The sequence below is a fragment of the Homarus americanus genome, unplaced genomic scaffold, assembly GCF_018991925.1.
Source record: "Homarus americanus isolate GMGI-L3 unplaced genomic scaffold, GMGI_Hamer_2.0 scaffold18703, whole genome shotgun sequence".
NCBI classification, from domain to species: Eukaryota; Metazoa; Arthropoda; class Malacostraca; order Decapoda; family Nephropidae; genus Homarus; species Homarus americanus.
In genome coordinates this window covers 3962097-4082455 of record NW_024749779.1, presented here as the reverse complement: position 1 = coordinate 4082455, position 120359 = coordinate 3962097, and the positions used below count along the sequence as shown (strand labels likewise).

The 120359-nt window shown below is 39.3% G+C and overlaps 3 protein-coding genes across 4 annotated transcripts; 1 reads left to right on the top strand and 2 right to left on the bottom strand.

Moving 5' to 3' along the window:
* Window positions 1-1987: 1987 nt before the first annotated feature.
* On the bottom strand, window positions 1988-64068 carry LOC121853828 (far upstream element-binding protein 2-like). The gene is made up of 4 exons (XM_042348204.1): window positions 64061-64068; window positions 62978-63095; window positions 56178-56246; window positions 1988-2995 (listed from the first exon to the last, which is right to left on the bottom strand). Exons 1-4 carry the CDS (start codon window positions 64066-64068, stop codon window positions 1988-1990), a joined length of 1203 nt encoding a protein of 400 aa, XP_042204138.1.
* LOC121853778 lies at window positions 35057-90973 on the top strand. Its single transcript, XM_042348134.1, has 3 exons — window positions 35057-35169; window positions 85400-85620; window positions 87284-90973. The coding sequence occupies exons 2-3, from the start codon at window positions 85421-85423 to the stop codon at window positions 87630-87632; spliced, it is 549 nt and encodes a 182-aa protein (XP_042204068.1). The 5' UTR covers window positions 35057-35169; window positions 85400-85420; the 3' UTR covers window positions 87633-90973.
* A 1133-nt stretch (window positions 90974-92106) lies between these two features.
* Window positions 92107-114215, bottom strand: LOC121853807. Of its 2 annotated transcripts, XM_042348181.1 has the most exons (6): window positions 114070-114215; window positions 104196-104687; window positions 103284-103498; window positions 101650-101821; window positions 98724-99601; window positions 92107-93021 (listed from the first exon to the last, which is right to left on the bottom strand). In XM_042348181.1, exons 1-6 carry the CDS (start codon window positions 114076-114078, stop codon window positions 92955-92957), a joined length of 1833 nt encoding a protein of 610 aa, XP_042204115.1. In that variant the 5' UTR covers window positions 114079-114215; the 3' UTR covers window positions 92107-92954. The 2 variants fall into 2 exon arrangements, with proteins under 2 accessions (XP_042204115.1, XP_042204116.1); XM_042348182.1 differs by lacking the exon at window positions 98724-99601 and having other exon boundaries at window positions 114070-114214.
* Between the last annotated feature and the right edge of the window lie 6144 nt (window positions 114216-120359).

Genomic DNA, 120359 nt, shown 5'->3' with positions numbered 1-120359 from the left:
GGCACACTGTGCAGTTAGTTTTCATAAGTTCTACTTTTCTGCTTGCATCAATGTCATCTAGTGTTATGAAGCTGGGTAACTCACCTAACTCATAGAGCTCTGAGATATTGTCCAGAAGTTTTTGGTAACATGCTTCTAGTTTCTTGGGTTGGCCACGTAATTTTATAGATGATGCAGGATCTGCAACTGCTTCATTTGTATCTGACTGACATATAAGACATAAGGTCCAGTCAAGTGTATCCAATCTGGTCATTTTGAATCAACTATCTTTCATTGTAATCAATAATGTAACCTGAAAATACAAAAACAAAAAGTCATACATTCAAATGGTTGTCCTTAATGAATTCAAATTTTAGGATGTACTCGAAGATAAATTTGATTCATCATGCTTTTCTGATATAGCCAATAACAGCTATCTTGGAATGCACTTTTAAATATCCTTTTAAATAACCCCCTATCACAAAAGTAATACCAGAAATGAGTTTATCAACACCAAATTAGTAGAAATTTATATATCACAAGTTTGTAGCTCAAACGGTTCCAAAGTTGTAAAGTATGCCCATATTGTAGGTAGTAGGTAGCTATCAAACAGGGAGGTACTACCGCCTGGGAAGATATTGGAACATTATGCTAATGGTAGACCCTGCTGCCATATGGCATCACAAAAATTGTGACCAAGTCCCACGTTGCTGATCTGACTTTCTGCCTCATTTACGCACAATTGCAGGGTCTCAATTGTTTCTCTTACTATGACAACACAACATACATACTGTGTATATCGTTTCTCACTCTTGATTGATTTTTTCGCTTTTGTATTTATTTTTGGTTATTATTATTATTTTTATTTTTTGTTATAATTTTTATCTATTTTTATTAATTATTATTATTATTATTATTATTATTATTATTATTATTATTATTATTATTATTATTATTATTATTATTATTATTATTATTATTATTATTGTTATTATTATTTATTTATTATTATTATTGTTATTTATTATTATTATTATTATTATTATTTTATTATTATTATTATTATTATTATTATTATTATTATTTATTATTATTATACTTTCTTCCCCCTGGCTCTGATGTGGGTCAGTGACCTGTGCTCGGGTGGGCTAATCCCCCTATAAAAAAAATCAAGATGGCGGCCAGTGGCCATCTTGGATTTGAGGGTCAAAATGGCCGCTAATTGTCAAAATAACCCTCCAAGTGGTTTCCTGACCCTAAAATTAGCCAGGTTCAACTAATCACACATGTTTCTAGGTGAAATGGTTTAAATGTTAGAAAGTGCCTTCTTTCTGGTGCTAATTAGCATAAATTATGCTAATTAGTGGGTTCTATACATAGAGACAAAGAGTCTTTGGAAAACAAATTTCCGCTTGCTCCAAGGAACACTTATGCCAAGTGGGACCTTTGCACTATGAAATGCAGTGTTCACTCCCCTAGCAAGTCTAGTAAGGGACTCTGCATCAGGTGTGTGTGTGTGTGTGTGAGTGTGTGTGTGTGTGTGTGTGTGTGTGTGTGTTTGTTGTTAGGTTAGGTTAGGTTAGGTTAGAGCGGTTCGTCTTGTGATCATACTAACTTTATACATAGTGAAGCTTTTTATATTAACTTTGATATATTGGTGCAGGTGCCTTAATTATCTGGGAGGACTGGTACGTTACCTTGATGACTCTCTCTCTCTCTCTCTCTCTCTCTCTCTCTCGTAATAATAACAACACTAAACCACTGTTAGCCCCAGAGATCAATCCCTGAGTTTCCAGACCCTGCCGCGTGGAGGCCAGTGGTTAGAGGGTCCATTTTTTTTTTTTTTTTTTTTGTCATATGTGGGGGGGTGGGGGGGTCAGAAATAGGGCCTCTCAGAAGTCAGAGTTGTAACAAATGTGGGGGTGGGGTCAAGAGAGTAAGGGCCTCTCAGAAGTCAGAGTTGTAACAAATGTGGGGGTGGGGGGGGGGTCAAGAGAGTAAGGGCCTCTCAGAAGTCAGAGTTGTAACAAATGTGGGTGGAGCTTTTGACCAGGTTAACCAGGTCTCTTACACCTTGGTCCACCTGGTCAGGGAGACCGGTCACAGTGACCTCATCGCTTATAACATTTTTGGGGGGCAGAACGATGGTTATTCTACGGGTTAGTGATAGGTACCGTATATTTTGACCCTGTCTGCCAATTATTAGGCCGTGATGGGCCTTAGGGATGAACACTGTTTGTGACACTGGCGTACTGAGACGCCGCCTTTCCTTTTCATAGGCCATCAAGGACTCTATATGATCCGCGGCATCCTGCACCAGGCCTTTATCTGGCCCTACAACCCGTAGGGGCTGGTCCTTGGACCCCTTGTGAGGAACAAAGACCCTTACTTTGTACTTTTCCTGGATCTCTTTTATGGTAGAGCCACCTGGGCCTACCACAACCCCTAACATGTTGTTAGGAGCAGTGATGGTCACTGTCGTGGTCACAGCCTTTTGAACCAGGGCTTTTATGTGATCCGCGGCATCGTGGACGAGGCCTTTATCTAGCCCTACAACCCGTAGGGGCTGGTCCTTGGACCCCTTCTGAGGAACAAAGACCCGTACTTTGTACTTTTCCTGGATCTCTTTTATGGTAGAGCCACCTGGGCCTACCACAACCCCTAACATGTTGATAGGAGCAGTGATGGTCACTGTCGTGGTCACAGCCTTTTGAACCAGGGCTTTTATGTGATCCGCGGCGTCGTGGACGAGGCCTTTATCTAGCCCTTCAACCCGTAGGGGCTGGTCCTTGGACCCCTTCTGAGGCACAAAGACCCGTACTTTGTACTTTTCCTGGATCTCTTTTATGGTAGAGCCACCTGGGCCTACCACAACCCCTAACATGTTGTTAGGAGCTTTGATGGTCACTGTCGTGGTCACAGCCTTTTGAACCAGGGCTTTTATGTGATCCGCGGCATCTTGCACAAGGCCTTTATCTAGCCCTACAACCCGTAGGGGCTGGTCCTTGGACCCCTTCTGAGGGACAGAGACGCGAACATTATACTTTTCCTAAATCTCTTTTATGGTAGAGCCACCTGGGCCTACCACAACCCCTAACATGTTGTTAGGAGCTTTGATGGTGACCTCCGTCGTCTCCTGCACCCACTGGCCCCTCATACGAGCCAGTTGGGGTGTCACTGTTGGACCCTTGGCCTTCTTCTCGGTCATTTTAGTGACGGGCTGGTGCTGGCGTCGTTCACTTTTAATATTCTGCATTATTTACTTTTATGACCAAACCAGACCACTGGACTCATGTGGTGTAAACATTATGTCAAGTGTAAGATAATGTAGTAAGAGGTTACCACAGTGAACCTCTTGTAGTGAACCTTTGTTATAGTAATGAACATGTTATTATAGTGAACCTCTTGTAGTGAACCTTTGTTATAGTAATGAACATATTATTGTAGTGAACCTCTTGTAGTGAACCTTTGTTATAGTAATGAACATGTTATTATAGTGAACCTCTTGTAGTGAACCTTTGTTATAGTAATGAACATGTTATTATAGTGAACCTCTTGTAGTGAACCTTTGTTATAGTAATGAACATGTTATTATAGTGAACATGTTGTAGTGAACCTTTGCTATAGTAATGAACATGTTGTAGTGAACCTTTGTTATAGTAATGAACATGTTATTATAGTGAACCTCTTGTAGTGAACCTTTGTTAAGTAATGAACATGTTGTAGTGAACCTGTTGTAGTGAACCTTTGTTATAGTAATGAACATGTTGTAGTGAACCTTTGTTATAGTAATGAACATGTTATTATAGTGAACCTCTTGTAGTGAACCTTTGTTATAGTAATGAACATGTTATTATAGTGAACCTCTTGTAGTGAACCTTTGTTATAGTAATGAACCTTTGTTATAGTAATGAACATGTTATTATAGTGAACCTCTTGTAGTGAACCTTTGTTATAGTAATGAACCTTTGTTATTGTAATATAGTGAACCTATAGTGAACTTATGTTAGTGAACCTCTTGTAGTTATAGTAATGAACATGTTATTATAGTGAACCTCTTGTAGTGAACCTTTGTTATAGTAATGAACATGTTATTATAGTGAACCTCTTGTAGTGAACCTTTGTTATAGTAATGAACATGTTATTATAGTGAACCTCTTGTAGTGAACCTTTGTTATATAGTAATGAACATGTTATTATAGTGAACATGGAATAGTGAACCTCTTGTAGTGAACCTTTGTTATAGTAATGAACATGTTATTATAGTGAACCTCTTGTAGTGAACCTTTGTTATAGTAATGAACATGTTATTATAGTGAACCTCTTGTAGTGAACCTTTGTTATAGTAATGAACATGTTATTATAGTGAACATGTTGTAGTGAACCTTTGTTATAGTAATGAACATGTTATTATAGTGAACCTCTTGTAGTGAACCTTTGTTATAGTAATGAACATGTTATTATAGTGAACCTCTTGTAGTGAACCTTTGTTATAGTAATGATCATGTTATTATAGTGAACACGGAATAGTGAACCTCTTGTAGTGAACCTTTGTTATAGTAATGAACATGTTATAGTGAACATGTTGTAGTGAACATGTTGTAGTGAACCTTTGTTATAGTAATGAACATGTTATCCATAATATTAGAAACCTTCCATATGAAGAAAGACTGAAAAGCTTAGGCTTGCATTCATTAGAGAGGCGTAGAGTTAGGAGAGATATGATAGAGGTGTTCAAGTGGGTAAGTGGGATTAACAAGGGTAAAATGGAAGATGTTCTGAAGCTCAGTAATAACGAAATAACTAGAACAAATGGCTTTAAATTAGATAAATTCCGATTCAGAAAGGATATAGGCAAGCACTGGTTTGGTGATAGAGTTGTGGATATGTGGAATAGGCTACCGAGTGCTATAGTAGGATCGGGGACGCTAGGGAGCTTCAAGACGAAGTTGGATAGGCACATGGAAGTGCTGGGATGGGTGTGAAAGGGATCTACCCTGTATGGGCCAGTCGGCCTCCTGCAGTATCCCACTTCTTATGTTCTTATGTTCTAAACGGGACTGCCCAGTATGGGCCAATAGGCCAGCTGCAGTTTCCTCCATTCTTATGTTCTTATGTTCTTATTATCTTGGAGTGAGACAGTTCCTCTCTCTGTTGCTCCCTACCATCCTCCTCACGGCCACCAGTACAACATCTAGTATCAACTTTTGGAATCAAGTCTATATATAAACTTAGTATGTGTGTAAAATACATACTTGCAATCTCGTCAGATTCGGAACAAATTACCTACCTTCTGCTTGCCACCAATATAGGCAATAGTAGCATCGACGTAATGAACAGATAAGAAAAAAGTCATCCTCGATCTAAATACTAATCATAAGAGTAAATAAATTTAATCTGTGTCTAAATATCCGACAGATATGAATATCACGACGCTAAGCTGCTGTGTTAAGGATTTTTCTTTCGTAAGGTGGGAATTAAGAAGGGTCGGAGAGGGGGAGTTGCGAGTCACAACATGAAGAGGTAAAGGAACATAAAGGCAAGATTTCGGTCATTTGTGTTTTGGTCTGTAGAGGTTAAATAGGGAATCAGTTTTTAATATCACCTAAAGCTTTTATTCCTTGGTGATAGGAGAGGAGGCTTGGGAGAAGAGGCGTTTGCGAAAAGTGAAAACTAAGAAGTTAATATATTTATCTTTCATTGTCTTTCTTTGTTCTTCCATCTATTTCTTCGCGAATCATCTGGCGAACTATGCCACCTTCAAGCACACGTACTCGTAAAAAGTCCTATTGAGTTCTCCACTGAAACTTTCTCTGTCTGGTTAAAATAAAAACGAACGCTTTTTGCAAGTATAGTCCACTGTTGTTGTGAATGTATTTAACACATGGATTACACTTTTTGTCATGAAACTATAAAAGCTCGGTGAATTTCTATGTAAGAAATTCTCTCTATCTTACCATTTCAGTGCTGTCGCATGAACATTGCCTGGCCTTCTATAAGGTGATGACATGAGTTAGCTTACCTCAAGGGTCAGTGAAGTGATTGCACCAACGCATCTTCGAGGTCGTACTGTTTCGTCATCTGTATTGCGAATGAGATCACAACCGCTCTCACTTCCTTGTGTTCAGTATGTACGTGTGTGTGGGGGGTGGGGGGGCTAGATTGAAGAATGGATGTTGTGTGTTTGTGTTTTTAGGTGCGTGAGTGAATGTGCGTCTCTGTGAGTTGAACAGTGTGGCATTTTGTTTGTCTGCCGAGGATGGGCGATGAAATGTTTAAGAATGAATATGTTTCAGCCTGGGAAAACTTCTCATTGGGTGTGAACATTAATGAAAAACTGGCCAACGGATCGTGACGCAACTTTGTAAAAGGGCTGAGGAAAATTCTTCAAATTTTGAAAAGGAGAGTTAGACTAGGAGGGAGTGATATCCACAAAGATCCCAGTTCCAATTGCTAGCATTCCTATTCTCATGCATAACATGAAACGAATTGGAGTAGCCGGAATTTTTCATCCCAAGCAGCTAGATCGACGCCTCCAAAGTACATTAAGCAAATCCACTGGGACAAGTCATCATAAGATGATTGCCTCAGACATACTCAAGAGGGCATTGAATGACCTGGAGAGCTCTCGTCTGAGAGCAGTGAGTGCTCGTCATGCTGAGGACTTCCTACTAGCCACCCCCAAACTTCTGCATAGGCATTCGCCTCGATCCACAGACCATCCATGGTGGAATAGCCTTTCGTCTTGTGGCTCCTATCCACACTGTTTACAAGCATTTTCCTCCAACTTCTGGTCAAACGGAAGCTTCCTCCAATTTCCGGCTTATTTTCTGAGAGTGGGAGAACTTCCGTACCCTTTTATTTCCTGCAGTTAAACTGGACTTATGACCGGGGTCATAAGAAACTCTTTACTATCTCTGATTTTAAATAAAATAAATAATAATGTTTGTCTTCACCTTAGTATAATTGGTAACCAATAAGGACTGGTGAATATTAACGTTTAATTGTTATTTCCCGATGATTAATAAACTGTCATTTGATTTTCTACCGCATGGCGCATCGCTTCACCAGAATAGTAGCGGAAGCGTGTCTTCTGGATTAAGAAGCAAAATCTTCTTTTATAAAAAAAATAAGGGAATACCCTACATTTTATTGTAATTTTTAGCACTGGAATGTTCGATCGTTGCCACTAATTCGTAGAACTGGTGTTTGTCGATTTGCTTCCACTGTCTTTAGCTCTCATGATCTAGAACTGCTCCTGCGCTAGTTTGTTATACACGTTGGTCCTGTTGTTCTCTTCTTGGCAGCCAGCGCCGCCTCCATAAACGTCTTTCTTCTTTTGTTCTTCTTCCTGGACCAAAGCGAGAAAAAAAAACTACTGCAGCTTTCCCTCTTGCGTAGCCTGTCGTCCGTAAGACTTCTTCTACATTTGTTGTCATGGTTTGAGGTTGGAGATGGACATTACGTGAGGTGCGTCTCCGATTGTCCGTTTACGGAGACGGAGCAAATCTGACCAAAGGATGGAGGACGGAGGTTGGAGGAAAAATGCTCATGTGTGATAACCCTTTAAACGAGTGGTTAGACCAACACAGCCTTCGTAAGTGGACCTCCCGGGGGTAGACATAATGAAGTTAATACCAAGTCGAGTCAGACCACCATGGACTGCCCAGTGCACAGGGATCGGCAGATACACAGATCCGACAACAAGCTCCCAAATGGCGCCATGCTACTTCCCCGGAAGTATGGTAAAAAGGTGGTGTGAGATTACGTTTGCTTCCACTCTGGTGCTTACCCATCCCTTCCAGAGTGCAGTTGGAATGAGAAGGGAAAACCAATTGGAGTCAAAGTATCGAATCCTGAACCACGAATATGTTACTATGTCCTAAAAGGGTCAGAGACTCTGGGAGCTGAAGGCACCAGTGTCCAGAAATTTCTTATATGAGTTTGGTTCCAAATTTATTAAAACCACTATAGACCCAAGGACATCACGTTAATTGTTCCAGTATCCATAGAAAAAGCAATCCAGAGTGGAATTGTTTGCTGCATACTCTCACTGGAGGAATTCAAGGGATTCTTTAAATTGCGTTTGTAACTCTTGCCAAAACATGATAATTTATAAGTAAAAAATAATTTAAGTTAATTTAACAGGATAACTCAAGGATAAGCATTATAATTTTGTAACATAACCTATTTCACTGCCATTGAAGAAACGAGCTTTGTCTGAATATCAACTTTCTCATTTTGGGTCTTCGGCCTGATCTGCATGAAAACTGGACTGAAGACTCACTGCGTCTAAGGAAGTACCCAGTGGCATGTTTTTGTTGACAGTGAAGTCTTTTTAACTCATGTCCTGCTGTCCTCACGCGTCATGTGGTTATTTTTACCCCCATGGTTGAAGAAGGGTGAACTGTGGGTGTCTTATAACGACACTTCTTGAACATATAACAAATTGGTTTATAAAGCATACTAGACATTTGCTCTTAAAATATACTTATAATGTTTGCGAAAAGAGTGAAAGTAGCATTTTCTTAAAAGATCAAGCGCCCTAGATCGCAGGTTACAGAAGAAATGATCATCGAAGTACTAATAAAACTAGATTTATGTTTTAACCACTGTTAAAATAGTCTGGAGAGACAAAAACTGGACTTAGCGGCATCGTACACCAACAGCATCGTCTTCGCTTCTTATATTTTTACTTTCGAAATTGCCAAGCAGAAGAAGGGAAGAAGTTGTTCTGCCCTGTGAGCAAGAAATGGCTTGTCTTGCACTAGGAGAGGAAGCAGCAAAGAAATTCCGTCATCTATCTCTCTCTCAAATGACAGTTCATCGTTGCATTATTATCGATAAGTCTTGCAAATTAAGAGATCAAGCGATTCAAGCTATCGTGTTTGCATGTATGTGCACTCGCTACAAAAAATATCTGCACAATTTTTTGCTAGACAATATGACACAACGGACGAAGGATTTTGACAACCCTACCGAGACAGCAAGGGTTGCAGTGTTCATTTTGACATCCATCGGACCCCACCTTGCAAATACTTTCTGTAGTGAGTGTACAATAAATTGAGACGTACAGTGTGTCTAGGTCAGTCCAAGTGTACAGTAAACCAAAACCAGGTGAATAGTGTATTAAAATCAGTCCAGGTGTATAGTATACCAAGACACATCAAGGACCAGGAGGGAAGGAGGAAAGGAAGTCGGCGTGCCTGTGCTCGGCGGCAATGAATTATTGGAAACATAAGGTCAGTCGTGGCTGGTGGCGCCTTGGCCCAGATAATCTGTTGAGCCTGACGCATTGTGTTATTCTGTAAATGATTTATACAGACATTTTCCCAATAAATATCCAAGAATTGTTATTTCTCCAACTCATAATAATCAGTATGGTATAAAATAGAAATTTGGATATAACTGTAGTAGTAGTGTTGCCGTCCATCTAAGTCGCACTCATTATAAGGAATTTGAGATGGTTTAGTTATAATACACTTGGCACGGATTACTAGGCACATTGTTTACGTTGTTTGGAAATTACTCGGGTTACATAATTATACGATCCGTGGAGAAGAACCCTGGGGCAGCGCCATTTAGTCCAGATATTCCGTGTTTACATAACCTGTACGATGAACTTAAGAGGTGGGGAACCGTGATCTCTCCCTCATCGAGGTCTTTGCTGATGAAATGAGAATGGTCATTTTACACACACGCACAAAAAAAAAAACGATTCTCTGATATGGGATTAATTAAATGACCTTCCTCATATTTTCTTTTCTTTATTGAACTTAAATAGAATCAGAATTTGGTTTTTAATAATCGTCGAATTGATTTCACAGTATATCGTTCAGCTATTAACGTAGTGTGCCTATAACATACCAAACCATGAGTAGTATTATTGCACCCTATATATACTGTAAGTGGTATCAAAGAATAACCCTAGCTGAACAATCACACGCCATTCAGTGGAAAATGTATATACAGCGCCCTTTACAGTTCTTTTAAAATTACCTCATCTGTTGTGAGTTGTAAGTGTGTTACTGAAGATGTTAACGCATTTTATTAGTTTTTTTTAAGGCTAATAGTAAGTTACTGTGCCATTTTTTTTTCTAACTGCAAAATTATGGTCATGTTATTCGTCAGATTTTTTAGTAAATTATGATTTTTTTTTTAGGTTTTGTTCTCGATTTTCAGCAAATTTTTAGTCGCGACCCTTCACACACACACAAAACAAAGAAACAACTACTGCATCATATCAGTTCATTTATGAATTTTTTTGTGACATCTGCTGATCATTTGGGGAACCTGCGAAGTAGATACAGTTTCGTAATGTCCGCTGAGTCTCACAGATAATTAATTATTTTTTTACTTCTCAAAGTTTTTTCTAAGACTTACTAATGAATACATATATGATATACCCTTTAATTCGGTATCTGTAAGAACGGGGGCGTCAGTAACCGAGTTTATTATTGTGAAGCTGTGCCAGGAGTGTCTCAAGCAAGTCATGGGAGAAAGAAGTATATTCCCTGCAGTACGGAGAGGCGCTCTTGGTTGCTAACTGTAACTAGTTGTTTTATGAGGCTCCGTGTTGAGCGTTGGCGTTAAGAGGTAATATAACTGACAGATGCAGAGGACGCCCCGGGTGACTAACTCGAGGAGAGAGAGAGAGAGAGAGAGAGAGAGATGACGGTGTTTATTTACGTTTACCTGTAATCACCCACGCCAAGGCAAGGAGTTCCTGTGACTGGTTCAAGCTGTATGTATGTTCCTTTGCGCCATTTGCTTCTGTCTACCCAGTAGTGATTAGGTACCTGGATGTAAATCGACCAGCGGAGCGTATTTTGTGAGTAATGGTTAGCTTGTGTAATTCCCGTTCACCTCACACCTGATCAGTAGCCTCCTGGTAGATGTATGGCGAAATTTTACTCTCTTTTTAAATGTAACGCGTCTAATGGTCATCTCTCTTAAAGACACCCCGAGGGCTCTGTCACTACCTGGCAAATCTTCGGAAGCATCAAGAGCACATACCAACAGAGTTACAGAGACCGGATAGACTAACAGATAACTTGGACAGACGGAGACAGTTAGCTGCATTGTAGTGTAGATTCCGCCACCCAGGTGGTTTAGGCCCGACCATCGTCAAACACGAGGGTCAACCAATATATATATATATATATATATATATATATATATATATATATATATATATATATATACAATACCTCACTACTCAGGAATCGAACATGGGACCTCTGCGTGTGAACAGGGATCGCTACCACGGCACAACAAAAACAACAAAAGCAATCCTAGGCTTTGTTATATTTCACACAAAGCCTGTTCATTCGTCTTGTTCTGAAGCCACGCGGATTCCCCGTAGATGGCACGACAGCGATATACAGACATGACGCCGTTGCCTGTATACGATACTGCCAGCACTAGGCGGAATCAACTGCCTGTCTCTCCTACAATAAAGTCACCAGTAGTAACATAATTAATAACACAGAAATTAGTAAGTAACGAACTCACTAAAACTTAAACGTAAGCAATCATAACCAGTACAGATCCCCGTCTGTAATGGGGAATTAAGGTAAATTATACGTAGGCGATACACGTCTGGCGATACAATCATTTTAGATAATTGATCCACGAATGGCTGGGAAGTATAAAAACGCTTCAGACGATTATACAAAGACTGATCCACCAAATCAAAACGTTTATCGACTTTGTTGTATTGTGCTGTAAATGTTGCTAATAACACTTCCTATAATGACTTTGCAGTAATATATGCAATTAAGTCCCTTCTGTCACGTCCCTCCTTCCACTAGCATTTCTCTTCATTTCTCTTTCATACCGTCTTTCCAAATCATCCTATCCCCCCCCCCCGTAAGTCACCCATCCCCCTTCCTCACCCCTCCTTTATCTCAACCCCTGTACAGTTTTCCACTGTCTCACTTCCTTCTTCCTCAAACGCCCTCCATCCCATCCTCTTTACTCTCAACCTTGTCCATTCGACATTTTCTCCTCTCTCCTCTCCCATCCTTCACTTTCTCTTTCCCATTTCTGGGAAGCGGTACAGCACAGTCCAGAAATGCTGTAAACAGGCAACGAGCCATCACCCGGCTGTTACCTCCCCCTCACTAAGCTCATTTCGCCTCAAGTGCCATTTAGTGTCTCCTTCATCAACGCCAGAGAAGGATGTCTTACTGGCCTTCTGCGTCTGGCCCTCTCAATGCTCTAGCCCTTCTGGCTGTAGTTTATGTACTTTTCCCGTGACTTAATACCTGTAACTATTATCTGTTGTTCCTGTAACATGTAAGCCTGACACTGTAGACCTGTAGTTTACACACCCTTCATCCTCTAGTTGTAAAGCCTCAATCTGCAACTATTTACGAGCACTTTATGTACCATTACACCTCACCCTGTAATATGGATTTATGTAATTTTTTTTAAAGGGCATTAGCCCACCCGGGCACAAGTCATTTTATAATGACCCACATCATGTACATATTGTTCTGTAATTACAATAGTACACACACACACACACACACACAGTCGTGTGAACAGTAGAATCCATATCCCCTGGCTGTGTTACAGTGTCCCCTTCCGATATCACAGTCATTCTGTCAGCATCTCTTCCCCTTCCTCTCACTACCAGAATCTCCTCGCCTTTCCCTCACTGTCAGCATCTCCTTCCCCTCCACTCACTGTCAGCATCCACTTACTGTCAACATCTCCCCTTCCTGTCAGATTCTCCTCCTCTCACTTTCAGCATCTCCTCCCCTCACTCAGTCCTTCCCTCACTGTCAGCATTCCCTCCCCTTCCCCTCACTGTCAGCATCTCATCTCCCTCCCATCACTGTTAGCATCTCTTCTCGTTCCCATCATTGTCAGCACCTTCTCCTCCTTCTCTTACTGTCAGCATCTCCTCCCCTCTCATTGTCAACATCTCCTTCCCTCACTGTCAACATCTCACCCCCCCCCAACCCCCACTACACACCGCTGTAAACCAAACTTTAATTTCCTGCCGTCCAAAAATAACACCTTATTTAGACGGAAATAGTTGAGTCAGTGATATATGACCTTAGTTGACTCCCACGCCCACAACTCTCTACGCTGACAACTCTATACGCCCACAACTCTCAGTGCCTATGATTCCCTACGCCCACGACCATGACTCTCGACTCCCCAGCGCACGATTCTCTCCGCCCACGACTCCATCTCCACGCCATTGATTCTTCTCTGTCTTAAGTTTTCACGCCCACAATTCTCCATGTCACATCATATTCATTTCTCATTTACGTCATCTCACACCTACGTCACCTCACACCTACGTCACCTCACACATACGTCACCTCACACCTACGTCACCTCACATCTACGTCACCTCACACTTACATCACCTCACACATACGTCACCTCACACTTACCAGTATTTATCACACTTGTTGGTGTGTCAAGACATGTAAAAGAATATTGCATTTCTGTAGCTATTAGACTTTTACTATACAGTGATTAACTTGAGTGAAACCATTCCCAGATTACAGGTTTCACTCTACGTAATAAAACTGACATGAAATAATTACTTATAGCTCGGAAAAATTACTTGTCTACGACTTTGTATGTTAAATCTTCTCTTTGGGAAGGTAGTGTAGCAATAACGTTGTTCTAACTTTCTGGCAATTTTCTTGACTGTGTGAACTGCCTCTTGGAATTGCTGTTATTTTAATATATATCTCGTGTGTGTGTGTGTGTGTGTGTGTGTGTGTGTGTGTGTGTGTGTGTGTGTGTGTGTTATAATAAGTAATAATTAATAAAATAATTAACGGTTTATTGAAAGAGCATGGCAACCGGAAGGCTGAAAATATACAGTTACATAATTTGGGAATGGTCACTTGATTGACAAATAATATACAAGTAACATATGTGATACAACTATGATATAACTAGGTGGGGAGAAGGTCATACTACGGGGCATTTTAACATAGTGACAGTGCAAAAAGGTTAGATTGACTGGGAGTGAATACACTAGTTGATTACGAGTTGTTGATAATTTTTACAATGGTTGGGACTGGGCTGTTCTTATTGCGATCAGTGCGTGCTCGTATAGGCTGGATGCGGTTGTGCTGTCGAACAGCAATTCGCGAACTGGGGATCTCGGGTGGAAGTAGGAGCCGGTGTCTACGATGGTGCAGAAGTTTCTCACCAAATTTGCAGATGAGGTCGTGGTGATGGTCAGAGAGAGCAGAGAGGGACAGTGTGTTGAGTGCTTCTTGATATGTGGAGTAGGAAAAGGAGAGAATAATCTTGCATGCCCTCTTTTGCACCTTTTCTAGGTGTTTATGTTGTGTGGCATTTGGAGAGAAATACCAGGCAGGGGAGGCATAGGTAAGCTTAAGAAGTATGAATGTTGAGTAAACACCGAGGGACTTGAGTCGACGGAGGAGATGGGGACGAAAACTTGAGGATTTGACAACTTTACTGACGTTTGTTTTCCAATTTAGTTTGCCATCTATAGCGACGCCGAGGAGCTTAGTGGAGTCCACAACCTGGAGTGTGTTGGGGCCCAAAGTAATGGAGGGAGGTGGGACAGCATCGGAGGAGAGGTTGATGCGCATAACCATGGTCTTGGTATGGTTGATGGTGACGTGGTTGTTGGTGGCCCAATTTTGGAGACTGTTCAATAAATCCTGGCGGTCGGTGTAGTCGGGAGCCGAGTTGTTGACACTGATCCCAATGGTAGAGTCGTAGACATATTTTCAGTGGGCAGAGGTTTTTCTTAGGGCATCATTGATAAGCTTAAGGAAGCAATGCTGTCCCATCTTGGTGCCTCGGGGGACGCCACAGGTGAGGGACTGAAAAATAGAGACAGCCCCTCGGAAGCGTACGGCTTGGTGTCGGTCACTAAGGAAGTCTGTAAGTTTAAACCATGGTATAAGACTTCGAAACCCGAGGTCGACAGCTTTGTTGATGATTAAATTGTGGTCGACTAGGTCAAATGCTTTGGTGAAGTCAATGAAGGCGACAGCAACAGACGTCTTTCGTTTTTCGAGATGGCGGTATATGTAGTCGAGAAAGCTGACAAGACAGTGAGTGATGGAGGAAGTTTTCATATTACCAAGTTGCTGAGGATCTATGGCGTCTGCAATATCAGCATTAGCCCATTCAAACACGAAACTTTCACAGATTAAGGGTAATGGCAATGGGTCGTAGCTCATTTAAAGATTGTGGGCTGGTTGACCTGGGCACTGGTGAGAACATAATTATGAGGTCTTCCAGTCATAAGCTGGGCATCTTGCTTGGCTGAGGGAAGCATTGATGATGGAGGAGAGGAGTTTAGCTAGTTCCGGGGAGTACTTCTTGTAGAGTTTCATTAGTAGGTCAATGGGGGTGGTGGAGCGCTTTAACTTCAGTTTGTCCAGACGTTTTGCTACTTCAAATTCTTTTTCAGATGGAAAGGGGGCTGGTCGGTAAACAGGGAGACTGGTTGTCAAGCCGGGGGAGTGTGTGTACAGAGTGCCTCTTGACAGGTGGTTTACAGTATCACCATGGGACTCGTTCAGGGATCCATTGTCTCGTTTTACAGTAGAGAATAGTTTGGCGGATATTCTCATTTGTCACGTGGTGTTTACAGGGACTTTTCACAAGATGTTGCTTTGGGACCTGACATGTAGGGTGATAGTGACCTTCTTGTTCCCACCTAGTGTTTCACACATAGGTCAATGTTTGACAGTATAGTTATCAAAGTTGTATACAAGTGAATAATATGGGGCAGAAGAACTGTTCTCAAACGGTAAAAGGTATGGGACTTTCTCGAGATCTACATTACTATTTTCGAAAGACTGGAGCACTGAAAATATTCTTCTAAAGGGTAATAATTAATCGATATTCATTCAATTTAATCAAGGACAGCTTGTTTACAGTAGAGTCCTTATACCAGCCGCATCTGGTGCTCTTAGAGCCAAGAGGTCACCCATCAAAGTACTAACTACACCTACCGTTGCTTAACTACGCTGATCGGACAAGAGGCGGTGTTTCCAACGTGGTACTATAGAAGCCTTTGTCACACTTGATTTCAAAACAATTACATATTCCAGTTGACACCAGGGTGCTGCTCTTGAGGTTTGTTGTACTTTGGTTTTATCGAATCAGTGACTTCAGCAATGTCAGTTGAGTAAGATATCAACATCTTGAAGACATCTCTCAACAAAAGCAGCTGCTGTACTGTACAACACACCTTGCCAAACCCTCGTAAGATATCCCAGGTTTCCTTCCTCAACTATGGGGACGGGACGCGATGGATGCTATCTGTACAACTCTCTTTCAAGCTCAAGTGATACGTTATAAACTCATATATTGCAAGTGTAAAATGACATGTAGAGGACTTTGTAAATGCTTCAAGGTCAGCATTCAGCGTACAGCTCTGCGACTGTATATGGGACTGTTACCATGCATAACATTCGCCTTTAAGTACTGTAAATCATAGTAGATATGTGTTTCAGTTTTAGATCGTCCTAACTCATCCATGCTGATGTATAATAGAGTTTTTTCATGAATTAGGAAAGACAATTTTCAGTTATGCCCTTGTAAACTAAAATAACTTGAAATATATAAACAGCATATGTGGGGACTATCACTTGAATATATTTAATTATTAAACTCATCATAAGAATTTTTTTGTCACATATACTGAATTGTTCGTGTGATGGAAACTTGGTAGTCAGCTCGTTCAAGGATCGAGTTATTCATTATAATTATTCTTTCTCATCTTACATGTGTTATGTTAGGTTTGTATTATATGTTGTTGTGATATGTATTGTTGTAGGTTATATAGTATATTGTTGTATTGTAATTTATGTATTATTTGTGTCAATGTTTACATTCTTGTAGTGAGTAATAAACAACGTGGCAACTATGTGAGGTTAGTTGGTAGGTCTACCAGTGGCTGTCACTGACTCACTCCCCGGGGCCCTGGCTTCTTGACGTGCTGTTGTTCTGACCGGCGCGGTTCCATGATAAAACCCCAACGGGGTTGTCATTTGTCAACACTAACCTAACCTAACCTAACCTAAGCTTAAAAGTGTTTTATTTTATATTTTATATATGAGACTGGGGTTTTGTCCGTTGGGGTTTTATCCGGTCACCGACCGGCGCTGTGTACGGGTGTCCGGTGTCTCTGACAGCTAAGTTTACTTTGTTTATATGAATTAGGAATATAATTATAGTGTGTATTGTGATACGTAACACTTACTCCATGTGCTAGTTCTCAGTTATAGTTGATGCACTTTCGTTTTCACCTTTCTGTCTATAAAGTGTGAATATGTTTTAATATTTAATATATCATAGCAGTTTATAGAGTATTATGAATATTCTCGTTCCCCGTTTATCTTCCCTCGTGTTTTCATGTTGTGGAACATTATAATAACCCCGAGACAAGTATGTCCCACAACATTCGTTACTTACTTGTGAATTCACAGACAAGTCGTAATAATTTTTTTAGTTCCAATCTCAGTCACCAGGGCCTTTGTTTATTTAGTCCCCTAAACTATAATATTCACTATGTGATTCAATACACGTGTGTGCTAAGTTTCACAGTCTTATTCCATAGTGAAAGATTTTGGCCACTTGGTAAAACTACGTTACTATGATGGGCGTCTACCCCAAAGCTTACTACGACCTTCTTGTAGTTAGCTTTAAGCCTACAGTATATGCTCACTGCCGGAAGGAACACATCACCACTCTGTACTGACACAGTAAACAGTCTTTACATAGGTTTATTTGGTTCAGTTCTATGTTAGTATGAATATATGTGTGTGTGTGTGTGTGTGTGTGTGTGTATGTGTGTGTGTGTGTATGTATGCGTGTGTATGTGTGTGTCTGTGTATGTATGTGTGTGTCTTGGGGTGTAAGGGCATGTGAGAATGAACAACTTACATACATAAGTGTTCACTAATCGTGTATATCATCTAGGTATGAGTACTGTACATGGGTCACCCTTTGTAGGTCTCAAGTTATGTAGCATTATCACCTCTAAATAATCCTAACACCGCTGTAGTATTGTTAGTAATATTAGATCATCATTGTCATAGACCTTCTGCATAAATTTCTAGCACCAGTGTACCATAATATCCTTGGCACTACTTAACTCTCCCACGTCACAAAGCACTCGTATTTCCCCTTTGTAAGTAAATGATTCCAGGACACGCAGGTTCTGCCACTGTCTTGGTTATGGTGCATGGGTATAGCAGTTAGTTACAATGGTTGGTTAAAGTATTTTGGTACAGTGGTTGGTTACATTAGTTAGATACAGTAGTTGCCTATAACGTTGGCCTACATTGGTCTGCTACAGTGGGTGACTATAGTGGCTAGTACGATAGTGGATACAGTCGCTGTCTACTATAGCTACCTGTAAATGATTTGCTACAGTGCTTGGCTATACTATTTGGACACAATGGTTAATTACAGTGGTGGGTACAGTGGAGAGCCACGGTGGTTGGCTACACTACTTGGTTACAGTGTTTGGCAACAGTGGTTACCTACGATCTTTGGCTACATTAGGTGGCTCCAGTGGTTGTTTACATTGACATCTATACAGCAGTTACCTATAATACTTGGTTACAGTGGTTGGCTACTATGGGAGGCTACAGTGGGTGTTTACAGTGTGCTTCAGTGTGTGTGTGGTGATGATAACTTACGGTGTATACAGATTATGGTGCTACAATATCCGCATAAAGTTATTTGTTTACTTCTGGTTCTTATCCTGGTTATATTGTCTGTTTATACTTGTCTTCTACACTGAGTGGTTACATTGGGTACACGTTTGGCTACTGTGGTTAGCTGTGGGACACTGGATATTGGTAGCCACAATGGCCCGGTATATCACGTAGGCTCAAAACTACGCACGATGGTCAGTGTGTAGTTATTCGTGTAGTTGTTGGCAATGATATCTACAAGTCACTGTAGAGTACAGATTCAGTATTGAACAACAGCATATAGTTGCAATTATTTGTATTTAATAATATACCTGATTAAAACAGTTCTCTACTGGGCTATTATTATAACCTTCAGGAGAGTGTCTCCTCGCCACAGTATTGACCTCCACCGAATTTCCCCTAAACGGTGGTTGCGTCTCTCCTCAGCATAACCCGAACACTGATGCACTCACTTGGCTGGCTACAGGTCACACACCAGTGTGGCAGCCCATCATGGCTAATGGGAAGTCTAATGTCACGCCACTGTGGTCGAGGGCCATTACCAAATGGGCAGGCAGCTTCGTGGAATCTTGTCTGAGGGAGTGTGGGATAGTGTAGCCAGTTGGATCTGTGTGCTCATAGGGTGGGACCACCAACTGATACCGCTTCCATCACCAAGAATTGTAATTGATGTCTGAAGTACGTAGAGGGAAGAGTGGGGGTAAGAGTGAGTGGAGGAGGAGGAATTGAAAGACGAGGAGGGATGTGTAGGAGTGGAATGTGTGAGCGGGGGGTATGAAGGAGAATGATGTGTATTGGAGAAGGATGTGTGGGAGAGGGGTTACATAGGAGGGAAGGGGATGTTTGGGAGGTTGAGGGGTCCTTAGGGAGAGGCATGTATGGGAGAGTGGTTCGTGAATTGTCGGTGCACGAGTAAGTTAGGGAGGGCAGAGGGTGCATGAGAAGGCGCGGGTGATGGGGAAGTTAGGGGATGGGGGAGGTGCGTGTGTGGGTAAGGTTATAGGGGATGGGATGTATATGGGAGAAGGAAAAGGAAAGAAAGTTATTAGAGTGAAAGCTTGGAGTGGATGGAGGGATATTGGGAAGGTGGAGGTTTAGAGAGAATTTAACTAGTGGAGATGTTGTGATGTGGAGGTAAAAGAGTTTAACTTTAAAAGAAAACAACTTAGTTCACTCATACATTAGTTCGAATCATCGGTACTTCAGCGATAGTAGCCTCGTTTGTTCTCTCACTTGTCCAAAAATTTACCCCTGATGCATTTAAACTATATATCAACATAAAATACCACACAGACCCTTTAAGTGTTATATAAATATTTGAGTAAATATAATATAGTTAACCAAATAATATCCTCCAAGTTAATTTGCATATGGTTAATGTTGGTTTGGTTATATAGACGTCTGTCACATCAAGTTGAAGTATACTGGTAAGAAAAGTAGAATGTTAAGTTCAATTACATGAGTCTAACGGACAATGGAGGCGTAATTATGTTTGTTGACAGTGAGAGGACGATGTAGTACACAAGATTTATATTTTTTAGTCAGGAAAATTATGGTTACTCAGATCTAAACCATAGACGGTGTTACAATTTAGAAGACTATAATTCGTCATCAGTAGAACAGGAAAATATGTTAAATTGCAGTTAATTGTTTTAGGTTCCGTAAGAGGAATGGACAAACAATTATTAATTTTTTGATATAACATCCGCGTGAAGGTGTGTGTGTGTGTGGAGGTACAGTGCGTGTGTGTATTGAGGTATGGGTGTGTGCATGTGCATGGAGATAAAAAAAAAATATACGAGCAAGTCAATTTCGGAAGACATTTGTCTAGGACAAGCATATGTATCAAATAATCTTCACAACTTATTCTTTTGAATTCCTTAATTATTACTGTAAATGATTATAAGCCCTAACGCAATGAGGTGTTGTGTGTTGTATTTTTACCTGGTAAAATACGTCTTATGTGATGAAAAATCTGTTTGATTCCTTCTTGTGATCACTAGATTCCGTTGATATTCATGTTTTCGTCGGTACTAAAAATCATCAGTATTCAACAACTAACAATAATTAAATCACTTGTCAAGAGGAATAAAATGTGCCACTGTTCCTATATCGGATCCTCAGTCCTGGTTGCAGGTGAAACAATCATGGGAGGAATGTTGTTGCAAGCTACAGTACAAGAATTCTTGCTAGACTAGACTGGTCGGATTGTTTCTGAGAAGGTTCATGCCTATCTCCCTCCTGTTCCACGCTTCTCTCTCCTCCTACACCTCCTTCCTCAACAATTCTCTCACTAACGCTTTCCCTCTCTCCTTTCCTCTTTCATCCCGATCTCCCTTACTCTTTAGCAAACATTTCTCCTTCCCTCGCAATCAAACAAATATTCCTTTCGTCCACACCCTCAAACATTCCTCCCTCCATCCCTCCTTCCCTCCCACCCAAGACCTCCCTCCCACATACACACACCCACACACCTAAGCCAGGACAGGTGTCTCTCTGTACTAGTTTCTTTGCCTTTTTATCATGTCAGGTTATCTTGGTTCACTCGCCTATTTATATCTCATGTGGGCGGAGAGGTCATGACTGTGAGTATGGACTGACGGTCAAACTGGAATGCGTATTTAAAGGTAAATGAGACAAAGAGAAAGGATCAGGTCTGGGTGACAGGCATAGGAATCAGGTATAGGTCTTGATTGTAGGTGACAAGTTAGGTGTTGACGGCAGGTGAAGGTATTTAGTGCAGTTGAAAGTTATTAGTGACAGATATAAAAGTCAGGTGTATATGGTAATTAAAGTTGTCAGGTGTAGGGATACGGTGTAGATGGCAGGTGCAGGTTATTAGTATAGGTTATAGTTGTAGGTGATTGTGGGTGACTGATGGAAGTAGCAAGTGTATTGTAGGTGGCAGGTGTAGGTGGCAGGTGAAGGTGGCAAGGACAGGGTAAAACTGTACAAAGCAGGTGAGAGAGGGCGAGGTTGGTGTGTGTGGTGGGTGGAGGGGGGGGGGTGAGTTATTGGACGTATGTGGGCTAGAGAGTCAGCTGGGTGTCACGATACTGCTCACCTAATTTTGTCTTTATGCCACGAAAAAGTAAACAAAACATCGACACCAACCTGCCTCTCGGTATATTAGAAGGCGAGACCGAGACCAGTCGCAAATTTAACATTTATATGGTTATGTACAGACCAGGTGTGTAGGGTAATTTTATTATAAAGAACTTGGGTTTCAGTTCATACTAATATAGTTTTTCGGATCACCCAAAGATTAGAAACCCTATCTTGTTCACCTGATGGTTAAACACGCTAATACCACCTGGGCGGTAAGGTTAAATTAGGTTATATATATGTATATATATACATATATATATATATATATATATATATATATATATATATATATATATATATATATATATATATATATATATATATATATATATATATATATATGTGTGTGTGTGTGTGTGTGTGCGTGTGTGTGTGTGTGTGTAAAGAACGACTGGTTTATGAATACGCCATGTGAAACGCAAAAAACTTGCAGATCAACACAAGATGAGCGAATTTTTCAATTCCACTAAAACATTTTATGAGCCAATCACTCATGGAACAGCCCCCCTCCGCTCATCCGACGGTAACTCCCTAATTAAAGACGAAGAAGACATCCTTCAGCGCTGGAAAGAGCACCACGATTCGCTGCTCAATTGAAACACCGATGTGGATTTTCTGAATACCCAGCAAGCCCTCAGCTTCCAGTGCTGACCCACCTCAGCTATCCTCCATCCCTGGATGAGGTAGTTGCTGCCATCAAACAGATGGAAAATATCAAAGCCTCAGTGCCTGATGGAATCCCAGCCGAGGTGTATAAAGCAGGACCTCTGATCTCCAGAGGTCTCCACTCTCTCCTGGAGAATATATGCGAAAAGTAGGAAATCCTTCAAGCTCTTAAAGACGCCTCTATCGTCAATATTTATAAGAACAAGGGAGATCGGTAACACTACTGCAACTACCGCGGGATCTCGCTGCTGTCCGTAGCTGGCAAGATTATCGCCCGAGTCCTCCTAAACAAACTTCTTCCTGAGTCGGAAAACTTCCTCCCAGAATCTCAATGTGGCTTTAGACCATCACGTGGCACCACTGATATAAGCTTTGCTGCCAGCCAGATACAGGAAAAGTGCAGAGAACAGCGTCGTGACCTGTACACGGCTTTCATCGACGTAACCAAGGCCTTCGACTCGATTAATAGGAAAGCCCTCTGGCGGAACCTCAGCCGTTTTGGCTGCCCACCAAAATCCATCGCCATTGTGAGGCAACTCCACGATGGTATGAACGGCAGTGTCCTGCACAACGGCACCCATTCAGAGTTCTTCCCCATCGAAACAGGGGTTAAACAATGGTGTGTACTGGCATCGGGTCCCGGGTGAAGGGGGTTTTTTTCAACATAAGACGACTCCAGACAAGAACAAAGGTGTCGGCAGCTTCCATTACTGAACTTCAGTATGCAGACGACCTCACCCTTGTTGCTCACACTGAACACGACCTATAGGAGATTCTGAACACCTAAGAAGATGCGTATGCACACTTCGGCCTTGAGATGAATTTTGTAAGACTCAGATTCTCTTTCAACCTGCCCCTGGTTCAGACACACCTCCACCATCCATCCAGCTTAACGGTACTACCCTCTCTTATGTTGCCCACTTTCGGTATCTCGGCTCCCACTTGTCCATCACCGCAGACATCGATGAAGAGAGTCAGCATCGGATCAGATGTGCATCTCAAGTCTTTGGCAGACTCCGTACCCGTGTCTTCAGCAGTAGGGAGTTGAAATTATCTACAAAATTGCACTTATATCGAACAGTGGTCCTCCCCACCCTGCTATATGGCAGCGAAACATGGGTCACATACAGAAGGCACCTCAAGGCACTTGAAAGCTTTCACCAACGTAGTCTACATTCCATCCTTTTAGTTCGCTGGGAAGACAAGAGAACAAATGCCAGTATTCTTGCTGACACCAACTGTAGGAGCATCAAGGCTGCCCTTATCCATGAACAACTACGCTGGACTGGCCATGTTACCCGCATGGACGACAGTAGACTGCTAAAGCAGCTACTTTATAGTCACCTAAGGAATAGTAAATGCAATGCAAGGCAGGCAACTGAAAAGGTTAAGGATAGTCTTAAGACAAAACTGAAAAAGTGCCAAATCGACCCCCTCACCTGGGAGACGATTACTGCACACCGTAACGCTTGGAGGAGCACCACACGAGAAGATGTCAATATTTTCAAGTTAGCTGGACTGCAAACCGAAGCAGACAAGCGCCAAAGCCGGAAAGACGCTATTGTCGCCCTCGCTCCCCCCCTCCCCCAGCGCTAGATGTAGCCCCCTCACGTGTGCAACATCTGTGGACGACCCTGCCGGTCCCGTATCGGCCTCTCCAGTTACCTCAGAGCTCACCAACGAAGGTGACAGCCCTAATAACTCATACCACTGTCTCATAACTGGATGATCGTCAAACTCGATTCCGAGTGACACCAAAATAATAGTAGTAGTAGTATGTCAGGGTAGAACCGACCCTCCTTTCTTTGGACGACATAAGGATTTTTGATCCCATGACCGCATGTCACCGTAACCTAGCTCTCGATGCTGCACATAGGAGGAACGAGAACGACAAGAGAAGGGCATATGGTGAGAGAATTCAAAACGTTGATCAAGGCAGCTTCACTCCTCTAGTGTTCACAACCTCTGGTGGGATGGGACCAAGTGCAAGATGCTTCTACGCCAGACTCGCAGAGGTGTTATCTGAACAGAAGCAGCAGCCCAGAAGTTATGCTACAGCCTGGTTGAGATGTCGACTGTCCTTCTCTCTCATTAGGTCTGCTTTGCGTTGCCTCAGGGGAACGAGAGCATCGGCCCCAAAGCCGACAACAGTTGCAGATATTGACTGAATGTCACTGAATGCCGCATAGATCTGCGGCTCAACTAACTCAACACAGCCAGGGTAGCTACTTATGTATTAGGATAGTTAATTTTAAGGTAATAAAATGGCGGCGAAGGTGTGGCTATTGGGGGAGGCTGGAGGCCAATAAATAAAAAAATATATATGGGGGAGGAGGAGGAGTGTGTGTGTGTGTGTGTGTGTGTTATCAGGATGCCAGACCACCGGCTTCCAAGACAAATATTATATGACAAGCTCTGATATGGAAACCGCTCGGCGGGAGGACAGAAAAAGAGATAAGGACCACTCTGAAACTCTACTCGAGTGCTGTAATATACAACCAAATTCACTGGAGCAACTAAGCTCAGACAGTCCCTTATGGCGCTCAACATGCCATAGAGGAGCAGAAACACTTGAGACCTCACTGAACCAAAAGAGAGCTACTAAACGAGCCCAACGACATCAGAGGGCTTATGGCATAATTCCTCTCAATGAACAACATCCCGGTCACCTATGCAACATTATCTGCGCCTCCAGGATTGCACTCCATAGTCATCTACTGTGGCATCAGAGGAATAACACATAACTCATCAATCATCTCATCTGGAACAACGTCGTCATCGTTGCCATAAGCAAGTAAGTGTGAACACGCTCTGTATGGTCATTTTGAAAGACAAAAAAATAATTCATTATCATCTTTGTTCTTCGTTTAAGTCATACACAGGCAACGGTCTTGTCACTGACCCAACTCAACACTAACAGTCTAGAATCAAGTTCCAGGACTTTTAACGACATAATCGACTTAGCTAGACTCGTTCTCATCTACCTGGACCACGCGACGCTGTGGAGAATAACATAATGTAATTTCTGTAATGAGCACAGAGACTTGTGGTCCATCCGAGGTGGAGAGTATGGAGGCCGTCCCACACCTTACTGGACTGTGAGTCAGTGTCTAGACGCCCCGGGCACTAACACACAAACTAGCACCGGTCATTGATGAAGACGGTGGCTGGACAAGATACTAAAACCTAAAGTGTCAGACCTTTGTATTTCTATTGTTTCTTATGTTGTCTGAGAAACTATTATATAGAGCAGGAAAAACACTGTTCATAATATAACCCTTTAAGCACTGTGACTAGTTATATATTGATTAACGCCAATAACTAGTACATAATTTTATGTATTTTTATTTTGTGAAAGAAAATAAAAATAAATTTTCTTCCTAAGTGATTTATTTCAGTAAAACTTCTCTCCAACTATGAAATTTGTAAATTGGCCTTTAATGCAGGTCCAAGAACGTAATATCACCTTTCATGAGAAAACGCTGAGCATCCCTGAAAAATACCGACGGCAATGAGTCGTGGATATGGCGGATGCCCTGGCGTCTCCAGAGATTCACTGACACGGAGGTGCAGACACACACACACACACACACACACACACACACACCTCACATGAGTCCGTATGTATTGGGGGTGGTTGAGTGTTGAGCTATGTGGACACAATCATCTGTAAAATTGCATATTCTTTTTTGTATTATTACCCTATCACCACTCCCCCAACAGTAATACTGCTATGTGTACTTAAGTCCTTCTACAGTTAAAACTGCTATAAAGGAATCATTAAACTACTGTACACGGCTGCTTCTTTGCGTGTTGAGGGTCGGCTATACAGTGACTCGCTGTCCCGGTCCAGTATGGGTGGGACAGGTTCTACACTCTCCACCTCGGATGGACCACGAAATTCTGTGAACGACCTCTCCCTCAGCCCTCTGTAAATTCAACATTAGCTGTGTTATATTTGGGTTAGCTGTGTGTCTGTGTATGACGTTTCACCGACATATCTTAAAAACGAGCGTCTCGCTTTGGAAGAAACACAAGATTTGGAGATTGTTCAAGGAAAATCTGATTTAAACTTGAAGTGGACAATAGACCACGGTCAATGTTCTGTGGGTGACGGAGGTTTACCTCCTGCTGAACGTATTTTCAGTCCCACATATAATACTCACATAAAAATTTATACAACCATCCTCACCATCCACATCTCCCCACCACCAACACCAATATCTCCTCACCACCTCCACCCCCATCATCTCCATCATCTCCATCTCCCCACCACCAACACCAATATCTCCCCCACCCCCCATCATCTCCATCATCACCCACCATCACCACCTCCCACCCCCATCATCTCCATCATCTCCATCTCCCACCACCACCACACCAATATCTCCCCACCACCTCCACCCCCCATCATCTCCATCATCTCCATCTCCCCACCACCTCCATCCCTACCACCAACACCAATATCTCCCCACCACCTCCACCCCCATCATCTCCATCATCTCCATCTCCCCACCACCTCCATCCCTACCACCAACACCAATATCTCCCCACCACCTCCACCCCATCATCCCCATCATCTCCATCTCCCCACCACCAACACCAATATCTCCCCACCACCTCCACCCCCCATCATCTCCATCATCTCCATCTCCCCACCACCAACACCAATATCTCCTCCACCTCCACCCCATCATCTCCATCATCTCCCCACCACCAATCTCCCACCACCAACCCAATATCTCCCACCACCTCCACCCCCATCATCTCCATCATCTCCATCTCCCCATCATCTCCATCTCCCCACTACCCCATCCCCCCACCAGCATCTCACCAACATCTCCCCACCACCAACACCAATATCTCCCCCACCTCCATCCACCAACATCCCCCACCACCAACACCAATCTCTACCTCCATCCCCACATCACCACCAACATCTCCCCCACCACCAACACCAATATCTCCCCACCACCTCCATCCCCACCACCAACATCTCCCCCACCACCAACACCAATATCTCCCCACCACCTCCATCCCCACCACCAACACCAATATCTCCCCACCACCTCCACCATCTCCCTTCCACCTCCTTTCCTCCCCATGGTACTCACCCTAAGCTCCTCACGGCTCTCACACACCAGGACAGGAAGCCTCCAACCTACTCACACATTTAAGACAGAAATTCCCACCCAAATTTTGTTCCTTAATTCTCATCATATATTATCTCAAGCGGTGATTCACATATGAGTGACTGTGGGTGGGGTTGACTCAAGGGTCGTTACACAGGTGTTACGCAGGTGACACGGGCCGAGATGAAGGCAATGTACGGAAAACTCACGAAGGAATTAATGCGTTATTGTCAGCAGGGCAATGAAAGGCGTAATTGGGTGAGCGGTTTGTTTACGCTTCGAGAATTTTCACACTTGGAGTAAATGTGTGTGTGTGTGTGTGTGTGTGTGTGTGTGTGTGTGTGTGTGTGTGTGTGTACTTTAAGACGGCACCAATGATCCTTGCGTTATTTGTTCTATAATCCACTTTTTAAGATGCTATAAGTTTATTATGTAAGTGACTGAAGCTGTGATTATGGCAACAGGGAGAGAATCTATGGATATTTTATACCTCAATATCGCTGTTATTTCCTGTGTGTCTGTTATATAATGTCATATTTCTCTTGAATTAATCTAAGTGTCGTTTTGGTCTCGAAAAATTGTCAAATCATTCAGTCAGCCAACACTTTTACTGTTAATTTTTTTTATGAACTGTAAATAACTTTCTCTCCAGCTTTCATACAAAATTAAGGATCAATTAAATTTTACCTACTTTCCTTTTGTTCGCATTATTGGTTTATTATTCACTTAAGGTTAAGATAGTATTGGTAAATTAATCTAACTACATGACATAGGAATAAAGAAAGGAATATATAAGAAATTAAAGGGAGGGGAGGAGCAGCTCAGAAATAGGTATAATGAACTATCTAGGAATGTTAAGAAAAATGTAAGGAAAACAAAGAGAGACTATGAAATCAAAATAGCAAGAGAATCCAAGGCGAATCCCAAGGGATTTTTCCAGGTATATAGGACAAAGGTCAAGGACAAAGTTGGGCCTTTATATATATATATGTATATATATATATATATATATATATATATATATATATATATATATATATATATATATATATATATATATATATATATATATATATATATATATATATATATATATATATATATACTTTTCATCTCTTCCCGGAGACCCCTGTTAGTCCACAGTAAGGTAAGATACTGTATACGTTATATTAGGTGTAGCAGCGGGTGGTTGTTTCATCTTTAGAACGTCAACTAATAAGTGGCCAATATATGTTCTCAGCGGCCAGGTTATGAGGACTTACTTCCTTTTAGTCACTACACAGGTTGTAATAAGACATGTAGCCTCCAACTGTGTCCCGTCCACTCCACAGACTGCTGGTGGAGCACGGTATTGGATACCTAGAGGCGGCAAAACATATTGTAGGGTATATATATGTAATTTCCTGTAGACTTAAGTTGTATTGTTCGTGGAAGATAATGTTCACATTTGAATTGTGTGATTGTGGAGACTAATAACAACACTAATAATAATAATAATAATAATAATAATAATAATAATAATAATAATAATAATAATAATAATAATAATAATAATAATAATAATAATAATAATCCATATAGTCATATATAGAAATACAAAATGTTGAGTAATAAACTGTAAATACCTTGCGTTAAAATAAAGGTGGGCCGAGTGTGAGGTGAACAAGAATGACACTTGAGGGACGCTTAGTGTCAGACGTACGGTACAGTAAGACTTTGGGGATTGCATGATAAGGATAAAGAACGTAGTAAAAAGTTGTTAAGGAAAGTGTAGTAAAAATGAGGATTATAGTGGTGTATTATAGAGAGTTAAGGAAGTCTTATGTATTATATCACGAGAGAGAGAGAGAGAGCGTTATGAAGGTTAGGTTAGGTGTATGTACTTATTATATGACTTCAAAAGGCGAGTATCTGTGACATTAATAAAAGGAATAGTGATCAAGAATTGAAAGTTGGGATAAATGCCGGTATATGTAATGACCTTCTTGAAAGTACTACTGACCAACCTAATATTTAGCTGTTACTGTATATGTAAATGAGCAGTGAGTGATGGCCGACCTCTCTTCTTGTGGGTAACATAAATACATAAATATCAAAGAATGAAAACTAAGATAAGAGAATTAAAAAACCATAGAAAATAACAATAAAAGACCTTAACATCGTGTGAGTCCCTTATCTTCAAAAGAGCAACAAAAGTTGCGAAACGTTAAGAAGTAGTTTATCTCTCTCTCTCTCTCTCTCTCTCTCTATATATATATATATATATATATATATATATATATATATATATATATATATATATATATATATATATATATATATATATATATATATATATTACTTGAAGTGAAGTTCCTGAGAGTAATAAAAGCCAGAAAGTAACAATAGCAGTAACTAATAAGAACACCGTCACCTACACTAGCCAATAAGATAAAGAAAGAGTAGCGATCAAATCAACCTCTCTTGTCCCCTCAACATAACCGTGATATCGTTCGTCTCTCCGTCCAGGTTAACTATGGTGTTCACTCAATAACGTTCCAGAGGTTGAATGGATTGATTTAAAATTTGGCCTGAAAGTATTATATAGACAGGTTGGTGCTTGGGATTGTTGGGTGTGTCGGTAGTCCAAGTAATTTGTGAAGTATAGCTATTTCAGTTAGTAAGTTGGGAGGAGAGGTGAGGATGATACGCCATTCTAAGCTGTCTCTCCACACACACACACACACACACTTACTGTTCATCTCCCTCGCCTTTAGGTGGCAGTGACGTTTTTGTCACCAGCTACACACACCTTCCGGGAGACAGACATCGATGAAATGAACTAACTCTGAGTAGGTGGCTGAGCTCCCAACTTGTCTCCCTTATGTTATTTCACTTTTTTCTTTATTATTTTCTCTTTTTCCCTTCTTTTTTCTTTCTCTCTTTATGTCTTTATCTTTTTCTGTCTTATCTCTCTCTCTGCCTCCTTGAATGGTTATGCTGTACTTCGTTTAACATGGTTGACGCCAGATCAGATGGTGGTCGTCATATTGATTTACAGGTGTGGTTGTCCCGGGGATGGATGGCGGTCGTATCCAGATAGTTATCCCGGGGCTTGGTGGGGGGGATAGTACTCAAGTGGTGGTGGTGGTACCAGGGTGTGAATAATCCTGGTAGGGATTAGTAGATGGTGGTAGTGTGGTCGTTTCAGTGATCCCAGTCCTATAAGGAATGTACGGAGAGTAATATCGTATAGAGAAAATTTAATTACCTACTAACACAGTTAACCTGACACGCCACGTCTTGCCTCACATTTCCTGGCGAGCAATACACATCTTATGACAGTCCCTTTATTTTTTTTCTCTGGAATATTTTTTACTTCGTTTCATTTTCTTTTATAACTTTTCTTGTTTCTGTAAAAGTCTGTAGGAAGATTGTCTTGTGTTTTTATCAACCCTGTAGTGGAATTAAGTTTTATAGTTTTATTCTGATTATATATATATATATATATATACACACTCAGAACGAAAACAAACAGAATTCTACTATCTTGGCCAATCTACTTTACCGTTAATGCAAAGACAATAAATTATTTTGTGGTAAGATTTTTGAAAAGAACTTTAAAGGAACGGAAATATTTCCTCCATATTGTGGGTTATATTCAAGATGATCTGACTCCCGTTGTGTATAGTGAGTGTTTTCTAATTTTGTTATTTATATTATGACTTCTCTTACTGGGTGTATGTTTTCACCTCACTCCCTGTGTTGGTGTAGCGTCTGGTGGCCACACGGGAGGTAATGGCATGGGTGGGGCACAAAGGTAACTCTGACCTTTTTCCGGTTCAATAACATCCTCAAATGTCATAACAACCTTTAAATGTAATCCTTAAGTAGTATATTGATCAGGTAATAATAATAATATATTGATCACACAAATGATTATCTAAATGAGACAGTGTTAAGGTAACTAATTATTTTGATCACAGGCAATATACTGATTAGTTACGTAATGTAGTGATTGAGCGGATTATTTGGTCAATATAGAGGTAATAATAATGTACCAGTTGTTGGAGGAAAAAGATGTGACTAGAACATTAACAAAGATGTGACAATTTTCTACCTTAAGCACAGCGTCAGGGGAGTCAGTAATATGATTCTTATAATTACAATAATAATGATGGTAAAATTAGCAACGCCCTTACTACTACAACTACTACTTATTATTATTATTATTATTATTATTATTATTATTATTATTATTATTATTTACATTATTTACATTATTATTAACCGATCAATCCTAATATCAAGAAAATATTTGGGTTGATAAGTGAACAGCTGAAAAAATAATCATCCTGAGAGCAATATTTATTACCCAGTTAGTTTAAGAGCATGATAACGTTTTATGGTTTGTTACAGTCACAAGAGTATTTTTCATTTACTTAAATGTATGTGTGAGTGTGTCCTCTCTCATGAAAAATAATACATTCCTCTCCTTGCTGTAAAGATATAAAATACTGTATCTCTGTCATACTGTAGCCGACGGATCAGGTGCGTGTCAAGTAGTATAAATATTGTGTATAAACAAACGTATACCTCCGCTGCTTCATATGTCACTTCTTCAGTCACAAACGACTTCTTTTTTACCTTTTTCTCGTCTATTCAACTTTTTTTTTATCTTCGTTTATGTGAGTACAGTAAAACCTCCATATACCGGATTTCTCTCTCTATATAATCCGCTAGTTGGGGGTTTCACATCTAACGGACCCTCGTTGTAGCGGACTTTCATCTCTATATAGTTTGTCAGATGGAAGATTCACATTTAATAGTCCCTCGATATAACGGAATTTACTCTATGTAGTCCGTTAAATAGAGGTTACACTGTAGATTGTTATTTGTGTGAAGGAGTAAAAAATATACGGTAAACGATCAGTCAACAGGATGGGAATAATTATCAAATGGCTGTGACTTGACTCATCCAGAACCTAAGAAAGGAAAGACATGGAAAAAGGTTGATGGATAGAACTAACAAGAAGGAAGATATAATATATATTCAGTTATAATGAAAAACACAAGACGTATGAAAAAAAGAGATAAAAGAGACAGAGATAACTAAAAGAATCTACTGTAATAGAAGAAAAGAATAATAATTTAGAGATGACAGAACTACACAAGATATATAATGAGAAGAGAAAAAACGAGAAACATACAAACATAAAGAATAAACAAGAGATGAATGAACGTGCAAGGATAACAAACAAAAGGAGGAAAAATAAAACATTGCAGAGATGAATATAGATATAACAGACATAGGCGTGAAAAATGACTTTGGTAAAAAAAAATAAGGCAAAAAATATCAATAGCAAGAATGAGTTAGGAAATAAAAGACAACTAGAAACACAAGAAGTACGATGGGAGAGGTGATAGAAGAGAGATGGGAGAGAGATAGAGAGGAAAACGTTTAGTTGCAAGTTGAAGAGCTTAAGAAGACAATAAACCAAGATCTGTAAACAAGAGTAAAGAGGCTTCGTGGAAAGATACAAGCATCACGAAAATCATTGACTAATAAGGAAGGATGGGGAGAGAAACTGTATTAAAGAGAGAAAATGAATAACCAGATGCTGAGAGAGAGAGAGAGAGAGAGAGAGAGAGAGAGAGAGAGAGATGTAAGTAGTGATAAAAGGAGTCATAGAGATACAAATGAAACGAGTTAAATTAATATAGATATGGATAATAAAACACTATCAATGGTAGAGAGATATGATAACGTGGATCAAAAAGAGAAATGATTAATAGAAGCAAGAAGCAGAAGAAGAAGACAAGAGAGATGTATGTATCACGCACAATGGCGACACCACACGTACACGTTCAAAGGTTAGCTGTAGTTATGAGGTCAAAGGTCACTCACTATTGCTCCACTGATAACGCATAAGTCAGTGACATAAATAATATAGATTGGAAATTAATACCCATGTCACTTTGTATATAAACTTGTAAGGTTAAAGAGTGGTGGCAGGAAACTTATATAAAGTTGAAGTTAGAAGTAACTCTGTATAAGACCATAAACATTTGAGAGACTTTGTTAATGTTAAGGTTCAGTAGTTTGGTTACTTAAGCTCAAAGATCAGTGGTAAGTTCACGTGATGGTCAATAGCATAATATGTTCAAAATAGGTCAAAGTTCAATGCCCCGTTGAAAAAAAAAGTTCACTTCCAAGTTCATATGACGACCAAACACTAGTTATTAAATATTATGAACACATAAGGTCCATGCGCAGCAGAACTGAGAATGTTTTTAATTCTATAGCAGAAGAGTTAATAAAACTAAAACTTCAGTACTCGTATCAATCTTGGTGAGGCTAAACGTTCATGGTATATGTATGTAAATTATATATATATATATATATATATATATATATATATATATATATATATATATATATATATATATATATATATATATATTGACGATAACGCCTTAAAATGCAGCTGAGGTTTTTGCCGAGTATGGATAGCATTTGATTTTAATTGCTATAAATCAAGATAAATTAATTTATAAATGGTAAAGCTCTGTTTCATTTAAGGCGTCGTTTACTTTCAAAAGATAACAAAATTATACCTAAATTAGATTAGGTATGATAATTTATGGCCAGTCAGAAGTTTCCCAAAAAGATAATTGCAAAGCAGTTATCGCAAAACGGCAATTAACCTACTTGTATGTATATATATATATATATATATATATATATATATATATATATATATATATATATATATATATATATATATATATATATATATATATATATATATATATATATGCATGCAAACAGCATATACATATATTACCTACAGAACATATATAATGGAACAAATAATTTATGATTCTTTCGTGGACAACGTGTACTGCATAATCAGAATTGTAAAACCCATTAATAAATTTGGTAAGGCGAGCATTCTGGTAAGATAAGAAAAGTAGAAAGAACAAATGATGTAACTAATGACTCAATATCGCAAGTGTATTACGTAATACCAAAACAAGAGTTAGAGACTAATTGAACATGCAAATCAGTCAAGATTCATCAACAGCAGAAGGTCAATGGTAAAGGTTACTAATAATTCTCTCGCGCTCGCGCACAAAAAAATAAGGTGAGCGTAGTTGGGCTACGTGCGACTAGGCGCTCTCAGGTGGGGTATAATATGACGGTTCTAATTCATATTTCTTCACTATGATAAACACACGTCTCACCAAGAAGAACTTTTATGTGTTTCCTAAGGAGAGGCTATGCGTAGAGGTGGTTGCGCGGCGCCAGCCACCTCGCTCGTGTTGGAGCGAGTTGCCACAGGTTGATTATCTATTTTTCTTTCATTATCTCTTGTATAAATTAGACTTCTACATCTACCACTAACTAGAAATAAGATGCAGACATGTTGGGTAATGATTATACATAGACAAAATATCAACAGAATGATGAGAACTGGGTGGACGGAGAAAAGGGCGCTCACTGGCAACTTCCTATGACGAGGGACGTTTAAACGCCCAGCTGCCGATTTAACCTGTTGCTTTCCCCTCGCTGCCTCATACACCACCTCCCGTCGCCCGTCAAGGTAAGTCACCCACAGGTCTGTGCCATGATCTGGGAGATGTGCTATCCAAGTGTTAGAAGGAAATATTAATGGATGTGAAGCAAGGACGAGAATCTGAGGCTGAGTGAGGCTGTTCTCCAGGTTAACGTAATTGTCTATAAGGAACGGTACACGAAAAGCAGTCTGACAGGACACTCACCCTTTGTCATAGATGCACAGTAGTTAATTTTCTTTACTTTCAATGATGGTATAGTGTGATTTAACTATTTTTTTTTAAGTGTTGCAGTATTAGGACGGGAGAAATAACTCGAGGAGTAAGTAGGTTAATGTCAAGAAATGAATGCGTGTCAGGTATCTTACGATGCACATTGACTGAGTAGAACATTTTTCAGTAAATTGCACTGAAATTAACCGAAGTTAACTACTTGCCTCGTAACTGCAGGATAACGTTCCTTCTTATTGTTGAGTCGCACTGAAGTTAATACGTCAATTTAATCACCGTCTTTGTGTCAGAGATTATTAAATGGTTTAATTCATTAATCATCTCACATGTCTGAATAAGGCGGAGTAACAAAGATTAACATCAGGAACTTTTGAGAAAGTTCACAATGACTTTTGTCATTCATTAATTGCTAATTGTTGACGGGCGAATGTAATTAATACGCTTATTACACGCTTAATGACCTTAATTGTTGAAGTGCAGTAATAACGTCGTTAGGTTCTAAGCGGCTGCCTGAACTACCCTGAACTCCCGCCAATGTTAAGAGCTATATACACGCCACATGTTTAGTCAGTGTTATGTACACGCTACATGTTTAGTCAGTGTTATGTACACGCTACATGTTTAGTCAGTGTTATGTACACGCTACATGTTTAGTCAGTTATGTACACGCTACATGCATACTCTGTATACTCAGTGCTTGTATACTCAGTCGTATCTCCATGCCACATGTATACTTCTTACAGTATATTAGTGCCATTTACGCGCCACACATACACTTTGATAGGTACACGTCATATGTATACTTAGTGCTGTGTATACGCTACACAAATTTAGTGTTACTTCCGCGTTACATATACAGTATACTTAGTGCTACGTATACAACAAAAGTGTATTCAGTACTTTTTACACGCTACGTCTATGCTTGGTGCTCTGTAAAGTGTATACCTGTACCACATACTGTACTCTATATTCATAGATTATAGACGGGAAGAAAGACACAAAGATCAAAATACGGACCAAGAGACAGATAGACGGAAAGACAATATAATCCCCATAATTACTTGGGTATTTATTATCAGTTTGCAAATGTTCGAGAAGACAACATACACATTAATATTTTTTTCAGACATCTATCAAACCCATATTATTGTCTGTAAGCAGAGAATTATTTAGTTTCTCATTTTTATCACGTTGGATTATAATGCTGTACTGTCAAGTTGTACTATCACGCTGTACTATCAAGTTGTACTATCACGCTGCACTATCAAGTTGTACTATCACGCTGCACTATCACGCTGCACTATCACGCTGCACTATTAAGTTGTACTATCACGCTGCACTATCACACTGCACTATCACGCTGCACTCATCAAGTTGTACCATCACGCCGCACCATCACGCTGCACCATCACGCCGCACTCCCACCGCTTGTACCATCACGCTGCACTATCACGCTACTGCACTATCAAGTTGTACTATCAAGTTGTACTATCACGCTGCACTATCACTGCTGCACTATCACGCTGCACTATCAAGTTGTACTACACTCAAGCTTGTACATTGCACGTCAAGTTGTAATATCACGCTGCACTATCAAGTTGTACTATCACGCTGCACTATCACGCTGCACTATCATGCTGCACTATCAAGTTGTACTATCAAGTTGTACTATCACGCTGCACTATCACGCTGCACTATCATGCTGCACTATCAAGTTGTACTATCAAGTTGTACTATCACGCTGCACTATCAAGTTGTACTATCACGCTGCACTATCATGCTGCACTATCATGCTGCACTATCAAGTTGTACTATCACGCTGCACTATCAAGTTGCACTATCACGCTGCACAATCCCGGTGAACAATCCAGGAATCATGTCCGTATGCTATATAATATAACGAAATAGGTTCTATACCACCGCCGAGTTGTACTTTTATCTTAAGACATAATTAAAATATATATGAAAAAAAAAACAATAGCAAAAAAGTCTCTAAAAATCGAGAACAAATGCGGTAAGGCTTTTTTTTTTTTTTTTTTTACAAGATTCGTAGATCTTTGCACGATTAGCTTAGCTGTTACTAGTGGAAAGAAATCACACGTTTCAAGTAATCGCTGCGGTAATGGCATGAGAATCTACCCGTGTAAAATTTTAATACAGCAAATAACATGTAGATAAAGACAGGTCCTGAAGTGGATACCCATGAGGATGTGATCGCTGTAGCCAGACTTGTACAGAGAATGATGAAGGCTTTACTAACCACATCCTGCGTTTATGTCTCCGTAGAAAATATTCCCTAGTGAGTAATACAGCAGAAAACAACTTGACTCATCGGCTTTATATTTGGTACGAGAAGTAAACATCATCACGAGAGTAACAGTAGTACAGTAATTAGAAATTCTATTGTTTGTCCTAATAAGCAAGAAGAATTATATCTTGTTTGTAAATTAATTCTAATCATAATCTCGCTTTATTGATAAATTTTTTAACGTATTTATTTGACATTTTATTACGTGAATTTAAAAAAATAGTACCAACTTTGTACTTGGATTGTAATTAATGTTAAATATGTAGGTCAGCATAACGCATATTTCTCTAAACTCAGTATCGTTTAGGTGCAGGTCTCCAGTACACTCCTTTGGTTATCTTACAGTATACTAGAGATAACAGTCTTTACATTTTAGTTATATACCGCGGCTCACACCTCCTCTCTATGTGGATAGACCGCATGATCACGTCACTAAGCTTTGGGTCCTGAGCACTAACCGAGGCTCCAATACACCGCCTCATCATTGGTTCACTTGAGGCTTATAGGTGGTTGAGGAGCCTAAGTGTAGCTGCCTGAACGTGATGTGTCATTGTATACAGAAGGACTATCAGCCAGTGTTGAATGACCTCGAAGGATACTTGAGGAGTTAGAGAGATGCCTATGTATGTACACATCACTTAGTCGTTACTCACTCCTGATCAAGAGCTCCGTGACAGCTGCCTGGCCGTTGTGGTTCTTGTTGTGTGTTTGTAATGCCTGGGGTTAAGCCTAAGGTACTGTAAGTCCAAACGTATTCATGTATTATGGACAATAATGGATCATTACCTGGCTGAGTGAAGTGTTTGGTGAAATGGATATAATTTAATAACGAAAAATAATAACTAACTAAACAAACGTGTTAGCTTCATATTACTGAAAATTTACTGTATGAAAAACTGGAAACAAAAGGCAATTACAGTTGTTAAATACAAGTACATAAATATGGGAAAATAATGGTTATGTAACCAACCGACAATTTAATAAACGAAATTGAAACGAGAAATTCAATAATCCGTGTCACTGATAATATATATATATATATATATATATATATATATATATATATATATATATATATATATATATATATACAGTATATGTATATGTATATGTATAATATATGTATATATATAATATATGTATATATATGATATATGTATATATATATATAATATATGTATATATATAATATATGTATATATATATATAATATATGTATATGTATAATATATGTATATATATATATATATATATATATATATATATATATATATATATATATATATTAGTTGAACTGGTACAAGGGAAACTATTTAAAGTGCAGATAGCTGCTTATTGTTCGGAAAATAATCAGACAATTTATTTTAAGGTTTACACGATGCTTATAGGACATAAATCTGGAAAAATGACCTCTCACTTATGACTTTCAAACAGAGGAACTGACATTATTCTGTTGACAATAAGTGGCTGGTAAAGGCCAGACAACCAAGACTTCCGATAAGATGGCGTTATTTTTAACTTTTGATGACAATAATCTGAAGGCATGAAGGGAAGCAGCAGAGGAAATAGAGATTAACACTGAGGAGGTGGCATACGTCTGCTACCTTACCGCGGATGTGTTATGTATGTGGTGTGCGTGTCAGCAATAAGAGTAGCACAGACCTTAGATACCTCAATCCTGACGTATATTCAAACTTAACATATGCTGTAACAATGACGTATACCATGTGGCTTAAACAATAACCCCAGCCTGCAAGACATAAACAAAGTGGCCACAACTCTTGGTAATTGACAACATGGGTCGCTTTATGAAAGCGAAACAGTCAAGTAAAATTTTCGGACAAGGATTCTTTAAGACTGAAACTTTTAAGACGAAATCACTTTACTGGAAGAACACTGATGTCTTCATATGAACTGTTAGGGGCATTCCAAGAGATTACCAAAAGTCCCCTATACATATATTACCGTCTTCAATATGTTGCCTTGAAGAGGATTGATATCAGTTGGTGGGGTAGAGAGAACATTGTGCCGAGGTTACGTTCTACAGGAATCTCTAAGAGCCAATAGGCCAATTTTTGAGGGTTGACGCTTAAGAAAAAAAAGTGCTGTTCCATGAAGCTAACATTACCGTATCTTTCGGTACTCAAACTCTCAGGTCACTTCTTTGTAGGTTAGGTTAGGTTTGGTTAGGTTAGGTACTACACTACATTATCATTAGAGGGAAAATGATGACACTGACCAGGGAAGAACCTGACGATAGTGCAGATAAGTACGACGGGATGACTGTAATGGTGATAAACTAGCCTCATCAAATTGTCTGTTCATCGTAAATCCACCAGAAATAAAACTTTGCTGTGTTACGATATTTAGGAAGGGGATATTAGGTTTTATATGAAAATAAACCAATGGCCAGAGTCAGTTTTTCTTTCTGTGCTATTGACCTGTTCACACACTGCTAACCACTTAGACTTTTTATAGAATAAGTCCTGTTGCTTATTGAACAGTTTGTGATATTAATTGGTGAAAATAGGGATGAGCTTTAATAAAAAATATCATTGTCTCGTTACTATGATTAATAATTGAACTATAAGATAACTATTAGTAGATTGAGAGATGGCAGTGTACAGGAGAAGAAAAAAAAGAAAAAAGTGTTTGAGATATCGTCCGAGCAGCTAACTAACCAGACAAACAGACGGAGTAACCTATGAGTACAGTAATGAGTACAGTTATGAGTACGGTTAATATCATGTTATGGAAGATTTATATAGTTTTTTAAAGTCCGTTAACAACGAATTATTTATGAAAATCACCAGGAACGAAAATATCATACAAAATATCTTCCTGTTTAAAAGCCAATTACCTTTGGTAGTCATGAATAGCAATGTCAAAATGTAAATGAGAAATAATGAAATGGGAGATGTATCAGACACGCAATGAATGAATGTGATTTATTGCAAGTAATTAACTTATACAGAGCAAATAAATGCGGCACTAAACACACACACACACACACACACACACACACACACACACACACACACACATATATATACACACATGATGACCCTATGGTAGTTAGGTAGTGTCCTCATAACCTGTATTGTCTTTGTTGACCTTTAGTCACTGATGGTGACCTTCAATAGTGACTTATGGTGACCTGTATTGACCTTTAGTAAGTTATGTTGACCCCGTGGTGACCTTTAGTGACCCTGTGGTGGTGATTCAGTGGTTAGGTTAGCTTTTTGACCTTAAAACATGATATATCAAGAGTTTGTATTAGATGGAATCCCTGAAACGTAACCTAATCTGTCTTGTTCATACGTCATGTTATTGTTAGGCGGAGGGAGACACACACACACACACACACACACACACACACACACACACACACACACACACACACACACACACACACACACACACACACACACACACACACGTTGGATATATAAACTAATTTATGGATAGATAAGACACCCAGAGAGATGGACAAGGTAAATATAGAGATAAATAGACAGCAAGATAAGGCAGACATAGATAAAAATAGATATAATGAAAATATACAGATAGACAGAAAGACGAACAGACATAGAGACAGACATAGACTTTAACGTGAACAAAGAGATGGAATGACAGCCATAGACAGATAAACGCAAACACATAAGAGAAATTGAAGACAGAGAGACAGACAGATAGGAACACCAGATAAACTACCAGTGAGAAATATGTGGAAATACAAAGGCCTTATTATGTGTGGGTTGGTGACTAGTACTGTACCAGGGTTGTCTCACATGAAGCAGGTTACTCCTCCCTCCCCACCTCCACTCTTCCCTCCCCGCCTCCACTCCTCCCTCCCCTCCTTCACTCCTTCGTGCTTACTGCTGCACTTCTCATTTCCTGCTGGGAATCGTCTTGCCTCTTATTTACTTGTTTCTTTTCTAAAGGCCCAATCCATCTAAATACACACACACACACACACACACACACACACACACACACACACACACACACACACACACACACACACACACACATACACATATCCAGTAGAACCACACATCCTTCAAAAAACGTATTAGTATATGCGTAAACCAAGACAGCATACTTATACAGTGTGAGAAGATGAGGCTCGTACCAGTACACTGACTCCATCTCCGTTACAAGTCCACCAACCGTCTACCCTGGTCCGACATCTTAACGGAATCATAAGTTAAATTTGTACCTCCTCCCTGGATACGCCAGGTTCACCCGTCAAGATTCTGCATTTATTTATACAATAGTGTCTGTACAATCTATTAATTCTTTTCGTCTTGTTGTGTGTAAAATATAATGTAGTTTACTCTATCAAGTAAAAGGTAAAATGAGCCAAAAAACAATAAGATGTATCCGGGGACATATTCTTTGATTTTCGCCAAGATTGGAACATAATCCTGCGGTGGCTGCGATAAAGTCTAGGGTGTTGTCCCGCCGTGTTTAACATACCGGTGGGTGCTGTGGTCACTCGTGCTACTGCGTCGTTGACTCGTGACGCTGTGAGCATCTGCGATTTTTCTCTTGCCAAAAGTATGTAAAAAACACTCGGTATTATACTGACTTCATGATTTATCGACTTGTCTTATTCAATTTCTTAATATGATGTCCATGCAAATTTGGGTGAGGCTAATTGGTTTTACTATTAAGGGTAGTTCATAAACCCTGACCTAAACAACGAAGCAAATTATTCGTTGTTTAAGTGTAATACTAGAATCTTCTTTATTTTAGAAAGACTATCCTCCTTCAAAATGGTGGCTCTTAAGGCTTATATATAAAATATATATATACACACACAGCATAGCCCTAACCAGTTCACTTTATTCCCCGAGAACATCTGTGAGACCCACCAGCGTAAAGAACACATATCCTCTACAGCTCAAGTCTCTGAAAATTATTTTTCTCTGATTTCATCACACAGAGTAATGCTTAAGAGTAACTCTGACAGTTAATACATACAATGTATACTTATAGAGACAAGTTAGACTCCTGATGTGTTTGGCATTAAGGGTGTATAGTGTGACTGTCAGTCTACTACGTGATACATGGTTTAGTCAATCCTTATTGTTTTCCTCTTACCATAGCAAATGATTCAATATTGAATTATTAAAAAAAACAAGTTTATTGAAAACTGACGCAAAAGTGTTAAAAAAAAAAGCTAGTCTCATGGTCACTTACCTCCCAGGATTATATATTCTACCTTAACATAGACGTTACAGGCTCTCCAAAACCTCGGTAGTTATATAATAGGGGACCAGCCGCTGTCCACGTCCCATGAGAGCTGCTTATAACCCCTTTTTCACCTTCGTCTTGTCTTACCTGTTCGTCTGTGTCGGGATGACTTTTCATGGAAGCAACATCTTGAAAGCTCCATTTCACAAAACAAAAGATAAATGGGGTCAAAAACATGTAATTCGCCCTGGTGCATTCCCAGCGCCATGGTGGTCAGGAGCACCAATCCTCTGAGCTCAGCTGATCTTGTAGCCGCATAACGTGAAGAGCTTCTATGTGAGTAAATCTTTCTTTCTCTCTCTCTCTCTCTCTCTCTCTCTCTGTCTGTCTGTCTGTCTGTCTGTCTGTCTGTCTAGTTATAAAAGTACAGTACCTATTGTGTACCGATTAAATCTCATATTGTCGCCATAGTGTTATAAAATATACGAGTGGTTTTATCTAAGTCACAGGAGATCTTCAGTACTTATTGACATATTTTTTCCAATGTTTTCCTTATATATAAAAGTTCATTGTCTAATATGGCGGATAACTGGAGTATTTTACTTTCTAAGTTTTTGCTTGAGGAATTAAACTTTTTTGTTTGTATTTCTGTGTTTACTAACGCAAGTGACGTCATACACAGCACTGACCATAGAGAATGATCTGTTTGAAGGGGTTCATTACGTCATTACTTTCTGTCGTCACATGGTAAGACTTAGAGCGACCTCATACAGGTTCGTAGTCCTCTCACTGTCTCTAGTTCTCACCCGAAATCTAAGCCCTTCTTTTTCTGCCGTTCACTAGTACCATCTTCCATCCTCGTTAACCAGACACCCCTTCCATTTGCTCTCTCTCTCTCTCTCTCTCTCTCTCTCTCTCTCTCTCTCTCTGCATTTTACTACACATCACATCAAAGGCGGGAAAGAAGAGAAAATTTTTCGTTTCCTTCAAAATTTTTACACATAAAGGTGATTTATTACTCTGGGGAAGCTCTCGAGCACACATATGTCATTTTTGTTATTAACCATTATGGTCCTCTTAACCCATTCGGGAGTATAAGTTAACATTTTCTTATATTTATGAATATATATGACATAAGCCATTGCAATATTCGATCCTTAAGTATACTGTCTGTGCGTGCCTCGGTCTCTCCTGGTCTCACCGCCCGTAAACTGACTGTAAGTGAGATATTGAAATTTTAGTCAGTGTGCTCCGTTTGTAGTATTTGCTTCAATAAGGAATCACAAAGTAAATTAGTGTCTACGATCATAATAAGTGACTATCAACACCCAAATATTTCTTGGTGTGTTGCGAATCAGAACTTTGTCTCTGCGGCAAACCGACAGTGAATATCTGAATCCAAGTTGTTTACACGATGAGGAAACAGTTGGAAGGAGATGTTTATGATACAAGTATAAGTGTAGACATTCTAGTCTTTGAACTTTTCTCGAATTATGACTTGTTTGTTGTTTATACCTGAAGGGAGATATGTTCCTAAACCCTTACAATATGATGTTCTCTTGTGGATGATAACCTCTTCCTGTACAAAGTCCCCCATGATACGTAAGGGTTTTCTGGGTCATCTTAAGGGATCTTTATAGACTCTAAACCGAACAAAAATCACAATTGACTTTTTCTTTAGAGTATTCATATTGTAAGGTACATGTAACCCAATATGTGACCTACAACTTGGATCTAACATTACACTACCTGCCACTTAGTTTCTGACCTGTTTTAAAGGTTGTGCAGCAAGAGTGAGAGTAATGGAAATTTTGAAGTCGAAGTTACGAAAGAGCTTTATAATACCTGCACATGGTACTCGGTATAATTCAAATGTATAATAACTTTCTTTCCTGGGTCGTATAGATCTCCCAGATAGATATTTTTAATGAATTTGAGTGGTTATTCCTCAACACGGGGATATAGTTAATAGTTAACTAATTTTGACGCAATCATGAGTTTCGTTATAAAAAAAATAATAATTACCTTTTAATCCAGACTGTAGGGGTCCGGGGGTGGATGAGGAAGAAGCTCAGCGGTCAGAGATACAAGCGGTCGGATAGAACACTGAATCAGACGGGAACATGCAAAGATTTTTATTCTTGATATGTAGATCACAACATATAAAACTCAGTCGTAGAGAGAGAGAGAGAGAGAGGTGATTCTTTAAATATATCCTTTCATTTTACAGAAATAAAAGGTATATTTCATCGCCTCAGTTTACCGATTGTAACTTGTAAACGTCGCGGCGGAGTTGTTTGTCAGTGCCTCTCTTCAACACTGATCACTGCACACATGGAAGTTGTCTCTTTAATGTGTTTGTCTCTTTATATAAAATATTTAATAAAGTTTTGACATTCAACAAGAAAAAAGGTGACTGCTGGTTTAAATTTCGAAAAAAAAAGTGTTTATTTTTCTGTGTGTGTAAAAGGTATGAATAATTTTATGAAGAGTATCGCGATAAATAGTAAATCCTTGAAAAATAATTCCCTCTTCTCCGATAAATATTTGTCATTTAGTTTTCATCAGATTCAGAATATTTTCTTAAGTTCTTAACGCTGCAAACAATACAGTATGGGACTTTATTGACATACTTATTACTTGTTCTCATTAACCAGACAGAACTTATTACTGGACGAGTTATTCTGTATAAAGTCTTGGATAATTGTCTTGCTTGGCTTCCTCTGTACACGGTATCCGGCCAGATACACAGCATAAGGGATTATCTCACACTAGTTCATCTACGGTCATGAAGAACCATCGCGGGTAGAGGACTATGACCCACAAAGTTTGCAAGAAAGAAACTAACAGTAGACTGTAGTGTACAATTTATCATCCACTGGAGGTACAAGGAGGCAGCGGGGGGGTGAAGAGCTACCACTTACCGTTCTCCAGCAGCGTCACCAGATACCCTCCTCCTCCAGGTGGTTCACCTTCACACGTTCCGCCAGTAGCTGCCGTACTCTACTCTTCTGATCGCATCTCTCACATATATTTCGACAGAATACCATTGTCGTTTGGTTCTAAGAAATACTTATAAGATCGTGACGTAATATCTTGAAAGTCAAATTGTATTCAATAATTCTCGTCGTTTTCATAGTAAGGTATAGAGAGTTATTAAACCATGAAGTCATCTGTGATACAGGTGAGTAAATGTTATGACTTAGCGAGGCAGGAAACACCCACCAGGTGACGACGTCAATCACCTCCCACCTACTGTATCCTCATGTGAACGTTAATTTAGTTGAGGAGAAATTATGTACTGTAAATCTCGACTGCAATTTACACACACACACACACACACACACACACACAGTAATATTAAGTTTGATATTTGGAATTTTATAATATTGTATCAAAATCCGTAATGAATCAAATGTTCTTTAATTTAATCTGTTTCATTGAAGCTTTAGATGAAACACTGAACCATACTTCGACTCAACTCACTCCCGTACCAACACCAACAAGCAGCGGCACTTATCAGAATCTTCAAATAGGTTTATTGGCATCGCTGAAATATCCTCTCTTATATTCGCATCGCAGTTAAAACAATTAATTAAGCTGAATGATGATGAGATTTCCTGTAGCTGGAATTTAAGTGAACCTAATTGTCATTATGCTTGTGATTGAAAACTTCCTCCCCCACATTCCATGGTCAGCTGATATTAGAGGATGAATTCATGTGAGGAGCAAACATATCGACGATTAGCAACCACCGTGATACCTGTGTCATATCTACCGCGATACCTGTGTCACATCTACCGTGATACCTGTGTCACATCTACCGCGATACCTGTGTCACATCTACCGCGATACCTGTGTCATATCTACCGCGATACCTGTGTCATATTTACGGCGATACCTGTGTCATATCTACCGCGATACCTGTGTCATATCTACCGTGATACCTGTGTCATATTTACCGCGATACCTGTGTCATATCTACCGCGATACCTGTGTCACATCTACCGCGATACCTGTGTCACATCTACCGTGATACCTGTGTCACATCTACCGCGATACCTGTGTCATATCTACCGCGATACCTGTGTCATATCTACCACACTTCTTGTCCTTTTCAGAGCTACATCTTTATCTCTGTTTCATAAAGTAATTTGTGTTGAGACAGTTGAAACACACAAACTTATAGCTGGTACAATGTAAACAAAACATATACTTATATACTTCACCCGCTTACACACACACACACACACACACACACACACACACACACACACACACACACACACACACACACACACCTGTAACTTAATGGCACCAATCATATCTGTACTTTTTAACATACATACACACCTATTGTAGGTCGATAAGCTTTACACTATACTGATCTTAGAGATGAATTCCTGTCTACCTATACCTACCTAAAACACTTCAGAAACTACTTTATGTTTGCAATTATTTCTTTTCTGATGAACTACTTCGCATCTAGAGGAGACTAAACTAGCCATTAGTATTATTAGTATATATATATATATATATATATATATATATATATATATATATATATATATATATATATATATATATATATATATATATATATATATGTATATATATATTTTCTCTAGGTGACAGCTGCCTCCTGTCTAGAACCGTCAGTCATTTCACCTCCCTCTGTGAGTATCTATTACTAGGAGAACTCAGACTAGTTTTTCATCAAGATATCCTCCTTACCTTTCTAGTAAGTATATAAATTTAGGACAGGATCTATCATCAACTTGACTTCTCGTTTAAACTAGATTTTACCTGCGGTCTCATATCATCTAATTTAAAAGACAGTGACTCGCTAGCTATCTGTTTATAATCTAGAATAGGTTCCTCATTGATAATCTCACTAATTGGTCACCATCTAGAACAATCCTACAATAGCCAGATAATCCCTTCACTAAGAAACCTCTTGATAGGTTGACTAATAGCCAGAAAAATCCCTTGATCACCCTCGTATCTCGAGCTGCGTAGCTGTCGTCTAGAAGATCCCTTTCGCTGGCTAGTATGTAGAACAGTCGGGAACTTTAACTGGCTGGTGCGATGATCTCCAGAGAGCGGCTCATGGAGACGCCCTTGGCTGGCAGATCGTGTTGAGGCGCCTTGTTCCTAACCCTCTTGTGACATACTAAGTGTCCAAGTGGCTGCACACTCTCCTCTGCTGAGTGGCCGTCTCAAGCCCCCCCCACGAGCAAGAGAGCTAGAGGTGTGGATGAAGGTGTGGGTGGAGTTGTAGATGGAAGTGTAGGGATGTGGGTATCAGGTGTGGAATAAGGTAAGGTGGAGGTTGTGGAAGTGGTGCGTGAGAGTGAAGGTGGTGTTAGAGGGTAGGAGGTGGAGGTGGAGAACGATGGAGGTAATGGGTTGAGATGGTGTAGGGAAGGAGTTCGGGGTAGGGGACGTGGTAGAGGTGAGGGTGGAGGTGGAGGTAGACGGGGTGGAAGGAGCAAGGAGGGAGGGGGCGGAAGGAGCAAGGTGGAAGAGGTTGTGTGATGGCGCTGGTTGGGGGGAGGTGGTAGGAGGAGGAGGTAGTGATGTTGATGGAGGGAACAGGTGATGGGAGAAGAAAAGGTGGTGATGGGGGAATTGGAGACGAATGGAATAGGGAAGGTAGAGGAGGGAGAGAATGGAAGTGATGGGAGATAAGTGAGATAGGGCGAAGGAGTCGGTAGCAGTATGAAGAGATATGGTGATAGGTATGGGGTGGTGGTGGCGGTGGTGGTGGGGAAGGGGAGAGATAGGGGAGGAGTGGGTGATGTTGGTGGGGAAGGGAAGAGTAGGCGGTGAAAGTAATTGACGGAAGAGACATTTAGACAGATAAACATGTAGGAAAACAGACATTCAATTCCTCTCAATCATCGCCTCCTATCAACTAGTCGTCAGGCAGATAATGGTTGTGCTTGGACAGGATTGACACACAAATGCGAAGTTATACACAACAATGGACGATATGAAGCTTTTTTTTTTGGGGGGTAGGGGGGGGGGGCTGCCACTAACGATAGATAAAGCCTTTTAAACTATATGTTGCTTGTATTTATTCACTACACATACTTTAGATGGTCATTTGTGTTGATTATGGCGATGAAAATCCTTTTATGAATAATGTAAACATAAATAAATTAAATGAAAACTTTAAAACATTCAGAGACAACAGAGATATATGTAATAGTTGGGGTACTTGTGGCTTGGCAGGTCATATAGCCTGTGTCTGTCTTCGGCTAAAATTAATCAGACGAAATTTCAGCTATGTTAAAAACTGTGGTCGTTCGCAGGGGGGCATGCCAAATGCTCCCTCTTTGTTATGCCCTAAGGTAGTCGTCTCACTCATTTTTTTAATCGTTAATGCCGGGTCACACAACCGTTCACCTATTATTTTCATAACTGCCTTAATATAAGATAAATCATTATTTTTGTATTTTTTGTTTGATATTTAAATTCTCATACATTCATTTCAACACGATCTTCATAAGACAATCAATTATGATACTGTGAGTTTTACTGTCGTCTTCTAAACCCAAGATCAGAGGTTACACAGTTAGATCCTCTTAATTTAGACGATGGGATCCTCTTAATTTAGACGATGGATCCGATCTACCCATAATTTAGACGTTTGTGCGCATTCTTGGGACTACTTGCATAGTTCGATTCTCTTGAGACTCGTTATATAGTTAGTACCTTAGAAATTATTAATACATTAGCACGATCTGAGAAATTGCCGTCTTTTCCAGGAAGTCTTAGACGACTATACGCTTGTAAAAAATCACACGAAGCAACGTAGTATTTAACTTTTTACGTAAATTGTGCCATTTTTTTTATATATAACAAATACCATAAGACCGCACTTGCTCTAACGTGAAGGTCATAATAATATTCTCACTTCATTAGAGCGCCGTGGGCCAGCAGCATGTGAGGGGCTCATCCACAAGCGCGTTAAAAACAATTAGCTTTTTGAGTCTCCAGGTAATTGCCTTGAGAAAGAGACAACGCAACGCGGTATAGGGAAAAGTCACGCCACATCCGGGTGTTTTTTGTGTGTTCAGATCCATTACACTCGCTTGGTTTTTGTACGTTAATAAAAACAATAGTTGACTGGCTGTCTGTTGTAAAGTAGAACTTGCTGGATTTTGAAGTATATCGTTAGCAGAAGTGTAGAAAAATAGTTAGCTAATTTTTACTACAGTTGAAATAAACGTAATCTGATAAGAATTTATTGACGTAAAAGTATTATTCCTAAATTATATTCAAAACACATCCTCCTAATTTGCTCTGATAAATTGTGTGAAAACAAATTACAAGAAAATTATGAAATTATCTTTTACTCGTTAATGTTAATTACTGTAACTTGGAGGGAGACGTTGAAGCCTTATTTCCCATATGCTTGGCAAAAGTACTTTGCCCTCAACTGATTTCGATAGAATTGTAGTTAAGTTAATATAAAATATTTTTCGTGAAATTTACTCCAGCTAAAATAGAACTTTTCCAAAATAAAGTTGATCGATCCTAATTACTTTACAACTGAGCTGATCCCGTATACGAGTGTCTTTTTTTTTTGCAGCAGTGGAAGAGTTATATAGACTTATTTTTTAGAGCTAGAGAAAGAAATATACAGTTCTACTTTAATGCCCAAAGTCGAATCCATCGTTAGTGGTAATAAATCGTAAGAGTTTTACTCAGGTTTCCTGGAGTGTGATTCATGATCTTCGTGTTTGGTTGTAAAATGTATCTACAGACCCAATTATCGGGTTACATCAACTCTCATCCTAAATACGTGATCTCTATAGTGTCAATTACTAAACAACACATACAGTACGTCACAGATTCTCGTTATAAAAACAACAAGTTCTTTTTGCTAATGCTGACACATATAGAACTAAAAAAATCAATAGACTCACCATCCATGTAATATTATTTGTCCTGTAACTCAGTTATTGATCCTATTTTCATCCCTCGATAAATATAATTCTTGAATATGCACGTCATATTTAGTCTTAGTTTGTACAGTATTTCCAGAGTTTGACAACCATGTGGCTTGATAAGATTGAGACTTTCTTGCTACGTGAAGTATGGTATGGGAGGGGGACTATATCACAATATTTTGAATCATGAGAGTTTGCCGTCAGCCACAAAGAAAGTTGTTGCTTACATCTGGAGATGGCGTGTTTACAGTGAACTGGCTAGAGGCAGTGAAAGACATTGTATTGACACTTGTCTAGATGGGACAGCTGGGCACACATGGCGGCATTATTACCGGTATATGCCAAGGCTAAGGCTTTGAAGGGGGCAACAAAAAATTCCCGTCATAGAACACAACCGTAGTCATTTTTCGTTCGCTGGTGTTCCTCTCTGATGTTCTGTTATCAGCCGAGTTGCTCAACCATCGCTGAACAGATATTCCTTTTTTTCGTATTTCTTAATACAAATGTTAAAAATGCAGTTTAATAACATTCCGATAGTTTCTGATAATATTATATATTCTATAACTAGCAGACTCGTCTAACTAAAAATGGTTAATAAGATTACGACCAAACAATACCTTGGCTCAATTTTGTTTACGAAAGTCATATGGAACGCCAGTGTGTGTGTGTGTGTGTGTGTGTGTGTGTGTGTGTGTGTGTGTGTGTGTGTGTAAAATAAGTTGCTCACATTCATCTCCATTTCTCTACCTTGTTTACAACGCTTTTATTCGATGTATAGCTCCTTATTGGACTACACTGTGTCTCATCGCCTGTGCTATTGTTCCTCACTACAGGTTAATTATTATGTTGAGGGAAGCTGTCGATCTCTTGGTTGGACATTCTCATTAAGTTGGCGTAATTCTAGTCAGGCTGTGATTGTATTGCTGGTCACCTGTTTGTGCATCGCATTTGGAGGAATCATTACCCTGAAATAATTGACACAGTGATTCTCTTACCTGTGTGTGTGTGTGTGTGTGTGAGTGGGTGTGTGTGTGTGTGTGTGTGTGTGTGTGTGTGTGTGTGTGTGTGTGTGTGTGTGTGTGTGTGTGTGTGTGTGTGTGTGTGTGTGTGTGTGTGTGTGTGTGTTCCTCCATTCAGCCTCCACTCTCCCCTCACTATCTTTTTATCTACGACAGGCGATGTTCACTTTAGAATGGGTAGGGTGACTTGTATGAAGTTAATATTCGTATGTTTAAGGTGTCGTGTCTGGTGTCCGTGTATGTATGACTAGGGTGGCCAACCTCTGAAACTGACTGGGGATGCTGACTGCCAGCTGTCAGTAGAGAGACAGAACAACCAAGATGACAGAAGAGGTCTCCCTGGCGAGTTCTTCCGACTATCGTTTTAATATTTAATGTTTGGCGTTTCATGGCGAAAATGTTCTATATAAATTACATTCGAGGTTGATGTACTGTAAATTTCCGCCTCTGTGTTCTCAGTTAGCGTATACTGACATGGTTAGCATATTCAAACATTTTTAAATATTCTTAAATATATTGTATAATCAGGTCTTGTAATAAGGTTTGGTATATACCAGACCCGAAGTTGAGCTAAAAAAAATCAATGAAAATTTTAAAAGTTCAGAGCCTACAGCCCTCAGCCTCCACGGGTGGTGTACATTGGACACACTGTACCTGATTGTGAGGGATCAATACATAATACTAAACAAGACTTTACATATAAGTATTGATAGATGTAGATATCCGTCAAGAAGGCAATTTATATTATACGTTTAACTACCTCACAACCACGAGCAGAGGTTGGTATTGTCATTGTCTGTACGTGTCTGTCCTTCCTACCTCATCGAGAGCGTCCGTACAGTCCTTTTTCACGGATGAATAAAACTTGAATTGTTTGGTTTGTGATCTAAGGTGATCATCTACTAACTCTGAGGTAACAAGAGGGACTAAGAATTATTCAACAACACACTATCTCAGGGCGGGGTGAGTGAGAGGGGGTAACACGCTTACTCACTGGGTCAATAAGTTATTCATTAGACGGAAAAGCCATTCCTTAAGCTACTAAACGATGTAAGTCAAGGTCACAGATAAAAGGGATCGTGTTAAGGCTCATTGGTTTAATCCTGTGACAGTGAGAGACGAGTCGGGTCTTACTTGTGTTGCATGAACAATCGTCTGACTTATAGTGATGAGCAACACTATAGCATACGGGAACTATGTTGAATATTTTGGAGACATGTGGTGTTGGTGTCCGCTCTACCGAAGGAATACAAAAAAGAAATGCGATGAATTTTTACAAAAAGGGTGTAAAACTATTTGTATGCAATTAAAACTGCCCACCCCTGGAGCACAACGCTGTGCTTTTAGCGGCTAAAACTTCTGTGAAATATAGTTTGCTGATTTACTCGTAATTTGTACCACATTTTACACCACACATTCATTACATAATCCAAGCATCCAATTAATTTGTATATGGAAAAAATGGTGTGATTTATTAAAAGACAGTGAAATGATTAGGTTAGGTTAGGTCAGTTTTGGTTAGTTTGAAACTATTCATTTATAAGTACCGGTACTGTATTATGATTATATGATCGTCTATGACTAGACAGAGGAATAAATAAATCTTCAAAAAGGAAGCGTCACGTCACGTGTGAGGATCACCTTATACTATGTACAAAACACAGCCCGACGACACTCACAGGTTGCTAGTGGAGGAGGACCTTGAACAGGTAGTGAGGCGGAGAGGACCTACTCCACCAACTAATACCTCCTTCCCCGTCAGTAATTGGACTGTGGAGTCTACTCTACCCCACGCCAGGGGCACTAACTCAGGCTGCAGCTGCTCTTTCTGCTATAACTACTGAAGGAGGTTCAGTGGCAGTAAGCATTGCCACAGGGCTTGTGGGGGTAGGGGGGGTTATCAGAACTTAAGGAATGATTTATGGGGTGGAGAGTACTCATTGGGGCCATACAAGCTCTCTCATTCTCTCTCGCACACACACACACACACACGTATGTAAACATAAACAAGTATACGCACTCCAACGTACATAGCGTGTAAGTTGGTACCTACATATATCTTACACCCAACAGATTTACTGCAAAATTTTAAATCGCGACACTAAAACTCCTTATTATTCACAACTGTTCATTCCTCTCCCCTCACCTTCCTCTCCCCTCACCTTCCTCTCCCCTCACCTTCCTCTCCCCTCACCTTCCTCTCCCCTCACCTTCCTTTCTCTCACCGTCTCTCAATCTATTTCTCACATTATCTTCTTTACGCACTGGGAGTATATCTGTCGCTAAGTTAGTTTTGTTTATATGAAGACATCATCATCGTCGGTGAGGCAAGAAATTTTTATACATGTGAATAAACTTAATACCACACATGTAGTTTATGCTCAGACATCTGACTTATGCGATCGTCTGTGTTTAAGTATTATGATGAAAACTAACTATTATGAAATTGGGTTTTAAAAATACAAAAAGTCCAATATATAAAATTTAATGAGCTGTATAACACATTTTGGGCGTTGCGTAAATAGTTTTCTATGAATTAAATGAATGAATAGACAACACTGAAAAGTTTTCCCATTAAGGTTTTTTCTTTTGAAAGTTGTGTGTAACAATGCACGATAAAAATTATTTAGATGTTGGCAAAACTACCAGAGGAAGCAACGAATTATCATGATAGGCTTTACTTACATATATTCAATGAAAGTTTTGAATTAAATGATAAACTGGAGATGATAAAGTTTATCCATAAGCTTGGCAGTGACTCATTCAGGTCTGGATACATAAGATCTTCATTTTGTACTAATTATTGATGTGTTTCGCTAGAGTTAGTTATACTTTCTCCCGCTTATCTAATCCAAGTTGATATTCCGTTCACCTTGCTTATGAATTTAGTTAATTTCTTAAGCAGCGTTTAGTTAATCTTAAAAAAAAAAATGTAGTCTCGAAAAAGAATCTAATTTTTAGGGCATTAATTCTTAAATTAAAACAAATTGATTAATATAAAAGAAACCATTATGCCAAGACTAAGTTATTTTATCTAAGTGTTCACGTCATCCATCATGGTTCAACAGCAGTACGTTTTCTGTGGTCGAGACAGGTAAATGCTGGAAGCGAGGTGTGTAGAGCACCTGTGACAGTACTTCTTAGTGTTCCCATTTATAAGTTGATATTTCTGTATTTTTATAGCTGCAACATCGACACTTATGGCTCCTGTTTAAATATGTCTTGTTTTACCCAGGAGTGTTAAGGATATTGTTACATTATATGGTGTTTAAGTCACTACATTTTTCTAAGATTATATAATGATGATGTCATCTGTAATTGTTTTAAATCAGATGACCTCACGTGCACTTTAGCCGTATTTACTGAATTTGAGAAAATAGAAACGATTTGGTGCACATTCAAAAAATAAATAAGAAAGACAAGAGAGACAGAGATAACAAGTTGAACACTTTGCTCAGCTGATTTATCTCATTCCCCCTCACTTAATAACTCACACACTTATTTCACCCGCCACCCTCAGTGTACCACAAGACTCCAGCAGTGTAGTCAAGTCCATCTTTCACTTTAAACTCAGATAACACTAAGATAATATATGCACTTGTTGGGTAAACACTGAAATCATGGCCCAAGGTGGAGGGTATGGAGCCGTGTACAGTAGTTTAATAATTGATTTATAACAGTTTTAACTCTGTAGAAGGACGTAGGTAAACATAACAGTATTACTGATGGGGGATGAGACTGGTGATGGCATAATGAAAAATGATGTAATGATACAGCTGATGGTGTCCACACTGCTCAACACTCAACCACCCCCAAAGACACAGACGCGCGCGTGGTATATATGTGTGTGTGTGTGTGAGCGCGTCTAGAGAGGCCAGGGCATCCTCCTTATCCACGATTCATTGCTGTCGGTATTTTTCAGGGATGTTCAGCGTTTTCTCATGAAAGGTGATACTGCATTCTTGGACCTGCATCAAAGGCCAGTTTACAAGTTTCATAGTTAGAGATTTTTTTTTATCGAAATAGTTCACAATGTTAGAGCAGTTCCTTAATTTTCTTTCACAAAATAAAAATACATGAAATTATGTGCTAGTTATTGGCCTTAATCAATATATAACTAGTCACAGTGCTTAAAGGGTTATATTATGAACAGTGTTTTTCCTGCTCTATATAATAGTTTCTCAGACAACATAAGAAACAATAGAAATACAAAGGTCTGACACTTTAGGTTTTAGTATCTTGTCCAGCCACCGTCTTCATCAATGACCGGTGCTAGTTTGTGTGTTAGTGCCCGGGGCGTCTAGACACTGACTCACAGTCCAGTAAGGTGTGGGACGGCCTCCATACTCTCCACCTCGGATGGAACCACAAGTCTCTGTGTGCAACTGCAAGTACAAGAAAATATGAGTGGACATTTAATACCATCTGGCTACGCGTACAAGGATTTCCACCTTACTCCCAAATCTGTCTTGGTTATTCACGCTTGGTAATGTCACGAGCTCTCATGTTAATCACCTGAAGGTGTTGATCTGTTGGTTGCTCTTAAGAGGTGCTTGACTTAATGAACTACGCGCTGTTGGACTGTCTGCCTCAGAACTCAATTTCATTCTCCGTTTCATTGTAGTCACTGCTCAAGCGATATCACTTGCACCTCTGTGATTCTCTGTAATACACGAAGGCACTAGACTGCATGTACCATAGAGTTAAGTACAGTGATATAATTTGAAGGGAGACGTAAAGTTGCTTAACCACTCCCCTGGGACCTGAATGAGACACCAACCATTGTTACGTGCTCATTATCTCCTTCAGATGTTGTGATGCTAAGGGAGGGTAAAGCTCGTTTGGGTCAACATATCTGCGAGGAATCTGTGAGGTTGACGGGGATAGGGTAAGGGAAGATCGTTGGAAGGGAACGATATGAACAGAAAAGAACGATAACTCGACAGGTGCCTTGTCATCTGATAGAATCTAAAGAAACGAAACAATTTAAGGCGAACTTCACATAGAACACCGGGAGGTAAACACAGGGCTTCATTACATAGGCTCAACAAAATATCCGTATGAATGACAGTATCTGATGATCAGGAGAATTTTATCAGTTAAGAGACTGAAGCTAAGAGTAAAATAGTGAACTCTACATATTAATTTTCACTAAAACATACCAGTAATTAATTTACAATGAATCTAAAATAAGTATCAACTATATTATGCAAAACTAATTAAATAAATATAGCATACAGCATATTTCCTAAAAGCAACATAATATTTCAATGTCAGAAATTTTGAGAGTTGAGAAGATTTCAACGGGCAGTGCATGATGTTCTAAATTAATTTGTTCTTGAAATTATAAACTTATATTTATTTACTGCCATAAAATTATAATTTGTTTTTGATAAAAATCTTGTTTTCGGAGAGTTACTTTCTAGAGACTGACTTTACGCAGAGACTTACTTTACGTACACACTTCAGTGCACGTTCTGAATGTCAAAGACCACAGCTGTATTTTGTTAATACTGACATAAAGTCATTCATTTACGTCCATGGATGTACTAATCATCCAACATCTTTTATTTAAGAAGAAAAACTTTACCTCCCTCGTATATAAAAAGAAAATGAATTTCACTGATATTTATCACAACAACATACTTACCTTACGAAAAATTATATACATACATTTAACATTGGATCATGGAGGACACGATCTTTAAACAGTGAGTTTTATCTCATAATTTTTAAATTTTGGTTTGATAGTTTAATTACTAACCTTGTTACGCTCTTCAAGACCTTAGTCGTTGAAGCGCAGTAATAACCTATAACAACGTAAGCTGTTTCGTGTGATTATTGATACCCTGTAATTATTTATTCCTCACCTATAATGCCCTACACCAATCAACATCCACTAATTGTGAGAATATGTTATTGCATTAGTACCACAGCCCCCTCCCCCATCCTGGCCCCACATGAAGACTAGAGATGTTAAGAGTGGTTGTGTGGATAGTGGTGTAGGTGGGCGTTAGAAGGAGCCTCTGTCATTATCATTCCCATTGGTTCACCTCTGTTGTCTCACCTGTATCGCCTCCTACCTTTGGTTATCGTTAGTCATGTATTCTGGTAACTTTTAAAAGGTCTAACTGGCGCAATTAGACAGAATATTTGCTTCTACAAGGACGGTCTACCTCGATCCCTTTCCCTTTTTTTCGGGTAACTCAGTATACAGGAGGACCTCGGTACTTTTCTGCGAGTGCAGTTTTTTCACTGTGTTAGATTAACCAGCTGCCGCCTACCTCCCTGCATTTGTATTTTCGGTAAAAATTATATGAAAATGGAGCTAAATTAGTCTAGTAGTGGGAGGGATCGAGCAAGATATTATTATAATTAGAAGCAGCTGGTCCCTAAAGCGGGCAGGTGTAAAGAATACTCGGCGTTATTATCCTGAACAAGCGGATCCTGAGGGAGTCAGGCCTAACAAGACGGTGGAAGATGGGGGAGTCCACGTAGTGAGGGGTCTTATGCCTCGGGAGACGACTCCTCGTTACAACCTTCACTTTAACATGCAGTAAGACAATTAGTTTTCTTACCCCTTGTGGATTTATCTGAAGGAGATATAAGCTACCTTTTTTCTTAACTTGCGTCGTGTTTTACAAGTACTTACCAGATGACACTCTTCGAGGGACGTGACTCAGGCTGTTGAGGTTTGAAAATGTGAATACTGAGTAACACGAACTGATGCTGGAGTGTGGCTGAGTGATATGGGTTGTTTTAGTCATGGGTGGTTGTGATAACATACTGTACTGTAGAGATATATGTTTTGAGAAAAACGCACATAATGTCCCAGTTAAGTATATAGTTAGTTACTTAGGTACTTAAGAAATATAATTTTGAAAATCCATTGAAGGCCGATGAAGTGATTCTGCCGATTTAGTTTTTTGTTTTGGTAAAGTGTATCACTGGAGCCCCAGGAGTTGAGTGACTCCGCCCTTCCCCAGGGAGAGTAACCCGGTCTCCCTTAAGATACAGTGGACATTGTTAGAAAAATGCTGAAATAAATTTTCTGTTTCATAATTTTGTATTTTAGAAACAATAGTTTGTTGTACATAACAAGGGAAGCTTAAAAACTGTTCATTTAACATACAACAGTAAATCAATTATTTATATATTAATTAAAAAAAGGTGCCTGGAATCACTCGCTATATTATTATTTCATATTTGTCTAAAGGGATGAAACTTGCAGTGGGAATGTATACATATTTTTTTCACAAGAATTACAACATTGTTGCTCGCTATGACAACATCCCACACACATTATCAAGGCTTCACGAGTACTAATGCCTGGAGTTTAGACTTAAAACCCCCTTTGTGATTTTTTTTATTTGATTTAACAAATTTATGTTTTCCAGTTTTCATTTGTCATGGAATAATACTCTGATCGCCCCTTCACCTTTTTATTTCCATTTTTTTTAATCATATTTATTCAGTGTTGATTTTTTCATTCATTCTAAACTATCCTATGATGATGACTTTTGTTTAATATTAGATTATACTGTATTGATATTAGTTAGAGTCGACAAACTGATATAAAACTTCAGTGACTTATGTATTTACACGATACAAATATATGTGTGTAAGTGTGGATCCGAGAAATCGTCATAATGACAATACACTCGCTAAGTCTACCGTCTACCTCCTTTAGCATTTCGACGTCACCACTCTCTTCCTCTACGCATAAACACCTGAGCAGTCATCGATACTACCTGCCTGTATGACTTCCTTTGAAACAACGTAATTCTTTCATCTTCTCCCTCATTAAATCCCTTTGAAATTTCGTATCTCCGTCCCCCGAGCTCTTCCCGTCATCTCTCTGTTCCATTTCACAGTTATGACAGGAGCTGCCCACACTGCTTCCTCGTGTCTCGCAGCGTTGAAGTTTGCTCCCAAGTTGGAGGTCAAATGGCCCCAGTCCTGATAAAATTCAAACTAATAAACTAAACTATTCGAATTGGAGGTCAAGACAATCGGAGTCTATTTGATCTTGGGCTCATGACGACTGGGTGCCACTGGGAACCATAAGGATTTTGGGTCCAATCCTTGATGACTATGTTAGGTTGTGGTTTATTAGAACTGGGACACAATTAAACCAGTTATCGTTCTTTCCCTTCCCCTAGAGTGCCTCACCACGAAGTGTACTTAACTTCTAAACCTCTGGGTCTTGCGATAATCCTAATTAAATAATAATTAGTTTTCTACGTTATAAATGCATCGCCTCTACCACGGGAGACGTATAACCCTTTCTTACTGACAAAGTTTGCTGTATCTGCATTTAAATTAGAAAATTATCTCCGTGAGCATAAAATGTAGCTGTGAAATTTTGAGATCGTGATTTAGAAGTAGTTTACCAGGTGCGTGACAAAACACACCACAACGCTTGATGTTAGACACAACGTGATTATTTTGTTTTAGTCAGTTTCCTCACGTTCTGCCCGAGTTTCCTCTTGATTGTTAAACCTGGGAATCCTCAGCGGTAAAAGTCCGGAAAGAGAGACTCGACAGAAAACGGATGTAAGAAATCATTTGAGCTGGGAGTGAATGACGAAACTTTTCCACTCTACTGTAACGAGACTCAAATGTTATAATGGGGAAATTTATAGTAAACAAGAAAAAAGTTATTATTTTTCTAAGCTGCTCTTAGAGTGTCAAGAGCTACAAGGAGATGTAAACTTACATCGTTTATTTATCAAGTCGTGGCCCGAGTGCAGTGTTTACTTTCTTAATGGCTTAATGGGCAGATAGGTAGGTACTCCACCATGACGTCATCGCGTGGTTCATGGACGTCACTCTGACATCACTGAGACGCAAGGAATACGTCATAATGTTTGTCCGAACTGTTGTTTGTATTTTTACTAAAAACTATTTCTGAAAAATCAAAAGATTGGGTGATTATGACATAAATATACGCACGAGGAAGTTTAATAGATAATTAAATTTGCCGAAGAGAAACAAAGGAGGTGACACAGTCGTTAACACTCATTATACCGTGTGATGAATACACCCATCAAGGTGTTATTAACTTGCCAGCAAGTTTAAAGTTTGACAGCGGGCCAAGTCATGTGTTTCACTTGTCACTAGTCTCTTGACAAGCACAAGTGGTCTTGACAGGGATGTTTTCATGCCGTTTTTCTCCGAGTTTTTGCCACAATCAGTATTTCAACACATGGGAATAGTAATTTTCGGTAATTAGTGATGAGTCTCTTACTGAAAAACGGGGATGTTTTAACCTTCCCAGCTCTGTGAACGATGTTAGGCCAGGGGCTCCCGTGTTACTCTGGTGAGTTATGAAGTTTGTTTTCATTTCGTAGTGGTTACGGCACGACTCGTCACAGGCCACAACACAATCCAGAAAGTCTGGCTCCCAATGAATCGATGTTTCTATTGTTTACAAATACATATACAATTGACTTTTTGTTCGCCCGTTAACATCAATGAAACCCAACAAACTGCAACCCTTCAGTGTGTCAGTTCATTAAGAATAATATCATCTGTTCACGCAGCATTCTCCAGATCTCCAGTAATAACCCAAATTATTCACTGGTAATATTTACAGACAATTACGTCAGCTTTAGATCTTATTTCGAATCATTTATAAGTTCCTCGTAACCCTAAAGTTTTTTTTTGTATCACCTAAAATTCTTGCACAAGATTGATCTTAATCTTGCTATGCTTTTTGGGTTATATGGTGAACGTCTGTTGCGGTGTTACTGTGCCAGTGATAAAGTTTCATAGGTCCGCTTTATCTATGTGTGTGTGTGTGTGTGTGTACGTACGTAAACAGCTTAAAAACTTTACCGGTTTCCTGGACTCTGGATAAAAAAAAGTAACTAACAGTAACATATAAGACTCCTTTTCTTTATAACACGCAGATTAATTTGAGGAGAGACAGCCAGTAGGAACAGGCAGGTAGCAGGAGGGTACAAGAAAACAAAACAGAGGAACAGACAGCAAGTAAGGGAAGGAAAACAACAGGCAGGGAAAGAAGTTCAACGGGCAGGGGAGAAAGGTCAGCAGACAGGTGAAGAAAGACAGTTGATAGGTTCAGAGGGATTACTGTATATAAGAAGGGGAAGGAAAAAGACAGACAGACAGACAGAATATAGGATCAGACATATTAGAACTATTGATACTGAATAACAGCAAGACGTAGGGGTAAAATATAACACAAATCACGGAGAAAGTTGATTGATTGACGGGTAACTCTAACATTGTCACTGGCAGCTGAACAAGGTTGTGATCCAGTAGTCTGTGCGTTTTTATTCCAAGTCTAATTAAAACGCCCGGGAGTTCATTACAAAGGTGTAAATTGTAATTAGTAGAGAACGGTGACACACTTGGAGAGAAAGGCGGTGAGGTGCGGTGGCCAAGTGGATACAACCCTCACCTATTTTCCTAAGGGTGGCTGAAACATATCCAAAGCATTCTTGGTCATCTTACCTGTAAACGAGTACCTGACTTTTCTGTTGGGGAAGGAAGTCGGGTACAGTGCCGGCCTTTCTGCATCCCTTGTGTAGGCTAATAATGGCTTAGTACTCAGTGTGTCGTTAGCGATCTGCCAGGCCTATATAGTATCCATTTTCGCTGTCATTTGTTGTGTATAAAATGGTCTGGGGTAGAAAATATAAATAAGTTCTCAGTGTCAGTGATAAATTGTTTTGTAGTCTTTTTGTTTTTATATATTTTCACACTAATAGAAGATGATAGAAGATAATAAGGAAAAAGTCAAAGCGAAAAAGAGACGAAAACGCACATTCAAAAATTAAATAAACTTCACATTAATTCTTCTACCAGGAACCTTCGGCAGCCTTCAGAACAACATGACTACACCACTTGGCTCTACCCATCACCACACCCTACCATTAAACAATACGACTACACCACCACAACACCCAATCCACTCCCACGTCAACACTTATCACACCATCACGGGATCACCGCACACGTCTCGCACAACTGCCCCCATTCTGCTATTTATTAAACCACAAACCAGTGCTCTTCCAGACTTGTGTCCTCAGGCTACTACAACTTTACCAATGCCGCCAAACCCAAACAAATTATCTAGACAACAAACCCAACCCACTGCCTTTGGAGTCATACCTTGATAGGGAACACCTTGAACCCTGTAGCCTCGACTGAAGGAATACTGAGAGCCCAAGAGTTTCACTTTAATATAGGGTATACCCTGAACCCTGAAGTAGCATATTCATTCACAAAACAGCCCAGATTTTGTAGTCTCATTAATACAGAAATTACCCCGACCCTGGAGCTTCTGACATACGATTGTGGAGCCTCTCCGCAATACAGTCAACAGGCCAAAAACACAGTGAGACTCCGCAGCTGTGATCACTTGTGAGTCAGGCGGGAAGGGTGGCGTAACCCCATTCTCATTCTTAACGTAAGGACTTAGTCTCTAAAGCAAGGTTAGTATTTCACGGTCCACACTCTGAGGCAGCTCAGGTTGCTATCAAGCCCTGAGACTCCGCAGCTGTGATCACTTGTGAGTCAGGCGGGAAGGGTGGCGTAACCCCATTCTCATTCTTAACGTAAGGACTTAAACTCTTAAAGCAAGGTAGTATTTCACGGTCCACACTCTGAGGCAGCTCAGGTTGCTATCAAGCCCTCGGGCATCTGTTGAGGCGCGTAGTGGGCGAAACGTGCGCTCGTGAGGCCTCGCACCCTGTTGTACTCTTCCTGCTAGCATACCGTGGGATTTAAAGTTAAAGTCTTCATCACCTTACTCTTGTAGGGAGTATCTAGAGTCAAGTGGGGCACTTCTGTTGTACTCCGCATGCTAAGACGGCGATGTTCAAAGTGAAGTCTGCTTGTCCTTACTCTTGTACAGTATTTTCAGAGTGTAAGGGGACGAGCAGAGAATTCTATTGTACTCTGGGCGCTAGGTGGGGCTGGATTCAGCAAGAAGCTTATGGGAGGATATATTTCATTAATTCAGAAAATCTCCACTGCATATTGAATTATTATTATTACCAGAGGATTTATAATTTATCTTGCTTCGGTAAGTAATACATCAGGTGTTCCCCCCTCCCTCCCTCTCTTCTCACATGGTAATAACTTTGCTGTACTTGGGGGTGGGCGTGACCTGCAGTGGCCTCGACCTCCTCCGAGCGATGCCCTCGTCACAAGGCTCAAGTCTTACCTCATCATCCCGGCGCCCCTCACTTGTTGGTGGGGTCCTTCACTCTCGCCCTTCACCCACTGCTACAGTATACACGGTACTTCTACCATATACCATAATAAAGATAATACAAGCACACGCCACCCTACCCCACAGTACACAGGTACAGTACTGGCACACGCCACCCTACCCCACAGTACACAGGTACAGTACTAGCACACGCCACCCTACCCCACAGTACACAGGTACAGTACTAGCACACGCCACCATACCCCACAGTACACAGGTACAGTACTAGCACACGCCACCCTGCACCACAGTACACAGGTACAGTACTGGCACGCCACCCTACCCCACAGTACACAGGCAGTACTAGCACACGCCACCATACCCCACAGTACACAGGTACAGTACTAGCACACACGCCACCCTGCACCACAGTGCACAGGTACAGTACTAGCACGCCACCATACAGTACACAGTAGCACACGCCACCTGCACTACACAGGTGCAGTATAGCACACGCCACCCTACCCCACAGTACACAGGTACAGTTAGCACACGCCACCATACCCCACAGTACACAGGTACAGGCTACACGCCACCCTACCATACACACGGCCCCACAGTACACAGGTACAGTACTAGCACACGCCACCATACCCCACAGTACACAGGTACAGTACTAGCACACGCCACCCTACCCCACAGTACACAGGTACAGTACTAGCACACGCCACCATACCCCACAGTACACAGGTACAGTACTAGCACACGCCACCCTACCCCACAGTACACAGGTACAGTACTAGCACACGCCACCATACCCCACAGTACACAGGTACAGTACTAGCACACGCCACCCTACCCCACAGTACACAGGTACAGTACTAGCACACGCCACCATACCCCACAGTACACAGGTACAGTACTAGCACACGCCACCCTACCCCACAGTACACAGGTACAGTACTAGCACACGCCACCATACCCCACAGTACACAGGTACAGTACTAGCACACGCCACCCTACCCCACAGTACACAGGTACAGTACTAGCACACGCCACCATACCCCACAGTACACAGGTACAGTACTAGCACATGCCACCCTACCCCACAGTACACAGGTACAGTACTAGCACACGCCACCCTGCACCACAGTACACAGGTACAGTACTGGCACTCTCCACCTTGTAACACAATATACAGGTACTGGCGCTGTTCAACTTACAACACAATATCCTTAATACGTTAATCGCCTTGGTAAACACATGCACGATATATGATAGGCAAGGTGTACAGTTCACCGTATATATCGTGTATGGTAAGTTTTTATGAAATATACTGTATATGGTAATGATTGTGTGCATTATACTACAAATAAATTTCATATATGCACACACACAGATATATATATATATATATATATATATATATATATATATATATATATATATATATATATATATATATATATATATATATATATATATATATTATGTCGAGTGATATATGTGTGTGTGAATGATTTGTGATGGTATGCATAATTTATGCAGTGTATCAAACAATATATATTCCAAACGCACGCTATACACTGTACGACGAATATAAGCCAAAAAATCTCAAGGGATGTTGATGTTGGATTTGTAAGTGTGGGCGGAGGAGGTCCCTGTTTGTTGAGTGTCACAACATAACACGTTACGGCCTCCAATATAACTCTGAGGGCGATAGACCGAGGATTACCGTCTTCTTTACCGATAACATGATCATCCTTTACCCGAGAAAGATCTTATTTTCAGGACGTAACTGAATCGCGGGGTACAAAGTAAAGATGTAAAGTGACAGTCCTCCCGCCTTAAACCAATAAATTTGTTAAACTAAACTAACCTCCCTCTCTCTCTTCTTCCCCCTTTCATTTTAGCATCATTCCCTGCCTCTTTCTCTCACGCTTTATCCATTACTTCCACCCTTTGCCTCCCTCTATCCCCGTTGTTCACAGGTAAACAAACAAGCCTCACTTTCCTCTCCCTCAACATGAGTGAAAACCAAAAAATAAATATACGTGTAAAGTCTCTTTCCTCCGCCTGATTCACCTACTGTGAGTCCACACGACCAATTACACGCTCAGGTTGTCAGTTTTGGGAAACGTTCACTGATGCATCGACTAGTGTCATAAACTTCTTCTCAGTAAAGGTTCGTAAAATGGATTTTTTCCCCGTTGAGTAAGAACGACTTTATTCTTTTACTCTATGTATGAAGTCTCAGGTATGTAAGTCATGTTGTTGTTTATTCACGCTAATGACAGTAAAGAATGAAAAAAAAACAATGATTAAGTCTGGTACCAAAACAAACCAACAACAGTGCAGTATTTTGCTTAACCCCAATACTTTTCTTACAAACATTTCATCAAGTTTTTTTTCATAAATATCTACATACAAAAAAATCTATGAACATTGGAAATCATATGAAATCGCCCTGTACAAACTACCATTACTGGGTCATTACATCCGTGGCATATATCATTGCAGGATCGCGAATAATAGCTTATGATTGTGGTAGTTTTAATGATAACGATAAAATAAGTTTATATAAGCTTATTAAGACTCACTCACCCATGTGCCTTGTGTCCTCTTTACCTGCCAGTCTCACGGTCCTTCCTGGCTCCTTCTTTATCTTAGTTCCTCTTCCTCAGGCTCCTCTTCCTTAGGTTCCTTTTCCTTAGGTCCCTCTTCCTCAGGTTCCTCTTCCCCAGGTTTCTCTTCCCCAGGTTCCTTTTCCTTAGGTCCCTCTTCCTCGTGTCCCGCTTTCTCGTGTCCCTCTTCCTCATGTCCCTCTTCCTCAGGTTCCTCTTCCTCACGTTCCTCTTCCCCAGGTTCCTCTTCCTCCGGTCCCTCTTCCTCCTCCTCCCCAGGTTCCTTGCGCCACCCCCGAGACTTCAAAGGTTTGACGGAGCAATCAAGACCCTCCACATGTTTACCCTTTGACTCGGTCTTTCCTAACACAGGTACTTCTTAATGATGTTTTGCAATTTCTTCTTTCGTTACACCTGGATGTTTGTCTGGTTATATTTTGTAATTGTTGTTTTTAGGTTGGTATCTCTTTTGTTTAAGTCAGGCGATTTTTTTTTTAATTGTAAAGCCGATTTCCTTCTGTCGTTGTTATTAATTTTTTTTAGCGGCTCCACTACGCCAGGGACTCTGCCAAGACTTTTATTGATTCCATTAATTTCAGGTTAGTGATGTTAGAATACAAACGGGGGCTTACCTTACAAACATTTGAAGATAATACTATTAATTTATGAATGTTAGATGATGTCTGTATGGCTTACACCTGAAGAGTAAGTAAAGAGGAGAATTACATTGTCAGGGGATGAAAGAAAGGAGAATAATTTATCTGTGGGGTTTAGATGATGGAGTGTTGACAAGCAGTGGCGAACGTCGAGTAGAGGAGGAGGAGGAGGAGGAGGAGGAGGAGGAGGAGGAGGAGGAGGGTGTAGTCTAGTGTGGGTGGGTTTTTTTTAATACGTTTTGAACATTGGTTTTCCCATTTCTCTCATAAACATTTGAGTAATATCTGTTTTCTTCTTTTTTATCTTGCCATCTCCAATACGTCTCAACGAACATTCCCGTGTTTTATATTGACTTTTGACAATTATAAAGGTAGACCTGAGTTCCTAAATGCATAAATGTGTTTCCTTATGCTGACTTTTCTAATTAAAAACATTCATCTAGTTCTTGTTCAGTTTTCTCTGGCGCAGTAAACCACAACAATATATATTTGCTTACATTTCATTTCCTCTCTCTCGGTATTATATTCAACATCACAACCTCATTCTTCTTCTCCCACTAAAAAAAAAAATATCGAGTAACAATGGAGAGCGCTACACCTTTTACTCCCAGTCTGTCCCCAGGTGTCGCGTGAGCTGCCACTTCAAATTGTCAAAACCTTTCATCCACACCCTGGGAAAAGAAGGCTAACCGTAGCTAAGTCTGGAGCTTATTGTCTTGAACACTAGTAAACGTTCCGCCTATTCAGCTCTCCAAACCTTTGCTCTGCCAGATATTACAATGGCATGAATGTCTTGTAGTATTTAGTTGTTTTTCTGTGCATATAAAGAAAATCGATCTCCCAGGTTTTATGGCTGATGTTTTTAACGTGAAGCATCAGTAAATCCATTAAGTTCTTACTCGTTATTGTGATGCCTTTATGGTTATAACAGAAGTGATAATAACACTCACAGCAGCATAATTATGAACGGTAAGCTGAGTGAGAGGTTTAATTAATAATGCTTTTGTCTGGAATGAGTCGTAACGTTATTATTATGACTTATTAATATGATATTATTAGTAGTACTAGAGTAACAGTATTAGTAGCTGTAGTAACTGTGGCAGTGATATTTTTTCTACTACTACTACTACTACTACAACAACAACCAATATCACCTCGCCTACTGTTAAACGTTGTATCAGTTAATAATAATAAACAAAAAAAACACACACACAGAACAACTATTCCAACTGGACGAGATAAAGACGAAACAAAACACAACACAACATGAAGTCGTTGGCACCCTGTCAGTCTATGGCACTCAACCCCAAGAGCCTAGCAACTCCTCTTTGAGTGTTTACAAACAGGTGACCAACTGGCCTCTTATGCCCTGTTCAGCTGAGCCCCAGAGAACGTCACCTCGACATTTGTAACCCAAACATGCTTGAGACGTCGGAGTAAACATTGGGTCGAGTCTACTTACCATGGCGTCAAATTGTGTTTAAAAAGAGACGTGCTCATGATGATTTCTGGTTGAGAGAGAGAGAGAGAGAGAGAGAGAGAGAGAGAGAGAGAGAGAGAGAGAGAGAGAGAGACCCCACTATCAACAAGTAGAACAACATCACTAGGTACAAGAACACACATCACTGCATCACCAAGAGCAAAATTGAGAGAGGCGGAAGACCGGGAAGTTGTGATAACCTGTGATGACTCCTTAACAAGTGTGATGGAGAGATGGAAGTTAGAGGTGGGACTTCCCTTCAACCCGAGAGACTGAGGGATGGCTGAGAGTGGGATGGCTGAGAGTGGGATGACTGAGAGAGGGATGGCTGAGAGTGGGATGACTGAGAGTGGGATGGCTGAGAGTGGGATGGCTGAGAGTGGGATGACTGAGAGAGGGATGGCTGAGAGAGGGATGGCTGATAGAGATGCCTGCCTACTTGTCATGATCTATTCTATAAAGGACTTCGTAATTTCCTTTCTTTATATACACTGATTCTAACATGATATTCTGTTGTTGTTTTTTTTCCTTTGTCAAATCTTCCGTCGTTGTTATTTTGTTGTCATTTAATTAATTCACGAGGTCTAGGATATTATCATCAGCCATTGTACCATTGTGTTATGAAGTCTTGTGATTGCTATGAGTAATACCAAGAGGATTACTAAGACATTCCTTTGTCTTCCAGCCGTTGATCAATACTCCCTATGCCTATGCCATCTAAATCCCCCATCGAACAATAACATTATCGAGACAGTGCCGACAGTTTTATTACCACCATCACTCCCGTCACTACCTCTATTACACCATTAATATCCTTATCAACACTGCCTCTACCCCTCCCCCATCTCTCTCTCTCTCTCTCTCTCTCTCTCTCTCTCTCTCTCTCTCTCTCTCTCCTCACCATCAGCATCACTACTACTTTCATCAATATCGCCGCCACCTCCATCACCACCATCTACTTTACTACTACTACCACCACCACCACTTCTACCACTACTTCTACCACCACTTCTACCACCACTACCAACAGCAACAACAGTAATGACAACAATATCTTAATAATCACTTTCAGCATCACCATCCTCATTACCACCACCATCACTGTCATCACCTCATTACCAACGCGCTACAGTCGAATTACATCATCTTAAATTAATTTCATCTTCTTCATTAACAATACAGAACTGATATGTATACAATGTAGAACTCGTAATGTAAGGCGGTCAAGTGGATACATCACTCGCCTTCTGCCCTTTGCGGTCGTTGGTTTGTGTTCAGGACATCCCCAGTTCACCCGGGTGTAAATAAATACTTTACACAAATCGTTTATAAAACAGATTGTCAGCTAATAATCTCATTTATAACTAAAATATGACATCAGAAGGAGATACCTAGTTTGTGTAACAGATAACATACAAAAAAAAAGTCCATTACCGAGCATTATTTTTTTACATACTACTGACGGTGTACCTGAAGGCCTGTGTCCCGAACCTCTCTCCTGGGGTCTTATAAATGAGTGGATTTGAAACACGATCTACATCTATTAATAAAAGTGGTTATTGGATTACTATACTCTTAAAAAAATCGGTTAAAGAATATATCATAGAGGCTCACAATACTCGTAAAATACTCATAATGCTCACATCAACGTACCTTTATAAGAACATCCAAGAATATTATAATACAATACATGCCACAAGACACTTTTGGTTCTCGTGCAACAGGATAATAATTTAGAAGGTAGATCCATCACAAAACATAACTCATATTTAAAAGTGTCAGCATAGTAGTGTCAGCGTCGTGGTGTCAGCGTCGTGGTGTCAAGTGTAGTGTGTCATCAATATAGTGTCAGTGTCAGCATCATGGTGTCAGCGTCGTGGTGTCAAGTGTAGTGTGTCATCAACATAGTGTCAGTGTCAGCATCATGGTGTCAGCGTAGTAATGTCAGCGCATCGGCCAACATACAACACTGCCTCGGGAATATTAAGTGAAGGTATTGATTGTTCTTACCCCCCCAACCAACGCCTCCCCCTCCATCCCCTCCCCTCCATCTACCTCCTACTCCTCTTCCCATCTCTCTCCTCCCCTCTCCTTCCCTCACATCCCTTTTAAGTCCCTTCCAGTTTTCTTCCCTTCCCTCTCTTTGCACTAGCCTCCCTTTCTAACATCCACCAACTTTTCCTCCCTCCCTCCTTCCCCAGTAGAACGCCCCCCCCCCTCACCCTCTTCCTCTCCCCTCCCTTGAGAATATGACTTATTAGCTAAATGTGTGTTAAGAGGGCGGCCGACTGGGAATTTTACACCCAGGATAAACAAAAGGAATCGTCAGTGTGAACTGGATTTATAAAAACTCGAACCTAAGTTATCTCTAGGTCAGGTTACATAGGTTTATTTTTCTTTGGTCGGGTTTCAGATACAACTGGAGTCATTCGCTTTTAGTATCTATCATTCAGGATTGATGATATTTACTCTACGCTCTCCTGGTCAAGAAAATATAAGATGCCCTTCAGTTTGGATAAAATGTATACACGCTTGAAAGACGATAACTGTTTTCATCCTGTGACGAGATGTGTCGAGTTGTGTTAGTTGCTTCTTGTTACAGCACCTCCCTGGCCCTGGTGTGGGATCCCCTCGGTGTAACAACATATCTCGGACTCTGCCTATATAATGAGATTAGCTTCACTTAATAAAATTATATTCGTTAGTAATTTTACAGCTTACAAGGAAACAGCAGCTAATTCAGTGATGGAAGTACAATTATATTTGTAAATTATAGTGTAATATATTTAAATGTATTAATGAAACTGGAACAACAATATTAGCAAAAATAAACAAATGCAGTTAAAGACATTGGCTGATATGTATATGTATGTTAAAAGGATGAGGAGTATAATATGAATAGGTTTTAAAAGTATGTTAAATAATAAGGGATTTGTCATAAGCTATGTAACAAGAAATACAATGAATAAAGTGGAAATCGTCAACATTCAAAGTATATATTACCGTAGAATGAATGGTAAGGAAGTTGTGTAAGATAAAGACATCAGTGCAGTGTTGGTTCCTCTCAAGGTGTCGTAGTCCAGGACGCAGATATTCAGAGACGCTTGCGTTAAGTGTCACCCTAACCAGAGATACGGTACCGGTACTATAAGGAACTGAATCTCTTACACATCAACGTAAAGACGGGGTCCAAAGTGATATCGAAACTGTACTAAGACGGCTGCAGGTAGATTTATCCTCAATTATGGGAGAACGTCTAAAGTATAAACCTCCGAGACTCCAGGTTGATACAGGTAATAGCTCTTACCTCTGTTATTACCGATGAGTTTTAAGCGAGTAAGACTCTCGGGTGCGTCATGAAACTATATTAATGTTGCTCGTTCAGCTTAATGTAAATAATTGTATGGGAGAAATACTTCGAAGAGTCTCCAGATCTTAGCGAGAACATTGATATTCTTTATGCTGAATTAATTCGAAATTTAGATTTGGTGTCTCACACAGGCCGACGTTTATCGTTTTCCTTTAACTAGGAATAAAACTGAACACTTAAGTAAAGCACAGTACAGCCATCTTGTAACTACAGCTTAAGTGAGTGAGTTAGTTCATATATAAAAATATATATATTACACTAACATTTGTAAAACCGGAATACAGTGTTGTGCTGGAGGGGATAAGGAATATGTTAATGACCAAACCTATTCGGTGAAGGACTTGGCATTATCTCGCCAGGGTGACACCAGCCTGGGTGCTCCAACACATACATCAGTCAGTTTATCCCATGGCATTATAATCCTTATGTATTAGAGATTCAACTCATAAAATTATGTAAGACTGATTTGGTATATGAAACATCCATGTTAATTCATATTGACTATCTATTTTTTATATTCATTGACAGAAATGGATATAGAAATCATAAAGTATTTCACATGAGTCACTTTATTACTTTGCTATCGTTCGCTGCCTGTGCCACACTCTTGTTAATTGAACCAAATATTTTATCTATATATAGATTATTTTAAAAGGGTATAGATGTAGAAAAGGTATTCTTTATGAAAGCATCCTCGTATGTTGTTTACAGCAGTAAATATTAACGAAAGAATATATGAAACACACACACACACACACACACACACACACACACACACACACACATACACACACACACACACACATACACACACACACACACACACTAGCGAAGAATGTAATTGGTCCTACATTAGTTGTTAAAAGCACTCATGAATATAAAACTGTAAAAAGTAGTTGATACATGTTTGTTTATAGTGAGTAACTATGTATATTCATATATTATAATGGAGAACCTCAATCATATAGAGCACACACAGTCACATATACCTATTAACATATGGACACAGATTATAGTAGGCAACACAGATTTACTCCACAATACTTAGTAAGTGAGAGCGATATCCACATATGACCGGTAATATGGCTAAGGACTGCGGTATGGAAAGAGAAATTCTGTGCCATAGTGATTTGCTTAATAATAATGGGGACACAAAAATAATTCAATACAATAACTTTCCGTAGTTGTAGACAAACACTACAGTCGACAAATATAATTCTGTATTATATCAATTTGCCAAGAAACATGTATAATAAGCCTGTGATATACAAAACTAGTAACATGTAGACAAGGGCTGCGGTACACCAACACGGTAAAGAAGAACCCAGGTTGAGGAACTCCCCGGCCCCAGACGCTCAAGGTTTCTATAGTCGGGCTGCCTCTATTCTGGTGGCCCCTGGGAGCTCCATTCATCCCTAAACTGGGGCTTTTATACACATACTTACACGCTTGGTTAGTACCGGGGCTGGTTAGTGGTTAGTGAGCCTGAGAAGGGTTTGTCGAAGAGTTATTAGAAGTAAGCGAAAAAAGGTTTTTAATGTGTCTTTGTAGTTAACGGGAGGAGTTGTTACTGAACTATTGTAGTTAATGTGTATTGTAAACCGTGTAAAGGTTGTTTATTGGCCTTGGTAGTTAGTTGAAGGGTTGTTAAAGAGGCACGGCAATTAGCTAAACAGTTCATTGGGAGGGGTTGTTCTTTATCGATCATGGTAGTTAGCCGAGTGTGCTGTCATTGCATCATGGTAATTAACAGGAGTTATAAGTAAGCCATAGTACGAGATGTTGGTCACTGTGGAATCTAAAGTATAGCTGTAAGTGTCGTGTTATCTCAGTGCTGAACTGAGCGCGGTGAAGTCTTGTATGTCTAATTCTTGCAGCCAGTGTCTTGTGATTGCCATTAACTATAAACGATTTCCTTCCTTAGTTTCTGATAGGTTTTGAATATCTCTTTAAGGATGATTATCGTAAGCAACTTCGAGCATGTTGTTGTTAAGAAGTGCGACGGCCGAGTGGATGCAGCGCTCACCTACAATCCTAAGAGTCCCTGGTTCGATCTCAGGACACTCCCAGTTTACCCAGTAAGATAAGTGAAGGTGGTCGAGAACAGTGTCGGCCGCGTTGCTTCCTGTGTATCACACGCTTAGGATACAGTGTACGGTATCTACGTTCTCCTTATTGGCAGCAGTAAACAGAACTTACACTGGATTGTTAACTCATTTTACATTTTCTTCTCTTGCGTTAAAAATTATTCATATAAAAATGGGGTCAATTACTGCATTTCCTCGTGATCTTCATTTTATGAAATTTTTTATTGTAAACGAATAGATATTTATGTGAATTTAGTTAACAGCTGCAATATTACTGTAGTTTTATTTAAATATTTCATACTAGCGTTAAGAGTTTTAAGTGAAAATTAAATAACTTAGACGTGGTATCTTAAGGAAAGCAGCGAAAGTGGATAGGAGAGATCTAAAGTAAACACATTAAATGCTTATAATATCAAGAAGAAATCAAGATTTATTATGATTAAAAACAAATATAGATTACACTCCAGCTCGTCATTTCTAGTTACTAATAGCGTTCAGTTTTTAACAGTAACCTTTTGTTTGTGTCATAACTAGAATATTACTGTTAAGCTGTCATTATAGTGGTTTCATGTTTACGTGACGAATATTATTTATATCATTTTATACTTCTACAACAAACTTACTGATAATTCATTCATGGATTATATATTTGTTGAACATCAAATGTTCCCTTGTTAGTCATTCATTCATATGCGACGCCCAGAACTGCACAAACCGTCATTATAGATGTGATAGTCCTTCCATCCTCGCCTTGTGGCTCACCATTACCGAAGTCATCAGCTGGGAAAATACACAATCAATACCAGCAGCTGTTGTAGAGACTTCTTATGGAGGTAGAGGGATGGCTATTCACGGACGTTCTCTTTTAAAGGACATCCTAAGATAGTTGAAAGACAGAGAATTACTTTATAATCGATCTATACAGAGTTCTCAGAGCACGTGGAGCAGAGTATGGAAGGTGTGTGTTCTGGAGAATTTTAGTAGTGTCTTACATGCATTGGTAATATACACTCCTAAATTCATCGTTTTATGACATCCGTTTCGATCGATCAATCAAAGTACCGTCCCCGCATCTGAGGGTGTAACAACAACTTAACTTTTCACATTTTATATGCTAGGTTATCATTTTTAAGTATTCTGTATATCAGTCTATTGATTTCTTATTATTTCCCTAGGCTTACGTGGTATTTATTCCAGCATATCCTATAAAGTATTTCCTGATGCTCTCTCTCTCTCTCTCTCTCTCTCTCTCTCTCTCTCTCTCTCTCTCTCTCTCTCTCTTTCTTTAGTGGTATCTACGTCCTTCTCTTCATCAATCTTTTGTTTCCGTAGCTGTTTTCTCCTCACTAAGCTTTCTCTCACGACCTGTATCTTGCAATTTTTGTTTTAATATAGTTGAGTATTTAATTTACATAAGGTCGGGTTTTCTCATGGCCACACATTCCGTCATAATATCATAGTTACTGACACAATTCTATTATAGTTGAGGAAAATCCATACACTCAAATTTGTCTTTGTTTTATAGGGTATTTTTTTTCATATTGTTGTCCTGACATAGTGTGATGGTTAGTAACGCTCACCAGCTATATGCCATTCGTATAAGTGGCCGCTTAGTGATGCCAGATATTACCAAGAGTCGACAGTTTTGGCTACAACTGTACATCCATTTACATATCTGTTTACAGATCTATTTCTAGATATTTTAAAGTTTAATAGAAACAATTATGTAATGTTTTCATCATCCACTCATAAATAATTGATACTTTAACGTATAAATTCTCAAGGGAGTATCACTTGCTAGTGGTGGTGTTGTGATAATGCTGCTCACAGACCACAAACTCCTTTATCGTTAACTTCCCCTAATGACCAGAAATACTATACATGAGCCACACAAATGCCTTTTATTGTGTGTGTGTGTGTGTACATACTGTACATCGTCAATTGATAATTGGCGTTAGCAGTCACTGTGTCATCAGAGTTTCCGAGAATTTAGTTCAGGTTATTTACTATATTGAATAGAACAAAGATATTAATTCAAATGTTATAAAATTTGTACTGTGTTTATATTTATAGGTGATGAATAGTGAGTGAGTTTTGTTGAATAAGTTCAGGCAGACGAGTACTACATATCAGTGCGTAAAGGTGTACTGGCAGCGCATCAGTTAGAGTCGCACTTGAGTAGAGGACTATGATAAACTGATCATGAGTGTGTATATTGCAATATTTCTCTCACTTATCTCATTTCCCATCTCTCTCATATTCTTGCTGGCTCTCTTCTCTCATCTTAATTTTCTTTTGCATTTTCGCTTTGTTTCTCTCTCTCTCTCTCTCTCTCTCAAACCCAGGACCACTGTCAAAGTCAACACCACTTAGAACATAATTCCAACATTTAATCAGCTTCACCGTTCCCAGCCAGACTTGTGTCAAGCAAAATTCTAAATTAAGCAAATTCCGACCATGTAAAAGTCATTAACAGTTCAAACACAGGTGTCGGGGCGGAGTTCCTAACCAGGTTATCTCCACAGTGGCCAAAAAAACAGATCAAAGTCAACAACGTGGAGGAGGCGGCGGCGACAACATTCTTCTCGATAAAAAGTGTTATCAGGGCGTGAGCGTCAGCGACCGAGGAACATTTTTTCAAGTTGACGGTTGACTTGGGGGTGTTTGGATATTGTCTCCATATTAACGATATATTAATATTGAGGTTTTATATTTATTATAATTATCATCAAGTAATGAAAGTTTTTAAGTTTTCTAATTTACAGTTATGGCTACTTCATATATTGTACTCGTGGCTGTGTTGTGTGCATTACCTGTGAACTTACTGATCACCTTATCACTCATGTTTATTAATACGTAAACCATTGCTGCTCTTAGTTTTCTCTCAAAAGTCTAATATTTTACTGTGATCTGGAAACGCTGAGGTTTTTTCCCAGCATATGAATGTTATTACGCGTTGGTCATGTTCAAGATGTAACCGCTTGAAAACTGTTGTCGGATTTTCCCACTCCGACCAGTACAGGTTGAGAGGGGTAGGAAATGCGAGCCAGAAAGGAGCAAATTTATAATATACAATGACGAATCTTATCTTATTATTGTACGATTACACTAAAACTACATCATTTCTTAAGTAGAATTAACCTTGATATGTAAAAAAAAAAGGACTTTGTTAGTTAAAGTTAAAGGCAAAGGAGGTGATGGGTGAAGTGTAAAGGAAAGTGTACAAGAGCAAACTGTAATATGTTTATATACAACAAAATACCATGTAGTGGAAAGATAATTTGTATGAGATTCTGAATTTGTTCTTTTTTTTCTTGCAACATAGTGTATTGTCGAGACGCAAAAATAAATTTAATTAACTTTCATGACTAGTATTTCTACATTTCACTTTAATACCCAAATACTATGGTATGCACTGACAAAGAACCGTGTTGTTTAGTTGGTGGTACCGCCCAGCTGACCTACGATTCTAATCCAGTTACTTTAGGAATATTCTTGGTATTTCAGACGTCTCGGGGTACACAAAGGACTTCCCTCTGAGTCACTGCTAATGGAGTTTGTAATATGTATACCTTGGTACTGTACGGGCCTCTGTTGAAACATACTCGCAAACACTGTTTATGAAACAACAATGGTAATTTTGGAAGAAATTTCGTTACAGCACTTGAGTTAAGTGGCTAAGAGAACGGACTGACAGTCAACAATAAATATAGAACGAGATTTCGGAGAGCGGGAGAGGTGAGAAGCAGCGCGCTGAGAACTAGTCCCAAGATTATTCAAAATACGATAAAGTTACCTGGCTTAAATCACTAATTTTTATTAATTTATTTCTAAGTTACAAATTAAGGGTGAAGGTTCCCCTATGAGCACTGGGTGTCTCTTGTTGGCCGAACAATTATGAAATAAAGAAATGAGAAAGAGTGTCTGATAAAGAGCGTCAACACATTAGTTGATGAAACAGCAATATGATGCTCTGTCTACTGGCTCTGGCCCAGACCTAGTTGTGTTTCTTTGTTCCTTCAGCTTGTGGAGCCCAGGAGACGGAGGACTCCGTCTTTGAAGAACTGCTTATGTAAAACTGCTTTGTTATATCGAAATTTTAATCATTATGTTATACGAATGCTATTGTGAGTGGAGATGAAGTGCTGTGAACGAATGTGGACGATACGATTCACTTTTACATTACGATTTTAAGTTCAGGATGTGAGCAGATTTGTCGCTGTCCACGCCATTCTCCATATTATTTACTCCCTTTCCTCGAGCGGTCTCTAGCCCTGGGAAAAAAATGGCAGAGGTGCATAAATAACAGACAGATAAACAAACCACGTAATAGAGCTCGGCTAATTTTGCAACATACATTTTCAACGAAATAATTTGATATCATACCGAATGTGCATAGAATTTCTAATAATTATGACATTCAAAAGCATTCATTACACGCTGTATATTGTTCAACAAGATCTCTGTGACTACCAGACAGTAGCTATGTTCGAGTAATTATTCTTTTATCCCTGAATCATATCCACAGTTCTTGGCAATTGATCCATGCTACATTTTTTCCTGAACGTCTGTTACCACACTGAGTTCAGCTGAACATACACAGAATGAATTGTTCCTTTTAGCATTCTTTCCATGCCTCTTGATACAGTGACAGGGTAACTTTTTCTTTTCCTCTTCAAATTTCTGCCTCATTCTTTAAGGCTTTAATTTCGTGCCTGGTCGAGTCTCGGTGTTAGAGGGAGCTAAGGCTGGTATCTGAATTTTAGATGAAATATTCATGACGGGCAGGACGGTGGAGGGTGGAAAAGAGGCCAAGTGAATATATGGAGCTGTTATTGAACCTCCCTGTCTCATCATATTTTTTTATCCTTCCTTCTCTCTCTCTTTCGCTTTCTCTTTCTGCATAGTTCTGTCTTGTTCATTTCTCTCCTTTTTTTCCCTGTCACTCTCATCTTCTTTTTCCCCTCTCTCTTCCACTTTTGTTCATTCACGTTCTCCCAGTTTTTCAATGCTTCATCCATTTTTCCTTTACTCTTTCCTCGTGCCGTAAAATCGTGGGTTGTTATCAGGTATTGGAGCGTGTGGTGGAGGAGAGCGTGTGAAGCTGAACGCAACATTTGGACAGAAAAATTATGCTTGATTAAGAGTTTTACGGTGAACTACAGCTGAGTACCAGGAGATATAACTATATATGTATGCTTTAATACTGAAACATAAAGGAGAGGATTTGATACCAGAATTGATCAACTGCATAAAAAAATGACTATGTTGCCTTTGTTTGTGGTAAAATTATACTCCTTTTTACACTTAATATTTTCAAAGGGCATAATCGCCTCATAGTAATTACATCAAAGGATATAATGGCAGCCACTGACGCCATTCTTGGCTTGCCTGATGGATGCTTCTCTCGAGTAAGGAAAGTTTTTCATACGTGGTTTATTGCAGCCAGTGACCAACGCCTCAGAATGTTAAGATAATGTCAATTACTGCATAAAGCGGTTAGGTATTAGTGAAAAATCGCCCTGAGACTAATGTACTGCAGGGTAGATTAAACCAAAAATAATCATCTTCCTTTTAACTTGCCTTCGTTCCGGTGATTACAATAAATTCGTGGTTAAAAAGTGTCGGAAGTATAATCTTTTCTGATCCTTAAAAATTATTATCCTCTATAGAAAAGTACTTAATAATGTGAACTTAAAAAACCTTAGCGAGTTAGTATAATTAAACAACACCAGCAACAGAGGACCGAACTAAGCCTGCACGTAGCGGAGACGAATTATGTAGTGAAGTGGTAGAAGTACAAGAGTTTCACTGTTGGCTCCTCTTACTAACACAAGGAGCCGGCCAGTGTGTAAATAAAGCGGTACACCTTATGTTTCACTTTGTTTCTCTCAAGAGTAATGTTAAGCTTTAGGGGATTGTGTCTCTTTCTAGATCTTATTTTGTTTTGTTTAACCAGTTATTTATTTATTGAACTTCTTATAAACGTCTATTACGTTCCCCTTTACCGCTGTCAGACAGAGACGCGTTATAAATGATGATCCCAGGAGATTTTTCACTTTATTTTGATGTGAAAAGAAAGAGAAGTACAATAAAAATAATGGATGGATATTTCAAGATCTTGCAAATGGTACGAATTCTTTACCTTGTGAGTTCTAGCGAAGAGATAATGTTGCCGCATCAGTGTAGCTCGTGGTCAGTGTAGGGTTAAAGGGACAGATAAGATACTCTTGTCTTCCTCAAGGGTGCCATATTTCTCATTCACACCCGTAGTTACCAAAAGAAAAGAACATGAAGAACATGAACAGTGAGAAATGTGACACGAGTGTAAGACGTAACGATGCCACATGTTGTCTTCCCGAGCCTTGATGATCGGGGGGCTGAGGGCGTGGTGACTGATGGATGTGGCACCAGTGTCCCAGGCGTAAGGAAGGAAGGAAGGTCGCCTCAGCTTGTCTCTTGACCTGAACTTTATTGCTGTAGCTTTTTCATGTTTAATGAGTTACCTGTTTATGACTTTTTACCGCCCCATTCATTTGTTTCGTGACGTGTTGCTAGTGATGATGGTAGTGGGTGTGGTGGTAGTGATGGTAGACGCTCACTTATATATATATATATATATATATATATATATATATATATATATATATATATATATATATATATATATATATATATATATATATATATATATAGTGTGTGTGTGTGCTACCTGTGGTGCAATTATCAACATTCTCGCCTTGCAAGCGAGCGGACCCGGGTTCGATCCCCGGGCATGGTGAGACTAGGGGCAAATTTCTTTACGCCATTTGCCTTTGTCTACCCAGCAGTACTTTGGAACTTGGATATTAATCGATTTGCAGATCGTGTTCCGGGGTAATGGTTAGCCAGTGCAGTTGGCGAGTAGTCCGGTCTTCTCGGACTATTCCTTGACACTGGGTCATACAGCTCGTTAACTTAGGGTATGGTTGTTGTGTTGGTGATGGCTTCTACACCTTAAACAAATTCACACCTACCTGTAGGTGGCCTTTGTGCCGGCCATCCTCGTTACACGAGGGGCAAACATTTCTATTTATTAGTGTGTGTGTGTAGAAAAATAATATAACAATAATAGCACTGATAGCAATTACTGACAATTACTGGCTCACAAGTGACTAAGTCTGTCTTTGCGAGTTCCTCTCCCACTGGCCAAATTTTCTTTGTGCTGGCGATCAACCCACCCAGTCCAACGGTGCTTAACACTGGTCACATACCATCTTGGTGACCATTGTCCCAAATTCGGTGAGTCAGAGTGCAATGTGTGTAGAGACTAGCCAAAAGCGTAACGAATCTACTGTACTCAGAGTAGACAACGTCCATCACAGGAATTCAGTGTTCAGATTTACAGAATGCAAAATTTGGCCAAACACTGAGGTGCAGTTTATGGGTTTGCCAGACTATTACAAATACTGTACTAGGATACAAAAACATACTGGTAACTTAATTATCCTCGTTACTACCTTTGTTTAATGTATTCATTGACACAATGGTAATTCTCTGCGCTTTCAATGATTCCGAGGGAAGGAGAAAACATCAAACCATTTCGGAGAGCGAAGTCGGTAAATGTGTTATAATTTTCTCTTTCTCCCACTCTCTTCCAGGCTCTGAATGGTTGTCTCTGTAACACTTTATTAACAGTGATTGTATTGACCGATAAACTTTCCTTCTGTGTCTACACGTGGACTCGTATGTATCACTTTGTATGAGTTTACAGATTTTAATGATATACACTTTATACAGTACAGTTTGTATGACTAGTACACAAGTAACTATATTATAATAAGAGTATAAGATAAAATGCCAGGCGAGATATCAATGCCAGTGTTGTACTGTGGGAGGGACACTTTCCTTCTATATCAGATAAACAGTGGTCGACTTTTTTCACCTCATAATGTTGTGTAAAAGTAAGTATGAACAATTGGTGTGTTTTGTGATATTAATGTAAGATATTTATTCTTTTTCTCTTTTTTCACGTGATTTTTTTTAAGAAGTGAAAAGCATCATACAAGAGCATTAACACTCTTTATTCCTACGTGCCTTAGACTTTGTAGTTGACAGTGCAATAAGGATTTTTTTTTATTAATATCTAGAATAGGAAAGTGGATAAAATAATGTACTGGCGTGGCTGTGTCCTGATCAAATCAATATAATTTTATTAATCAAGGTAAAAATCTTCATAACCGTATCAGTCTTCCTCACTTGTTCTTACTTCGGACACTCGTTCATACAGCCAGTTTACCCATGTATAAATAACTTAACAGATAAAGAAGTAAAATGATTGATTATCCAGTGCAAATCAAAAGTTTGTAGGGATCGAAATAATAGTCAGCTTCTCGCTATAAGTGTATAAACAAAACACCATTTTATATTCTCACCATTATCTATCTTATCGTTCACACCCTTACATATGCCTCGACTACACTACTTTTTGTAACATTGTACTATGAGTCACCCTTGTGTACATTTCTCAACTCTTCAGCTACTATACTTGTGCCCATCTCAACATTGTCTTAAGGGGGACCACGCTCGGTACTCCCTTTATTTATTCAGGTTTCTTAATTCTCTCAATCATCTGGATGTTTATTCACGTTTCATTATCATAGACTCTTTAGGTATACAGCCCTTAACTCTCCTGCATTTACAGACACTTTTTGTATTGTGCATTTTTCTGCTCTCTCTCTCTCTCTCTCTCACACAAACACACACACAAGCACCTGCAGTTCCTTCACCGACTCTTCCAGCTGTTCTTTATTACCTTTGTATATTAATGTTTTAGAGAGAGAGAATAAAAACAAACTCGTAGTTAGAGAGAAACTGACTATTTCAAATGACAGTGTTGATGTAGAGCGGCTCCGTCTCAACCTGACATACTCGGTAATCCTCTAATGGGTTTTCCGGATAAGACATCATCAGTTGAGAGAGAGAGAGAGAGAGAGAGAGAGAGATCAGAAACTTCAACTTCACTTGAAAATATGTATTATTGACACAAGCACAGAAACACACACACATACACTCGAATAAAATTTTAAGCCTCTCAGGTTCATGGGGAAGGAAGAGGGGTGGGGGGGGCGCTAAGAAGGGCGTAAGATGGGTGGGGGGGGGAAGGAAGAAGGAGGGTGCTAAGAATGGCGTGTTGGAAGATGTGGTGGAGGGGGAAGAGGGGGGGCTAAGAAGGGCGTGTTGGGAAGATGTGGTGGGAGGGGGAAGGAAGAGGGGTGGGGGCGCTAAGAAGGGCGTGTTGGGAAGATGTGGTGGGAGGGGGAAGGAAGAGGGGTGGGGGCGCTAAGAAGGGCGTGTTGGGAAGATGTGGTGGGAGGGTGTTGTGAGGGGTAAGGATCTTTGAGGGATCACTGTGAGGCAGAGCTGAACCCTTCCCTCCTCTCCCTCCCTCCTCACACACTGACTCAAGCTTCCTTTTCTAAAACCTTTACTCGGTAACCTCTTCTCCCCTACTATATGATAGATCTTGCCAGAGTGTGTGTCTAAGTAAACGTGTAAATTATATGTACTGTACCTATTTGTATGCGTGTACAGACCTATATAATACAAATACCTTTTCAAGAGCTTGTATATCATGTATGCAGAACAACCTGTTACTCTTGCCGTAAGGGTTCCTGAGGGCAACATTAATTAAAGATTCATCGTTGGCACACACGTAAACTTTACATCATAAGAAACTGTTGGATTACGTCGTTTGACACACACAAACACAGCGCATTATACTCGAGATGTTCTAAGTGGAAGTTTAATTTTTATCATGAATGTTTGTTTACACCATTACTATTATTTCATTATACATTATAGAATTTGCATAAAGCAGAACTGAACTAGAAGTTTTAGGAAATTTCAATGAGAAAGAATGGATCATTTTGCTTCCAAGACAAATAGACGAATATGATGAAGATGAGATGGAGAGAAGACAGCCGTTTGCTCTGATGATGGGAGACGGTGTAGGAGGAAGGTAAAGTTAGGAAGTGGGAAATAAAGTAGGAGATTTGATAGCAGCTGGGCTATCCACCTTGTGGGGATAAACAGACCGACAAACGAACATATAAACGGGCGGAGCAGAGCAAACTATGGCTACTCAACATTTTTTTTTGAAGCTGGGAATGAAAATATAGAAAATAATTTAAGTTAAGCACGACGCATATTATATATTTAGTTCATTTAGAAACAACAACTTCCTCTAATTAAGTGTTAATGAGCAACGTCTCTCGGTGGGCGGCTCCACACCTGAGTGACGCGTCCCCCCATTATATTTACCTGATATTTGTGCACCATTTTATTAATGTTTTATTTTATTTCCTTATCTAAAAAATATGCAAAATTTTTAAGTTATAATATTCTGGAAAATACTACATTTTCATGGTTCCTCCACAAGTTGTCTTTATTTTTTTCCATGCAAATTAAAATCCCCACAAACACCATACACTAGGTTATTATTAGTATGGAAATAAGCTGTACCTTTAAAGACCCGCTCGTCTGTGAGAGTGTATGACTATGCACGAGTGTCACCCTCACCTGAACTACGTATATATACGAGATAGGAAATCACCATGAAAACCGACAAAGGTTAAAACAGTTATTTTCCAGAAATAAATTACCATCTCCACAATACTACAATCAAAACTCTATTATATATGGACTAATTGTGGTCATGCGGTAAGCTTAATACCAAACCATCTTTATACTATAAGATGAGTTGTTTACACAGAGTATAAACGTTGAGGGTAAGTGATGGGAGCCGTCGGGGACATGAAGGGAGGGATAACACGGAGTACAGTACTGAATTGTTGTATCGTTTAGTTTTTTGCACATTTAGAGCAGCCTCAGAAATTGAACAATGTTTGTCCATATAACGAGACCGTAACTGTGTTTTGCAGGATACACTGTCTCACTCTATATCTGTGTCAACTTACCCCATTTTCTTCAAAACAAGCAACAGCATCTGCTTTTAAGATCAGTAAATTTTATACAAGTTGTCCCTCAAGTAGCACTTATGTTAAAGAGAGGACAGATACTCGAACTTGACAGGTGATCACCTCGTACTTACTCCCACAAAATAACTAACACAGTGCCTCTCCTTGGCCACCAGGAACCTCAACCTCACCTCCGGATGCGGCCGTCCATGTGTTCTCCAGCCATGACTCCCGCAGTAGTGGTAGCGGCTGCCCTACTCCTCCTGCTGGCAACACCCCAGCCCTCCCTCGCCAAGCGTTTCGACTGCCAGATGTTCTGTCGCACCACGGGTTTCAACGGCATGGTGGGTGGCTGCCGATGCTCCTTCACCCTCTTCACCGCCAAGCGCGCCGTCAGGTATGTACTGTACCCCTCACCCGCGTTGCCCGTGTCTATATCGAGGCACGAAACTCTTGTCTTATGTTCTCCCTCTCACGTTCTGTCCTTACACTTTCTCTTAATTCATTTTTGTCTAAGATTCTTCCCGTACTGTCTCTTCCCTCTCCTTCAGCCCATCACTTCACATCTACTAATCTTCTTGCCCAAGTTTTTAGATATCTCCTACGCTCCCATAATCCATCTCTCGCTTTATACAACATTTCCTGACCTTCTTGCCTCTCTTCCTCTCACCCCTCTTCATCTATCTCCCGTGATCACACTATTCACCAATAATTATCACTCGGTTATCTCCAACGCCCGAGGACACACTCATACAACAATGTTTCCTACAGTTGTTAAGAATTATTTAATCACATGGTATAATTTGCTCTGTTTCAAATATAGGGGGGGGGGGAGGATTCCAAGAAATTGTGGGTGGCGGAACATGGCGAGCAAAGCTATTTTCTTTAATTGAAATCTGGCCAATATCATGGGCATTTTGAGGCCATTTGCAATTTACAAACTGTGTTGTGCGTAACTATTACAGGGTCCAAAAATAAAACAAAACAGTTTACATATGAAAATTTAGATAATAGAAAAGGAAGCATGAAATGGAACTGCAGTTGGAAACCCCGAAGGTTATATACTGCTCCTCTATGTTTACACCAAAGACTGCTATTGTCTCTCTGCCGTCTGTAGGGAAATATACTCCCTTTACCACACACACAGACTTGTGGTGTCAACAGTCTACTATGTTTTATGCATGGGTCACTCCATAGAATAGATCATAATAATTAGGGTGTTCACACGATACTTATTCATCTACATTTTAAAATTTATTGCATTCTATACCTTTGATTAATACATATCCTCCTTTGTTTACGTTTATTACATTTCACACCAACTATTTTTTCATATATTATTAATTTTGATTGTTTGCGCCTTATATCCTAGGGTGAGGAACTGTACCCACTTTTTGTCTGCACCTCCGGGCTCACTACATACTACATTCCCAAGTTGTTTATATCTTACATCTAGAGATTATTTACATACTGCCTCCCCTGGTTGTTTACACTGTACACACTCGCGAGGAAAACAAGTGATCACGAGGGGGAAGCTCTCAGCTGTCCGTCAACACCGCTCCAGCACACCTCCTGCCACCTTACTCCAGTGGTTCTTCTGGAGAGAGGTGGGTGGGGGGGCGGGGGTCTTGTAGGGGGGGGGTGAGTGAGGTGTGAGGATGTGTGGACGGGGAGAGAGACGAGAGGTGACTAAAGGCTGAGGTGGTTGTTGGGAAAGAGAGAAAGGGACAGACTAGAACATAGTCACCTTCTCACCTGGAGGTAGAAGCGTAGTGTGAGGGAGACTGTGAAGGTTAGAGATGATTTTACGGAGTCACTGCAAAAGGATGTAACGAAAGTCGATAAAAGGGCATAATTAAGTAATTGTTAATATTGTTTGTCATTCCTCTACTCATATGATGCTTATTCTCTTCTTTGGGAGGTGATCTGCTTGTTGGTTTTCAAGTCACTAACTGGTATACCTAATCACTTTATCTTGTCCTGACGGTTAAACACCGGTTCACTTTAGATACAGTTTCGAATACTTTGACCATAATATCATTGTTTACTTGTTTCCTCAGAGACCACAACAGTGCGCCAGAAGAAGAACCTACGCTCGAAGACGCAAGACTTGGACACTACTTCACCCTTCCTGATTATCTGCGAATGGCTCGAGAGACCCACGGAAACCTCTCAATGGATGATACCATTCTTGAACCTGCCAATACTGACCATGCGAGTGTCGACATCCAGGCCATGCCCAGGAACCATCCAGCGCGCCTATTGGTCAAGGCCAATGGTAATTCAGCCACTCGGGGACCCTCCATCAGGCTTGGTCGATCTACATCCCAGATACTGTTAAAACGCAAGGAGTTTGAGCAAGACTTAGATAATGGTGACACTACCGACTATCTGAGGTTGCCCTACTAGATGTATGGAATATTAAGATTCGTATCTAAGTTGTTTTCATTACTATAAAGACCCATCCATTACATTTAAATCATTTTAATACATGATTTACAGATCCTGGCACTACAGGGGCCTAAATTCTGGTGTGTAATCACTTAAAATATTACTGTCCTTGCCAGGGTCAGGTGTCAGGTGCCGCCCTGTTTACTCTACTATAATAGAAATCAATTCATATAATCTTGGTTTATAAAATATTTGTAAGGGATACACTGCAGATGTGTCATATATTTAGACCAACAAATGTGACATACATTATTTGTACTCACGTATAACCGTAAATAAAAACATCTAAAAAGTTACGTTAGAAAGTTTAGTTTACAAAACAGTTGCTGTCATTAGTTTCCATATTTTCCTTGCATGCTATTACTGTTTAAAATTGAAAAATATTCTTTGGACACCTACCAACCCAAGATACTTTCAGTACACCTCCTCGCCATGACATCAATCATTTACTGTAATAAAGACAAATACGACAATGAAAATGCGATTTTGCTTTGCCTTGATCAACATATTTTAAATATATTTATATCTCAAGGCGCGAGGATGGCCAAGGAACAAGAAGGTTGATTTTTACTTTAAATAGCCTAACAACAGCAAATTGCTTTATAAGAGTTAACACAGACTTGTCAGTTTTAATCTTTGGTAATTAATTGAAAGTTGTACACAATGTACTTAGTTTTAACTGTGAAATTTTATTAGCTCGCAATGTAACAATAAATGCCTTGGTTAATGTAAGTGTTTATTACCACAAGTGTGACTTTTCTGGTTCGAAGTGGTTATTATCAATAAAGCTAATTAGGTGAAAGCTGGTGGCTAATGTCAGCTTCACACAGGTGCGAGTGAAATGACAAAGCTCAAGTGATCGTTACCAACGTGCACAAAATGTGTACGTCTATACTGATATATACATACATACATACATACATACATACATACATACATAATGTTTGAAAGCTATCAACACAGCAAAAAAAAGTGAATTCAATACTGAGTTCAGATAATACAGAACAGAACGAATGATGGCTAATAGTTCACAACAGAGGAGTAAATGATCTATATGAATGTATAGTTTCTCTTACAGTGAAAGCTGTGGTCTTTAAGAATTTTTTTTAATAATCAAGTCACAGTAATCCACAATCCTTCCTGTGACTTGTATAGGAAAACCTGGAGGACTGAGAGGATCCTTAAGATGTACCCGTCGTGAGGTTAAATTATATGACAATAAACTAAACTAGGAACAATATTCCACCAAGAACAACTGAATATGATGTTATTTACACCAATTACATTAACAAATCTTTGGAAATAACTCTCGCTTCTCCCATAAATATATTATCTCTTCTTGGGCTGTATCCCTGAGTAAGAAGTAAAGAACTTATAAAATGATAACACTATTTTAGAATTATGATTTTAGTGGCATATCCAGGATGTGGCTTCAATAAACAACGTCCAGTATCAAACAGATTTATGTAATAAGAGATGCGTCAATAATACACACATTCTCGCTGGATACTGTGTGACATCAACAACATGACGAATGAATCATCATCCTTGAGGCTCTTTTATTGGTTACTTTGTCTCTTATATTTTGTTTATTATATGTGTAATATGACTGAATATCTTAATAACCTTGACACTTGTTAAGACGCATCAAGCGATATTCACCACTTCGTTTATTGCATCGTGTTTTGGGCATATTTTGAATCTGGTATCTTGAGAGAAAAGAAATTTATTAGATTTGTTTAAGTTTGGAGTCATAGAGTTGATTCTTTTGTCATTGAGGTTACAACTAGTAGAAGTGCAAGAGGTGAGTCTTGTTGATTGTCAAAGACTCTTCATCTTGCCAGTCTAACAGTCGAAGGAAAGCACAAGATTTCCTGAGATCTGAAAATCAGAGAAGAAATATCAGAGTCAAGTGACAAAAGTATGTTTTACAATTCGTGAAGTCGCTCGGCCAGCGATGCATAACCGCGGGACTCATTGGTCTGTGAGTGAACGATATTAACACAAGTACTTTCTGAAAAAAAATATATTGGCGGATGAGACGAACGATTGTAACTTTAAGTGAGAAGTATTTGATGAAAACAGCTTGACGTATATACAATCCCATTATATATATATATATATATATATATATATATATATATATATATATATATATATATATATATATATATATATATATATATATATATATATATATATATATATATACTGTACGTGCTTCCTATATATCAATTACATCAGTATCTATTAATACTGGTACATATATTAATAACATATACATATAACGAATATGACGTAGAAAATTGCTAAAATTACATTTTTCACATTGCATTATTCGTCAGTAAGCATAAACCAGAGTGAAGGTCTCTAATTGTGACCACCTTGGAACGAGAGAGGATCCAAATATCACTCGGTATTTGTTTCACTGGATGAATGGTCACACACACACACACACACACACACACGTCAAGGTGATGAGCTCAGGATGTTGGCCTCATCTCCGTGAAAGGAAACTCTCCAAAAAATGAAGTGTTGGCTCTTTGAGCCTAAAATACGAGTGGAATGAAGACCATTCCTTATCAGGTGTACCGAGAGATCGTGTTATATATTGGTCAGTTTGTCACATCTTGAGGCTATATTTGTGTACTATTACGTAATATAGTTGTTATTTACTTTCAGTTAAGGTTTATAGTAATATATTGAGGCTGGATTATATTACTTAATATATAGTTAAGTTATAAGTTCTCAAATGTTATTATGCTTTGTTTTATCGTACGGAGGTTACATCAGTGTAGCCTAGAAGGTCGGCAATGGTTGTGTTGAACACTCAGAGTGACTGGTGGTGGCTTCTCTTCATCATTCCAATATTATCCTTCCTCTTCTTCTTCACCCTTCCCATCGCCTTCTTCTAACCTGTTTTCCCCCTTTTACATTATTCTCATTATTTTTGTTATCGGTAAACAACTATCAGAGGCATTTCCAAAAGTATATTATTTTTAAGTCAATTCCTACTTTATGATGCCTCAAGTTTGGATTGGAATAAATTCAGTGGTAGACGAGACTAGGCTATCATGTGACATAATTACAGTATATGCATTTTTCAGTATAAATAGATTTACACTAAATCTTACTTGGTTAAGCACAGAGTTACTGATATAGCTATAATCTATACATATGCATTACGATATATAAGTAAATTTATTTCCTTATTGGTTTACCATATTTGGTGATTTAGAAATAGTATTGCATTTATTTAAACATTGGTGAAAAAACAAATAAAAGTGATTGGAACATAATGCATTTGTTTTTCTTTTTCCTCACTATATCATTTTTATAACTTGTTACTGTTTTATATATATATATATATATATATATATATATATATATATATATATATATATATATATATATATATATATATATATATATATATATATATATATATATATATATATATATATATATATAATGTCTAGGATTCTTTTCCACTAATCAACTCCATTGTTACAGGACTCACAGATTCATTCATAAGTTTACTCTACCAATGCTACTCTGTCACATGCACGGAAACGTCACCACAGGGGGTAAAGGAACTTTTAGACAACTGTATTAAAAAGAAAAAAATCCTCTTTGTGTGCTGTATCCTCACCTATTAGACTCATTTTTACAAAATACTAAAATTCAGTAATATGGGAAATATAACGTTTACCAAGTTGTTCTGATAAATTATATTGTCCATTGAAGGTCATCAGTGAAATAACAACCCAAACAAATAACAGTTTATTGTAAAATTCAACTTAACATCTATATACATTACTGACATTCACTAACAACATCAAGAGCGTCGCTCGTCCACTCGTGTAGATAAATCAATTAGAAGTGGGGCCATGAAATAAATATGATATGAATAAATAATAGCAAATATTGATTAGTAATTTCTATGTTCAGCATGTTATTCAACATGAGCATCTATCACCAGGGAACACTTAATAAACATGTTGTATAATTATCATCTATGTATACAATTATGCATGGAGCTAAGCTTATACCTAATTGTATAAGCCAGTGTATACATATAGTATTGTACAATGTGTGCAGAACATCTAATCTGATGATAAAAGTAAACTTACACGTCCTGGAAGAAAATAAAGTACTGTGAATATGTCAAGGTGAAACAGCGACTCACTCAGTAGTGTAATATATCAATAGTATTAATTTTAATAGTCTTTGGTCTTCTTATCTGTCATGTGAGTAGTGGAGAATAATCGTCACCCGTTTTAAGAAGGTCTCAGGAAGTCGAGTTCACACACACACACACACACACACACACACACACATATATATATATATATATATATATATATATATATATATATATATATATATATATATATATATATATATATATATATATATATATATATATATGTGTGTGTGTGTGTGTGTGTGTGTGTGTGTGTGTTTATGTATATATTACTATATGTTTGTATTTATAGTATGAGAAAGACTTGAAAAATCAGTCTTGTGTCAATTAAGTAACTACGGTCTTAATTCTAAAGAGCTACATACATCTGGGCACTTCTGAAGAATAGTGATCTTCAACTCCCACAATCAAAGTTGCTCAAAATATCTAATGAGGTAAAGATAAAGATAAACGCTGCACAAGGATAAGCTTCTCTCTATCTTGACAACAGCAAACAAACGGTGGCAGTAACGGTAAGTGTAAGATTTGATTCAATGTATCACCTCACATTCTGATAGTCTGATTAACTGAAAGGGACGATGATTGCAAAAATCGAGAGAAGAAAGGTGAGCTGAAACCTGCAGCTATGCAAGAAAAGCTGGCCAGTGGTTCAATTAAGCTTAAACTATTGTAAATGAGAGGGATTTAGCGTCAAATAATGACCATTAATAAAAACAAAAATAACGAAGACTAAATTTACCCGGCAAAAATTGATAACGGGACAAAAGATGAGAGAGAAATGAGGTGAATACCAAAAGCAAAATTCGACATCCATCTTGAAATTTAAATACAATAATTTGAAATGTTGTGTTAATCAAATTAAGGGTCATTGAACCATTGTTAGACTCATTATGTGAAAGTCTTAAGGCTTTTCTACATGTTTGTAGGATATGGTAACTTTAGAAATTTTAGGCTTTGATTGTAAAGAGATGTAAGTATTCCAGAACCAGCTGGAACCTCACCAGAGGCTGTGACTACGAGATGATAATTATTTGGGTTCACTCCACGTGGGGAGATGGAGCGGGCGCGCTGCTTCACGGAGACCTGTGTTTGGTGTAGTACTTGTAGACATCGTTGTCGCCAAACTTAACGTGGGTGTTACTGTAAAAAAAAGAAAGCTCAGAAATAATAATTTATCATCAACAACAGCATTAATCTATATTGATAAAATATAATAAATATAAGATGTGGCTTTTAGTTTACAACTGGTATTATGTATCACTAAAGTGAATGTCAAGTGAATTTATATATCATTTCTTATAATGCGTTTATATATACTGGTTTATAAAAGCCTTAATTTTGTAAAAAAAAAAAAAAATTAATAACTCATTCATTCAAGAATATAGAAGCATAATATTTTATGTTCAAAACTAGAGATAGTATTAATAAAACGTTATGTACATTTTTGCAAATTGATCACAAAGCATAATATATACAGTGAACTTAGCCTGTGGTGTGACCACAACCCCACTATTCCTCATGCACTTACACAAACGGCACATGAGTTCTTAACATGATACTTCAGCATGTAGGTGTAGGTGGTAGTAACTCGAGTGTTAGAGCCAAGCAGTGTGCTGCAAGCACGAGGTAAAACCCCGGCAACTGCACCACCACTCTGGCAGCTTATGGTTATTGTTAGGTTATGGAGTTGTCTTCCGGCGGTGAGGTATGTAGAGAGTAGAGGCTTCAGGGAGATCGCAGACACCTCCCTACCCTTACCTCATGCATAATGTTGTTGTAATGTTGAACATCATGGTAGTTTTACACGGCATTGACGAGTGTGTAACTGGGTAAATGCAACTGTTAATTTTGGGATTTGTCCTAAATTTTTTATATTCGTCAGACAATTGTGTGATCTATATGTACACACACACACACACACACTGTATACACAAGTTGTGACTGTGTAAGTGTGTTTGATAACTTGTTACGTTAGGATGTATGTGTGTCTGTTTTCATTTTGCCAACGTGTGTATGCACGGGTGTACTTGTCTATCCGTGTGTTTAAGTCAGTAAAACGTGTACTTTGAAGTATAAAGTACAACAGTCGTGCAATAAGCTATAATAACAGCGACGTCGACATACTGTACACAAACATACTTACAAGACAAAGACGAAAACAGATTTACAAACACATACAGGAGTAACAGATGATTATTGCACGTCACATAACACCACGATATACAGGCAATAGACACGGAAAGTTTAACACATACAGTAATATGCAACAAGGCTACGTATAGGTAATAATCGAAATATTAAAAAATTTTATATACGTACAATATCGCGCTAAATAGGATATTTGTAAAACATAAGAAAATTTTTAATGAAGCACACCATTACTTACCTACTTAACCTACAGTAACCTAATCATACCTGACCTAATATATATATATATATATATATATATATATATATATATATATATATATATATATATATATATATATATATATATATATGCTGATAACCACAAGAAAGAAGAAAACACGAAGTTCCCAAGCGCTTTCGTGTTTTCTTCTTTCCTGTACATATACCTAGATCACCGCACCTACAGTGATTTACTTCATATATATATATATATATATATATATATATATATATATATATATATATATATATATATATATATATATATATATATATATATATACTGTATATACTGTATATACTGTATATTAAGAGAAGTCTAATGAATTGAAATCTTACTTTCATTCTGTTACTGTAAAGGTAAGAAAATGCAATTTTGTTTAACAATAAGACTTCCACAACAATGTGGCTGCTTCACAAAAATTTAGAAATTATCCTGTGGCAGTTCTTCTGTAAGCTACCTGCAATGTGGGCTGGTATTTGTTACTAGGTCTGTACGTCAATGAATGAATTCCGCTTCAAGTTACAGCTCATATGAAAGTAGGTCGCAGTGTGGAACACATCAGAAAACCATTGTGCTACCACAAATAGGAATATTTTTGCATGTTATTTTGTCCTCTTCCAAGCAATATGTTTTCATGTGTGTGTGTGTGTGTGTGTGTGTGTGTGTGTGTGTGTGTGTATGCCAATTGATATATGTTTATGTGTAGGTATGAGTGCATTCTTAGAAACACGGATTTGTGATGATTTGTTCGTTATAATTTTTTTCTTCAGATTATCACCTTAAAACATAGTCGTACATACTACTTCACTAATATATTTACATAGATAAAGAAAAGTTAAACTTACACAATCAGCCGCTGGACAGGGACGTTAAAAACTAACACCAAGCCAAAATATCACAAACAAAAGTCGAGACAAGGAAGAGCACAAACGATACACAGGACGGACAAGGCACACATCAACACGAACTAAAACTAACGCACAAACAACGAACAAAGGAACTCACAAGTACTCAAATTGGATTGGTAAACTTTGTTAGGTATTAAAAAAAAGTGAAGCAGTAAAACATAACATTGACTGACAGAGAAAGACTATAGAAGGTAAACTAGTGCAGTAATTGCTTGGCTTATGTGAGTTTGTGTGTAGACTGGGTGATGATGGTCTGGACGTAGTGACTTATTTTTCGAAATGATACAAGCGGCTGAGAGCAGAGCACATAGATCAAGGTGGCCACACTTAATTAGACAAAGCTCACTATTATTTACTATAAAAATTTGGTTAACTTGAAAAAAAAACTTCGATTACCTGAGTGGTTAAAGAGTCTCCATTTGACTATCTCTCTTGGTTAATTATAGTCAAACATGATTTACTTTGGGTTTCATGTTATAAATGTAAAAATGTATTGTTATCAGAGACATCACACTAAATGTCTATACGCAAATGTGAAATACATTTCTTTGTGGTATCAACGTCATATCTTTATTAAAATTTTATGTTGACTCTTGTCAGTAGAATATTGAAATATTCTCTTAATTTTATGTAAGTGCGTTTGTGATACTACAGTATGGTGTTAAGGTGGTGATGACACGGTGATCTAAATGTTGTCTCAGTCAGTGAATTCGATAATAAATGATAGAATGCCAATCTTCCTTACTTATGTGACCCCAAAGTAAATGCCAGATAATGCCAGAGGTGTCGAAGGATTTTGTTTGCAGCGGTACATAAGTCTTTGTGAATGAGTGGTCAGTCAGTAGAGCACAGTTACTAAAGAAATAATAGTCATTTGGTACAGTCAGGTATGGCTGGTTATCAGTCGTGTCACAGTGTCACGTCGTTGGCTGAGACAGTTAACACGAAAGTCGGCGGCAGCCACGGCCTCAAGTGATCGTGAGTGTTAATGTCTGTCAGTCAATACAACTTTGATGAAGATCACAGCTGGTCTTTGACTACCAGAAAGATATGAAACAGTCAAGAGAAGTAATACATAACTATATAATAAAGTCTGTAACTATTGTTCAAATTGAAACAAGAATTGCTAATCCAAAAACTGAAGAAAATTTGATAAAAAGAGATAAAGGCAGCTACGTCTATCAGTGTCGTCATCGTCAGTTTCCACCAATAGTCTTAGTGAATTTAACATGTAATATTTAGTCATAGGTGAGAGATGAAATAACGAGGTTTGCTTTAAGGTAAAACACGATACTTAAGACTTTCACCCCCAGGAGCGAGTGTGCATTGACTACCCAAGAGAAAGTACGGTGTTTGTTGTGATTTGCTTAACTTATATCCCTTAACACTTTTCACTGTAAATTTCAAGTGTGTGTATTTGAAGGAAACGCCAGCTTGTAAGAGAATCACAACGCTGTATGAAAAACTGAAGGGAACCAGGAGAAACTTTCCAAAGACAAAACCCTGATCGTTGAATTAAAATAGCGTGCCAAAGTCGCTGGATTTGAAGCTAATCGACTTTTTTTCTATGAGAGTGAGTGAATGCCAATTGTTTGCTCTAAGGGGGTGGTCAGATTGCAGTCTCTGAAACAAGATAACAACAACCATCAACAGTGTACCATTGGATGCGTTGAGTCAGTTGTGGTCTGATATTGATGTTCGTGGGTCCATCTTTAGGACACATGCACGGTAGTTGATAATGAATAACCCGATACGTGCTTTGATTTAGAACAAACCTCATTTTTCATAATATCTCTAACACCGCTTTGAAATATTACAAGCTAAATTTGAGGAGCAAAAAATTCGTCCTGAAGACAGTCAGACAGTATCGACAGTCTCTGCTTATTTCACAAGTCACAAGGGTTCGGTCGGTCAGAGGTCGAGGAGTCGGGAAATGGTTCGATGTATGCTGGTGGTTTGGTCAGTCAGTTCAGTGGTCGGAGTTAGTTCTTCATGTCAGTCCATCCGGAGTCGTGAACAAGATCCCGTTTTATAACAGCTTAAAGAATGGCTCCTGGGGCTCACAAGGGCAAGAGGAGAGAGCTAAGACAAAAACCAGAGGTAGAGCTAATTTTCGAGTTTTGAAATGAAGATACAAATAGTTAGTTCAGTGGATAGATCGATAAATAAAGAGAATGGAGGATAGTTTGATAAAGGAAGAATTTAATGGATAAGTATAGAAATTGACAGTTAGGTATATAGTCAGATCCACAAATAAACAGATATGAAGATAGATTATTCATAAGAAAGAGGACAGATGGAGAAGATGTATAGATAGTTATATAGATGTAAAGAAAGATTGACATATAGATTGAATACTAGAACGATTTTTACAGTCATAAGTAGGATATATGCATGTACCGGTAGATGGGACAGAGATAGAGAAACAAATACAACTAAATGAGGCGAGCTAGACGGACAAACAATGATAAACAGACTACTGTAACTGGTAGACACAGACCGAGACAGACAGACAAAGAGATAAACGGACATACGGTGAACATTGGCATTTACTAGCCAAGGCCATGTGAGGGTGTCGAGAAAGTAGAGGTGTTTGGTCACCTGTTCTGATCTATAGTTCTTCCTTTGATCTTGACTGAAGCATATTAGGTCACTGATCATATGAGGGTCACTGATGCTGCTGATCTGAGGTCACAAATCATGTTATCTGAGATAGAGATGTCATTTCCTCGACAACCCATCATGGCAAAGGTGCGAAACACAGACTACACAATTAAACACAAGTACTGGCAACTATGCAAATACTGGGACAGGATGCAGGATGTGCGAAACTAGGAACAGGATGTGGTGACATCAGGAAAAAAGATGAAAGAAATTGAGAAAAGTCAATAATAAGATTAGATATGATCAGGGATAAGAAGATGAGAACTAAAAAAAAAACCTCACACTTGGGTGGAGGTAGAAGTAAAGAATATTGATGTCAAAAACAAAGGTCAATGTTCTGCTATTGGTTTTTCTTTTCATTTTACAAACAGGCTTTAAAGTCTTTTATTAAATGTTTTTTTTTTTTTAAGATACGTATTGCTTGGGTTAAACTCTTGCACTGGGGAGTAGTTTGGGTGTTGTTGGTATGTTGCAAGTGAGAAAAGAATAAATGGGACCAAAACGGAAGTATACAATGTGAACTAAAGCTTGTTTATGGAAGGGGATTTTCAGTTTGGCTGGCCTATGATGTGACCTGAACTGAACTTATTTTGACTTACGAAACTATGGAGGAAAACTGAACGTAAATTCGAATTATCTTGGATATGTGAAGACAGATGAGAATAAACTTAGTAAAATTGAATGGGTGAAAGAGAATGCGAGATAGAGATATAAATATATACAGGTCAGTTGATTATTGGGAAAAAGGGAGAGAAGCTTGGTGGGTATGGAGCAACAGGAGTGAGACAACTTGTGGTGTTAGGATATCATATTCAGGATGCAAGGAGGTAGGTTGGAGGGGCTTGTGTTAAACACACCTTGATTCCAAATTGGAATAATCAGTCTCAACAGTGTGGCTGAGATGGTCGTAGGGGGAGAGGGAAGGATGGGTTTTGTGAGGCTGAGTGTTAGAGACCACAGGAAGTCCAGAATCTCCGTTTTCTTGTGATGATATATGCCTGCCTGCAGTCATAAATGCAGGACTGCGTCCAATTCTTCCTGCAGTCACAAATGCAGGTCCGGCTCCAGGTCCTCCAGCTGTTGGAAATGTAGGTCCGACTCCAGGTCTGCCTGCTGTTGGAAATGCAGGTCCGGCTCCAGGTCCGCCTGCTGTTGGAAATGCAGGTCCGGCTCCAGGTCCGCCTGCTGTTGGAAATGCAGGTCCGGCTCCAGGTCCTCCTGCTGTTGAAAAAGCAGGTCCGACTCCAGGTCCGCCTGCTGTTGAAAATGCAGGTCCGGCTCCAGGTCCGCCTGCTGTTGGAAATGCAGGTCCGGCTCCAGGTCCTCCTGCTGTTGAAAAAGCAGGTCCGACTCCAGGTCCGCCTGCTGTTGGAAATGCAGGTCCGGCTCCAGGTCCGCCTGCTGTTGGAAATGCAGGTCCGGCTCCAGGTCCTCCTGCTGTTGGAAATGCAGGTCCGCCTACTGTTGCAAATGCGGGTCCACCTGCGGTCGCAAATGCAGGTGCAGTCCCAAATCCGGGTGTTGGTGCAACTCCGGGCACAGGCACGAACACAGGCGAAGTAAAACCAGTGCCAGTACCCGTGAAACCAGTGCCAGTTCCCGTGAAACCCGTGCCATCAATGCCCAGGGGAATTGCGATTCCCAAGGGAATTGCAATTGCGGGAGCGACTATACCTGCGGCCAGCACCAGCAAGAGACCTCCGCTCAACCACGCCAGCCACGTCAGGTCCAATACCTGTCATGGTAATAATTTAATTCTATGCTGTGACAGCCGCCTTACACTGCTTCCATAATGTAATGTATAAGTCCTGGAAGTTTGGCTTCACTAATGATGAAGAATGAGAACCAGTTGAGCCTACAGAAATGGACAGACAACAAGGTGGAAATGGAAAGATAATGAAGAAATATTTGTCTCTGGAAGAAAGAGGATGGAAGTGTTGAGTCCACACCAGCATCAGAAGCTGCTTGAGTGAGGCAGTCGGTGATGCTGGGAGTAGAGTGTAGTTGTTGTCGTGTGGGAGTGGTAGAGCACAGGAAGCTACCTAAAGACATCCTGGGAGTTGATTCCTCGACATACTCACCCGTTGGCTCTCGAAGGCCAAGGTATTGTAAACAAATATTAGTTAATGTTTAATAATTTTGTTTAAAAGACCTGGAATGGGAGTTTAAGAAGGGCTTTTAATGAAATCTTTAATTTCAAAGAACATTCCTAATATATATATATATATATATATATATATATATATATATATATATATATATATATATATATATATATATATATATATATATATATATATATATATATATATATATATATATACAGGGTGTCCCACAAGTTTCCATACAACGTATCACCAACGCCATTACAAGCATAACTCCAGCTGTGCTTGAACGTGTTCTTCAGCAGTGGAGGACACGCGTTGAAGAGTGTTTTCAACAGAATGGTAGTCATGTAGAGCATATTATATAAATAAAAATGGATTTTCATATGAAATTTATTTTTCCTATGTATGGAAATTTATGGGACACCCTGTATATACAATCAACACCTCAACCCGCCAGGATTCGAGCCCACGGCCCACGAGCCCATGACTGTGACCGGGGAACACTACCTCTATCATGGGCTCGTGGGCCGTGGGTTCGAATCCTGGCGGGTTGAGGTGTTGATTGTATGTAGAAGTCCGCGTGCTTTATTGGGCTAATGAAATATAAATATAAATATAAATATAAATATAAATATAAATAAATAAATAAATATATATATATATATATATATATATATATATATATAATCAACGACCTCACCAGCCAGGACTCGAACCCTCGACCTTATGCGTGTGACCAGGGATTGCTATCAAGGCACCACCAGCTCGATGAACAGGCTTTGTGTGAAATATAACAAAGTCTAGGATTGCCTTTAGTGTCCTTGTGGCAAGGTGGTAGCAATCCCTGGTTACACGCATAAGGTCGAGGGTTTGAGTCCTGGCTGGTGAGGTCGTTGATTATATGTTGAAAGTCCGCGTGCTATATGGACTAAATGAAAAAGGATAGTGTTTAAATAGTTATTATCTACATCAACTATTTCTTATTGACAGTTCATTACCAATAAACTACTTCTGAGGCCACACTAGGCGGTGGCAGATTTCACACATCTCACAAGACTGTGGGTCTTAAGGAGACTGAAATACGTTTATGAAAAGCTGGCGTTTTAATTAAAGCTCATAAAAGTGTCTAATTAAATTTGTAGAGGAAGAAAGGGTTTTCAGAGCTGAAACTTAAAAATAATTAATTTCATGCACTAAAGTTTCTATATTATTTATATTATAGGCTATTTTGTTTAATTATTGTAAATTATTTAGAGTTTAACAAACATCTTAGGTAATATTAGTTTAACGTATCTATTTAATTTAGATTTATTTTACTTAAGCATTTTAGGGGTGTTTAAATTATCATTCAATGTGAGGAATTTAATATAACTTAAAGAAACTATGTCATATCATGCGAGAACACAGCAGTACACATCCCGTCCCAGTATATCACCCCCCTCCCCCGTTCTCTCCTTTACTGCCGGACCAATCTTCCACCAGGCGCGTCACACTACACACCGTTACCCTCCGTGTGTTTGTGTGTTTGTGCTTGAGCGCGCGCGCACGTGTGTGTGTGTGTGTGTGTGTGTGTGTGTGTGTGTTCCTCACCCTTTCACTTTTATGCCGTGTCCATCACCCTTCCACTCCACACTGTTTCTCACCCTTCCACTCTATACCGTGTTCCTCGTCTTACCTTGAGAGCGTGGGTGCTGTCATCGGCGGCTACTTGGGTTTGACAGTTACCAGAGCAGGAGCGAGCCATGTCCTGTGCCTCCAGCATCCTGGCAGCCATCTCCAGACCTTGACGAGCCTGAGCAGTCCAGTCTGACAGTCGGTTGGCGTAAGAACTCACCGTTTCGCTCCACCTGTGAACCAAATCCATTATTCTCTAGAATCTAGACGACTGATGTATATAATACTTCTGCGATGATCAACAGCATCCCCTCTGAACCAATTGGCTGGAATGATGTACACAGCCGTGTGAAACAAAGCGATGGGGGTTACCTGTAAATGTTTACAAAACTCACTGGTTTTATGTGTAACTCAAAGTGAATGACATACAATTATATTGTAATTTTGTTTATTAAGATGAAGCTGTAGCCTATGATAATTCTTTTGTTATCCATTTTTTGTGGATTCCATCTCATGTAGGAATAGCAAACAATGACACTGTTGACCTTCTAGCTAAGAATGCCTGTGGACTGGCCCTCCCTGGTGATGGGGTTACACCCTCTCTCCTGTTACCGAAAGAGAATACGTTCAGCTGCTCTCCTCCCTACAACCCATCGCAGGGATAGTGAACGGGCTGAGAGTGTATCTATCCAACACTATGATCATTTTCTTCCGTATCCACATAAGTATCGTCGATGTGGACTTATGGTAAGCAGGCATGATGTTGTCTCTGCACGCATTAGGTTAGGATACAGACCTATCTGGCAAGTACCTGAGGTGGGGGATGATCCGCACTTCTCTTCCTGTAAACTCTGTAACTGTCCCAACGCTAACACCCTTCAACACTATTGCCTTGACTGTTCCCCTGTCAGGGACCTCCGACCACAGGAAGAGTCACTGACCACTATATGTCACCACCTACTTATACGTAATAATCTGGATATAATTCTCGTACGCTACCCACGCTTTGGTGGGTGCTCACTCCCATTGTCTTCAACTCACCACAAATATCTCCATATCACAAGTCATAGTGTGTCCTGCGAGACACGAGTGCCAGTGTATTTAGTGTATGACGCATGGTCTTGTGACTAGGCTTGTCGCCCCCTGGGGTGTAATAAATTAATTAAATAATTATGAAGATGATTCGACATCTTTTACTCTTCTGCTCATGGAACACTGTACCGTACCTGTGGGTAACTGTACACATCATCCACCTCTATAAACCTGTATGAAGTTAATGTCATCTCTTATTAATGATGAGCATCTCGGTATGGCTTAAGTGAAGTTACTGAAGGAGTTTGTTCCTGTATAGGTGAACATTACCACAAGCGGCTGAATTTCTGAGAAGTGACAAAGACAGTATATACTCGTATATTCATAAGAACACACAGATCTCCATGCACATGCATACACAGATATTTGAACATAAAAATACACACAAATACTAGCACATATGACATGTAAACAATACATATATAGTACGAACTCATGCGTCCACACGAGCACAGTATGGCACTCAAACATTCACCCATACACCTGAGTCTCTCTAACACAAAAGAACCCCAAGGATCAGCATTCCGTCTCTTAACAAATAAGTGCACAATCGTTAGTAAAAAAAATCCTCCCCCTCCCCCCCCACACACGAGTAGTCGTCACCTGGAGTAAGACTCAGGATACTGCACATTGACGTAGTGTTTCGTGTTGCTGTTGCCACCCATCCATTTGCCGATACGCTCAGCGAAGCCAGAGACGGCGCTGCTGATCGGCTCCACCAGGTAGTTGTTGACAGGGCGGAAGAAGTAATCCTTGACGGGGTCGTACATCAGCTCCAGTGTTGACCTCCACATGTCGTCGATGGAGCGAGCGGTAGCCTGCCAAGTAAAGCAATTATGACGTGTGTGTCTGTGGTGGAGGCGAGTTACAATGTTTGCATTGTGGTATCAAAGTATAAGAAGATTTTGGTACTTAGTAACTTAATTGTACCGTAATATGTAAATACTATAGATATGTTTCTGTCATAGGTTTGATGACCAACAAGTTTGACTGACACACTTAAACGAGATATAACCTTATCATGGTATAACTCCGACCTGGTTAAGAATGGACAAGTGACACTACAACTGTCAAGCTGTCATTTTCTTGCCATACTTACTACCACTACTAACTAAGGTCTGTAATCCCTTTTCCAACTCCTTGTAATCTCCGCCACTGTGCTCAAGTAAATAGTCTTACCAGCGTTTTATACCATCACTTGCCTACTATTTTATCTATATACCGGTTGTTCACTGAAGGCATTCCGCTGCTACTTTAGTTATTCCAGCAACCTCTGATATCCTCTACCATCAATCCAATAATTGTTCCATCGTTCCTTCATTGGCTACACCAACCAATCTCTTTTCTCTATCATTTCTCCCTTTCTCCTCCATCACTCAGCTAGCCTTATCACCACTTGACTTGCCTCACCAGAACCCTAACTTGCGTCACCAGAACCCTAACTTGCTTCACCAGAACCCCAACTTGCTTCACCACCACTCGACCAGCCTCTTCACCGCCCAGGAGTTTACTCACCTCGTCACCGGTAATGTCAGTGAAAAAGCCCTTCATTAACTTGTGCAACTGAGCTGCCTCCTTGCCCTCGTACATGTCCTGCAGAGAGTCCAGCAGGAGGGTCATGTACATCTGTGCTTCCAAATCTTCGCTATAAAAGCCAAACAGAGCGTCCAGGTAAGCCACCGTCTCTCGCAGCGTCTTGCTCTTGATGACGGGTTTGATCGCCGCCTTCAGGAGCTTCATAGCCACAGCCAACTGTTTCTTGTCCATCTTGAAAGGTAACTTAAAGGGTAATTCGGAGATAAGTGCCTCTTCTTCAGGTGTCAGGTCGGTGTTACTGTCGGTCTCAGCGTAGGTTGGTTCGACATCTGGGTTAGTCTGAAGGGCGTCATAGGGAGTGTTCTCTCCAAGCGCGGGGTTGATGGCCTGCCAGGGGTTGACGGGTGGGTCTACTGTCATTACTCCCACGCCCAGGTACGCCAGAACGCCCGCGACCACCAGCAGTCTCCTCTGGAGAAAATGAGAGATTGCATGATGAAGATATATGATGTAAAATGACTTAAGTACGTAGAACACCATACTACTGAACCACACACGTATATATATATATATATATATATATATATATATATATATATATATATATATATATATATATATATATATATATATTTCATTTTTAGTCCATATAACACGCGGACTTTGAACATATAATCAACTACCTCACCAGCCAGGACTCAAACCCTCGACCTACTGCGTGGGACTAGGTAGCGTTACCGACCATACCACAAGAGCACTAAAAGCAGTTCTAAACTGTGTTATATTTCACACAAAGCCTGTTCATCGAGCTGATGGCGCCGTGAACCTCCCATTGGGAACTGCCCGTGCTGCTTATGTGGATGTCAGTAGCATTTTACCGAATCCAGCTGGTATGAAACACGAGGTACCATATGTACTTCATTTTTAGTCCATATAACACGCGGACTTTGAACATATAATCAAGGACACAAATTTTTCCCATGACCGACATCTGCGATGTTATCAAATAGGAAGAATCTGAACACTTGTCTGGAGACGTTCTGTAGTTATTTGAAACCCAATTCAAAATTCCCTGGATATCTTTGCTGTTTGAGAAAGGAAATTAAATTGCCGGTTTTATTGTGATATTCATGAAATGTCTGAAACCAAATATGATATAATGCACCACTTTCAATTACCATAATCACAATATTTATGTTACGAAAGAGGATATTTTGTATATAACTTGAAACCTATCAATAAATATCTGAGTACGAGTCAAGAAGAAAGTTAAAAAAAAGTTTCCTATATAACCTTGAGATGGAGAACGTCGCCTAGTAACTTAATGATACAGACAAGGGTGATCAAGACATACAGAAACTCTTCAATGGAAACGATGGTCAACTGCTTTCGGTATCACTGGTGGAGCTGACAGGTGAAAACATGCTCTCGGTGGGTTAGTTAGCTTCTTATTGTTGGCTATCTTTCCTAAATGTTGGGTACTCTCAAAAGAAGTGAACTTTAAATATAGAAAAACATTAACCATTATGACTATGACAGTTTCTACTTTACAAGGTATTTTAGTCTACCTCGGCAAGGTGGTGGTGGTGGTCAGGAGAAATAATTTTAGCATACAGTTCTACCCGACTGTAATTGTCATTAAGACGGTGAAAAATTTCGTTCTACGTCAACCTGTCTCTCATAATTTTAACTATGTAGGATACTAACCCTATAAAGTGGTTCTTTTGGAGTTCTCCAGATTTTGATAATTTCGAATGGAGAAGCAAAACAGCAACAGTCAAACGATCAAATTTAGGTGCTGATGTCAGCAATGAGTAAAATAAATATGAAGAACGTTCAGAATACCAAGTTCCCTTAAATGAAAATAATAAGAGTGCTGGAGTTCAGAGGAACCAAGAAATTCGCCTCCAATTTGAGTTTGAAAACGGAAGCTATTCAGTGAGTGGAGACTTGAAGACTGTTACAAAAAACTTTGGGTTAAACTTCCCCTTAAGAAAGCTGAGGTGGGAGGAGAAACACTACCCATCAAGTTGTGAGGAACAATACAAAAAAGTGCGCCATGAGAGGTAGAAATATAAGCATGAAAGGGAGAGAGGATGGGCGAAAAGAGGACAAATAAGAAAGAATTAGAAGAGAAAAATTGAATGCAAAAGAAACAGGGAAGTAAGCAGATGCAGAGGCACGATTACAGAAAAAGTCTATGGTACGGGGAAGGTGGATGGGCTCTGTCTAAATGAATATTATTGACCTAAATTCGCTAGTAGAGGCTAATTCATTACTAATGAATAGACTGGACAACAGCATTAAAGTGTGACATATTGAACTAAAAACTAATAATAATATTATTATTTCTTTAATGAGTATTCTAGAGCAACAATCCCGAGAATTATCTCCCTCTCTCCTTTATCGCAATTTTAATTTTACAAACAGTTCTAGATTTCCGACTGGACCAGATATATTTTCCGATCATGAGCTGCAGTTGCCCTCACTCCTCCTACCCTTTAAGCTACGCCCTTAGTAGAAGAATATTATTATATACTTAAAATTAATTATTACATGTTTCAAAAGTACCAAACTATTTCAATTTACTTCTTACTGAGCTTAATTATTGCTTGATTTGCAGTATCATGCAAACCTCTCATAAAGTATATAATTACTAAATGGAAAATACTTGTACATAAGGGTCAGTGTTCTTTAAATTATTTAAGTTTCCCCAAAAAATATTTTAAATTTTTTTGTTTTCTATTATTATGAAAGCGAGTCATTGAAGAGAACGTATCCGTTTAGCTCTCTTGGGTAACCTTTGTTGCTGATGCGCAGTAATAATATTATAACAGCAACGAGGATGAATCGGCAGCTTCAGTGTAAATAGCATTGTGATGCGCTGAAGAAAGTGGGTCATTTCTGTATAGGCTAGCCTGTATTTTTTTTTGTCACCCGCGTGTCAAGTTTTTGTGATTTTCTCGTATCAACCTGCCTCCGATTTCATTCCAGCTCTCTCTTTTCTAAGCAGACAAGCAACTCACTAGACACAGCAATTTGTTTTGTTACCAGGTAGAAAGAAATTCTTTCTATCATGTAAATATTTCTGTCTTTACCAAGGTGAACAATGTGGGTACCTCTTAACCTCTTCAGTTACCTTCGTTCACTAGCCCTTGACTATGTTGTACTCAGTTAGAGCCCCTGAAGCTGTTCATTTTGGTATTACAAGAAAATAGAACCGCCAACTATTTGAATTAGAAAATAAAGAGGTCAAAATATTGAGAGTTGTCTTGACAAGTAGATGTGAATCAAGGGAGGAAGAAATGATGGGAAGATATAAGATGTTATCACCATTTATTGTTCTTTATACATCAAGGAGGAAACAAAGACCTTCTACAACGATTATTCAACACAGGAATTATTAGATGCAGTATAAGAAAAATTCTCGAACTAAATAAAATAAAATTCTAGTTGCAGCCGAGTGTGATGGTCAGTACAAAACTGATATGTTACATAAATTTATTTCTCAGTGGCCCAAGTAATAAATAATTTGAAAGCATTTGAGGTAGATGTAGGTAAGATGACTAGTGGATCTCATGTTTTTGACCCACCTTGACTTGACTTGTTACGTCGCACATTTTGATAATCTCTCCTTTCGTGTGGAGGTGGTGTGTGGATGAGTGGATCCCATGTTATTGACCTGTCATGATATTTTGTAAGGTCACCCTTTGTATATAAACCTCTCAGTCCCTGTAAATTCAGTTGCCTCTGAAGACGAAAATTAAGTGCTTCACTGTTTCTCCTTTCTTGTGTGATTTTATCGAGATTTATCTTGTCCACTTTTCCATTATATATATATATATATATATATATATATATATATATATATATATATATATATATATATATATATATATATATATATATATATATATATATATATATATATATATATATATATATATATATATATATATATATATATATATATATATATATATATATATATATATATATGCGCATGTGAATGTGTAATGAAAAGAGAGAGTTTGTAATACAGGAAAGAATCCAGTTGGGCAGAGAAAGTCTAGAGAAAGTTAACTCCACAAATAGAAGAGAAAGTAAGTAGCCAGCCGGGTGTGTGAACTCCCCCCAGGCTACGACCCCACACCCCCCACCCCTGTCCAGGTAGAAATGTGGTGTGGTGGGGGGGTGGCTCCCTCCACTCCTTCACATAAGTGGCTTTGCTCCACCGGTGTGAGCGTGTGGTGGAGCGCAACACGCAGATGGCAGCAGACCGAGTTCAGAATCTTAATATCAATACATTAAATTTTTCACCTTAAACTAGGGCTCAGAAGACTCATCTAGTATCTGTGGATTCGAACTTTGTTTTAATGTAATTTTTATCCTAAAGTAATTGAGAGTTGCATAAGTTATCACATTTCTTGTTAGTACGAGAATAGACCTACAATTATTTGAGAAACACTGGATGTGAACATTATCCTCAGCCTGCTGCGCTCTGAGTTTAGTGATAGTTTATGTCACCCGAGCACAAAATTCTTTCGTTCACCAATCCGTAATGTTGGATATGTTGTCAATGTTGTATATTTAGAATCGGCAGAAGATTAATTGAAAATGTGAACAACGCAGTAATAATAATAATAATTATTATTTCAAACTATCAGTCTTCTAAACTACCCAAAGACGAAAGTACAGCTCCACAATAGAAAAACAATCAACACACATCTAACGTTTTCACAATTTCTATATGTCCAGTTCAATGAAAGCTACAAAGGTAACACAGAAATTCACGTTGGGAATAATGCGTTCATCTCACTGATCCTGATTTTAGTAAATTCTGAAATATCTAAATGTTTGAATTTAGTTCTCTTATTTGAATAAAATCTATACCCCAGATTGTGTTCAACATAATTCCGTTAACAGTAAATACTTTATACCCTATGAATGAGTAGAGTTTCTTTAAAACACTTTCATGGCAGCACAGTTATTGTAGAAACAGAGAGAGAGAGAGGGTATTTTTTTTACGCCTGTTGTGTTTCTTCCGCATTTTAACGGCCACGGTCCTAGTCTAGGCAGCATCCTGCTTGAAGATTTACCTGGCATTGATTCCAGGTGTTTCCTCTTAGAACCAATAGATATTTGTCAGGAAACACAGCCCTTAAACTCTCTCATGATTCAGAGTACATGCAATCCGCCATGATTTATTGTCAATAGATGATCATGACATAGTATCATGACCTACATTGAATAACATGTGTTATTATTTACAGATTTACCCAATAGTGATATGATTTTGATTTTCGGTTCTATAAATAAGTGTATTCTTTTCCCGTTTGTGTGAGTGTATGGATGCTAAGACATGAGAACCTTCCAGTATTGTACTAGAGCGCCACCACTAGCCGCTGTCCTATGAAGGTTTTTTAAACATTTCATAAAGACAGAGAAAAAACTAATTATTATCTTGCCTATTACTGACGAATAAGGATACCTTAAAAGCAATCCTTTACCCAACTACGCCTCTCAAATCTAAGCCCCTGTCCCACTTTTCTGACAACTTTCCTTAGGAGCAACGTGAGGGTAGAAGTCAGGAATGGGGGAGGAGTGAGCCCCTGGCAGTGTGTCGACACACAGGATGAGGCGGCGTCTCCAAGATTTGGGTCACGTCCCCCACACTACCCGGACCGTCCTACCAACTACTGTCTCACTCACAGTAGGGCACCAGATTTCGAGGACACGGTCCACGAGGACTCATGCGTTGTAGAAAAGAATTAGGCGGGAAGGAGGGCAGAACAAGCCAAGGCTACTGTTAAACGTGAAATGAGCTTATTCGTTTGTTGGAAGACGCTTAACTTTTTTGTCCAAACCTATTTATTCCATATGGAGTGCGGCGGTTAAGTGGGTACAGCTCTCTCCTGTTCCAGGGGCCGGTGGTTATATTCCCGAGGGCTCCCAGTTCACCCAGCTGTAATTGGGTAACTAAGTTTGCAACTTGGGGAAGTGAGTGCAGTACCGGCCATGCTGTCTCCTTGTGTACCGAAGGCTTAGTATTATACTTTGTGTTGTATCCACACTGTTCCTAACGGGCAGTTATGCCTATGAGACCCACTTTCATTTACTCCACAAGCTGATTTCACATCCACTTCATTTCCATAACATAGCTCACGCCAGGAAGCTTTCTCTAGGAGACGACTGTGTCAGTGACTAAGTCACTGACCCTGAGCAGTATCTGTCAGTCTGTCATGAACTGCGGTGGGAACTTCCTTTCAGTTCCTGCCCGGGTCATGATACATCCGTGTTACCTTGAACAATGGGGTCACTAACACACGGAGGCTGATGATTTACACACACATACACACACACACATATATATATATATATATATATATATATATATATATATATATATATATATATATATATATATATATATATATATATATATATATATATATATATATATATATATATATATATATATATATATATATATATATATATATATATATATATATATATATATATATATATATATATTTCATTAGCCCAATAAACACGCGGACTTCTACATACAATCAACACGTTACTCTGACCACTTAAGTGATATGGGTAGTCTCCATTAGAGGTTCACGGCGCCATAAGCTCGTTGAACAGGCTTTGTGTGAAATATAAAAGAGTCTAGGACTGCTTTCAGTATCCTGGTGGTCCAGAGGTGGCGTTCCCCGGTCACAGTCATGGGCTCGTGGATTCCTGGCCCGTCCTAACACTGGGATAATGCCTCCTCAATATTACCTTGTAATTCAATTGACTGTAGGAACATCATAGAATCTAGTCTCATTAAACATACCGAAGCATTCAACATGAATTTGAGTAATGGCATGTACAAACTGGACAATTTTGTAATTAAGAAGACTTGTAACCAGGTGAGAAGGTTGGGTCACCTTACCCTCTGACCTGGCTACCGACCATTGCGGTGCTATTTAAAGATTAGTAGGGTCATTACCTGACCATCGTGGACCTGATCTCACCCTCCTCTGTATATATACACCTTGTTGTGTACTTCTCCTTAGTCTGTACTCACCCCTGAAGACGTGAATTACTCGAAAGCGCTTGGGAACTTCGTGTCTTCTTCTTTCCTTGTGGCTATCAGCATATACCTAGATCACGCGCACTTACAGTGATATACTTGCATATATATATGTACGCAGTGAAAAGTTTCCAAAAGATATATTCATAGAAGTTATCACTAGCCGGTAATTATCCCTATATCGTGACAGGCATAAACAAAAATTATGGAATATCAGTGATCTGACTTTCCTTTTTTAAGGTGACATTAAGTTCACTCTTTGGACAAACTCTTTTATTCAGTGTTGGTGAGAATTAAAAAGCTAATTTCACTTGTTTATTCATGTATAATTATGTATCGTGAAGCTATTGATTTCTTCATTACCTGTGTAATATTGAGATTGACAAGAGCAGTTGAGGTGTAAGAATGTAATATATGATGAAGGTAGTGGAGTGAGAAAGTCGAGTCCCGTTTTCTGAACGATATGTAAAGTTATAATATTTTAACAATGATTCGCTCGGAAGAGGAGCACCTCTTAGCGAATACTTCATGCACAGCCACACTTTGAAGACCAGCCTCAGGTTAGCGTGTTAAGAGGTGGGCTGGCGGCCAAGTGTGGGTCAGCGACCTGCTGGCCCATAGCCCTGCTGGGCGTATTAAGGAGGTCAATGTTTTCTCGGGCCTCGTCTAGTTGAGGACTGGATGTAGGTTGTTCGCCTTGGCAGCGGACCAAAGCCTGCTGGTTTTGAGTCATGTTGGAGATGAACGCTGGTGGAGGAACTGGTTTATACGCGGACCTTGTGAAGGCTAACCTACTGTGCTGCTGACGGTGTTGTGTTCTGGCTCGGGTTTAGAGGTTGAACTAATCACTACCTAAATTGTGTCACGAAAATCCACTGAGCCAATGTGAAACTAACTGCTTCTCGACCAGAAATACATGATACATGACTCTCATTTCTTACGTAAAAGTAATGTGTATATAACAAATAAAGACAACAATGCTTCTATTTTATAGTTGGACGGGAAACATAGTAAACTAAATCAAACTTAGACTGCACACATTGTTGCAGCTGAGGAGAACTTATCAATAATATTTTTGTCTTAGTCTGAAATACTATTATGAAACTTGTTCTATGTGTTAATGCAAATATGGATGAAAATACAATCTATTATCTTGGTTCATCTTGTACATAATATAATTAAACTATTCTATAAGTAAAGCTGAACCTTTCAATTCTAGGCGGCCGGATTTTAATTTACCTCTGAAACAGGCTGTGTGACCTATCGTCTGGCCCTCCAAGTGTGGTCATTATACAGGGTCCGAATATTTTAACCGGGATGGTCGAGAGCATTCACGATTTCGACTTTCGGTATGTGGAGTCTTGTTGAATATATTTCTCCAAATTTTTTGTAAATCTTCTTTACTGGCGACATATGCCGAGTTTTGAGATATTAACCTTACTTGAAAATTCGCTGAAAACTAGAAATGGGCGATACTTTCAGTTAAATAAAGGTTTGTGTGACCAGCACTGATCATACGACTTCACAACGTGAGTCAGCAGAACCTCTAAGATCCAGCAGTCCCTCAAGGTCATCTGGCGAGCACAGAATGTACTGCATAGCGTCTAGGATTGCACAGTACTTCTGGTCGGCAAGGAACCAGAATTTTAAGGTAATTCAAGGCAAGTTTAAGCCTAATTATTTTAGGAGAGATTATCAAAGGAGCAAGAATCATGTGATACTTAAGATTCTGTATAATATCAGCTGTTGAAACGGCTCTGCACTTTTTGCAAATGTTGAACTTGAAAATATTTCGTGAAAATTGATAAGGTGTGTTGATTACTGCAGAGTTACAAGGAACACGAAATTATGCGTTTAGACGTTCAATATCAAAATCAGTGTTGTATATTTTAACTCTTGAAATTATTTCAGTAAGTTCTGATTACCGAAATCCTCTGCGTCAGGAGCTTGTCGAAAAATGACGTACCGAGGTGGTTGAGCCGCTACTAGTTTCTCTTCCAGTACATCACCCAGTAGTGATATTTGCTTCCTCAGTAAATAATATTCTTTGGTTATTATTACGCTGTGTAGAGCAAGTATGTCACGATTCCCATTTACAGACGCGCCAACTGGAGCGAGGGTCAGGTGTCTCAGTGATGCCTAGAGTTGCGGAGTTTGCTGTACTCGCTTGCTGTTCTTACCTTCAAATCAATCGCATAAACTCTTATACAGAGCAATGTGTATGACTATTACGTCATCTAAGTTCATGTTCACGCTGTATGCTACCTATTGTGCCTCAGGTACTGTACAGCTTTACAGAGTACGTGTGATAACCTGTCTTTATGGTACCGTGATATATATAACCGACAAACTCTTATTATTTTTCTTAATCGAGATTAAACTGAAATGCGCCGCAGAACAAATGTTAAATCGGAATCTAGAATAAAGTCGACAATTCGCCCCCAAAATAATTCTTTACAAATTTACAGATCACATTTTTACTTCGTTTTCAGATAAAGTATATACATGGTGCTCAAGTGAACGATCTATGTTACAGGCGTCTAACTTCCAATACAATTGGGACGCGAGGAGTCGAGATGCTTTCTCTTTACTTCACTTTCGTATCCATATACAGTATTAGTCAAGCTCATCTTTCACAGCTGAGAACACTCCGACATATTCCTGTTATCAGTTAGTGCATTAACTACTGTATAGAGCATCACAATATCACCGACAACCTCCATTGTTACAACAAACACTGGATTATACAGCCAAACACACACTTACATGGATCATTTTGTTCAGTAATTTCCAAGAACCTCACGGAACAACCTAGACGCAGTAGAGACAAGTTCGGAGGCTCAGGCTTGTTGTGCAGCCTTCAAATACGAAAGAACACAAGGTGAAGGACACAGCAAAACTGATCCGCTGGTGAATATGATCTTCCCTTTATAAACTGTGTGACCTGGGTTGCCAAACCGTCTTTGTTGTGTCGAAAGCGTTCGCAGCGCTTCAGATCGCGGGGCTGCCGTCCAACTCAACACAACTTTCACATTTCATTCCTTTGTTTTGAGTTAATACTGTCGTTTATATTAACTTTATTAAATTAAATACTTACAAAATGGATGATAAGGATATATTATACAAGATAAAGCTTTGAAACAAACAATTCTTAACGACACCTGACCCCCTGTGCCATCTGGGTCAGTGGGTAACCAATCAGCTGGCTCCTTCAACCGGTCATAAACCCGCAGCCAATAGCCTCCCAGGAAATGCTTGCCAATATTGTTTTTTAGTGGATCCTGAGGATTACAACCAGTTTTATTCAGATAAATAAAGGCGTTTTAACGCTCTGGGTTTGTTCCCTCAGATGAGAAAGTCGAACACAGTGTTAGTATCAGGTGGAAGGTGGGATATAGCGGCTCCCTGGCGGTCACTGTGGGGGAATTTGATGTAGGATATGAGGCCCGTGACTTGCAGCTCAGTCGTATATCTTTATCGAGGACTGTACACGCTTCCTATGCATCGCCTACTGCGTCTCACTGTCCCATTCACTCACCCAAAATTAAGGTTTTCGTATTTTAATTTCTCCATGGGATTATGTATTATTTATCTACTACATTGTCACAATTACGTTCATACAGTTTGTTTTTTGTATACTTTAAATCATCATTAGTGTTCCACAAGTAACCATTAGTCTATTTTACCATAAGTCACTATTAGTTTACCATGTCAATATTAACTGGGTGTATTTTACAGTTATTCTACAATATTTCACCAAGAATCTCCCACAAGTCGCCAGTCATGTAGCGGTTCACTATTACTTTACATGACTCACCATGAATCTTATTAGTCATAACAAGGAAACAAAGTGGCCAGAACTGCACTCGATCGCTTTCACTTCTCAAACTTTATAAAGTTAGATACTTATTTACAGCAGGTTGGATTGGGAGTGCCCCAGGTTTGAACCAGCGGCCCTTAGGACAAGAGATAAGTGTTGCATCCACTCGGCCTTTGCACTCTATCCCACCATAAATCATACCATTATCTTTCCTGTATAACACCTTACCATTAACTCAGTGTGGCTCCATTCACAATCTACACTAATCAACTGACTTCCTTGATTTGAGGAGTCATATCAGGGGTTCAATGTTGGCTCGGTACTGGTTTAGGATTCTGTGTGTATACTGTATATGTAGGTAAAGACATGAAGTAGCATGAACTTAAAACTCAGTATAAAATGTTTTGAGGCGATTATAACCCATAAGTACACCATAAACATACACACACACACACACACATACCGCCTTAAGTTTTATGTTTGCGTCTACCCCAAGTCACTGCTCATCCTTATCTATTGTTTAAGAAGCTTATATCCAAGCCAATTCAGGACAAATTGATGGTATAAGAAAATGAATAAATATTTGAGTGAAGTTATAAATCTATAAAAAACGTAAATGAATGATAGATAAATAAATTAATAAATACATGAATAAATCAATAGGGAATGTACAGATGAGAAATAAATGCACAAATGAATTATTCACGATGACTTTGCATTGTACATAAATAAGTCAATAAATAAGATATCACATATCCCCAGTGAGCTCCTAATACCTCCTAAGAATTAGTAAAACAAGGGAGATAGATGCAGTAATTAGCCGAGTCAGCGCGGGCTGGTCGTTGTTAACCAATATTTTTTTGTGACCAAGTGATTGAGGGACCGAGTTAGTAAGTGAATTAGAATTAGTGTTTAAAGTCAGAGTGATGCAACCAGGAAAGAAAAAATGAGAAATAACTGAAGATTAATAACTTATAAGAATCGATTAATCCTGTGTCAGTGAGAACCTTTTTTTTTTTTTTTCATTCAGCTATTGTTATTATTATTAGTATCCCCAAATAAAACATTCTCTTATAATGAACTGTTAACCTTAAGTTGATGTTTGAATGTTGTATTCTTTTGGTAATGGTACAATGAACTGTATATATTATGATCATCATCATCACAAAACTTTTAGTAAGTAATGCTCGATATCCCACCTTTATAAATTATTACATGTCTTGTGGTGATGACTCTTTCTCAAAAACAATGTCATGTCATCCGTAAAATTCCAATTGTCATAGATATGCTCTCAGAAGCTTACAATAAGATCTTAGTAAGTGAACTTCCAGCGCTTTGGTAATTATTATCACAGTAATCACCTTTACTTTATTATCAAATTCCTACCTGATAAGCAACACAGTCATGTCAGCATCATCAAGTCTTTATAGAGGTAAGCGAACTCTTTCTCTCTCTCTCTCTCTCTCTCTCTCTCTCTCTCTCTCTCTCTCCCACACACACATTCCGTTACGGTAACGTTATCAGGGGCCGCTACTGGAGTGAGGTGCCATAAAGAGGTCATTAACCGCTACCTGTTTTACTCCTGTCAGCCTTAATTCTGGCTACACGTCCCAGTTTTTTTTAGCACCTTTTCTATCGCGTCTCGCTTTCTTATAACCATGGCCATCTACTGTGTGTGTGTGTGTTAAACTTCATCTCTTTACCTCCCTCTTTTAGCTATTCTTCGATCCACAATTTTCTCTGCCTTTCTATTTTATATAGTCCTCCACCATATGCCTTATATAAGTCGATTATATCAGTCTTTTGGTTAACTATGGTTTACGGCTCCCATTACCTGTAGGAGTCTATCAGGTTCTTAAAGACACGACTGCACCACTTTCCACCCCGCTGTCCATATCTCATTCTACTTTGTATGTCCTCAATATCTCCTTTCACTCCTTACGACTCTCTCGCTTTCTCTTCGCTCTCAGGCATACATAGTCATGCTGTACTTCCTGGCGCTGCTTTCACTTATGTTTTTGTGGATAAGATTGGATATATTGTAATCGGCTTTATCTGGGTTTAGTAGTACCATATCCCCGTATTCTCTCTTTCTCTTGCTGGTCTTCCCAAGGGTGGGGACTCCCTAACTCGCCATAGCTTTCAAAAGCACTCGCTTTCTTAGTCTGGTTTCACCCTCAGCTTGTATATGTATGCAAATACCAGATGCCATATATATATATATATATATATATATATATATATATATATATATATATATATATATATATATATATATATATATATATATATATATATATATATATATATATATTACTAGCCTTCTAGGAATGTTTTACAAAGTTCTGAGATCATTGACCCTTCAGGAGCTATCATGAGAATGCTGAACATGCCACATTTTATGGTCACACGGGCATAGGACTAATGTGATACAATATTCCAAATTATGCTGAAAGTATTAATAATAAAATATTATCCATAAAATTTCCGTCTGTTATAATAATATTTAGATTTTTTCGTTATATATGAATTACGGTGTTTCTGTATATAAAAAAATATATATAGTCAGTAGGTTATTGACATCCTACTTTAGATATCTAGGAATAATTTATCAAAGCAACACATTTATCATTTTACAGTAAAGCTAATTATTTGCCTACTTAGGGGTACATTCTCCCTTCGGTTCTCTAGTAAGAGCGATGGTGTATCCTAAGGTGTCAGAGGACTGAGCAGGACTTCAGGAACTATACGCCACACGGGGAAGATAATGGAAGAGGCTTCGCTTTTTACGTTCAGGAGCGACTTCCTCAGATAGAGATCGTGTTAAACCGTTAGTTTTTCTGAGATGAACTCGATCGTGCTTTGAAAATCTGCAAAAGAACCAGACTTGGACCGAATGGGATTACACAGGCCTACGACATGCTACTGCACCTGAGCAGGGCTGACCTGATAAGGGTGGTAAGGGGTTTTCAATGAGATATGGACGTCAAGGGCATTCCCAGTCTCTTGAGGATTTGTGCATGTCGTATATATTCCAAAAAAGGGGTGACGACCCGACGAATCCAAGTTTGTTCCGACCTATAGCGCTTACGAATTGTCTATGCAAAGTTATGGAAAGGATGATTAAACGTAGGTTAATGTTCCTCTTAGAAAACGAAATTACTAAACGCTCAGCAAAGTTGTTTCCGCCACGGCAGGAGCACACTAGACCATTTAGTAAGGCTGGAATCTGATATTCACAAGGCTACTAAGGCAAGACTGTTATTGATTGACATTTTTTTAGATATATAAAAAGTCTACGACGTGACTTGGTGAACTGGGATTCTCATGAAGCTTCACGTTCTTGGTTTAAGAGGCCATTTATTAGAAATTTTCTCAATGACACTAAATTTGGACAAAGACAGCACGAAAATGTTTGGAGGGCGTCAACAAAATTATTGAAAACACTTTATTTTTACAGTTCTATTAAAAAGCTGCTGTTTTTCTTCTGTAATAAAATTCGCTTTTATTTGGTTATAAAAAAATAAAAGTTCATTTAGCAGTTTTACTGATTTACAAATAAATCTTTTAAGCGTATCCGGAGATTTTGGTCCTACCCTTTACACAAGTAAAATGTTACTAGAGATTTCACTGCGCCTTCCCGTTAGATAGTGATCACGTTGGGCGTGCGACCGTGCGTGTCCAACAACGTCACTGTCTTCTGACGTCGCCTGTCGGATTACGGGGATTGGTAGAGACAGGGAGGGGTGAGGGACGGAAGGAGAGGGGGTGGAGGGTGGGTCAGTCTCCGGGGTGAGCTGTATCTTGGACGCTCGTGGCTATAATGAGAGAAAGACTACATACTAGTAATATCCGCTTCTAGAAGAGGCGCGCTAAAGAAAGTGGGTGTAAGGAACCAACTCAGCTGTGATATTTCTCCAGCCAGGGAAGTTTTTCTCGCTACCTCTGTCGTTTAATGGCGAAGTGTATCGTGTTCTGGTTCGGGTCGATTATTTTCTAGAGCGGATCTTTTGAAACTTGCTCTTCGACCTGTCTGAGTGTCTGACTGTCTGTGTGGACCAGCCAATCTCTGTCTGCTTGAGCACGTGTATGTGTCTTAGCCAAAAATTGTTAGGCAAAGTATCTTAAACCTATTTTTAGATTACATGGAAAAATGTCAGACAAGGTGGCCCCTTTTTTTGTCTTTCTCATTACACAGAAATCGTCTCTGTTCAACAAGACTTGCACGAATCTAGATGTTTTTAAGGCAATAATGTACAATAAAAGTTTTTGTATAAGATGTTCGACTAATTGTCACCGCTATGTTGCAGAGGGGACTTGTAATGTTGAGCAACAAAGTCAGTCTCTGTCTGTCAATCTGTCTCTCATGACTTACTCTACCTACTTTTCTCTCCCTCTTTCTTCCTGCCTACCCGCCCCCCGGGTCACCCACTGGGACCCTCCACCTCCTCCAGGATACCACAAACCTCGCCTCTGAACTTTCTCCGGACGCGACCCAAACCACGACCCCGGACCTCTGTTGGTAGGGGATGGGGGACCCACACCACGACCCCGAATCTACCCTCACTGCCTCCCTCCTTTCGTATGACTTCTCTCCCCCACTGCCTCCCTCCGTCATCCTCTTTCTTTCACCACCAATCACCATCACTGTCTGACTGATTTACTTTCATCATCTCTCATCCTCTATTACACAGTGTTACTCTCCCCACCTCACTGCCATCCTCCTTCCCAGTATTATGATCGCAATACTAATACGTCATCACTACCATCCCATCACCACCACTACTCCCTCATCAACACAATCATCACCACCACCACCACCACTCTTTCACCACCACCTCAACATTCTCATCACTTCTTCATCACTTTCATTCCTTCACCACAACCATTTCCTAACTACAACACCTCATTTTCACCACTACCACTCCTTCACCACCATCACTATTCCTTCACCATCCCTCTTCTATCCTATGTGTAAACACTGTCATGCTTTAAGTGACTACTGTGCATTACAACAATGCTTACATAATGTTAATGGCTATTATCATCGCTTAAAGTAGTAAGTAATTTGTAAAGCTTTTTTTTTTATAAATTATCTCTCTCTCTCTCTCTTTCTCTCTGTCTCTCTCTCCCCGTCTCTCTCTGTCTCTGTCTCTTTGTTTCTCACTCTTTTTATTCGTTCTTATTTTTCACTTTCACAATTTTAACAAGATGGGCTCTTTGATTTTGTAATTTT

Coding starts and splice junctions, on each gene's coding strand:
- LOC121853828 (XM_042348204.1), bottom strand. Junction 56,247..62,977: donor CTCCAAAGGCAGTGGGTTGG/GTTTGTTGTCTA, acceptor TTGTACTTGCAG/TTGCACACAGAGACTTGTGG. Junction 2,996..56,177: donor GTCCCACACCTTACTGGACT/GTGAGTCAGTGT, acceptor TCTGTCCCTCAG/AAGGGGTCCAAGGACCAGCC.
- LOC121853778 (XM_042348134.1), top strand. CDS start 85,421: ATGCGGCCGTCCATGTGTTCTCCAGCCATGACTCCCGCAGTAGTGGTA. Junction 85,621..87,283: donor ACCGCCAAGCGCGCCGTCAG/GTATGTACTGTA, acceptor TTGTTTCCTCAG/AGACCACAACAGTGCGCCAG.
- LOC121853807 (XM_042348181.1), bottom strand. Junction 99,602..101,649: donor ACAGCACCCACGCTCTCAAG/GTAAGACGAGGA, acceptor TTACCATGACAG/GTATTGGACCTGACGTGGCT. Junction 93,022..98,723: donor TATTCCAATTTGGAATCAAG/GTGTGTTTAACA, acceptor TTTTTTTTACAG/TAACACCCACGTTAAGTTTG.